The 144,179-nt window shown below is 42.2% G+C and overlaps 2 protein-coding genes, 1 long non-coding RNA gene and 1 pseudogene across 5 annotated transcripts; 3 read left to right on the top strand and 1 right to left on the bottom strand.

Moving 5' to 3' along the window:
• Positions 1–40,537: 40,537 nt before the first annotated feature.
• Positions 40,538–40,864, top strand: LOC112134986 (10 kDa heat shock protein, mitochondrial-like; annotated as a pseudogene).
• Positions 40,865–44,186: 3,322 nt separating this feature from the next.
• Positions 44,187–121,825, bottom strand: SPTLC1 (serine palmitoyltransferase long chain base subunit 1). Of its 3 annotated transcripts, none has more exon segments than NM_001132921.1 (15): positions 44,187–45,593; positions 47,859–47,932; positions 51,295–51,412; positions 58,907–58,961; positions 60,065–60,161; positions 60,511–60,606; positions 62,839–62,946; positions 67,989–68,078; positions 71,773–71,902; positions 80,588–80,720; positions 92,761–92,833; positions 93,654–93,747; positions 115,064–115,158; positions 118,803–118,910; positions 121,697–121,770. In NM_001132921.1, coding segments are annotated over 15 exon segments (1,422 nt in total). In that variant the 5' UTR covers positions 121,754–121,770; the 3' UTR covers positions 44,187–45,499.
• On the top strand, positions 110,306–112,632 carry LOC100443165 (putative UPF0607 protein ENSP00000381514). Its single transcript, XM_024252136.3, has one exon. It carries the CDS (start codon positions 110,391–110,393, stop codon positions 111,585–111,587), a length of 1,197 nt encoding a protein of 398 aa, XP_024107904.3. The 5' UTR covers positions 110,306–110,390; the 3' UTR covers positions 111,588–112,632.
• A 3-nt stretch (positions 121,826–121,828) lies between the features above and the next one.
• On the top strand, positions 121,829–130,140 carry LOC134759785 (uncharacterized). The gene is made up of 2 exons (XR_010136546.1): positions 121,829–121,993; positions 122,666–130,140. It is a non-coding gene; the product is annotated as an uncharacterized LOC134759785 (long non-coding RNA).
• The last annotated feature ends 14,039 nt before the right edge of the window (positions 130,141–144,179 follow it).

Below are 144,179 nucleotides of genomic sequence, written 5' to 3'. Positions count from 1 at the left end.
CCCACAACTTTGGGAGGCCAAGGCGGGAGTTCAAGACCAGCCTAGCAACGTGATGAAACCCCGTCTCTACTAGAAATACGAAAATTAGCCAGGCATGGTGTTGCGCACCTGTAATCCCAGCTACTAGAGCGGCTGAGGCAGGAGAATCGCTTGCACCTGGGAGGAAGAGGTTGTAGTGAGCCAAGATTATGTCACTGCACTCCAGTCTGGGCAACAGAATGAGACCCTGTCTCAATAAAACTAAAACAAAAACAAAATTTGTGTCCCTTAAAAGAAAATCTCCCGATACTCATTCACTCCCCATGCCCAGCAGGTCCCTGAATTCACCCCATTGTGATTTCCTAGTTTGAGGATGCACGATTGGAATGAATGTACTCCGCAACTGGTTGGATCCCCACATTTGTTCCCTGACCGGTAGAGTGGAGTAAGGGTTATTATGATGGGAATGGCCAAGTGGAAGCCACTAGAACTACTCTGACTAGGAAAATAGTAAACCAAAAGCAGCACCACATTTCTGGAGAGGTTGCAGAGATTAGTGTCACCATCAAGGACTTAAGGATGCACCATAAACCTATTCAGCTCACCTATTTGGACTGTGCAGAAGACAGATGGATTTTGGAGAATGACAGTGGATGGATTATCGTGAACTTAATCAGGTGTTGACTCCAATTGTAGCAGATGTCGTTTCATTGCTTGAGGAAATTAGCACAAACTCTGGTACATGGCGTGCAGCTACTGGTCCAGCAAATGCTTTTTTCTCCATCTCTGTTAGTGAAGACTTCCAGAAGCAGTTTACTTTAGCTGGCAAGGCAAGCAATACACCTACACTGATAGGAGTGTGTCAGCTCTCCAGCTCTATGTCACAATCAGTTCACAGAGATTTTGATTGCCTTCCCCTTCCAGAAGACATAAACATTCATCTGTTACATTGATGACATTATGCTGACAGGACCTAAGAACAAGAAGTAGTAAATACGCTAGATTTATTGGTAAGACATTTGCATGTCAGAGAATGGGAAATAATTTTTTTTTTTTTAATTTCAGTGGCTTTCTATGTCTGTGAAATTTCTAGGGCATCTAGTGATGTGGAGGCACGTTAAGGTGTTCATATGAAAGGTAAGCTATTGCATCTGGCCTCTCCTATAACTAAGAAAGAGGCACAGTGCCTAATGGGCCTCTTTGAATTTTAGAGGCAACATATTCCTCATTTGGGTGTGTTACTCCAGTCCATTTCCCAAGTGACCAGAGAAGCTGCTAGTTTTGCTTAAAGCCCACAACAGGAGAAGGCTCTGCAACAGATCTAGGCTGCTGCTCAAGTTGCTTTGCTGCTTGGCATATGACTCAGCAGATCCAATGGTGTTTGAAATGCCAATGGCAGATAGGGATGCTGTTGGAACCCTCGGCAGGCCTGTATGGGTGAATGGCAGTACAGGCCTTTACATTTTAGAGCAAAGCCCTGCCTCCTCAACAGATAACCACTCTCCTTTTGAAAAACAGCTCTTGACCTGCTACTGGGTCTTAGAGGCTGAACACTCAAGCATGGGCCATCAAGTTACCAGGCCACCTGCACTGCACTTCATAAACTGGGTGGTATTTAACCCACCAACCCATGAAGTTGGGTGTGCACAGCAGCACTCCATCATCAGATGGAAGTGGAATATACATGATCAGACCCAAGTAGGCCCTGAAGGCACAAGTACATTACCAGAAGTGGCCTTGCTACACTGCCTCCTCTCTCCTAGCCTGCACTGATGGTCTCACAGGTAAGTTCTCGACAATCACTGTCAGAGGAAGAAAACACTCAGTCCTGGACTACAGAGGGTTCCGCGGGATATGCAGCCCCCACTCTGAAGTGGACAGCTGCAGCACTGCAGCCCCTTTCCAGGACAGCCCTGAAGGACAGTGGTGAAGAGAAATCCTCCTAGTGAGCCAAACTTTGAGCAGTTTACCTGGTTGTCCACTTTGCCTGGAAGAAGAAATGGCATGATGTGCAATTACAAACTGATTCATGGGCTGTAGCCAATGGTTTGGCTGGATGATCAGATACCTGGAAGGCACATGATTGGAAAATTGATGACATGAAAATTTGGGGAAGCTCTATGTGCATAGACCTCTCTGGGAAAAGAACACAAAGATACTGTGTTTCATGTGAATGCTTATCAAAGGGTGATCTCAGCAAAAAGGACTTTAATAATCGGGTGAATAGGACAATCCATTCTGTGGATATCAGTCAGTCTCTTCCCCCAGCCACTCTGTCATGGCCCAGTGGGCTTGTGAACAAAGCGGCCATGGTGGCAGGGATGGAGATTGTGCACGGGCTCAGCAGCACAGAGTGGAAGTCCTGAGTACAGCCTCCACTGAGTGCTCAATCTACCAGGAGCAGAGAGCAACACTGAGCCCCCAGTATGATTACCCAGGGGGATCAGCAAGCTATCTGGTGGCAGACTGATTACATTGGATCACTTCCATCATGGAAGGGACAGAGTTTTGTCCTTACTGGAATAGACGCTTACTCTGGATACAAATTTGCCTGTCCTGCTCACAATGCTTCTGCCAAAACTACCATTTGTGGAGTCACAGAATGCCTTATCCACCATTAGCTGCACTGCCTTGCTTCTGATCAAGAAACTCACTTTACAGTGAAAGAAGTGTGGCAATAGGTCTGTACTCATAGAATTCACTGGTTTTACCATATTCTCTATCATCCTAAAGCAGCAATTTTGCTAGGAGAGTGAAATGGCCTTTTGAAGACTCAGTTATAGTGCCAGTTAGGTAGCAGTACCTTGCAGGGCTGGGACAACGTTTCCCAGGAGGTTGGATATGCTCCAAATCAGCATGTAATCTATGGTGCTGTTTCTCCCATAGCCAGGATTCATAGGTCCAGACACAAAGGGGTGGAAATGGGAGAGGTACCACCCACCATCACCCCTAGTGACCCACTAGCAAAAGTTTTGCTTCCTGGTCCTGTGACTTTATGCTCCACTGGCCTAGAAGTCTTAGTTTCAGTGGGAGGACAAAAAAAAATGGTTCAGTTGAACTGGAAGTTGACTACAACCTGGCCACTTGGGGTTCCTCATGCCTCTGAATCAATATGCTGCAAAAAGAGCTAGTGTTGGCTGGGGTGATTGATCTTGATTACCAAGGGGAAATTGGACAACTATTCCACAATGGAGGTAAGGAAGTGAATGTCCAGCATACACTAGATCTCTTAGGGCATCTCTTTTTATTATCTTTTATTATCACAACAGCCTTTTCTACTGTTTCTATGACTGTAGACCGTGCTTACAGGAGGAAGATTACTTCTGTACAGGGCACAGCACAAAAAATGGAGGCCTGGGACCATGACTGGTCATATCAGACCAGGCATAGGGACAGTGTGCTAGGGAGTCATGAGCATTTGTGGATAGAGAGCAGAGGCACAAGATCAGTGATCAAGAAACTCAACTCCGCTTGGATGTGTGAAGCGCCACACAACTCCATGTGATGAGCAGACACCATAAGAAATACACACATGGGGCCGGGCATGGTGGCTCATGCCTGTAATCCCAGCACTTTGGGAGGCTGAGGCAGGTGGATCACGAGGTCAGGAGATCGAGACCATCCTGGCTAACATGGTGAAACCCATCTCTACTAAAAAATACAAAAAGTTAGCTGGGCATGGTGGTGGGCACCTGTAGTCCCAGCTACTTGGGAGGCTGAGGCAGAAGAATGGTGTGAACCTGGGAGGTGGAGTTTGCAGTGAGCCGAGATCACGCCACTGCATTCCAGCCCGGGCAACAGAGCGAGACTGTCTCAAAAAAAAAAAAAAAAAAAAAAAGAAAGAAAGAAATACACACATGGATCTCCACCATATTCTTGCCAAATTTTTTTTTTTTTAGACGGAGTCTCGCTCTGTCGCCAGGCTGGAGTGCAGTGGCGCGATCTCTGCTCACTGCAACCTCCGCCTCCTGGGTTCAAGAGATTCTTCAGCCCCGATTAGCTGGGATTACAGGTGCACGCCAAGAGACCCAGCTATTTTTTGTATTTTTTTAGTAGAGACAGGGTTTCATTACATTGGCCAGGATGGTCTCCATCTCTTGACCTCGTGATCTGCCTGCCTGGGCCTCCCAAAGTGCTGGGAGTACAGGCGTGGGTCACGGCGCCTGGTCACCAAAAATATTTTTAAGTTAAATCTCTCCAAACCTCCAGACCTAACTTCCAGTTGACAGAAAATACAGGAACAGAGGAACAGGTAAAAGGACATAAGAAGGAAACAATTTGACAAAATCCTTAAAGTCACACACTTTTCATGCTAACTAGCCTGGTCTCTTTGACAAGCCAAAATCATGAAGAAATAAGGGGGTGGGGGGCCTAATGTAGATTAAAGCATAATGCAATGATTGGATCCTGGTTTTTCAAAAAGCAAATAGAAATTTGGAGTTGGATTATTGGGAAAATTTACATATGGATTGAGCACTAGATGATCTTTGGGAATTATTAACTTTGTGAAGTATGATATTGGTTGTAGAAGTTCTTCATTTTTTGGAAGTGTAGGAGGAAGTACTCAGGGATAAAGTGTCATGAAAGCTGTAATCTTTTAAAAATTATTGTTCAGAAAAATACATACAGTTGACCCTTGAACAATGTGGGAGTTAGGGGTGCTGACACCCACTCCTTTGTACAGTCGAAAATCCAAAATAACATTTGACTTCCCCCAAACTTAGCCATGAATAGCAGACTTTTGACTGGAAGGCTTACTGATAACATAAGCAGCAATTAACACATATTCTGTATATTATATGTATTATACACTGTGTTCTCATAACAGAGTAAGCCAGAGAAAAGAAATGTTATTAAGAAAATCATGAGGAAGAGAAAATATATTTACTACTCATCAAGTGAAAGTGGACCATCATAAAGTTCTTCTTCCTCATTGTCTTCACATTGAATAGGCTGAGGAGGAGGAGGAAGAGGAGGGGTTGGTCTTGTTGTCTCAGGGGTGGCAGAGATGGAAGAAAATCCTTGTATAAGTGAACCTATGCAGTTCAAACCCATGTTGTTCAAGGGTCCACTTTACATAATTTTATGTTGGGAGATCATACCAGAAAAAAATATATATACATATATAATAAGACTTGGGAACATGATAATACTCTCAAGCAGGTTTTCCTCTAAATTCTAAAAGGCATCTTCATTCTTGCTTAGTCTTAGTCAAGCTGTGTATTTCCCTTCTAACTAGCACAGTGCTTGCTCAGAGCAATTGCTCCAAAATTTTTTTGAACTGGAAGGATTCAAAGACGTTAGGCCTCCTCCTGCCTAAAAGTGGTTTACATAATGAAGGGCACATTTTTCTTAAATAACAAGAAGTCTGGAGGCAGCAGTTGTTACCAGAGGTTCAGCTGCTCCATAATGCCTTCAGGAATCCTGATCCTTTCTATTTTCTTGCTCCTCTGTCTTTGGTGGGAATGGATTTCAGATTCATATTTGCTGCCTTGTGGCTGCTGGTGGCTGCAGCAACCTTCAGTGGAAGAGAAGGGCCACAGGGCCCTTTCTTTATCAAGGCCCACAGGCCCCTTTCTTTATCAAGAAGCCTCCCAAGGGACTCTTACTGATTTATCTTTGGCCATGCCTGAATCACATGGCAAACTGAGCTGCAAGGGAGCCTGCGAAGCCAGGATTTCACTATCCTAACTCTTCTAAGTGCAAGAAAGGGATTTGAGGGTTATGAATTGGGTTCTGGGGGAGCTAACAAGTTTTGCCTCCAACCATTTCCTAGAAAACCTAAATGTATTCGAAGCAGATTTCCTTGGCAGTTATCTCTGTAAAAACTAAAGTAAAATAAAAAGTTGAAAAAAAATTTGATTTGGAAAGTCATTGAGTTTAGTATGGATAGAGCATCAGTTCATTCCAAAAAACATCTAACAAGCCACTGACTACACACCAAGCATTGAGCAAAAATCCAGGAGGCAAAGATGAATAAGGACTAGCCCACATCCTTAGAAAGCTGACAACCGGGCAGTAGGAGCATGCCTGCCGATAAGTAGTTATATTATGAGAAAGAGCCAGCAAAAGAAACGCTAAGTGGCCGGGCGCGGTGGCTTATGTCTGTCATCCCAGCACTTTGGGAGGCCGAGGTGGGTAGATCACCTGAGGTCAGGAGTTAAAGACCAGCCTGGCCAATCTGGTGAAACTCCGCCTCTATTACAAACACCAAAACTAGCTGGGCATGGTGGCGGGCGCCTGTAATCCTGCTACTCGGGAGGCTGAGGCAGAAGAATCACTTGAACCCAGGAGGCGGAGGTTTCAGTGAGCCGAGATCTGCCATTGCACTCCAGCCTGGGCGAAACTCCGTCGCAAAAAGGAAAAAGAAAAAAGAAAGAAAGAAAGAAACAAACACTAAGTGGGCAAAGAGAACCTGGCCTGGGGACTTAGAGCTGTTTTAGAGAAGCTCTGATTTCATCAGTTGGAAGAGAAGAAAACAGCGCAAGCACAGACCCGGGGATGAGGCCAGCCTGCCCCCCACCCGCCCCTTCCGCAGAGCTGCCAGCGTTTCCCGTGGCCGCCGGGATGAGGGGTTTGTACTTGTTACCATAAGAATTTCCATTTTTCAGCCTTGTAGAAAATGCCTAAGACTTGGAATCACACATCTTCTTCTAGTTCTGCTGCTGATTAACTGTGTGAGATCAAGTTTGAAACTTAAGTCAGGGAGCGCCTTTATTTATCATTGCGACTCTGCAGCGTTTCTAATCACATAAGGACGGCACGTGCTCTGCACACTGTTTCTTAACCATGTCACTGACATAGTGGCTGCAATTGAATCCATCTGCTAGCACTTGGTATATTTTTTTTGCTGAACAAGCCAGACATAACTTACTACGGCAAATTTGTACCTGGAAATCACGGAGATGTGATGGCAGACAAGCTCTGCGGTCATCTGGGAATGTCTCGCCGAACCGAAGGAAACCCGTGTGTTGTGTGCAGGGATTTCCATGACAGCACTGGCTTCCCGGTGACTGGCAGGATCCAAACAACCATCAAGAGAATGAAAGTATTTTAAATCAGGAAATACGGAAATAACCTTGTATCTGCCAAATTAGGAGGGAGAGATTAGACGACATCATCAGCTCTTTTATATATATATATATATATATTTTTTTTTAATAGAAAGCCTTCACCTCTCCTTTTTTGGTCACTTAAGTGTTTGCTGGCGGTTTCTAAAATGTCTTTTACTCCATGACATTATAGGAAAGGCGCTTTTGGAGCCGTAGTTTGGTTATAAACGACTCTCCCACAACTGTTTTCTATTTCCATTTTGTTTCACTGACTGAGAATGTAAATTGAACTTTAGTGCTATTGTGCTTTGTTCTGCCTCTCTTTGCGGAAATGTGTTTTGAATTAAAGTCCACGAATAAACCAGAGCGGTCCCAAATATTGCCCTTCAGCTTTTGAACAGCTTGAGAGCCAGGAAAAGACAGAGCATGTGGTTTTATGAACCCCAGATGGTGTAATGGGTGTCACGCATGTCTTTATGTGGGGAGGTCACGGGTTCAGGTTCCATCTGGAGCCATCTCAGAGACACTTCATATCCGAGGAATAAAGATGAGATCTGGGGCAGAAAACATGGCCGCCTGCGGGGAGGAGACATGGTGCCTTCTCACCCTAACCACCACCATCTCGGCCAATAGGCATTCACTTATCTGAGTCTAGCGATGTTGCCTTTGACTCAGAACAAAACAATGTCATGGATTGTTTCCCTGGAATCTTCTGTCTCCACCGACTTCTTCTTTGCTAAGATCCACGAATGAGCTTCTTCCCTTGTTCATGATTGAGAAATCCAAACCATCCTCTCATTTACTGCTGAAGCAAGTAGGAATGTTTATAGGAATATTTTCTTATCTTCCCTATGCTGTAGTCCTCGGAGAGAGATTAACTAAAAGACAGTTTCTGAGACCATTTTCTACTTCTTCACCAGAGTGGACAAAAATCTAGACTTAGTGATGCTATTTGATTTGGCTTCCAAATAGTATTGATACAGTATAGCCATAATGGATTTGCAGCCATGCTATTAATTCATGTACTATTTCCTTTCACTTCTTAATTAAAAACTTAAATTGTGTAGAGTGCGGTAGCTCACACCTGTAATCTCAGCACTTTGGGAAGCAGAGGCAGGTGGATCACCTGAGGTCAGAAGTTCAAGATGAGCCTGGCTAATATGGTGAAACCCCATCTCTACTAAAAATACAAAAATTAGCCAGGCATGGTGGTGGGTGCCTGTAATCCCAGCTACTCAGGAGGCTGAGACAGGAGAATCACTTGAACCTGGGAGGCGGAGGTTGCTGTGAGCCAAGATCATGCCACTGCACTCCAGCCTGGGAGACAGAGCAAGACTCTGTCTCAAAAAAAAAAAAAAAAAAAAAAAATTTAAACTTAAATTGTGATAAACTATACATTATATGGAATTTACCATCGTAACCATTTTCAAGCATACAGTTCAGTGGCATTAAGTACATTCATATTGTTGTGCATATTACAGTGGCTCACACCTGTAATCCGAGCACTTTGGGAGGCCAAGATGGGAGGATTATTTGAGCCCAGGAGTTTGAGACTAGCCTGGGCAAGATGGCAAGACCCTGTCTCTACAAAAAAGTACAAAAAAAAAATTAGCCTGGCATGGTGACACATGCATGTAGTCCCTAGCTTGGAGAGGCTGAAGCAGGAGGATCTCTTGAGCCCAGGGGTTCGAGGTTACAGTGAGCTGTGATTACACCACTGCACTCTAGCCTAGGTGACAGAACAAGACCTTGTCTCTGAAAATAAAAAATAAAAAAAAGAAAAAAGAAACATATTGTTGTGCTACCATCACCACCATCCATCCCAAAACACTGTATCCCCCACCTGATTTTTGTATTTTATAGAGATGGGGTTTCACCATGTTGCCCAGGCTAGTCTTGAACTCCTGGAATTACAGGCGTGAACCACTGTGCCTGGCTCCAAGACCTCTTACAATCTTGCAAAATGGAATCTCTGTCCGCATCAAATGTTAACACCCCATTCACTACCACACCCAGCTCCCAGGCCCTGGAAATCTTAATTTATGTACTTTTGCTAGACTTTTAGGTATGGACCATAGGAAATGTATTTTCCCTCTTTTCCCAGCATTCTGAGCTTAGCCCATGTAGGACAGGAAAATTTTCTCTTCTCTCCACTTATCTTGGGTTCATTGGCGGAAGCCCTGTAAATTGGACTGAGAGAAGACAGATTAACAAGAGAAAAACAAACAAGTTTATTAGCACTTGCACCGTGCACACATGAGAGCACTCAGAGATGAGTAACTCAAAAGGGTGGTGAAAACGTAGGCTTGTATCCTTATCAAAGAACAATACATTTGTAGAGAAGAGATGAGATAAAGGAAAAGGACTTTGAGCTTCTAGTTACAGCAAACTGTGGGAAGGCAAATCATCTATGGGTAGAGTGGAAGATAAGGGTGGTTAGTAGGATCCTCTAGTGTTTTCCTCTGCTGATAAGCATCTAGAATTGTCTCTGGTGATTAGCTTCTGTCCTTCCTAGCAGAGAGAAGGGGGATATCTTTGCCAATTTCTGTCCTGTTTTTAGGCAAATAGGGGGAGGGCAGAGAGCTTTTCTTGTGTCTGCATCTTCTCAGTTGCTGTCAACTCCAATTAATCCTGATGTCAAAGTGCATATTTTGGAGCAGCACATTCTGAACCCCTTCACCTATGAATAAGGAATTTCTACTCTCTTCCCTTCACTCCAGCCTGTGGAAGGGAAGACGGGAACTTTTTGGTGGGTGTCTAGAGAGGAGAAGCAGAGAGTTTCTGGCTCTTTCACGATTTAGGGAAGTAACGGGCTATCTAAGACATAGTCATTGTATTCTGTCATTTCAGGGGCTGTGGTTACTCACACGTGCCTGTGATTGGGTGAAGCTGGGTAAGATTAGGAAAAAACCTATTGGAAAGCAGAGGAAAAACCCTGTTCCCCAGTGAGGTTAAACACTAGTAAACTGCCATTTTGCTCCCTAGCTGACTGTACTGTGAATTGGTTCAGAACTCAGGAGGAGAAGAGTGTTGTTTATTCCCTGCTGCCCCCCACAACCTCTCCACAAGTCTGAGAGCCCTGTGATGCCATGCATTTTCAGTGCTGAGCACATTTTGGTCAGTTTGCTTATGTGTCTTTGAAGATCCCTGAATTCAAGCTTCTGCTTATCATATGCCAGCTGCTGGTAAGCAGGAGCCAGTTCTTTTATCATTAATAACCAGTACTTTCCTATTTTGCCCAGAACTTAACTTACAAATCAATCAATCAGTCCCTACCACGGCTCTCCTGGGGGCTGCGACAGTTTCTCCCATGAGAAGCAGCCAGATCACAAATTGGTGGCAATAACTGGAGAACAACTGTCTGGGGAACATGTGATTGATTTGAGGCTCAAGTGGGAAAGAACCATCCTGCTTGCAGCCATTGCTTCTTTCCTTTATATTTTTTTATTTTGAAATAATATTGGACTTATAGAAAACTTTACAGATAGAACAGCTAGTTCTTATATATCCTCACCCAGAATTCCCAATGTTCACATCTTTCATAGCCAGGGCAAAACGATCAAACAGGAAATTAGCAGTGACAAGATGCAAAATAAACTACAGATCTAATTTGAATTTGGTCAGTTTCCCCACTAACACCCTTTTTCTCTTCCAGGTTCCCATCTAGGAGCCCCCTTGCATTTAGTTGTTGCAGCTTCTTAGTCTCCTTCAATCTGGGACTATCTCTCAGTCTTGTCTTTCATGACCCAAACACACTTCTGCAGAATACTGGTCAGCTATTGCTGTGGAATGTCTGTTGGTCTAGGTCCGTCTGATGTTCTCTCATAATTCTTCCTGATTGAGATTATACATTTTTAGCAAGAATACTGCATAAATAATGCTGTGCCCTCAGTGCAATGCATCCACACAGGGCTTCGTCATTCAATACATCTTCTTCTTGGTGATGTGAACCCCCACCACCCAATGAAAGTGGTGCCCGCTGGCTTTCTCCACTGGTGCAGTATGGTTATTAATGAGGGAGTTACTTCAAGACAATGCAAATATCCTGTTTCTCCTCAAACTTTTCCCCACCAATATTAGCATCCATCGATGGGTCTTGCCTACAATGATACTTTATCTGGATTTAATGATTATATTGATTATTCATAAAAAGTTTTATATTCATTCAGGAATTTCTGCAGGCATTTTCATGAATTGCCCTATTTATAGCTATACTGCATATGAGTGATGAGAACAATGACAATAGGAATAATAATAATACTCATTTTTGAGTTAAATAAGTACCTGACAAATTGCTGGGCTCATTAAATGTTAATCATTATTATCGTGGGTTTTTGTTGTTGTTGTTGTTGTTGTTGTTGTTTTGTCACCCAGGCTGGAGTCTGTCACCAGGCTGGAGTGCAGTGGTGCAATCTTGGTTCACTGCAACCTCCTCCTCCTGAGTTCAAGCAACTCTCCTACCTCAGCCTCTCGAGTAGCTGGGACTATGGGCATGCACCACCATGCCTGACAAATTTTTTGTGTCTTTTGTAGAGATGGGGTCTTGTCATGTTGGCCAGGCTGGTCTCGAACTCCTGGGCTCAAGTGATCCGCTTACCTAGGCCTCCCAAAATGTTGGGATTACAGGTGTGAGCCATGGCACCTGGCCTGTTATTGTTCTTATCCCTCACATGCAGTATAGCTATAAATAGGCAAATTAATAAAGATGCCTGCAGAAATTCAGAAGAAATTCCTCATTGATGGAATGGGAATAATACCTATTTTATGGAATGAAATATAAGTAAAAACATATGCATATATAATTTTTTGAAGTGTTAAGTGTACCTTCTTCAAACATTTGTTCTTAAACAATTCCTCTCCTACCTCCTGAACAAACTCTGTCATTAATTATACTACTTTTTTTTTTTTTTTTAATTTGAGACAGTCTTGCTCTGTCACCCAGGCTAAAGTGCAGTGGCGCCATCTCAGCTTACTGCATCCTCCTCGTCCCGGGTTCAAGCAATTCTTGTGCCTCAGCCTCCCAAGTAGCTGGGACTACAGGCACACACCACCACGCCCAGCTGATTTTTGTATTTTTAGTAGAGACGGGTTTCACCATTTTGGCCACGCTGGTCTTGAACTGCTGACTTCAGGTGATCCGCCCACCTCACCCTCCCAAAGTGCCAGGATTACAGGCGTGAGCCACCACACTCGGCCTACTTTTTTCAAGTCTTAATAATAATTTGTTGGTTACCTCTGTGAAGTAGAATTAAGGATAATTTTTGTATGTGATACTTTCCTGAATTTCTAAAGTTTTTATGTAATAAACATTATTTCTTACATATTTTATAATGTAACCCTTAAGCCCTGCTCAAAATGGAGTGAAAATCTTACTTTGTAGAGGAGACATGATACCTTTTTCCCATTCTTCATATCTAAATGCACAGTTGTTTCCTCTTGGGCATACATACTTGTTTGTTTATACATTAGAATGCTGTTAGGTAGATTATTTTGTTGGCATTTAAAATATACACAATATATACACAATAAAATTGTGTATATTTTCATGGTTGTCCTTTTGAAAATAGTACTACCAGGAAAATGTGATCAGTTAAAATTTTCCCAATACAGCAAATAATTTTAATTTATGTATGTTTTGGCTTTGAGAAACAAGATTGCTTAAACAAACTCCCTCAAGACCTTCCAGTGCTGTAGGCCAGGTACTGGATTAAATTAAACAAGTCGCATTTCCTTACCTAAGCGTAACTGTGTAGGAAGGAGTATTAGTGTTGCATTAAAACAGCATTTGTTCACCATACTTTGTTAAAACCTTGAATGGAGTTTTAACCTAAATTGGCTTAATTCAGAAAAGTCTTTCTACAGAAGTAAACCTTAAAAGCATTGTTATTCAAGGCTGGGCATGGTGGCTCATGCCTGTAATCCCAGCATTTTGGGAGGCTGAGGTGGGCAGATCACAAGGTCAGGAGTTCGAGACCAGCCTGACCAACACGGTGAAAACCCATCTCTACTAAAAATACAGAAGACAGCCGGGCCTGGCGGCGTGCGCCTGTAATCCCAGCTACTCAGGAGGCTGAGGCAGGAGAATCGCTTGAACCCAGGACGCGGAGGTTGTAGTGAGCCGAGATCACGCCACTGCACTCCAGCCTGGGCAACAGAGCAAGATTCCGTCTCAAAAAATAGAAAAAAAAAAAAAGCCATCCAGCCTTAATTCTAATTGAGATGAAGTGAACTGAGTGGCTGCAGGCTGTCTCTTTCTGAAGTCCTTCAGAAATCAGGGATGGCTTACATAAATCCATGCCCAGGGGCAGGGGCAGGACTAACACCAAGAAGGTTCTTAACAAGGGCCCAGATTCGAGACCCTCACACAAATTCTGATGACTCAGCAGGGCTCAGTTAAGTCCTCAAAGCAATTATTTGCAGAGAATACCCATTCCAGTTAAAATCTCCAGGCTGTTAACTTGCTTAATGAGTGCCCTGTTGAGATGTGGAAAGATGCAGAGACTCTCACCATCTATTGCCTCTCCTTTATCCACACAAGTAAGACCCATGCAGGGCACTCCTGCAGTGCAGGGAGCTCTCTTCATTGCAAAAGGGAAAAAGAAAAGTTGCATCTGTCAAGTTTTTGAAGGGCTAGGATTTAGACTGGCAGTTTGTTTGTTCCCTTTGAGAGCCTGAGGGAAGCTATGGGCCCTCTTCCCAGAAGCAGGTCCACAGATGTGTGATGTAGGGTGGGTGGTTCCTCCTTATCGTCTGCAAAAGACTTTCTTTCCAATCTTTGGGAGATGTGATGGTTAATTTTAGGTGTCAGCTTGACTGGGATAAGGGATGCCCAGATAGCTGGTAAAGCATTATTTCTGGGTGTGTCTCTAAGGGTGTTTCTGAAAGAGATTGGCATTTGAATCAGCAACCTGAGTAAGGAAGATGCCCTCACCTAAACTGGGTGGACACTATCCAATTTGCTGAGGGTCTAGGTAGAAGAAGAAGGCAGAAGGAAGGTGAACTCATTCTCTCTTCTGAAGTTGGGACACCCTTCTTCTCCCGCCCTTGGACATCAGAGCTCCAGGTTTTCCTGCCTTTGGACTCTGGGACTTATACCAGCAGCCCCCTGATTTCTCAGGACAGCAGCCTCAGATGGAGGGTTACACCCTCAGGCCCCCTGGTCCTCAAGCCTGTGGATCTGGACTGAATTAAACCATTGATTTCCCTGGCTCTCCAGCTTACAGACAGCAGACTGTGGGACTTCTCAGCTTCCACAGTTACATGAGCCAATTCCCATAGTAAATTCCCTCTTCTATTACATAGCATTGCTGTGAGTACTGAGCTCACAACAATGGGTTAATATGAATAAAACTCCCAAAACAGCCCTGAGAACATGAGAACATGATAAATGCTGTCTCAATATCGTCATTCAATGATCAATACATTCAATGTTTTCTTCTTGCTCTAAGAACCCGTAAATTTTTTTTTTTTTTTTGAGATGGAGTCTCGCTCTTCTTGCCCAGGCTGGAGTGCAGTGGCGTGATCTCAGCTCACTGCAACCTCCACCTCCCGGGTTCAAGTGATTCTCCTGCCTCAGCCTCCCAAGTAGCTGGGATTACATAGCTGCCACCATGCCTGGCTAATTTTTGTATTTTTAGTAGAGATGGGGCTTCACCATGTTGGCCAGGCTGGTCTAGAACTCCTGGCCTCAGGTGATTCACCTGCTTTGGCCTCCCAAAGTGCTAGGATTACAGGCATGAGCCACCAAGCCTGGCCTATAAATCTTGATAACACTAAACCTATCTCTATACATTAATCAATTACCATGTCCCAGATACTAATGGGGAGTTGACACACTCTGTTTCACTTAATGACCCAAACAATCCTGTGAGTTGGGTTATATCACTTGATTGTCCACAGTGGAGAACAAGGTTGAGTAGCTTGCCTAAGATTAGTGATGTGTTCATTCTCAAAGATGGGATGTCCAGAATCCAAACCCTCACCTGTCCAAATCACAAACTGGGAGAAGTTATTTGCAGCATAGAAAACAAAGGAGTAGTATCAGAATACAAAAGAAGATTTGCGTATTAAGAAAAGAGACAAGAAACTCAAATCAAATGAATGGACAGTTTCTAGAAGAAATCCACTAGGTCAATGTATGTGTGATAAAATGCCCAGTCTCACTGGGTATAAGCAAATTCAAATAAAAGAATGAGCTGCCACTGATGAAGACAGAGGGAAATGGGGACTCTTACCCACAACTGGTGATTGGTAGTCTTTTTGAGCTTTGAAGATATCCTTTTGCTATATTCTAACTTTCCATATTGCTGTTGAGATGTCTTATGGTATTCTTATTTCTGATTCTTTGTATGCCTATTAAATAAGATGGCTTGGGCAGCAAGGAACTGTAGAAGAGGAAGAACTTTTCCTCTGGTGTCTTAGGTCCTGCCGTTGGGATCTGCTAATTAAACTGACAAAAGACAGACTAACAGTAGAAGAGGAATACGAATTTTATCTGACGTTAATTTTTACATGTATATGGAAGCTTCCATAGAATAGAAGTGAACACCCAAAGAGAAGCTAGACCCAGGGGCCTATATGCTATTTTAACAGAGTGATAAATTGTGGCGACAGGACAAAGGAAAAGGATTTGTGCTTCTAGGAGCAGTAAATTGTGGGAAGGTAAATTTATGGGGGACACCAGTTGATGGTAAGGGTTATTTAATAGGTCTGTTTGTGCAGACTCATCTCCATGCTTTCCCCACTCCAGTAATAAAGGTTGTCTTTCCCTTCCTGATATGAGAGCAGGGGATGCCTTCACAACAGGAAATGTATGCCTTGTTTTGTCAGCAGACAGAGAAAGGTAGAGAGCTTTTCTTGAGTCTGCTGCTTTTCAATTGTCTTCAGCTCAAAATAATCCTTATGCTAAAGTGGCATAGTTTGGGTGACTCCCTTCAGAACATAATATCTGTCTAAGAATAGTATAGGTACATTGACTGCTTCCTTAGCAGGAGGACTAGAAGTAAGCTATCCCAAGGCTGAACTGGCACCTCACCATGCTCACCAGGGCCCAGGCTCCTTTCAGCTCTCTGCTCCTCCATCCTCAGCATGTTGATAATGTTATGCTTCAAGGAGATAAGATGACTGTGCCAGCTCCAAACATCACAGCCTGAGTCACAAGGAGAGAAGCAATAATATTACCCCATTCCCAGCAGACATCTCCCTGAATTTCCTTGGTCAGGACTGTGCCGTACCACACAGTTCAATAGCTGGCCAAGGAGCCCCCTGTGCCTGGTGCAATCATGATTCCTCCCTCCGGAGGTCCGTGCTACAGGCCTCCAAACCTGGCTTCTGTTAACAGGCAGGAAAGGGAAGATGGCTGTTTGGCAGACTATCTGCAGTGTCTGTTGCAGTAGAGGAAGTTTTTTTTCTCTTCTGGAAGTTTAGGATTATCAGTTCTCTCTGGTGTTTTGGGTGGAATTAAGCCTCATTTCCTTGCAGACAGACTTGGCTAGAAAATCTAGCCAAAGTGGAGGCATTTAATGAAAAACCTTGACAGAATGAGAATCTGTTAAAACAGATACTTTTAAAAGAACAAACTTGAGCTAGTCATTAGATATTGTTTAGATAGATAAGAAACAGTTTAGTAACAAATCTGTTAAATCTACACATATTCTGTGCCTTATCATCATAAAATAAGCTTCTGGCTACATCTTTTTGTTAAGAAGTATAAGGGCTAGTCTTGTGTTAATAGTTTCAAGAACCATTTTCCTGTAACCTTGAGACTTGCTTATGTTTGTCACAAAATAGTCCAAATTTTTAGACTATTTGACATAGACAAGTATAGACTGGGTTTGTTCTTACTAAAAGCTGACTTTTGGCCGGGCACGATGGCTCACGCCTATAATCCCAGCACTTTGGGAAACCGAGGCGGGCGGATCACCTGAGGTCAGGAGTTTGAGACCAGCCTGACCAACATGGAGAAACCCTGTCTCTACTAAAAATACAAAAAAAATTAGCCAGGCGTGGTGGCATATGCCTGTAATCCCATCTACTCTGGAGGCTGAGGCAGGAGAATCGCTTGAATCCGGGAGGCAGAGGTTGCGGTAAGCTGAGATCACGCTCAGAAGCTGAGGTGGGCAGATCATGAGGTCAATAGATCGAGACCATCCTGGCCAACATGGTGAAACTCCATCTCTACTAAAAATACAAAAATTAGCCAGGCGTGATGGTGGGCACCTGTAGTCCCACCTACTTAGGAGGCTGAGGCAGGAGAATTGCTTGATAGATAATCGCGAGATTCCATCCAAAAAAAAAAAAAAAAACGCTGACAAGAATTGGGTTCAAGCGATTCTTGTGTCTCAGTCTCCCAAGTAGCTCCAATTTATTAGATATTGTACTGCCAAGAATGAGTGTCTATATTTCTTATATTTTTCTCTTCTAGTTTCCATCTCTCTATCCCTCTTACCCTGATATTTCCTTAATTTTGTCACCCACCTACCTATTGAACTTTGTTTAAAAAAACAGCTGGGCGCAGTGGCTCACGCCTGGAATCCCAGCACTTTGGGAGGCTGAGGCAGGCAGATCATCTGAGGTCAGGAATTCCAGACGAGCCTGGCCAACATGGTGAAACCCCATCTCTACTAAAAATACAAAAATTAGCCGGGTGTGGTGGTGCATGCCTGTAGTCCCAGCTACTCAGGAGACTGATGTAGGAGAATGGCTTGAACCCAGGAGGTGGAGGTTGCAGTGAGCCAAGATTGTGCCACTGTACTCCAGCCTGGGCAACAGAGCTAGATTCCATCTCAAAAAATAAAAAATAAAAATAAATAAATAACAGGCTATTTCCAAGAGCTCTGTCCCTGATTATTCTCGATTCATGAGTGCAGATTTTCTCTTCCAGTTCTGATGGTATCTAACCACAGGAGGATGTGTGAATACTTTGCTACCTGAATTGTCTCTGTTCTGTTTGTTCTGCTGTGTCTGCCTCTCCCGCGCTGGTAATCCTTGCCTATCTGCTCCTATTTAAGACTAAGGCGCTAGGACGCTGGTTGTGCTGCGTGTGTGTGAGGGAAGCTTGAGGCTTGGTGGCTCCCACCAGAGCGTGCTCGGCAGGAAGCCAAGTCTCCCCTCCACAGATCATACCTACAGGTCTTTTCTCCAGGAATGGTTCTCAGAGGGGTGGCACCGGGCAGTGAGACCCTGCCTGTCAGAGTTCTGGAAGAGGGCAAGTGTGCTGGACACAGATCCCATGCATAGACCGCTCCTGGACAGACCCTGTTGCCCCAGCTGGCAGCAGGCCACCCTTGGCTGTCAGCTCCCCCCAGGCCCGCCTCCCTCGTAGGGAGCCCTCGACAGCCTTTCTGGGTACCCGCATGGGTGCCTGATGGAGGTGAGCCTGCTGTCTACTGGAGCAGCCCGGGTAGGTCTGCCACTGTGTAGAGAGAGACCAGGGAGAGGCCGCACAGCCCGGCAGGGAATTGGGCCCCTACGCATTACTGGGCGCAGTACTACTCTGCGGGCGCAGGAAGTTCTCCCTCGGGCTGTGGGCCCCTGGCGGGGGGCGCGGCCCTTCCTCAACGGGCAGGAGCCGTGGGTCGCCAGCCAGGCTTCCTTCTCACCAAGCAGTCGACGTGAAGGTCCCAACAGGCTTGAGCCCGGTTGTCCACAGCGGAAGCTGTCATTTATTTATGTATTTATTTCTCAGTGAAGTCCCTGCAGGGACTTGGGCGGCTCCCTTTCCCTCTCCCCTACAGGCGTTTCCTGGGATCACCTCCCACATAGCTGCTTGCACTTCAGTCCTTCTCTCAGGGTCTGCTTCTGAGAGAGTTGGAACCCACACATATCGTAGTAGAGATTCAATTAGATGCCAGGACGCGCACTCTCAGACCTCAGTGTGCTACGTACGGGGGCGCCCTCTCTGCTGGGCCCTGGGCTCGAATCATCCGCGCTCCTGCCATAGCGTTAATGACTGCCCTAAATGTCACCCCTGCTCTTGCTGCGTGACGCCGTAAAGCCGATTGTAGTACCTTATTTCGCAGACGAGGAAACAGGCTCAACGAGCTCCCTGAGTCACATGGCTAAGAAACTGCGAGACCATTACTGAAATTCCAATTCCCAATTCCCATCTTCTTGACTCCGAAGCTCTATGTTCTTTTTTTTTTTTTTTTTTTTTTGAGACAGAATCTCGCTCTGTCGCCCAGGCTGGAGTGCAGTGGCGCAATCTCGGCTCACTACAGCCTCCGCCCCAGGTTCAAGTGATTCTTGGCGCCCCAGCTGCCCAAGCGTCAGCCTCTCAAGCTGCTGGGATTACAGGCGCGGCCACCGCGCCTGGCCTTTTTTTTTTTTTTTTTTTTTTTGTATTTTACTAGAGATGGGGTTTCCCCATGTTGGCTATGGCTGGTCTTGAACTCCTGGCCTCAAGCGATCCACCTTGGCCTCCCAAAGTGCTAGGATTACAGGTGTGAGCCACTGCACCCGGCGGAAAGCCTTATGTTCTTTTCTTTTTGGGGCGGAGTCTCGCTCTGTTGCCTAGGCTGGGGTGCAATGGCCTGATCTTGGCTCACTGCAACCTCCGCCTACTGGGTTCAAGGGGTTCTCCTGCCTCAGCCTCCCTAGGAGCTGGGATTACAGGCACCCGCTGGCTAATTTTTAGTATTTTTAGCAGACACGGGGTTTCGCCATGTTGGCCAGGCTGATTGGCTGATCTCGAACTCCTAACCTCAGGTGATCCACCCGCCTCAGCCTCCCAAAGTGCCGGGATTACAGGCCTGAGCCACCGCACCCGGCTGGAAAGCCCTATGTTCTTAACATTTAAGAGTCTGTTCTGCCTGGAAAGAAATCAGAAAAAGAGTAATTCAAAAACAACAAAAGTTGGGAGGCCGAGGCGCGCGGATCATGAGGTCAGGAGATCGAGACCATTCTGGCCAACATGGTGAAACCCCGTCTCTACTAAAAATACAAAAATTACCTGGGAGTGGTTGCATGCACCTGTAGTCCCAGCTACTCTGGGAGGCTGAGACAGGAGAATCGCTTGAACCCAGGAGGTGGAGGTTGCAGTGAGCCGAGACCCTGCCACTGCACTCCAGCCTAGCGGCAGAGCGAGACTCTGTCTCAAAAACAACAACAACAACAACAACAAAAGAATATTCATCAACAAAGTACTCAAGACTATAATAGACACGTATTCTCTAAGAAATAAGGCCGGGCGCGGTGGCTCACACCTGTAATTCCAGCACTTTGGGAGGCCGAGGCGGGCAGATCACGAGGTCAGGAGATCGAGACCGTCCTGGCTAACACGGTGAAACCCTGTCTCTACTAAAAAAAAATACAAAAAAAATGAGCTGGGCATGGTGGCGGGTGCCTGTAGTCCCAGCTACTCCAGAGGATGAGGCAGGAGAATGGCATGAACCCGGGAGGCACAGCTTGCAGCGAGCAGAGATCGCACCACTGCACTCCAGCCTGGGCAACAAAGCAAGACTCCGTCTCAAAATAAATAAATAAATAAATAAATAAATTAGTTTCTCTCACTTTCTTGTTTTAAAAGTAATTTGTGACATAAAAGAGAAAAAAGCAGACACAGTAATTTGAAGGGGAAAAAACCTTACATTTAAAAGTAGAAGGTAGACTTTTCAGCCAGAACTACCATCTTCCACTAAGTCGCCAAAATGACCAACACAGAGGGAAAGGGGAGAGGCACCTGATATGTGTTCTCTAGGCCTTTTGGAAAACATGGAGTTGTTCCTTTGGCCACGTATATGCAAATCTATAAGGAAGGTGATAATGTAGACAACAAGGGAATGGGTACTGCTCAAAAAGAAATGGCCCACAAGTGTTACCTTGGCAAAACTGAAGAGTCTACAATGTTACCCAGCATGCTGTTGGCACTGTTGTAAACAAACAAGTTAAGGGCAAGATTCTTGCCAAGAGAATTAATGTGTGTATTGAGTACATTAAGCACTCTAAGAGCCGAGATAGCTTCCTGAAACGCGTGAAGGAAAACGATCAGAAAAAGAAAGAAGCCAAAGAGAAAGGTGCCTGGGTTCAACTGAAGTGCCAGCCTGCTCCACTCAGAGAAGCACACTTTGTGAGAACCAATGGGAAGCAGCCTGAGCTGCTGGTACCTATTCCCTATGAATTCATAGCATAATAGGTGTTAAAAAAAATAAAAGACCTCTGGACTGTTAAACGAAAAAAAAGTAGAAGGTGGGACACAGAGAATCTTAGAGCTTAGGGGAACAAAAGGGTTTTTAGAAGTCAGTGGAGATCCAAGAGCCCTTTGGAAATTATTGTTTGTCCAAGATTTTATCTTTCAGAGCTATTTTTAGCCCATTTTGGATTGCTGTGCGGTAAAGAGAAAAGTACTGTATGGTAATGAACAGGAGTTAAGAGTGGGTCTAGGTTGTGTCCTGGTTGTGAGATCATAAGCAAGTGAATTAGTTTTTCTGTCTCTGCTTTCTCACCTATAAGTGGATTTTGTGGGGTTTAAAATGAGATGTAATTTATTAGACAGCTTTGAGATATAATACAGCAGATACAAATATTCTACAACCTTGAGTAATTTTACGATAAGTCTTGGGGAGAAGAATGGGGAAGATCCAATTAGGTCCCCTGACCTGTATATAAATGAGAATCTCCATTCTAGATCTACAGAGCTGGCACAGATTTCTTTCTTATGCAGAATCTCTTCTCAAAATATTTTTTTACAAAGTCTTTTACGAATATGAAAGCTCATGGAAATATCCCGTTCAACTTTGAAACTTGGAATTTTGTTTCTATGAATTTGACAAGTGACTGTGTGACAGTATTTCAGAAACAATAGAAAAGAAGGAATAGAAACAGCTGGTAAATTCTTTAGATGTGAAAGTGGTTTTTCTTTTCTTCTTCTTGTTTTTTAACCAGACTCTGATCCTGAAAAATAAACATCCCCAAAATCAGAAAACAGTACATATTAGCTGCTGAAAACTGAGGTTGAACCCAATTTTACCCTGTCTTGTTTAACTTCAGTTAGGAATGGAATGAAATAAATAGTTTTGTTTTGAACTCTTGACCACTGGAAATAAAAGGGAGTGAAGTGTGCAGGTAGCCAAAAATCCACCTAATTCACCTCCCAAAGCACACTCACATTTGTTTTGTTTTTTTGAGAGACAGAGTATCACTCTGTCGCCCAGGCTGGAGTGCAATGGTGCGATCTTGGCTCACTGCAACCTCCGCTTCCTGAGCTCAAGCAATTCTTCTGCCTCAGCTTCCCGAGTAGCTGGGATTACAGGTGCCCACCACCATGCCCAGCTAATTTCTGTATTTTTAGTAGAGACTGGGTTTCACCATGTTGGCCAGGCTGGTTTCGAACTCCTGACCTCAAATGATCCACCCACCTTGGCCTCCCAAAGTGCTGGGATTACAGGCATGAGCCATCGCACCCGGCCCACTCACATGTTTTTAATGATAGTTTATTTTGGAGTAATTTTCCATTCATTTAACAAATATTCATAAATAATCTATTCAGTGTTACTTATGCTTCTGAGGGAATAAATTAAATACTAATCAAATTACATAGATTTATCTGTGGCATGAAGGCCACCGTTATAGATAAACCATAAAAGGCTGTTACCTTGGAATTCTAAAGATTTATAAAGTGAGGTACAAAACAACAAAATCAAGAATAAATATAAAATTTATTTATAAATATTTAGAACCAATATTAATTTCCCAAACAATCTCAGGATATAAGGCCTGCTGCAGTAGCAGTTTCAGAGAGGAGTGGATACCAGCACCCCACAACCTGATTTAAAATAATACAGTCCAGATGCTCTTGCCAAAAAAGAGGTCTGCATCACTCACTGCCATGACCTGGATCGTATTTCAAAAGTGTCAAATCAAAGCTGTCCCACCAAAGCTTGATTTCTTAATGAATTCCTTATGCATTTCATCTCTTGAATACAAAAAGTTGGGTATCTGTTGGGGAGTAAAATTTAGATGTAAGAAACAAAACCCAGCGGGTGTGATCCTATGTGAAATGCATCCCCATGCAGTTGGTCTCTTACTGTACGAGTTATTTACTGCGTAATTAAGATGCTTTCATTTAAAAAGCCACATTTGAGAATCATCATCATATTTACAGGGAAAAGGGAGTGTGAGCTGAAGGAAATTTAGTAGAGCTGAAGGAAATCTAGACATTTAAGTCTTTAAAAAATGCTGACATTCTGTCATGTTGATCCAGCACTATTAAGAGTAAAATCTAAAAATTCTGTCATTTTGATATGTTAAATGCTGGCATCTTTTCTGAAGAAAGATTCCAGCTAAGAGGGTGGTTTCCAGTCCTAACTTATAATGCTCAGTATAACTGGATACTGAATAGCAAATATTATTTATTTATTTATTTATTTTTGAGACAGAGTCTCACCCTGTCACCAGGCTGGAGTGCAGTGGCGTGATCTCGGCTCACTGTAACCTCCACCTCCTGGGTTCAAGTGATTCTCCTGCCTCAGCCTCCCGAGTAGCTGGGATTACAGGCGCATGCCACCACACCTGGCTAATTTTTATATTTTTAGTAGAGATGGGGTTTCACCATGTTGGCCAGGATGATCTTGATCTCTTGACCTCGTGATCCACCCGCCTCGGCCTCCCAAAGTGCTGGGATTACAGGTGTGAGCCACCATGCCTGGCCCTGAATAGCAAATATTGTTTTTGAAGAAGAGAAAAGGAGACCTCAGGGTGATCAGATAAATAAATAGATACATCAGACCGACAGACAGATGGATGAACAGATGAATGGACAGATAGACTGATGGATCGATGAATGAAAGGATGGATAGGTGAGTGGGTGGGTGGATGTATGTATATAAGTATGGATGGATGGATGGATGGATTGACAGGTATAAGTAGAGAGCAGTATCATCAGCTTTTGGAAAATAGTAACTTTACTTCAGATTAGCAATCAACATGATATTTTCTCAGAAAGATGCAGCCTTAAACCCTGATAGATACTTGCCCAAGAATTCAGAGGTATGAGGCTCTGTCTTTTAGTTTATTTTTTGAGACGGAGTCTCGTTCTGTCACCCAGACTGGAGTGCAGTGGTGCGATCTTGGCTCACTGCAACCTCTGCCTCCCAGGTTCACGCAATTCTCCTGCCTCAGCCTCCAAAAAGTAGCTGGGATTACAGGCACATACCACCACGCCCGGCTAATTTTTTTGGTATTTTTAGTAGAGACAGGGTTTCACTATGTTTGCCAGACTGGTCTCGAACTCCTGACCTCGTGATCTGCCCGCCTCGGCCTTCCAAAGTGCTGGGATTACAGGCGTGAGCCACCGTGCCCGGCCGAGGCTCTGTCTTACAAATGGCTTAAGTATACTGAAATTGAAGTATGAAAAATTTGTTCATTCATTCATTCATTCATTCAACAAATCATTATAGAATGTCCACTCTGTACCAAGGCCCAGCTATGACGCCTGTCATTATGGAACTTAATGGTTCCTTCCCATTTTTATTTGTAAAGTCGTAAATGACACTTCTAGTTCAAGAACAAGAAAGTATAGATGGCTTGGTGTGGTGGCTCACGCCTATAATCCCAGCACTTTGGGAGGCTGAGGTGGGCAGATCGTTTGTGATCAGGAGTTCCAGACCAGCCTGGCCAACATTATGAAACCCTGTTTCTACCAAAAATACAAAAATTGAGGCTGGGCACAAAGGCCCACGCCTGTAATCCCAGCACTTTGGGAGGCCGAGGCGGGTGGATCACAAGGTCAGGAGATTGAGACTATCCTGGCCAACATGGTGAAACCCCATCTCTACCAAAATACAAAAAATTAGCCAGGTGTGGTGGCGGGCGCCTGTAGTCCCAGCTACTCGGGAGGCTGAGGCAGGGGAATTGCTTGAACCCAGGAGGTGGAGGTTGCAGTCAGCTGATATCACACCACTGCACTCCAGCCTGGTGACAGAGCAAGACTCTGTCTCAAAAAAAAGAAAAGAAAAAAAAAATTGGCAGGGCATAGTGGTGCATGCCTGTAATCCCAGCTACTCGGGAGGCTGAGGCAATAAGAATTGCTTAAACTCGGGAGGCAGAGGTGGTAGTGAGCCAAAATTGCGCCACTGCACTCCAGTCTGGGCGACAGAGTGAGACTCCATCTGAAAAAAAAAGAAAAAGAACAAAAACAAAAAAAGAGAGAAAGTATAGATTCACTTTTTTCTCCTCTTACCCTCTAACACCTCTGAAAATAACAAAATACCCTGGAAATCATTCAACAGACAATGATAAAAGAATTCTGAGTGCTTGAGAGAAGAAGGTAGATAAGTTAGAGGCCTTAAAACTTCAGAAATGACAACATGGTGAGTTCCCTGGTTTTTCTTTTTATCTCCCATATGACCCCAGACTGGATGCCAGAGAGGCCTGAAACCTCCAATAGGCATAGACAATCAGACAGACAAACAAAAGTCTGGCTAGAGAACTGGGTAAAGGGGAAGCACAATAGAGACCAAATGGGGAGCTCTAACTCCTGTTTCACAACTGGCCACAAACAGGTGGCCTGATTTTCCTCCAAAACCCTGCTGGGTTGACCCAATCCTTAGTCCACACTTGGGTAATTGGTGAGTGGGCTAATCCATCCACAGGGGCAGCATTAGCAAAGCCCAGCATCTCCCTACCCTTTATCACAAAGGGCGTATAATGCACATGAAGTGGCACACAAAGATAAGCCCAGTGGCTTCAGCCCCTTTTAACTCCTATGGCAGAGGATGGCCTAGGAACATCAGGTGATCCAGGAAAGCAACTTCCACTCCTTAAGGGAGCCCCAGCAGGAATTAAGTGAGAACTTAAAAAATGTCAGAAGAATGAGGCAAACCAGAATAGAACTGCAAGGGCTCTGAAAACTAAACTGTTGTTTAGTACATTTTCTGCTGATATAACAGAATACTTGAGGTATAACAGAATACTTGAGGCTGGGTAATTTATAAAGAAAAGAAATTTATTTGGCTCACAGTTGTGGAGGCTCGGAAGTCCAAGATTGAGGGGCCACATCTGGTGAGTGCTTTCTTGCATGTCATCCCATGTTAGAAGGTAGAAGAGCAAGAGAATGTGTGTGAGAAAGCAAGAGATTAAACTTGCAGCCTCAAGTCCTTTTATAACTGACATTAATCCATTCATGATGGGAGAGCCCTCATGACCCAAATGCCTCCCATTAGGCTCCACCTCCCAACACTGTTGCATTTGGGATTAAATTCTCAACACACACTTTTTGGGGAACAAATTCAAAGCATAGCAGCTGTCATTGGAACTACGGCTCACAAAAGTGGGCCAGAAGCTAGACTAAATTGGAAAAGGGTAACTGTCTGCTAAAACAGAAGATTTAAGTGGCATCAGCAGCCTCTTAACATAACAACCAAAGTGCTCAGGATACAATAAAAATTCACTCATCATACCAAAAATCAGGAAAATCACACTTTTAATAATAAAAAGTCAACTGATGCTAATACTAAAATAAATATAACACGGAAATTATTCGACAAAAATTTTAAAACTTTCACAATAAGAATGCTTCAACGAGCAATTGTGATTCTCTTGAAACAAAAAATTAAAAATCTCAGCAAAGAAATAGAAGTTATAAAAAAAGAACCATATGGAAATTTTAGAACTGAAAAATACAATTGAAATAAAAAATTCATTGGATAGACTCAATACTAGAGTAGAGATGACAGGGAAACTTGAAAACAGATCAACAGAATTTATTCAATCTGGAAAATAGAGGAAAAACAGGCTGAAAAAGGTGAACAGAGCCACAGGGATTTGTGAGACAGATATCCAACTCTCTAAAGTATCTAACATTCATACAGAGTTCCACAAGGAAAAGAGAATAAGGTGGGACTGGGGCTAAGAAGAACTCAAAAAAACTAATGGCTGACGACTTCCCAAATTTAGAAAGAGACATAAAACTACAGAATCAAGAAGCTCAGTGAAATGGAACCGGATAAACCCCAAGAAATCCACACAGAAACACATCATAAACTTCTGAAAAACTGAAGACAAAAAAATTTTAAAAACAGCTAGAGATAAACGATGCATTACCTATAGTGGAAGACCAACTTGAATGACAGTAGATTTTTAATCTGAAACCATCAAGGCCATATTTTTCAAGTGATGAAGAAAAAATAACAAAAACAAAAAAGCAAAAATCAGCCAAACCAAAACCCCAACTATCAACAATGAGTACTACATCTAACAAGCCATCTTTCAAAAATGAAGAGGAAATAAGACATTTTTAGATGGAAAAAACTATGAATTTGTTGCTAGCAGATTTAGTCTTTAGCTAAAGGATGGTCCCCAAACATAAAGAAAATATTAGGTACTAAATTGTGTCTCCTCCACCCTCACCTTTATATATTGAAGTCCTAGCCTCCAATGTGACTGTATTTGTAAACAAGGCCCTTAAAGAGGTAACTAAGGTTAAATGAGGTCATAAGGGTGGGTTGCTAATCCACTAGGACTGGTGTACCTATAAAAAGAGGCAGGCACACCAGCTGTGTATATACACAGCAAAGGCCATGTAAGGACACAGAAAGAAGATGGTCATCTGCAAGCCAAGGAGAGAGGCCCCAGGAGAAACCAAACCTGCCAACATCTGGGACTTCCACCTTCTAGAACTGTGAGAAATAAATTTCTGTTGTTTAAGACAATTGGCCTATGGTATTTTGTTATGGTAGCACTAGCAGACTAAGACAGACAAGGGCAATGGATGAATGATTGGACCTTCAGAAAGGAAAGAATAATGGAATAGGTAAATAGAAAGGTAAGCATAATAGACTACTCTTCACTTGTGAAGTTTCTTTAACCATACTTTGTGTTTGAAGCCACAATTATAACACTATTCAGTATGGCACTCGATGTATGTAAACACTTCATATAATTATATTTAAAATGCTGGAAAAGTAAAGAGATCTACATGGAAGCAAGGTTTCTTAACTTCACTCAAAGGGGTAAAACACTGACATCAGTAGGCTATAGTAAATTACATATATATGTGGTAATACCTAGAGCAATCACTAACAAAACTGTAGAAAGCAGTACGCTAAGAAATATTATAAATAAAAAGGAATCTAATTCCAATGAATGTTTAAGTAACTCACAAGAAAGCAAGGGAAAAATACCAGAGGAATAAGAAACAAAGAAGACAAACAGAAAACAAATAATAAAATGGCAGACTTAAGCCTTAGCATATGAATGATTAATTTAAATATAATTGGTATACATATACCAATTCAAAGATTGTCACATTGGATACCACAGGACTTAATTATATGTGTCTATGAACCAAAGATGTAAAAAATAACAACAAAGGTAGGAAACAAAAAATGGAAAAAGATATACTATGCAAACATAAATGAGAAAAAAGCAGGAGTGACTATATTAATGTCACATAAACTTCAGAGCAAATAACATTATTAGAAACAAAAAGAGAATTACATAATAATTAAGAATTAATCCTCCAAGATAAAGCAATCCTAATTGTGTATGCAACACACAACAGTGTTTCAAAATATATGGAGTAAAATCCAATAGAGATGAAAAGAGAAATAAATTCAAAATTATAGTTGGGGAATTCAAAACTCAATTTGAAGCAATTGATAGCACTACTAGAGATAAAATTAGCAAGGATATGGAAGAATAAACAGCACCATTAACTGACTCACATTTATAGACTACTCCATCAAACAACAGCAGAATACATATTCTATTCAAGTGCTCATGGAACATTCATCATAAAGACTGTATCCTAGGTCATACAATAAACCTTAACCAATTTAAAAAGACTGAAATCATGCAGAATATATTCTCTAACCATAATTGAATTCAACTGGAAATCAATAACTTAAAGACAACAGAAAAAAATCTCCAAACACTTGGAAATTAAATAATACACTTCTAAGTAATTTATGGGTCAAAGCAGTCTCAAAGGATATTGAAAAATAAAAACAAAATGGACATAAATGAAATTAAAAACACAGCTTATCAAAATTTGTGGGTTTCAGCTAATGCAATGTTGAGAGGGATATTCATAGCACTTAAATGCTTACATTAGAAAAGAGAAAATATATCAACTGATAAGCTAAGTTCTAGCTCAAGAGACTGGAAAAAGAAGAGAAAAAATGAAATAAACAAAAAGCAAGCAGCAGAAGGAACAAAATAATAAAGCAGAAATCAATAAAACTGAATACATGAAGAGAAAATTAATAAAGCAAAAAACCTCATTTGTCAAAAAAATCAATAAAATTGATAAACCTCTAGTAATATTGACAAAGATAAAAAAGAAAAAAAAAAGAGAGAAAGCAGTGTGATTTCGTGGTCAGGAGCACAAACACTGCAGCCAAACTGCCTGGGCTGTACCCAGAGTCTACCTCTTATGGGCTATGTGCCCATGGGCGAGTCCCCTCACCTCTCTGTGCCTCAATGTCCTCAGCCATAAAATGTGGATGTTAGTAGCATCCACCTCACAAGATTTTTGGGAAGATTAAATGAGTTAACACATAAAAAGTGCTTGGAATGGCATAGGGAACATTGCAAGCCTTCAGTCTAGGAATGTTGTTTTCCGGTGTGATTTCCAGTAGCCTGAAGGCATCAAGAGGAGCAGGAGGGAAAGGCTATCCTGGGTCTAGGCTCTGTACGCTGGAGATTTTGTCAGATGTTCTAAGCAGAAGTTCATCCATCATCTGAGGAGGTGTTCTCCCTGGGGTCACAGGCTGCTTCCCATGACTTCTGGAGGTTTGAGAACAGCATGTCTCTTGCCTCCTCCAGAGGCTTCTGCAGGAGTGGTGCATGGCAGATGGCTGGGGGAGAACATTTTCATTTCTTCACTGGCTTTTACCTCTATTTCCACCCACTCCCTTTCATTTCATTAGACGTGCAGCATCACTGCAGTGCATTTCTTTTTTTTCTTTCTTTTTTTTTTTTGAGACGGAGTCTCACTCTGTCGCCAGGCTGGAGTGCAGTGGAGTGATCTCAGCTCACTGCAAACTCTGCCTCCCAGGTTCAAGCGATTCTCCTGCCTCAGCCTCTTGAGTAGCTGGGACTACAGGCGTGCACCACCATGCCCAGCTAATTTTTGTATTTTCAGTAGACACAGGGTTTCACTACGTTGGTCCGGCTGGTCTCGAACTCCTGACCTCAGGTGATCCACCCGCCTTGGCCTCCCAAAGTGTTGGGATTACAGGCGTGAGCCACCGTGCCGGGCCAGCAGTGCAATTCTTTAAAACTCTGCCAGCCCATCACGCCCACTGCATCATTTGGCGTCAGAATCACCCTGTGAGGTAGGCAGAACCCGTACAACCATTGTATATTATTCATGAGGAATCCAGCTGTCTAGAGGTAAAGCCAGTTGCTCAAGGAAGAGTGGAAGTCTTATAAGCTCTCTGCTGTTGTAGACATCGATTGATGACATTTATGTTGACCAAGCATCTGATAGGGATGGGTCATATACTGATGTTGGGGGACAAAGTGAACAAAGCATAGTCTCTCTCTGAGGACTTTCTAGCTGAGCAGATTTAAAAGCAGCTTCCAACAACGCAGCTGGCTGGAGCATTTTGATCTCATCAGGCGGTTTGTTAACAGATAGGACCGACATCCATCAGCATGTGTGAAGGAAAAATGGCTGCAGACACAGCGAGACCAATTTTATAACATAATAAGCTGATTCTAGAGTTCTGGAAGAGAAAAAGTGTGAATGTAAGAATGCCTGAGAACCTTTTGAAAAAGAGAACAATAGGAGACTTGCCCTACCAGATACAAAAACATATTAGAAACCTACAATAGCTGGAAAGTTTTAGTATTTATTGGTCAAGAGATAGACAAGCAGCTCACCAACCAGCTGTGAATACACGGGGAGCACTGGACATTGCTGGGAGAAAGGATGACTTCTTTATAATTCAGGAGTAGGGACAATTTTCTAAGCAAGGCACAACTTCCAGGCCACAGGCCGGGCGCGGTGGCTCATGCCTGTAATCCTAGCACTTTGGTAGGCTGAGGCAGGTGGATCACTGGAGGTCAGGAGTTTGAAAGCAGGCCTGGCCAACATGGTGAAATCCCATCTCTACTGAAAATACAAAAATTAGCCGAATGTGGTGGTGGGTGCCTGTAGTCCCACCTACTTGGGAGGCTGAGGCAGAAGAATCACTTGAACCCTGGAGATGGAGGTTGTAGTGAGCAGAGATCACACCATTGCACTCCAGCCTGGGTGACAGAGAGAGACTCCATCTCAAAAACCAAAACCAAAACCAAAACCAAAACCAAAACCAAAACCAAAACCAAAACAAAAAACCTTCCAGGCCACAATGAAAGAGATTGGCAGATTTGACAAGACAAATATTTGAAACGAGAGAGACAACAAATTCAATAACAGAAAGAAAAAATATTTGGAATAAAGATGACTTATAAAATATTTGTTGGCTGGGCACAGTGGCTCCCAGCAATTTGGGAGGCCAAGGTAGGTGGATCACCTGAGGTTGGGAGTTCAAGACCAGCCTGGCCAACATGGAGAAATGCCATCTCTACTAAAAATACAAAAATTAGCCAGGCGTGGTGGCACATGCCTGTAATCCCAGCTACTTGGGAGGCTCAGGTAGGAGAATCGCTTGAACCTGGGAGGTGGAGGTTGCAGTGAGCTGAGGTCATGCCACTGCACTCCAGCCTGGGCAACAAGAAACTCCTTCTGCAAAAAAAAAAAAAAAGTCAGTATCTATCAAAGGCTTTGGAAGCCCTTTGACTCAGCCATTCCAATTCTAGGAATCCATACCCCAGAAACACCTGCAGATCTACGTAACGTTACAGGATCAAGGATGTTCATTTCAGCATTGTTTGTAATAGGGAAAAAAAAGAAACTTAAATGTCTATGAAAAGAAAATGGGTCAAATAAATTGTACTACATCCAAACTACAGAATACTCTGCAAGAATAAAAGGGAATGGGCTGGGTGCGATGGCTCACGCTTGTAATCCCCACACTTTGGGAGGCCGAGGCAGGTGGATCACGAGGTCAGGAGTTTGAGACCAGCCTGACCAACATGGTGAAACCCCATCTCTACTAAAAATACGAAAATTAGCCGGGCGTGGTGGCGCATACCTGTAATCCAAGCTACTCAGGAGGCTGAGGCAGGAGAATAGCTTGAACCCAGGAGGCGGAGATTGCAGTGAGCCGAGATCGAGCCTCTGCATTCCAGCCTGGATGACGTAGTGAATGAAGTAATGGTATGGAAATATTCCTACATTAAATCATTAAATCAGAACAAGGAAATTGATCTATTTATGTTTTGTAAAAAGCAATTTGAATACAGGTACATATGTAAACGTTTAGAAACCATTCTTGGAGGATAGCCAACAAACTGTTAAGAGAGTTACCTCTGGAGAAGGGAGTAAAATTGGGTGAAAACAGGATTTTCAAGATTTATTCTTCAGGCCTCCTTACTGTTTGGATGTTTAATATGAATGTATACCACTTGTGTAATGTAAACAACGTACACAACAGAAGCAAGGCTTCTTGTCTCTAGGGACAACAAATAAGGAGCTCCCAGGCCCGTGTTAAGTGAGAGAGTTAGATGAAACACACACCCTGAGCCAGGAGGGCCACACACGCACCAGGTGAGGAGAAACAGATGAGGAACAATGGACAGCGCACAGTTACCGACCCCTGGTCGCGCTCAGCTCCAGGCAGAGATTGTGGGCATCCACACCAGGGCAAAACAAGGGTTTTATCTCCATTTGAACAAAAGAAACCAAGAGTTCTGAAAAGATCAATGCGACAGCCATTAGGACTGTATCTTCCAAAGATCTGGAGGCTGTGGAAATGGGAGGCTGAGACGCACACTGCTGCTCAGTCCCGTTCCAACCCAGTGTCCACTCAGAAACCTTCCCAGGACTCTCCCATGAGGCCCTGCACCGAGGAGGCGGCAGGGGACTTCTTCCTGGGGAGGGCCCCCAGGCTTTCGTGTGTGGAGGGCAGCCTTACACTCAGTTTATTCGCTCTGAGCTTGCGGGCTGAGGTAAGGTTAAGCTGCAGATAGGACTCTGTTACCTGGAAGGGTTGGGAAAGCCCACAGACAACACCAGACTCCCCGACTCTCACTTCTGGAGGCGCGGTCTCCGTGCTGGGATGCTATTAGTGATCTGAACAGAGTTCTCTTTCACTTGTTAACTTTCTTTAGCAGGGTGGGAGATGCAGAGGTCGATGAGGAATTTACTGCCAGGATATCTGGATTTCTGTGTAACATCCAGGAAGCTGGTTCTAAAGCTGTGCATGTGAATTAATAGGGACAGAAACATTCCTTTCTCTAAAGCATGGGTATCCAACCCCCAGGACGTGGACTGGTTGGTACTAGTCCCTGGCCTGTTAGGATCTGGGCTGCACAGGAGGAGGTGAGCGATAGCCAGCCAGCATTACCGCCTGAGCTCCGCCTCCTGTTACATCAGTGAGGGCATCAGATTCTCATAGGAGCGCGAACTCTATTCTGAACTATGCATGTGAGGGCTCTAGGTTGCGCATTCCTTATGAGAATCTAATGCTTGATGACCTGGGGTGGAACAGTTTTATCCCAAAACCCTCAACTCCCCGCGTCCCCCACCCCTGGGCCAAAAAAGTTGGGGACAGCTGCGCTAGAGGATGAACAGCAGGAAACGCAGCTGCAAAGAAATTGCTTCAAAGCCATTAATTAGGGAAGGGATACTATTGAATTTTGGGGGACAGAGACACTCCAAGGATAAATAACAAGAGTTCCAGGAATGGAATGCAACGTTTGAAGCTTTTGGTTTGCACACCTTGGTCAAAAAGAACACTGGCACCATGGCTCACACCTGTAATCCGAGTGCTTTGGGAGGCCCAGGCAGGAGAATCACTTGAGGCTAGGAGTTCAAGACCAGCCTAGGCAACGTACCAAGACCTCGTTTCTCTGAAAAATTTTAAATGTTACCCAGATGTGGTGGTGCACGCTTACTCAGGATGCTGAAGTGAGAGGATTGGGAGTTCGAGGCTGTGGTGAGCTATGATCGCACTATGCACTTCAGCGTGAGTGACAGCATTAGCCATCTCTAAAAACAAAAACTAACTGGTTAGTGTGAACAAGAACAAAAGGGATTTTGCACTTTTCTAGAGGGAGGTATGTGTAGTAATTTCTCAGTGACTGAGGTGTGTGTCTGGAGGCAAGTAGAGTTTAGAAGAGGAGGATTCGACAGTCCTGAAAAATACAGTTCTCCAGTGCAACCCCCTATTTTGTAGGTGAGGATGTGTTCAGCGAAGATCGTGTCTCCGGACTCGTGGCTAGGACTAGACTGGGATAGAGCTCTCTGTTGTAAAATTTGCCTCATGCTGCCTCCTTGCTCTCAGTGTGGCATCCTGCCCCTGTGTGTAGACATGCCACCTGTCCCACATCACAGACTTCTTTTTAAATGTTTGTTATCGGCAGCCCAGATAAGAAACTCTTTGCTATAATGACAGAAAGAAAGTTGATTCATTAACACCTCTGTTTATTGTCCAAGGCTGGGGCTTGCACTTGACTCAATGGTTTTTAGTATATTCACAGAGTTGTACAGCCATCACCATGACCATTTTTACAACATCTCCATTACCCCAGAAAGATCCCTCCAGCTGGTTTTGTCAATCCCATTTTCACTGCTAGCTGTGGCCAACTACAAAATCTATCTTCTGTCTCTTTCAATTTAAATTTTTTTTTTTTTTTTTTTTTTTTGAGACGGAGTTTTGCTCTTGTTGCCCAGGCTGGAGTGCAATGGTGCGATCTCAGCTCACTGCAACCTCCACCTCCCGGGTTCAAGTGATTCTCCTGCCTCAGCCTCACAAGTAGCTGGGATTACAGGCATGCGCCACCATGCCTAGCTAATTTTGTATTTTTAGTAGAGACGGGGTTTTCTTCATGTTGGTCAGGCTGGTCTCGAACTCCCAACCTCAGGTGATCCACCCACCTCAGCCTCCGAAAGTGCTGGGATTACAGGCATGAGTCACTGCAGTCGGCCTCAATTTGCTTTTTCTGGACATTGAATATATATAGAATCATACACTATGTGGTCTGGTCTATTGCATCTGGTTTCTTTCAGTTAGAATGTTTTTGAGATTCATTCACGTTGAAACATTTTGTCCATAGTTCATTTCTTTTTTGCTGAATTATATTCCATTGTGTGGACATACCACACTCTGTTTATTCATTCACAAGTTGGCAGGTGATGTGGTTTGGCTGTATCCCAACCCAAATCTCATCATGTAGTTTCTCTAATCCCCATGTGTTGTGGGAGGGACCCAGTGGGAAGTAATTGAATCATGCTGCCGTTCTCATGATAGTGAGTGAGTTCTCATGAGATCTGATGACTTTATAAGGGACTTTTTCCCTTTGCTTGGCACTTCTCCTTCCTGCCACCATGTGAAGAAGGACATGTTTGCTTCCCCTTCTACCATGATTGTAAGTTTCCTGAGGCCTCCCCAGCCATGTTGAAGTGTGAGTCAACTAAACCTGTTTTCTTTATAAGTTACCCAGTCTCAGGTATTTCTTCATAGCAGTGTGAGAACAAGCTAATACAGTAGGCATTTGGACAGATTCCAGTTTTTCACCATCATAAATAATGCTGCTATTAGCATTTGTTTACAAGTTTTTGCATAAACATATGTTTTTGTTTCTCTTGGGAGTGGAATTGCTAGGCCATATTGCCTTAGTCTGTTTGGGCTGCTATAACAAATACTGTAGACTGGGTGGCTTATAAACAAGATCTTTATTTCTCACCGTTTTGAGGGCTGGAAAGACGAAGATCAAGGTGCCAGCAGGTTTGGTGTCTGATGAGGTCTTGCTTTCTCATAGATTATGCCTTGTCACTCTGTCCTCACATAGTGGAAGGGGCCATTGGATATCCTTGGGCTTTTTAAGGACATTAATTCCATTCATGAGGGCTCCACCCTTGTGATCTAATCACTTCCCAAAGGCCTCGCTCTTTAATAGTATTATACTGGGGAATAGGTTTCAACATAGAAATTTCAGGGGAACACAAACATTTAGACTATAGCACATGACACATTTGAAAACTTTTTAAAGAAACTGCCACATTGTTTTCCAAAGTGATGACACCATTTTACATTTCTACCAGCCGTATATCAAGTTTCTCTTTTTCCATATCTTGGCAATACTTGGTATTTTCTTTTTGACTATTCTAGTGGGTGTGTAATGATGTTGCTTTGCAGTTTTAACTTCCATTTTTTTGACGCCTAATAGTGTTAATAACTCTTTCATGTGCTTATTATCATTTCTATAGCTCTCATGTTGAAATACCAACTCTTTCACCTATTTGTAAATTGGGTTTTTAAATTTCTTATGACTGAGTTGTAAGTGTTCTTTATATATAGTTGGATACATATCCTTTATAAGTATATAATTTGCAAATATTTTCTCACAGTCTGTGGCTTGTTTTCATTTCCTTCATGGGGGTTTTGGAAGATCAAAAGTTTTTAATTTTAATGAAATCCAGTATATCAATTTTTTTCTTTTCTATCTCATGCTTTTGGTGTTTTGTATGTAAGCACTTTTTGCTTAACTCAAGATTTAAAAGATTTTCTCCTAGAAGTTTTGTAGTTTTAGTTCTTACATTGATGTCTATGGACAATTTGAATTAATTTATATATACAAAGTAAGTCTAAGTTTTTTGTTTTCAAATAGATTCTGTTATTAGCTTCCGATGGCCTCTGTAACAAATTAGTGCCAACTGGTGGCTTACAACAATAAGACTTGATTTTCTCACTGTTCTGGAGGCCAGAGTCTGAAATCAAGGCATCAGAAAGAGATGCCCCCTTGAGGGTTCCAGGGAAGAATGGGTGCCTTGACTCCTCTACCTTCTGGTGGCTGTTGGCATTCCTTGGCTTGCAGTTGATATCTCCTATTTCTGCCTGTTTTCACACTGCCTTCTCCTCTGTGGGTGACCCCATCTATGTCTGTGTCACCTCTTTCTGCCTGTATCTTACAAGGACTCTTTGATGGTATCTAGGGCCTACCAATGTAATTCAGGGTAAGCTCATATCAAAATCCTTAACCATCACACCTACACAGATTCCCTTTTTTCCAGAGAAGGTAACATTTACAAGATCCGGGGATTAGGACTTGATTCTTCGGGTGGCCATCATTTAACCCACTACAATATCAAATTCTCCCAGTGACGTTTGTTAAGAAGACTATCATTTCCTTATTGAATTGTCTTGCCACTTTGTTGAAAGTCAACTGGCCATAAATATAAGGGTTTATTGATTTCCGGACTCTGGATTCTGTTCCATGGATGCATCTTTGTATCAGTAAAACACACTGTCTTGCTAATGCAGTATTATGGTAAGTTCTGAAATCAGATAACGTAAATTCTCCAACTTTGTTCTCTTTAAAAATTGCCATTGACTACTGTAGGGCCTTGTATTATATTTTCACATACATTTTAGGTTCAGCTTATCAATTTCTGTGCAAAAATTTGCTGGAATCTTGATGGGAACTGAAACTATAAATTAATTTGGGATATGTTCTAGTCCATGGAATGGCTCTCCATTTATTTAAATCTTGATTCTTTTTTTTTTTTTTTTGAGATGGAGTCTTGCTCTGTTACCCAGGCTGCAGTGCAGTGGCGTGATCTCGGCTCACTGCAACCTCCATCTCCCAGGTTCAAGCAATTCTCCTGCCTCAGCCTCCCAAGTAGCTGTGATTACAGGTGCTTGCCACCATGCCCAGTTAAATTTTTTTTGCATATTTAGTAGAGACAGGGTTTCACCATGTTGGGCAGGCTGGTTTCGAACTCCTGACCTCAAATGATTTGCCTGTCTTGGCCTCCCAAAGTGTTAGAATTACAGGCGTGAGCCACCACGCCCAGCCAATCTTTTTTTTTTTTTTTTTTTGAGACAGAGTCTCGCTCTGTCTCCCAGGCTGGAGTGCAGTGGCGCCATCTCGGCTCACTGCAGCCTCTGCCACCCGGGTTCAAGCAATTCTCCTGCCTCAGCCTCCTGAGTAGCTGGGATTAGAGGCGTGCACCACCATGCCTGGCTAATTTTTGTACTTTTAGTAGAGACGGGGTTTCACCGTGTTGGCCAGGATGGTCTTGATCTCCTCACCTCATGATCTGCCCGCCTCGGCCTCCCAAAGTGATGGGATTACAGGTGTGAGCCACCATGCCCGGCCTGCCAATATTAATTCTTATAGTAATGTTTTGTAGTTTTCAGTGTATAAGCCTTATACATTTTTGTTAAATTATTATTTTATTCTCTTTGACATTATACATAGAATTGTTTTTTAAACTGGATGCTTTCCAATCTGGATGCTTTTAATTTTCTTTTTTAGCTTTATTATATAGGCTAGATTCTTGAACACCGTTTTGAAAAGGAGTTAAAGATATTTGTGTCTATGTTCAGGAGGGAAATTCATATGCAGTTTTCTTGTAATTTGTCTGGCTTTGGAATCAACATAATAATCTCATAGAATGAATTGTGAGATGTTGCCACCTTCTCAATTTTTCTGAAAGAAATTTGTGAGTGATTAGTACTACTTTTTCTTTAAATATTTGATAGAATTCCCTAGTGTCTACCTGTATATGGATATTTTTGTGAAAATATTTTAAATTATTAATTCAATTTCTTTAGTTGTGATAGTCTATTAGATTTTCTGTTTATTCTTTTTTTTTTTTTTTTTTTTTTTTTTTTTTTTTTGAGACAGCGTTTCAATCCTGTTGCCCAGGCTGGAGTGCAATGGCACCATCTCGGCTCACTACAACCTCTGCCCCTCAGGCTCAAAAGTGATTCTCTCTGGAGTTGCTGGGACTACAGGCACATGCCATGGAGCCCGGCTAATTTTTATCTTTTTAGTAGAGACGGGGTTTCACCATGTTGGCCAGGCTGTCTTGAACTCCTGACCTCAAGTGATCCACCCACCTCAGCCTCCCAAAGTGCTGAGATTACAGGCGTGAGCCACCACCCTGGCAGATTTTCTTTTTATTCCAGAGTTTGATAATTTGCGTCTTTCTCGGAATACATTCGTGTCATTTAAGTTGTCTAGTTTCTGTAAGATTGGTAGTGATGTTACCTCTTCAGGTCCTAATTTTGGCAATTTATGTCTTCTCTGTTATTTTCTTGGTTAGTCCAGTTAAAGGTCTGTCAGTTTTGTTGATGTCTTTTAAAGAAACTCTTTTGATTTCATTAATTTTCTTTATTTAAAAAAAGTCCTCTCTTTCTGCCCTTCCTCTCCCACATGCTGGTCTGCAGAGCCCTCCTCCCAAGGGGTAGGGCCCTGGGTGGAGCTCAGCATAGTCAGCCCACTCCTCAAGCTGGCCCATACAGGCCTCCAGGAGCCCTGAGAGGGACCAAGACCCCTAGAGTGTGGTGGGTGCCGGCCCTGCCTGAGGACCAGTCGGGGATCTTTCTGCAGATCTACCTGTGGCTCAGCGCACGCCCCCTGCCCTGAGAACAGGAAAGGGCCCGGAAGGGCTGACTCATACGAAAATAGGATGCACTTTATTTACTGGTGCAAAGGCAGGTGAGGGTGCCTCCTGTGTGACTGTTGGCCTTCCTGCCTGGTGGCGCTGAAGGGAAGGAGCCAGTGAGCCTGATCCCAGGAAGGGCCGTCCCCATGTGACCTGCATGGCGGGCCCCAGGAGGCTCCTCCAGGCCCGGGTCAGGGGCCCCAGGCTCTCCCCTGCCTCACGGCCGCGTGTCCTGTGCTTTGGGTTTCTTGGTTTGGGTTTTTTTAATGCTAGTTCTCAGTACATAAGGGCATTTTGAAAGAGGTTCCAGCTATCACTTGTAACCATGTACATATACATATATAGTCTATCTACAAAGTGTTTATTTGCAAGATGTTTCGACGGTGAGCTCGGGCCCTGCCCGCCTTTTGACCATCTGTCCCCGGTCCTCGTCCCCGCCCCGTGCCCTGGTCCCGAGTGGCCTGGGGACGGGCCATCACTGTATGTATTAAAATGACTGTATCAAATAAATGTTTATAGATTTAAAAAAAAAAATCCTCTCTAGGCCGGGCACAGTGGCTTACGCCTGTAATCCCAGCACTTTGGGAGGCTGAGGCAGGAGGATCACAAGGTCAGGAGATTGAGACCATCCTGGCTAACATGGTGAAACTCTGTCTCTACTAAAAATACAAAAAAATTAGCCGGGCGTGGAGGCGGATGCCTGTAATCTCAGCTACTCGGGAGGCTGAGGCAGGAGAATGGCGTGAACCCGGAGGGTGGAGCTTGCAGTGAGCCAAGATCGTGCCACTTTACTCCAGCCTGGGTGACAGAGCGAGACTCTGTCTCAGAGAAAAAAAAAAAAAGCCTCTTTAATCTTTATTTCCTTCCTTCTACTTGCTTTGGGGTTTTACTTTAAGGCAGAAGCTTAGGTTATTACTGGGATGTTCCTTTTCTGATAGAGGCATTTAAAACCTGTATAAATTTCCTCTTAACCACTGCTTTAGCTGCCTCACATAAACTTTGATTTGTTGGCCTGTGATGGCAGGATGAGAACAGAATATGAGCTGTGGCTGCTGCAGGAGTCATGGCAGGACCAGCATTTAGAAAGTTTCTTCCACTCTTTGGAAGAAAGTATTGGTTGAAAGGCAAGTATTGGTTGAAAGGAGTGCAGCAGAAACTGTAACCAAAGGAGACATTAGGCTTCCAGAAAAATCTAAAGGAAAAGTATTGCAAGCAACAGTAGTAGCTGCTGGATGAGGCTATAACGGAAAAGGTGGAGAGATTCAACCAGTTAGCGTGAAAGTCAAAAACAAATTTCCTCCAGAATATGGAGACACCAAAATAGTTCTAGATGAAAAGGATTGTATCTTATTAAGAGATGGCGGACATTCTTGAAAAGTATGTAGACTGAAACAAATCACTATTGAAATGGCATCAACATGAAGCTGCCCACTAAAGTTCTGTAATCTTTCATCATGCAAATAATTTGTTTTTTATAATAAAACTATTAACTAAATTTTTTTGATATATTGTATTTAATTCATTCAGTTCATAACATTTAAAAACCTCCTTTGTGTATTTCTTTGATCTGTGGGTTATTTAGGAGCACACTGGTTAATTTGAGCGTTTTCCAGTTTCCTTTCTACTGTGGATGTCTGATTTAATCATATTGTGGACAGAGAATATACTTTTTATGACTTCGATCTTTTTAGATTTACTGAGACTTGTTTTATGGCTCAGCATGTGGTCTATCCTGGAGAATGTTTCATGTACACTTGAAAAGACTATGTATTTTGGAATCTCTGAGTGAAGAGTTCTTTCTTACCACACCCGGCTAATTTTTGTATTTTTTGTAGAGACGGGGTTTCTCCACGTTGGTCAGGCTGGTCTCAAACTCCTGACCTCAGGTGATCCACCTGCTTCGGCCTCCCAAAGTGCTGGGATTACAGGTGTGAGCCACTGTGCCCGGCCATGTTTAGCTTTTCTTGTCTCTTGTATATAGCAGAGTTTGTGTTTTGCTTTGTGAACCAATTTGAAAATTTTTTCTTGGAGTAGAAAAAAAGTGCATGGGCCAGGTGGGGTGGCTCATGTATGTAATCCTAGCATTTTGGGAGACCGAGGTGGGCACACTGTTTGAGCCCAGGAGTTTGAGATCAGCCTGGGCAACAGAGTAAAACTCTGTCCCTACAAAAATATTTAAAAAATTGCCAGGCATTGTGGCCCACACCTGTAGTCCCAGCTACTCAGGAGGCTGAGGCAGGAGGACGGCTTGAGCCCAGGAAGTTGAGGCTGCAATAAGCTGTGATTGCATCACTGCACAGCCTAGGCAACAGAGCGAGACCGTCTCAAAAAAAAAAAAAAAAAAGCAACTGGATGCCCATTCACTGTATGATTAATATGCTTAGTCTCAACTCATGCTATTTTGTTGTATTTTTAAAAATTTTTTGTAGATTTGGGGGTACAGTGCAGTTTTGATACTTGGGTGTATTTTCTGTGTGTATTGCATTACATTTATTATTTTTCCCCTGTATAGGGTCTAATTTTGCTTTTTTTGAATTTAGGAAGTTTTATGTTTGTATTCTACTAGTTATCTTTATAATAAAACTTCCTATAATTACCTAATCCCCTGTTTTTGTACTTCTAGTATTCCCTTTGTCTAAATATTTTTGTACTGTACCCCACCTATTTACATAATACACTATGAACAAATTATTTTCAACTTTTAGATTTAGGGGTACATGTGCAGGTTTCTTACCTGGGTATATTGCATGATGCTGAGGTTTGGGGTACAAATGATCTCATCACCAAGGTGTTGAGCATAGTACCCAATAGTTTTTCAACCCTTGCCCTGCCTCCTTCCCTCCCCACAGTATCTATTGTTGCCATCTTCATGTCCATGAGTATGCGATGGTTAGCTCCTAATTCTAAGTGAGAACATGCTGTATTTGGTTTTGTTTCTGAGTTAATTCGCAAGATATAATTTACATACATTAAAGTATTTTACTTTTTAAAAACTCCAATCTCATGACAGATTATTATTCTGCTTTTTTTCTTTGAGACAGAGTCTCACTCTGTTGCCCAGGCTGGAGTGCAGTGCTGGAATCACAGCTCATGACTGCCTTGACCTCCTAGGCTCACATCATCCTCCTGCCTCAGCCTCTCAAGTATCTAGGACTACAGGTGCACACCACCATGTCTGGCTTTTATTTTTTGTAGACATCAGCTCTTGCTATGTTCCCCAAGCTGGTTTCAAACTCCTGATCTCAAGCAGTCCTCCTGCCTTGGCCTTCCAAAATGCTGGGATTACAGGTGTGAACCACCATGCCCGGCCGTGCATTTATTAATCAGATGCTTTCCCCTAGTGGTTTTCTCAGTAAGGGCTCAAAAAGAAGTATTAAATTCTAATTTTAAATTATTTTTCTATAACCTTGTTATTTGAAAGACTGCTTTGTGGAAATAAAATCCTTGAATCCCATTTCTTTCTTCCTTCAAATCTCTAGAAAATGTTGCTGTCGAGATGACTTATTTTATCTGTGTTCCATCATCCTTAAGCTTCCTACTCCTCTTCACCAGGAAATAAGTAAGGTAATGAAGTTTAAGCATTCTCCATAGCTTAACCCATACTATTAGGTGTACGTTATGAATGTTTTTATTTGATGTCATCATAGGGACAGTGTTTTAGAAAGATGCATGGAGATATTCAGATTTACATGTTGGGCATCTCTATCTTCTGGGACTAAGGTTTTATGCCCACAAGGAAAGATGGCATGAGGCCCACACATCAGATGATTATTATTTCATAGACTTAAAGATACTTCTTCTCCACCCACATTGTAATATCTCTAATATTGGAAGACATCTTACAGCATAATACAGATGGAATTATTTTCTTCTAGTGGTACATAAAAAAAGTACACATGGTACAATTAGTGAAGTACTGAATTTGATGAAATAACTGGTGTATTTTCTGTCCCAACTTGACCCAAAGCCCTACTTTTCCTGAGTTAGAATTTAGTCACAGACAATAAAAAGGTGGTGTGGTTCTCTTCTTCCCTGCGGACAGTCCTGCTGAGTGGAAATGGGCTCCAAATGGTCTCTACACCGCTTGCGCCAAGCCACTGCCTTTTAAAACACAGATCATTGGTAGAGCACTCTGGCAACTTCTCACTCCGTAAAAGAGAAATTTGTAACTTGGTCCAGATTTGAGACGACTGTACTTTCTCAGCATTTTGCTTCAGTTTGATCCAAATTTTACTGTTTCTAGTAGACATTTATTCGTGGTGTATATTACTGGATTGTGGTCACTCTATAATTTTAACATAAAAATTTTACTTTTGGTTCCTTTTGTTTACAATGTTGGTTTTAAGGACTGAAATAATGTGCCTGATCCACCATCTTTCCCAGACACTTCTGATCATATTTTCAAAAAGTTTATTACAAACATTATTTTGATGTTGCTATTTTCACTTAGAAAGTATTCTAAAAGAAGCTGAACAGTTATTATTTATGAAAATAATGGCCATGATATTTTTGTAGTCCTATGAGGTCAGCAGGAACCTAGGACACTTCAGATACTATATATTCTTTGGTTGGATGTGAAAAAAGGAACTAAGAAATTTAGTTGTTATTTTCTAAAATAAGACCAAACAACAAAGAACACTACCCCAGTGCAAAAAAGTTAAAATTAAGAGACTATTCTGTTGGATATATTACATATGCAAATAGACTAATAATCAGGAATATAGGTTTATTTCATTAAAAAATAAAACAAAACAAACCAGACTCATCCCCCAAAGAGTACTTTATCCTTTAAAGCAGCAGCAATCACAAGGCACATATGTACAAAATACCTCAAGCAAAATAGAAACTGAACATTCGAAAAATATGTGTTGTTTAAAAAGATGTTGAAGACCATTTGAGTAATAAGAGCACAGATTATAAAAATGACAATTTTATTCTTCTACCTTTAACAAGAGAAGGAATGATGGCGTAATATTTATATGCTATCTTGTGGCACATATAACAAAACTTTATACCACGTAGCCTGGTTTGCTAAAGAAAAAACAGGTAAAGTACTGCTTAAAAATGGTATTTTTAGTGCTTTCACATCTTTTGTAGATATCTGGAATTTGTAAGCTGAAAAGAAAAATTCTCTTTTTCCTTAGCTCAGAAAAGCCTACACGTCCCTAGGCAAACCTACCATACAAAAAAGGAATACATTTGAGACATTCTAAAATATAAAGATTATGATTTATATTCTGGGATCAACATAATAACCAACCCTCTTCCTAAAACAGATTAGAGGTGAACACATAAGAAATGTAAAGAAAGGTTAATTATATCAAAATAAAATAGCTTCTGATTTAAATTATTGGTCACTTAGGAAGTATAATGAATATTCTCTGGCTAAGGATGCTTAGATTAGAAATGGTGTGACATCAATATTTAGTGTGTACAAAAGTTCTAGGATTCAAATACAATGCAAAGTTTATAATAATCACACAAAAAGTGTTCCTTTTAGCCACCATTTAGCTTCACACGACGAAGACTGGAAACTACGCTGTTTATTTAGATCTTCAACATAAATTTGTACCACATATGTTGAAGTGTTCCTCTTAGCTTTAATGTTGCAGTCATTTTTCTATGAAATACTAAGGAGTTAAGGAGCGCTTACTGAACCATTACTATTAGAAGGGTGGGAAGAGACACTGAAGCTCCAGTTTTAAACGACAACAAAAGAATATAAAATACTAGTATAAGAAAACATTTAAATAGTACTAAATGCACAATTTAAATATCAGTTATACACTGTCATTAGTTTTCCTCTTAAAAAAATCAGTTCCTGGGCTTTTAGATGTGTTTTCTTTTTAAAAAAATAAGCATCCTTCTCATGGTCACACAATTGGTCCATATTGACACCATCTGGTAACAATCCTATCAAATATCCACATGTTCTTGCTCTCTTTCAGGCCCCTCCATGGCCAGCGGGAGTCTTGAGTCCTCTCTGCGTGTCGTGTGGCAGGAGGCCATGGTCCCGGGACTCTGCCTAGAGCAGGACGGCCTGCGCTACCTCCTTGATGGTGGACGCAGCTCTGTCCAGTTCTTCCTCTGTTTGTTCCACAGTGACCACAACCCGAATGCTGAGAACAGTAAAGGACACAAAGAATTATCTTTGTGGGCCGGGCGCAGTGGCTCACGCCTGTAATCCCAGCACTTTGGAGGCCAAGGCAGGCAGATCACGAGGTCAGGAGATCGAGACCATCCTGTCTAACACAGTGAAATCCCATCTTACTAAAAATACAAAAAAATTAGACAGTGTGGTGGCAGGCACCTGTAGTCCCAGCTACTTGTGAGGCTGAGGCAGGAGAATGGAGTGAACCTGGGAGGCGGAGCTAGCAGTGAGCCGACATTGCGCCATTGCACTCCAGCCTGGGTGACAGAGCGAGACTCCGTCTCAAAAACAAAAAACAAAAAACAAAAAAACTCAAAACAAACAAACAAACAGAAAAAAGAATTATCTATGTGAGGTGAGGAACTGCACTCACAGTCAGCCATATATGGCCTGAGAGACAAATCCACTGCCTCCTATTTTTGTAACCAAACCTCTCCTGGCAGTCCTCCCAATAGGCCTGTCTATTCATGTACCTGCTGCCCACAGCCACTTTCTCACTACTGTGGCAGGTGGGTCGCTGTGGCAGGGACTCTGCAGCCTGCAGGCCTTGGCCTACACCACCAGTGCACACCCAGTCAGAGTGAGTTTCCGTGGGCTCTGCCTCAGAGGCTGGGAAATAGCATCCTGTCCATCATGTACTGCTTCAGGCAGTGCCAGGCACAAAGCAGGAATTCCATCCTTCTCAAATCAACGACAGTTTGATTGTTCATATTTATATCAATAGCAATGTGAAAGCTCTGTAATACTCTAAGGCATGGCAGAAATTTTCAAGTTTTCAGGAAATCAAAGAAATAATAGCTTGAAAGGACAATGCTACCTCTGTCCCCGAGTTCGTCTGCAAACATCTGCTTCATGCATTTGACACACATTTATTGAGCTGTACTATGCTGTGCACGGAGTCTTGAGGGCACAAAACCAGCACAGCTCCCGTCCTCATGCACCTACAGTCTTACTAACAAGTAAATGTAGGATGTAGGATTACACCTTTGGATGAGTGCAATAAAAAATGAAGGGGGCAGCCCAGGCTGGAGTGCAATGGAGTGATCTCAGCTCACTGCAGCCTTGACCTCCTGGAACCAGGTGATTTTCCCACCTCAGCCTCCCAAGTAGCTGGGACCACAGGCGTGCACCACCATGCCTGGCTAATTTTTATAGAGATGGGGTTTCACCATGTTGCCCAGGCTGGTCTTGTACTCCTGGGCTCAAGTGATCTGCCCACCTCGGTCTCCCAGGTGTTGAGGTTACAGGTGTGGGCCACTGCACCTGGCTGAGAAGGGCAGGGTCTTTAAGGTGCTTTGAGCTGCTACCAGAGTGATCTTCCAAATCCTGATCTGGCACTGTGGGCCGGCAGAGCATTCAAACTCCCCGGTGGGCTCTCCTGCGGCCTCCCTGACTTGGCACCTGGCCTCAGGACCCTTCTCTCCAGCTCTTCTGCGGCTTGCACTCTGTACTCCCAGATGAACCTGGAGGTCTCCAAGCCACTGAAAACCCTGAGCAAAGCACACACCACCTCATCTGATGGAAAGCCACGATGCCCACAGGATGCCCGACACACACTCTTCTCCAGTTTTGGTGTAGACATCACCTGCTCTCAAAAGCCTGAGCAATGCCCCAGGGCAGAACTGACCATGTCCATGCCCCCTGCTGTGACTGCCTGACCCAGTGCTGTGGTGGGATGGCCAACTCCTTGGACTACCTCGTATGTGCTTTGTGAACAGAATCCAGTCTCCTTAAAAGTAAGACATTAGTCTTTTACTTTTGGTGTTTTTTCTTGATGCTGTACATTTTCCCCACTGTTGCTTGTTTTTTCCCGAATGTTAGTGAGTCTTGCTGACTGAAGGAGCAGCAGAGGCGCATGCCCACCCCCACCCCACACTGCCGATCTTCCCTGCAGGACGGTCCTTGTGGCAGGAACTCCTGGTATGGCATGTGCCACCTTTCAGATGTGGCAGATATGAGCTGATGGAAACTCAGTTTGCCCAAGTTCATTCCTGGGCTCCCAGACATTTCTCTGAGTTAACTGAGAGGGTACTCAGTGAGTCCTTGGGAGCTTTTCAGTTAAAATTTAAAAAACTTCTAGTTTAAGAGCAGAAAACAGGTAATGTACTATATTTTAATGACAGATATTCTTCCATAGCCTATGATAGTCTTTCAAAATTTTTCACAAGATAATGTATTTCATAGAGCTCAGAGTAGGGGAAAAAAATAAGGTCATATTTTAATGTCAACAGACCTGGGAGGAGGGAGACACTTCTCTTCTTTCTCCAAGTAGCGCGCCTGAGTTAATGCAATACTTCTGTTCATGCACTGTAGGAAGAAAAAGAAGACATCTGCAACCTGGACTTCAGACATGGTGGTAATTAAACTGGGGGAACGCTGAAATCCTGCCAACGGTAGCTTTAATTCACTTTTCCAATTATAATTGCTAGAAGATATCACCAAAATACTACACCACCACCTTGGCAGCACTGTCCACAGAACTTTCTGCAATGACAAATACCTCTGTTGTGTAGTGCCCAGCAGTCGCCATGAGCCCTGTGTGCTTGCTGCTACTGAGAGGTCACAGTTGCAACTTTTCTTATTTCCACTTAGTTTAAATTCAAACAGCCATAGCTAGCTAGTGGCTACCATTTAGACAAAGCAGAGTTAGCACATGAGGAAGTGGTGCGAGCAAAGTCCTGCAGGCTGGACTTACGACCACCACCACCAGTAGGACTGCGTCAGAGAAAAACCACTGCACTTCAGATATTAGCAAAAACGATGTCCACACGTGGCATCTGGGCATGGTGCTGCTGGGCACTGCAGAGGCTGGCATTAACAAAGTTTTACCCAGCTTTCCTATATATTAACCATCTGTCAACATTAAGAAAAAATGAAAACAATCCCTACTAAAATAAAGAAAGCACAAACACCAGAGCAAGGTAATAGGCTACAGGGGTTTCTTTCTGGAGTGATGAAAAAGTTTTGGAATGAGATAGTAATGGTTGCACAACCTGCTGAATGTATGATACTAAAAGCCACTTAACGATATACCTCAATAGGGTGAATTTTATGGTATGTGGTATGTGAGTTATATTAAAAAAAAATAGCAACAGAGCAAAGGGCAGTGTAAAGGAAAGAACAATTATCCCATGTGTCTGGCAGTAAAAGTATCTGCCTGAAGAGGGGTCACATCGTAGGCTGCAAGGAAGAGATGGAAAAACCATACTAGGCAATGACAACAGCTTCCCGCTGACTCTAGGCTCTGGAAGTGTACTTGGAAAAGTGAACTCCTGCAAACATCTGGACTGGCTCTGTTTCTAGCCCTGGCTGGTTAAGAGACATTATAAACAATAGCTCAGTTTGTAAAAACAGTATCCTGTTGAGCAACTCAACATAAACTTGGCAAAGCCTCTCAGATCTACAAAGCTTAAATAAGAGTTACAGCAGCATGGTTCTTTTCTCTCCTTCAAATATTGAAAAGATGAGGGGAGTGGGACAAAAGATTCGGAAGATTTTAAAAATGGAAGCTGTGATGATGCACAGAAGCGGGAAGATATATGTATTTTTTCTATCAATGAAGTTTCTAGATAGTATTCTGTTCCCTACCCCAGATTGTTCTCTTCTCACTCAACTCTCAAGAGGATTTCCTTAAGAGAGCCAGTATCAAACCAGGCCCACAGACACAAGTTTGGGATCTGTGAGCTGTCCACAGACTTTTCGTCTCCTCTTTCATTACGTGGCTAATCCCTGTAAGCATAGTATTTTAATACTGAGTTGCTTCGTTCGCACGTCCTCCTCTGCATCTCTTTGGTACAAAGCAGTAGTAAGACTTTAGCTGTTGCTATCTAATGAAAAGAGAACAGAGGTGGATTTACTATGCAATGAATACACTGGCATCTGAAGGAGGCGACTGTCCCTCAACATGAAGCATGTGTGGACAACTGTCCTGATGCAGTTCGAGAAGAGACTCAGTGAGAACGGTGGAGCCATCACTGAGACCCAACACCAGCGCATGCAGCTCATGAACCTGCTCTGCGAACACGGCTCTCAGCTGTCCTGCTGGGGCAAGTCCATTGAAAAAAACAAGTTCACCTGCCTCGTGAAGGTAATGAAATGAACGAGAATTTTACTGGCTTGTCCATTTAGTTTGTATTTAATGTATAAATGTGTTTTAGTTTTCCATTTGTATGAGAACTCTAATCACAAAGATGTCATACTTAGTTTTGTGTTTGTCTGTATTTAAGGAACGTTACAATACAAACAATGAGGCAGTAAAGCAGGCAGTGGGATGTTTTTCCCTGTGGAGAGAGTCTTCATGTCCACAGAGCTGTGCCTGAGGGGACATCAGCTGCATTTCCTCATCTCACAAGATAAGTAGCTCCAGCCTGATCATTCATAATCTGACATGTTTCCTTAGGAAGCTCAGATCCTGGGGCTTTTTATTTATTTTTTAATGTAATTGACTCTAGAAGGCCACAAATTTTATGAAGTTCTCCATAAATCCATTATTCCAGATTATGTGGCTCAAACATTTGGGACATAGGACAGCTGAAGCCAGCTAGGCAGCAGAGGCTGCCTGCACACCCGGTCTGAATACTGCACAGCCATGTGGCCTAGAAGAGCCTGCCTGAGAGGCTGTCTAGGCAGATGAGGCTCAGGACAGGGCCTGGCCTAGGAAAGGCACATGACGGGTGGTAGCTGCCATTATGACCCCAGAAACCTAGTAGCGTCGCTCATAGCTACAGCCTCTGGACAAGGAAGCAGAATCAGGCCCATTTTCATTCTCAAATACGTATTAGGTATATGTCAGATTTTTCTCAAAGCAGCAGCAGAAGCCCACATAAAAGTCCAGATTCTTCTGAAAGCAGATGTCTAGCATCCCAGGACTTGGAAGAGGGGTGGGGGGTGGGTGGCATCCCACTGCCCCTCCTGAGTCCTTCCTGCCCAGGTTACTCCGCTGCTCTTCCTCCCCCTTTTAAAGAAACTTCTGTTGGCTCTGAACCACTGTAAACCCGTGTGCCCAGGGCAGGAAGCACTCTGGAGGGGCAGTGCTACTGGATGAAAAGGGGCAAGCGGTTTTCCCTGGTGATGTGTTTCTTAGACAATTAGTAGTAAAATAACTTTTGGAAGATAAAGAAATTTAAATAAATCTCCCCAAATTAGGCATGTTATAAAAAGTGGTCTTCCTTTCCGTTTACAAGAGCATCCTGACTTCAGGGTGACTGTGAGTGGACTGTCCCTGAGCTGTGCTGCGGGGACAGCCAGCCGTCCAGGAATGTGTGCGATGCCCACACACAATGCCTCCCCCAACTACACATAGGAAAGCCTGGCTTTGTAAAATGGTGAGCAAGTGAGTTTTCTGCAAGGCTAGTTTTTCAGAGGAGAGGCCAAGTATATTTAAATGCAAAGTGGTACAAAACTGTATCTTTGGAGGGAGCCACATATTGACCCAATGGGAGGGCCTGCTGCCTGTTACCATGGCCCTCCCATTGGGTCCTGCCTCCTAGAAGCTAGGAAGGACCTGGAGGATTAGGATTCCATGTCAAGAGCGGGTCACCAGCATCTTCCTTTCTACCCTCTTCTCTCTCAGGGCAAAGAGACTTTTCTTAAAAACTAACATTAAAAAATTGCTTGGGGCAAGGGCAGAAGTGGTGTGGGGGGATTGCCTCAAGTCAATGGATACTTACTTGATCTACAATTTCCTGAAGCAGTCTGACATCTTGCTCGCGAGACCCAGTGCTCTCTTCCAGTTGTAGGTGAAAGGCTGGAGAAAGGGGCTCCCCCACCACTTTTAATCCAGAAATGCTGAAGAAGGGAAACACACACAGAGCCGTAAGTCCCTTCCAGGCTTGAAGATCGCTCACGGAGAAATAATGTTAGAAGTCCGCAATGTCAAGGCACAGTGAATGTACAGAAGCTTGCAACGACGGGAAGCATCATTCCAATTCCAACAAAGAAAGGGAAACGAGGTACTCTGAGCAGTGCTTCCTCATCTAAAAAAGTCTGCCTGCGATGTGGCTTCCTGAGCGCAGGACCGGGTCTCGTGGCCCCAGCCTCCCACCAGGGAGTCTGTCCTATTACAGGCCCTCCGGGCCCCACCTTGGCCTATCATCCCCTTGCCATGTGCTCCCTCGCCCCCGATGTTTGTTCTTCCCTGTGCTGGCTGCACGCGCCGGGGCCCAGCTCCTGCACTGCCTGCCGCTGGGGCCTTCTTCATCACCCACTTTAGGGAAGGCTCTGCTCCATCATTTGCTATTTTTCATCCTGTCTGGATCCTTCACAAGCTACTCACTACAGTTTATGTTATGCTTCCTTGCTTATTATCTATGTCTTTAGTTTTTATTTTGTCTCTCATAAATTATAGGGATGATTTCTGACATTAACAACATTATACCCCATCTCTACAAATAAAACAAAAACAAAAACAAAAAACAAAAAATTGGCCGAGTGTGGTGGCTTGCGCCTGTAGTCCCAGCTACTTGGGAAGCTCAGGTGGGAAGACTGCTTGAACTCAGGAGGTCAAGGTTGCAGTGAGCTGAGATTGTGCCACTACACTCTAGCTTGGGTGACAGAGCAAAACTCTGTCTCAAAGAAAAACCCAACAAATACCAAACATACATTATATTTTGACTAACAGCAATATGTTTAGATAGAAAAATGTCCTTATTTGCATGTTAAGTTTTAGATTTTACTTGGATTAAAATTATTTTCTTTTTACTTAGGATTAACAGCACAAAAATCTGTAGCTTCTCAGGGAGAAAGGTAGATCTTTAGGGGCCAAATCCTGTATTTTTAAATTAAATTAAATTTAATCCTGTATTTTTACTACAGCTGCCATGAGATGCTATTCCATATTACTATTATTATTATTATTTTTGAGACGGCATCTTGCTCTGTCACTCAGGCTGGCTGGAGTGCAGTGGCACAATCTCGGCTACTATCTAGTCAGGTTCATTTAAAGTCTATTTTCTCCTATAACAACAAATATTATTTGGTTTTTGACCTACCTCCTAGGACACAAATGTGATATACGTCTATTTGAAACTGAGCTAAACATTTTAGATTCCTTTCATTTAGTCTGTTTCACCTAAAACGATTTGTTTTTTCCTCAGAATGAAATGACAATAAAAAGTACTAGATAGCACAACTGAATCTTCCCAGTTTAGGACTCAAAAAGCCTTTACAGAATGACTACTGTGTGTTACAATAATGTGAATTCTGGAAACTCATCTGACCTGGCCTTCCAATCACCCTTGGAACATTATTAATTAGCATCTCCTTTCTTTAAATATAATACATCATGCTAGATCTCTCAATAAAGCAGGCTACAGGTCTGAATCATGGAATCTTGGGCATGTGGAATGTGGGGGAACCTTCTAGATTAGTTCCTTACTAACACAGAAACCAAGCAATACACTTTGAAAACCCATTTCCTGTGTAAATTCTGACCACGTTAAACGCATATATCAAGTATCTTTTTTTTTTAAAGGTCATGTATTCTCACAGTATTAAAAAATTGCTTTCAGTCAGGTGTGGTGGCTCATGCCTGTAATCCCAAGCACTTTGGGAGGCCAAGGCAGGTAGATCACCTGAGGTCAGGAGTTCGAGACCAGCCTGGCCAACATGGTGAAACCCTGTCTCTACTAAAAATATAAAAATTAGCCAGGTGTGGTGGTGGGCACCTGTAATACCAGCTACTCGGGAGGCTGAGGTGGTATAATCACTTGAACCTGGGAGGTAGAGGTTGCAGTGAGCTGAGATCGCGCCACTGCACTCCAGCCTGGGCAACAAAAGCAAGACTCTGTCTCAAAACAAAAACAAAAACAAAAAACAAAAAACAAAAAAAAACAAAAAAAACCCTGCTTTCCAAATAGCATTTCATATGAATCAAATGGCCTCAATTTTCCTCAAGAAATACAAGGCGCGATGGCTCACACCTATAATCCCAGCACTTTGGGATGCTAAGGTTGGGGGGATCACGAGGTCAGGAGTTCAAGACCAGCCTGACCAACATAGTGAAACCCCGTCTCTACTACAAATACAAAAATTAGCCAGGTGTGGTGGCACGTGCCTGTAATCCCAGCTACTCAGGAGGCTGAGACAGGAAAATCGCTTGAATCTGGGAGGTGGAGGTTGCAGTGAGCTGAGATCGTGCCACTGTGCTCCAGCCTGAGTGACAGAGCAAGACTCTGTCTCCAAAAAAAAAAAAAAGAAAAGAAAAGAAATACAAAGCACCTGAGGTCCAAATCTAACTTGTGCTTTTTGATCAAATGGTCTCATCTCACATGCTGGTGAGAGAAGGAATTAAACAAAATGCCCTATCTCTGGTTGCCTAGATGCTGAATGTCAGATGAGTTTAATTAAAACCAAATGGACACGCTTGTAGCTTGAGTTCAGAGGAGCCGTGTTTCAGAGTCTATTACACTACTCTTTAACAAAAGACTTTGCCAAACATATCATCTTATCCCAGTGGATAAACGAGCACTGGGCTAGCTCCCAGGGACAGAGCAATCACCCAGGTAGCCACAGTCTCCACTGTGTGCTTATAGTCTATAGGGAGAATCTGACACCAATAACTATCTCTATTACAATGAAAACAGAGGCAAACCAGCATAGGATGTTGACTTCCTCTCCCAAACTCAATCTCAGAGATGAGAGTAGTGAGAAATTAGAGAAAAACTGAACAAAAATATTACTCAGAACTAAACATTGAAGATACTGCCTTTGAAAATATTTATCTTTAACATATTTATTGGAAAATGAGAAATAAAACCAAAAGCTAAATGTAAGAAGCTGAAGAAGAGTAAGAACACAGTGCAATGAGACAATGCATAAAAATAAGAAAACACACTGATGAAAACACACAAAACCAAATTTATATAAATAAAAAGTTAAAATAATATAGATATATGAGAGATAATCAACAACTATTCCCAAACCAAAGGCCCCAAGCCTAGATGGCTGTAAAGTGGAAGACCTACTCTCAACTTTTGAAGAAACGATCAAGCCTTGTTTTACTCAGTGCTTCCATGAAGCAGAAAGAGTGGCAAATAGCCAAATCATCTACTGAAGCTACCCTAACACTGACTCCTATGTTACGTAAAGTTGGTACAAGGTTATAGATCCATTTAAATTATAAACATAGATATAAAAAGTCAAATTAAAATATTAGCTAAATAAATCTAACAGTGTAGAAAAAGATATTATAATGAAGTAATGGTTTTCTCAAGAATGCAAGGATGGTTTAACATCAGAAAATATTTCAATGTAATTCAGCCATAAGACAAATTTATGATTTACCTTAATAGATGTTAAAAAAAATGGATAAAGTTCAACATCTATTTATGATTTTAAAAAAAGGCCTTCAAATTTAGGAATCATTTAGCCAGGTGCAGTGGTACGCACCTGTAGTCCCAACTAGTTGGGAGGTGCTTGAGTCCAGGAGTTTGAGGCTATAGTGTGTTGACTATATCTGTGAATAGCCACTGCACTCCAGCCTGGGCAACATAGCACAATCCTGTCTCTTAAAAAAACCACAAAACAAAACAAAACTAGGAATAATTTGATAACAGCTACTCACCAAAAACCCATAGCATGATGTTTTATACTTAATGAAGAAGTGCTTCTATACTGGGAATAAGGAAAGAATGTTTGCTATTATTGCCACTGTTCAATACAGATTAGGGACTCAGACCAAAGCGATAAAATAAGAAAATGAACTAAGATGTAAAAGCATTAGGAAGGAAAGAGAGAACACCATTATTGCAGACAACAGGACTTCCGTGCACGTCATTATAACAGAATGAAACAACTACTGGAAATACTAAGAGTTTAGAAAGACTCCTGGATATAAGGTCAGTTTAGAGAAAATAGTAATATTCTTATGAATCAGCAATAATCAAGTAGAAAATATAACAGAAAAGACAACTCTATTCATAACAGCAACAAAATCTATAGGATGTCTGAAAATTCCCTTTAAAGGTTCCATAAAGGTACAAGGGCTTTATAGGAATTCCATTAAAGGACACAAAGGGAGATTTAAATAGAGAGCTCATGTTCATGGATGACATTGCCCTCCACATTCATCAGAAAATTTAATGCAGTTCCAATTAAGATTCTAGCAATAATTTTGGAGAAACCCATATTCCAAAACAGCGATAAAAACAGACATTAGTGATAAACCTGTATTCCAAAACAGTGATAAAAACAGACAAAATCAGAAGAGTCTGAGGAATGAGCAAATATACCAATGGAATGGAAGAGACAGTTTAAAAACAGATCTAGGTACAAATGGGAACCTGGTATATGATACAGTACTGCCAACCAGTAGGAGAAAGGATGTTTTATACTTAGCCAGATGTTATTCAGAAATTGATCTCAGTAATCTTAAACTGAAATATTCTTCTCTTGACCAATTTCTTTCTCCAGCCACCATCTTGTTTCTCAGTTCCTCTTCAGAGAAAAACTCCTCAAAACAGTCATCTAAGCCGTGTCCACCTGTCTGGAACCTCCTTCAAGCAGGCATTTTACCCCACACTCCCCTGAAACTACTCACCAAGTCATAATACCTCTACATGACGAAGTCAAAGGATCAGTGTTCTGTTATCTGGTCTGGCCTGTCAGCAGTGGCATGTCACAGGCTGACCTCCTACATAAGCAATTTCTTCCCTGGTTTCCAGGACCCTAGTCTCTTCTAGCCTGCCTCTTCCTCACTGGCCACTCTTTCTCGGACTAGTCTTCGCTAGTTTCTGACCTCTTCACACTGAAATGCTTCATATAATATCCATACCCCAAGACTCAAAAATTTATCTCTAGCTCAGTACTCTCCCTCACACTTCAGACTTGTATATCCAGCTGCTGCTCTGCACTCCATGTCTGATGGGCACTTTGGGCTTAACATAACCACGGCTGACCTTCCCCAGAAAGTATTTCTCCATAGTTCTGTCCCTCTCACTCATTAGCAACTCTACCTATTTACTCTGACCAAACCCCCTAAGCTCTACCTGGAGTCTTCTCTTTCTCACTCACCCTGCATATGAACTTCTGCCAGATCCAGTGTGCTCTCCCTTCAGACGATACCCACAATCCAGACACTTCGCATGTCATGGTTCCCAACATGGTCAGAGTCACCATCACCTTTCACCTGAGTCAATCTCCTAACTGGTCTCCCTGCTTCTGTTCTTATTGCTGTTCAATGTATTTTTTCACACCATGCAAAAGTAATTTTGCTATGGTATCAGATAGCCTGTTTCACTTTTTTGCTCAAAACCATGCTAGGGCTTCCTCTGTGTGCCAACGCCCTCAACACAGCTCACAAGTCCCTGTGTGCGGATGGCCCATGACCCAGCCCTCATCTTCCACCAGATTTCCCACTCCTTCCCTCCTGTCACATTGGCCTCTTTGCTATTTTGTTTACTGTTCTCTGTAACCATCTAGATACCAGCACGGTTTGCCCCTGCGACCCTTTTGAATGCGTGTTTACTATGAGGTGCCATGGAGTCTTCCAACTGTGGATACTGAGTAGGCAACTGGGTGTGAGACCTGCAGCTGCAGTGGTCCAGGGTGGAGATATGAAGCTGGGAGCTGTCTACATACAGGTGTCATGAAACGATGTGGAGCTCCAGCTGTGGAAGAAGGCATTCTTCAAGAAGGTAACGAGAAGAAAAGAGAAGCACAGACAAAGCCTTGAAGAGCAAGGTGTTGAAAGAAAGCCTTCAGAGGAGACCGAGATGGAGCCACTCAAAGATGTAAAAGGAAATCCAGGCGTGCAGTGTAGCAGAGTCCAAAGAAGGAAAGAGTGGTCACCTGTGCTGAAAACTATGGGGACATCAAGAAGATGAGCTCTGAAGATGGTCCACTGGATTCAGCAGTCAGTGGAGACCTCCACAAAAACAGTCCAGGCGAAGGGCAGTAGCAGAAGCCAGGTCTCAGAGCTGCCAGTGTAAGTGAAGACGTGGAGATGATAGCTACTGAGAGGAGCAAAGACATGGGGAGTTGCAGAGGGAAACGTTGGGTGACAGGCAAGAGGAATTTAAAGTGGACGTGACTGCTAATCAAATGACACAAGAAAGGGGACAGGCTGAGGACAAAGTAGCAGGGACAAGCAAAGGCACTCAGTCCTTAAAAAAGGGCCTGTGGTAGTTGGAGCAACATTTATTGGCCTACAGGAAGGAAGACTGGTTCAGATACCCACAGGTGTGTAGATTTGTCAGGAAATATGACAGAGTCCCAAGTGACAGCATAAGGCCAGGCTGTTAGCTAAAAGTGAGGGGAGTGAAGACAAGAGGATTAGGAATTTTGGAAAGAAAAAGTGTGGTAGAGCTGGGGTAAGTGCAGATTGGACTTAGAAAAAGGCAGGTTAACACCACAGAGTGAAGGGCATGTAAGGCTAGCACTGATGAATTTCCAGTGACTCCAATATGCTAGGCTGTGTTGGCATATTAATATTTCACAAACCAATGGAACTGGAACCAATACAAATATATCTCTCTACCATAAATCATGCAAGAACTGCTGTTACTATCACACAGACACACCCAGAACTTTAATTGTCTCTGCCCCTTCTTTATCTGGAACAGCTGTGATGTACTCATTTATCAATTGTCCTTTTCTTTCAGTTAAGTCTCCAGTTTCCATATCTGGAACAGAGATAGGACTTTCATGACCAAGAAAGCATGCTTCACCTTACGAAAGGCAAAAAGAAAGACCCCGGGCAATGTGAAATCACTTCCTATAAGACCAGAAATGTGCCTGGAGAATCAACAACCTCGATCTTTTTTTTTTTTTTTTTTTAACTACAGAGGAATCTTAAAGAGTGACTCTTGTGTAGTTTAAAAAAAGAAAAAAAAAGAAACACTGATAAAATTTCACTTGTTTCTTTTTCTTGTGTTAAAACTTAGTAATTTATTAAAAAGTAGTACAGATGGTATGAATCCAGTCATCTAATTACATAATATATAATGGCATCCCTGTGTGTGCAGGCATGGAGAGATGCTTCAGTGTTTACCCTGGTTATTTCTGGTGGTAAGATGTTGGGTTGTTATTTTCATCTTTTTATCTTCTGTACTGCTGTAATATTTTATTAATGAGTTTGTTTCATTTTCAGAAAAACAAAGTCATGATTCTTTAAAACAGATGATCTGGTTTTATACAAATAAACCAATGTGAGTGAACTAAGTTTTTGGTTTCTTAGTTGCAATTTGGTCAAACTGACCCAAGCCTATAAATTTAAAACTTTCCATTAGTTGTTAAGTGTGGTACAGATAAACTTTATGTTAGTTGAAAATATATAAAACTCACCCTTGTAAAGCTTTATGAATTTGTCTGCACTTTTCCTTCAACACTGCAAAAATACCTAGATGAAAAAAATACATTTGAGAGTCTATTTGAAACGTATGATAGTACTAACCTAAAAATATTTTTGAAGACCCAGATCAAGCTCATCAATTTAAAATGCTACAAATCCTTCTACAGAGCCAGGAATCCACACTCCCCTGAAGGCCCAAGCTCTGTCTGGTGCTAACCAGCCCCTTCTCACCTCACTACCCCACTTTCAACAAACCTGGAATGATGCTTTCAAGAGCAATCAATGCCTCTTGTTCTCACCAAGATCCTAATCTGGCTAAGAATCAAAGGGTACACATTTATTGCTTATTTCTTTATCATAAACAATTTGGTAAAAAATCAACTATAGTAAAGTAATTTTTACAATATTTCTTGATATTTTCCTTTTTTATTCAAGGAAAATCCCAAAACTAAAGTATCTGATCAGAAGGTAGGAGTGCCAGGCCATCTGAGAAGCAAGCATATGAATGAGCACAGAGACACACATTTTCTGGTTCTCTGAATTAGTATCAGTGATGAAGATTCAGAAATACTGTACTGGGTAGGGCTTGCTGCTCCCTTTCCGTTTTAAGCTTTGCAAAGGTGACACTGTCGTAGCCAAAGGCCACATTTTAAATTCTTAGTAGACTTTTTATTTTTCCCACTGAGTAAGTTCTTTGCTAGTAAACCCGGCTTGGTCTCAGTACCAACTGATGATTCAAAGGCTAAAGGCGAAAACTCACAATATTTATAAAATTGCACAGATAAAAAAGCAGCATGCTTCAGCTGATTTCTCAAAAAACTATTAACCAAATAAAGACTGGCTTATTTACACCAATGGAACGTTTAGGCCCAGAACTGGCTGAGAGCCCCTCCTCCTCCCAGCATCTCCACTCATTATCTGAGCTAGCCTCGCTTTGGCTCTGGCTCTGGCTCCAAGCACAGGAGAAAAGCTCTGACCCCAAGTCCTTGGGGCAGGAATAGCTTCTTCACTGCCATTCTTCCTACGAATGCCATATAATGTTACTGCAAACCAGTTTTGTCTGGCAAATAATTTCTCCAGTAAGTAAATCAGTAACACAACTAACGTAACCTGAAATCTCTTTGATTTCTTGGGTTTTTAAAGGGTTATACCTGGATTCTCTTCCATGATGTTGAGGGCCTCAATTGCTGCAGCAGCTAACAGGGGAGGTAACGAAGCCGAAAAGCAGTATCCCTGGCCGGAAAGTCGCTGAGAAGAAACAAATGAGTTGAAGACATATACACATTCTCTGTCCTTTCTAGGTAAACATTTGAAAGGCATCGGTTCTCTAGAACAACTACTGAACAGTGTGTACATGTGGTGAGGGGGTTAAGATCCAGCCATAAATAAACATTATACGTGTAACAGAAACAAGACTTTTTGTTAAATGAGAGATCATTTCTAAAGAGAAATCTTTTGAGTGATTCTTTAAAAATTGACATTTAAATAAAAATTGTGTGATAAACTAAGTAAAATTTTGTATTTCGAAGTTATATTTTGAGGTGACCAATGGAGAAATTAGTTTCAGTTTTAGCTTCCGTTTTTAAAAAGAACCCACCTGATGATCAATTACAAAAGACCTGCCACAGCAGAAACCTCCAATAGAAGCAAGTGCATTCTCCATGTTGGCACTGATAAGATCAATATCATCAATCTGCCGGAAAAGGAGGAGTGACAGTTATTCCACAATTTAAAGAAAAAAAGGCCAACTTCAAGCCTAGAGACAAAATTTAACAGCATTAAACTGTCTGTTAATATCTGGATTCAAACCACCTATCTACATGAAAATAAAAAATAAACCATATAACATCTATCGCTGAATGAACTGTAGTTTCATGGCCCATCTCTGAAACTGTCTCATTTTACACATTTTTACCATTTCATTATACATGACAAATTAACTCACAGCAAAGACAAATAAATTATAAGAAGATAAAACCCAAAGCTGTTCGATATTAAAAGTAGTCACAGGTACAAAATAAGACTACTTCCTCGCTAAAACAGTTGTCTAGCTGGCCTTCTTCATGGGATGCACTGAGATAAATAAAAACAAGTCTATCGAAGTTTTGAGCATTTTATTCTTGTATTCAGTTTGCCTCTCAGCATTTCATAAGTCAATTTATCCAAACGTCATGGCGATGGAATCTTTGACCAACTGGACAGCAGAAGAACCTAATGTGCTCTAATGACCTAATGGGCTTTGAGTCCTACATCTTTCTGACCACTCAGAACTCCTTCAGTCCTCATCTTTGGGTCCAGCCCTCAGCACCAAGTTCCATTCTGGGCACACAGTAGGCATTCAATTATTACTTACTGATGGCCATGTTAATGGACTGTCAGAACACAGCTAGTGTTTTCCTTAGTGTTTCATAGATCCAGCAGAGTTTTGAGAAACTCTGCACTCCTGCTCTTTTTAAAAAGCATTTTTAAACCTTTCATTATGAAAAATTTCAAGCCTGAACAAAGTAGAACAGAACAAAGAATCCCCATCATCCAGATTCAAACATTATCAACTCAAGGACAACCTTGCTTCACCTATATCCCCTACCACCCTCATCATTTCTTTGTAGTGAGTCCCAGACTTCACGGGGTTTCATCTATAAACATTTCACTGTGTATTTCTAAAAGATAAAAACTCTCTCAAAATATAATCACAAAACTAGTATCATACTTAAGACGTTAACAATTTTTAAATGTTAAATTTAAATTTGATGTTAAATATATTCAAATATTCGGTGTTCAAATATCTCTGATTGTCTCACCAAATTTTCTTTTAACAGCATTTGTTTGAATCAGGATCCAAATAAAGCCTGTACATTCTGCTCTCTACTCTCAGGCGCTTGTGAGTATTTCCTCAGTGACAACTGCTGGAAGCATTCACAAAACTACAACAGTGAAGTTCGAGTTTTTTCCTCCATAAAAATTTTCATGCCTTAAAAAAGGCTGTAATGTACTGCTAAATCTGCTTGAATTACACTTCCATTTATCTTTCCATTTATTCCATTTACCTCCTCGGTGCACGTAACTGCTGAATGTCAGTCTGCCTTGGAGGAGGTGCTTCCATCCAACCTCCCGGGATATTCACTCTGCTCTACATTTTTCTCTGGGACTATATGGTAGTGGGATGTCGATAATGTAAGGCAATTTTACGTTTTACAGTTCAACTCTGTAACACAGGTTGCACAGCTCTTATGTGCATGTTCTGGAGAAAAAGCTTTCTGTAACTCTTCCCGTGGTGGTTGGTAAGACAGCTGTTCAAGACTGGCTGACTTCCTCTGCCCTGAGGCTCCAGGAGCAAAACCCACTAGGCACTGCGGGCAGTCTGGGTCCGTTTCCCTCAGAAAAGGTAACATGACACCTCATTCTGTTTCGGACTTTAAGAGGTTTTGCTGAATGCATGCCAGTGGTGTTTCTGACACACACTGACACACACACACACACGCACGCATGACTGTATCTACCTCCCACAAACACGTTATATAGAATACAGATAAAAATACTAGAAACAGTATCCTTTCTCTGCCATCATGAATACTTCTGAAAAAACTACTCAGGAAATTCCTAATGATTTTAAGAAATAATTGGAAGGCAAAATTTAACCATTTCTACAGAAGAGACACTAAAAACCAATTCAAATGCAACTTTGCAAACAGAGCACAAACCATGACTACCCACTCCGAGTTTATAAGTTCAGAAGGAAGATGGGGTTCCCTAGTCTGGCTGACTAGACTCATCCTGGGCTCACTGAGGTGACAGACACCAAAGTTTCATGACCCTTCAAACTGATAAGGAGCACTGTCTTGTGCCTATAAAAGTATATGCCTAGCAGAATGGAACTACATGTCTCCTATAAGAGAGGAAATGTTCTTAAAAAGGGGGAACTTACATTGATTCCATAGTGTTCAGTGACTCCTCGGCCATGCTCTCCTAGGACTCCAAATGAAAGGCTTTCCTCCAGGAAGATTCTTGCTTTGTATTTGTATTTTAACTTAACCTAAGTGTTATATAAAGGTTAAAATACTAATGATTAGCACCATATAGAACATATTATGAAGAAAAAAATTAAGATTAAAAAGTATGTACAGCTGACTCTCAATACTTGTGAATTCTATACGTGCAAATTCATCTACTTATTAAAATTTATTTGCAACCTCCAAATCAATACTTTTTTCCTGTCATCACAGATATGTGCATGTGCAGAGCTGTGAAGAATTTGAATTACCTGACACGTGTTTTCCCAGGTGAAGGTGAACAGGCAACTGTTTCAGCTCTGATCCTGTGAAAAAGTACCCTTTTCATGGCCTGTTTATTGCCACTTTTTTGGACTTCTGTGTTTTGTTGGTGATTTTGCTATTTCGAGTGGCCCCCAAGTGTCATGCTAAAGTGCCGTCTATTACTCCTAATGCTGTGATGTCCCTTATGGAGAAAATTTGTGTGTTAGAGAAGCTTTGTTCAGGCATGAGTTGTAGTGCAATGAATCAACAGACATTAAATAAGACACCTTTAAACAAAAATACACATAAAGCAAGTTTTGTGTCAACTGGTTGATGAAAATGTTGTAACCAGAGGTGCAGAGGAACCTAACCCAATTATTTGCCCTAGCAGCAATAGTTTAGTATTTCTTATTCCAGTGTTCATGGCAACTTTATAGAATATAAGTAGGGTGAATGATGAGAATCAATTGTCCTTTAGATGGTCTAGAATAATTCAACCTAACAACAGACAGCACAATACTGATTTTTTTTTTTTTTTTTTTTTTTTTTTGAGACAAAGTCTTGCTCTGCCGCCCAGGCTGGAGTGCAGTGGCAGGATCACGGCTCACTGCAGCCTTGACCTCCTGGGCTCAAGTGATTCTCCTACCTCCGCCACCCAAAGTGTTGGGATTAAAGGTGTGAGCCACCATGCCCAGCTTCAGTGCTTATCTATACTTGAGCTGTTCCTATACTTCATCTTTAGTTTTGTATCTGTCCATCAGGACTGCTTCATTACTGTAGCCCTATAATATACGTCCTAGTACCTTCTGGTTCACTACCTCCCTCCCATTATTCTATCAACCGCTGATACTCTTACAAAAACAGAAAGAAGAAAACAAATACATCTCTTCTATTGATACTTAAAATATATTTAGATTTCCTCAGAAATAGTGAAAACATTTAAAAATAACATATGGAACCCTTATTTTGAATCCTTATTCAATTAATAGACTCCTAGATTAAAATCTCAATGGCCAAATGCAAGGGTGGTTCAACATGGAAAAATCAAATATGTATTACATACATATTAGAAGAATGTAGGGGGAAAAACCCCACATGATCATCCCAATAAATGCAGAAAAAAAATTTGACAAAATCCAACAACCTCTCATGATAAAACACTCAATAAATTAAAAATGGGAAGGAACTTCCTCAACCTGATAAAAGGTTATTATAAAAAACTCACAGCTAACATCATACTCAATGGTAGAAGACTGAAAGCTTTCCTTATAAGATCAGGAACAAGACAAAGATGCTCATTTTCGCCACCTCTAGTCAACACTGTAGTCGAGGTCCTAGCCAGGGCAATCAGGCAAGAAAGATAAAAGGCATCCAAATTGAAAAGAAACAAGTAAAATTATCTCTATTCACAGGTGGTGTAATCTTATACATAGAATAAGATCCACAAAAGTACTATTTGAGCTAATAAATTCAGCGAAATTACATTATGCAAAAGCAATACACAAATGTCTGTTGTATTTCGATAAACTAACAGTAAACAATCTAAAAAGGAAATTAAGGAAACAATTCCATTTATAGTACAATAAAAAAATCAAATACTTAGTGATAAATTTAACCAAAGAGGTGCAGGACGTGAATACTAAAAACCACAAAACATTGCTGAAGGAAATATCTAAATAGATGGAAAAATCCCAAGTTCAGGACTGGAAGACTTGATATCATTAAGATGGTAATACTTCCCAAAGTGACTACATATTCAATGCAATCCTCACCAAAATCCCAACAATACTTTTTACAGAAATGGAAAAGTTAATCCTAAAATTCAAATGGAATTTCAAGAGATTCCAAATAGCTAAAATAATTTTGAAAAAGAACAAAGTTGAACTCACATGTCCTGATTTCAAAACTCACTACAAAGCTACAATAATTGACACAGTGTGGTACTGGCATAAGGACAGATATATAGAAGAATGAAACAGAATAGAGTCTAGAAATAAACCCACACATCTATGGTCAATTAATTTCAACAAGGGTGCCAAGACCAGTCAATGGGGAAACATTCACCAATGATGCAGGCAAAACTGGATAACCACTTGTGAAAGAATAAAATTGGACTACTTCATCATCGCATATGAAAAATGAACTCAAATGAACTACAGACCTAAATGTAAGATTGAAAACTATAAACTCTTAGGGGGAAACATAGCAGTAAATATTGATAATTTTGGATTAAATAAAGTTTTTTTTTTTTTTTTTTTGAGACGGAGTCTCGCTGTGTTGCCCAGGCTGGAGAGCACTGGCTGATCTCGGCTCATTGCAACCTCCACATCCCGGGTTCAAGCAATTCTCCTGCCTCAGCCTCCAGAGTAGGTGGGATTACAGGCGTGTACCACCACCCCTGGCTAATTTTTTTGTATTTTTAGCAGAGACAGGGTTTTACCATGTTGGCCAGGCTGGTCTCGAACTCCTGACCTCAAATGATTCACCCGCCTCGGCCTCCCAAAGTGCTGGAATTACAGGCATGAGCCACCGTGCCCAGCCAGATTAAACAAAAAAACAAGAAAAGAGGCTCAGCATCATTAGCCATTTGGGAAACACAGATCAAAACCACAGTGAGATACTACCTCATGCTCAATAGGGTGGCTAAAACAAACCAACAAAAACCCCTAGAAAATATAAGTGCTGACAAAGATGTAGAGAAACTGTAACCCTGGAACATAGCTGACGGGAATGTACAATGGTGCAATCGCTGTGGAAAACAGTATGTCAGTTCCTTATTAAGTTAAACACAGAATTACCATATAATCCAGCAATTACCCTGCTAGATATATACATAAAAGAACTGAAAACAGGAATTCAGACAAATACCTGTACACAAATGTTCACAACAGCACTATTCGCAATAGCAAAAAGGTGGAAAGAACCCAAATATCCATCTGTGGATGAACATATAAAACAAAACGTGGTATTATCCATGCAATGGACTATAACTTAGCATTAAAAAGGTATGAAATACTGATACATGGTATACAATGTTAATGAACTTTAAAAACATTAAGTGAATGAAGCCAGAAAGAAAAGGTCATATATTATATGATGCCATTTATAGGAAATAACCAGAAAAGGTAAATCCATAGAGACAGAAAGCAGATTGGTGGTTGCTGGGAGCTAGAGGGAGAAGAAAATGGGGAGTGACTGTTTAATGGGTTTGAGGTCTTCTTTGCCAGTCATGAAAAGGTTTTTGACCTAGAGTTGATGGCTGCACACATGGTAAATGTAATAAATGTCACTGTCCTGTACAATTTAAATTGGTTAATTTTGTGTTATGTGAATTTCACCTCAATAAAGGAAATCTCAATGGTCATGGTTTCTGAAAACAGTAATGTTGCTTTCACTATTAAAAAGCTAAGTTTTGGCCGTGCGTGGTGGCTCACACCTGTAATCCCAGCACTTTGGGAGGCCAAGGAGGGCAGATCACCTGAGGTCGGGAGTTCAAGACCAGCCTGACCAACATGGAGAAACCTTGTCTCTACTAAAAATACAAAATTAGCCGGGTGTGGTGGCACATGCTTGTAATTCCAGCTACCTGGGAGGCTGAGGCAGGAGAATCGCTTGAACCCAGCAGCTAGAGGTTGCGGTAGCCGAGATCGTGCCATTGCACTCCAGCCTAGGCAACAAAAGTGAAACTCCATCTCAAACAAAAAACAAAAAACAAAAAAACAAAAAAAACAAAAAAGCAAGCTATGCTTTCATTCATATGCAATTCTACAAAAGGTAAAACTAATCTACAGGAATAGAAAGTAGATTAATGGCTGTCTGGGGCCAACATGGGTACGCACTACCAAGAGGCATCAGGAAGCTTTCTGGATAAAGTTTTCTTTCTGGATAAACATTGTCTTACACAAAAATGTTCTGTATCTTGACTGTGGTGGTGATGGCTGTGGTGATAGAGATGTATATACATCTGTCAAAACTTATCAAACTTTACCCTTAAAGTAGGTGTACTTTATACGTTGATTTCACCTAAATAAAGCTGGATCTTAAAAGCTACGTATGGCCGACGCAGTGGCTCATGCCTGTAATCCCAGCATTTTGGGAGGTCCAGGCGGGCGGATCACGAGGTCAAGAGATTGAGACCATCCTAGCCGACATGGTGAAACCCCGTATCTACTAAAAATACAAAAATTAGCTGGGGGTGGTTGCACACGCCTATAGTTCCAGCTACTCGGGAGGCTGAGGCAGGAGAACTGCTTGAACCCAGGGGAGGAGGCTGCAGTGAGCCAAGATGGCCACTGCACTCCAGCCTGATGACAGGGCAAGACTCTGTCTTGAAGAAAAAAAAAAAAGCTAAAGCTAAGTTTTGGCCAGGTGTGCTGGCTAATACCTGTAATACCAGCACTTTCGCAGGCTGAGGCAGGAGGATCGCTTGAGCCCAAGAGTTTGAGAACAGCCTGGGTAACACAGTGAGATCCCTACTCCACAAAAAAGGGAAAAATCAGCCAGGTGTGGTGCCACGTACCTGTAGTCCCAGCTAACTCAGAAAGCTAAGGTGGAAGATCACTTGAGCCCTGGAGGGTAAGGCTGCAGTGAGCTGTGTTCACACCACTGCACTCCACCCTGGGCAACAGAGCAGTCTTGATTACTCTTTGAAGGCCAGCACTGGCATTCAGTGTTGTTCTTTTTCCCTAATCTGAGCAAAACATGCTTATGAGGCCTAATGTGAAAGCAACGCAGACGTTATACACTAAAAGCGGTCATAAACAAAAGGCACATCTGTCAAATAGTCCAAATATTAAAATTACGGCTGAACATGGTTGCTTACCAATTCTGGAAGAGGACAAATAGTTCCAGTATTCATATACAATCCTTCTACTACAATGAAACGCCGAGTTACACGAGCCTTGCGAGGATTCTTTAAAAGAGAAAAAGCAGACATCTTACATTTCAGTAACTCTAAAGAAAAGATCTGTTACATATTCCCCAGCACTTTTACCTTACAAGATTTATTCCTAAAAAAATATTCTGAATGAATTGAAAGCTCGGTGTTTGTGATGGGTTATTTTGAGATGAACAACAGTGCTATCTTCTCTCAGACTTGTTTTTCAGCTCACAGCATTAGCTAGGTGACCCCACACACACACAAACTAATTAGGCACTCTGAGAATATTAAAATACAAACAAAACCCTCCAAACCTCCAACTGGGAAGAGGCCTAAGGGACTTTCTAAAGAAATAGGAATGTTTTACATCATAATGGGGCTGACATTTCTGGGTTACATGGGTATAATCACTGGTCAAAATTGTACGGCTGCATTCATGTGATTCAATGTCTGTCAATTTTACCCAAAACAACTATAATGAAGGTCATCATCATGAAGATGGGGTGAGGAACAGATGGCACAAGAATGATGTAATGCTGATAACAAAGCTGGGAGAAGGGCACAGGGGGCTTCACTATACCACTGTGTTTCCTTCTTATATGATGGCATTTTTCCTAACAAAAAGTTAAAAAACTCAAACCGTTTTCCTTCACCTCCCAAAAAAAGGAGCAACCCTGTTCCCTCCTCACTCCCCACTGATGTATTATTGGATCAAGTAAAATTTGACTATGAGCTTGTCCAATGATGTTCCCAGGTGGTGGGGTAGAGAGGTCTCCTTTTCTTTTTTTTGAGACGGAGTCTCACTGTCACCCAGGTGGGAGTGCAGTGGCGCTATCTCTGCTCACTGCAACCTCCGCCTCCAGGATTCAAGCAATTCTCTGCCTCAGCCTCCTGAGTAGCTGGGATTACAGGCACCTGCCACCATGCCCAGCTAATTTTTGTATTTTTAGTAGAGATGGGGTTTCACCATGTTGGCCAGGCTGGTCTTGAACTCCTGACCTCTTGATTACTGATCTTGGCCTCTCAAACTGCTGGGATTACAGGTTTGAGCCACCGCGCCCAGCAGAGATCTTCTTTTTAAAAAACACACACCTTCACACACTCTGCTCAGAGCAAGTCACTAATAAATCTCTCACATGTATGAAACTGTACATGGTTCAGGTGTGTGGGACTGCAAAAAATACTGAGATCCACAGATAGAGTTTGCCATTACCTTCTTACTCAGAGGTTTCTTGCCTCTAAGCTTCTGCTCCAATGGTCAATTAGAAATGATCAGAATTAGAAAGTATCAGAGCAATGCTTTAAGGGGTATTTTACAACCCACAGCAGTAGCACTAAAAAAAAAAGTTTGTTGAGGAATAAAAAGTATACATCACTGATGCTGCTCAATCATCTTTACTCTGTCAACTCACAACTGAAAGCTGGGGAGCTAGCAATATGTTAGAAGTGATTGATGAAGAGATGCCACCCTAATTTCTACACAGGGCATGCTACCTCTGCCTGTCTTTAAGGAAAAACATTTTCTTAGATTTAAAAATATTCAATGTAGGATTCTTGGGAAATGGAAAAGTACAAAAAACAATTAAAATAAATTAGCTAATCATACCACATGGTGATAATTTTTCTTTCTTGTATAAACATATAAATTACTTTGTTCAGAATCAGCATTTTACTGTAGTTTTAGGACCTGATTTTAAAAACATTATGCTGTGAGCATTTCTAAATTATTTCGGATTACATGATTTTAATGGAGACGTACTGCCTGTGGGTATACCATAAGCTACTTATTTCCTTAATGCTGGATTTAGTTGTTTCCCTCATTTGATTTTTCATATCACAATATGAATATCCTTCAATATGTGACATCATTTCTCATAAGTTTTTAAAGACAGCACCACAGGAATGGGTCAAAGGGCATGGAATTGCTTGGATCCTGGAATGTATCTGCCCATTTGCCTTCTAGAAAGGCAGTGCCAATTTAAACTCTTTCCAGTGTCATAGGAACACTCTTTGTCTCACCACACCTGTGTTGGCACTGACTATTACTATTAAAAACATGCCCTAATGTAACAGGCAAAACTCCTAGCCTAATTTCCTAAATTATTATTGAGGCCAGGCTATTTTTCACTTGTTCATAGTTATGTGTATTCCTTTTATGAACTACTGTTCATATCCACTGACCATTATGGGAACCCTGTAGTAAAGGGGATAAAAAACAATTCATGAACCATAGCACTTGGGAAATGGACAAAGAAAACATTCAAAGTGTTAACAACCAGATTATTTATGTGAAAATGAAATTGAAAATGAATATTTCTAAAAACCAAAATGTAGAGTTACTTAGAAAGCCTGCTCTCAGCAAGAAAAACATAAATTAGTAAAAAAGTAAAAATTATAAAGTAGAAATAAGTTTCAAGATATTTAATTTTACTTCTTGTTGCTCATTTAAAAAAAAGTTCTATGGCTTACAGATCTTGTAGAAAAAGAGCACATAAAAAACTTGAATCTGATGTTTTCCAAACTTATACAGTACTAACTTGGCAAAACAAATGGCAGCAGACTGCAGTTCTATTACTGAATACAGACTAGCTTTCTATTACTGCATCATCATAAGAAACATCTTTTTATACTTTGTAGAAAGAAATTAACCAGTGGAATGGGCTGTTTTCAGATTTTGCCTATAGATTTTTCTAAATTGTGTAAATGTGAAACGTTAGCCTACAGCAGATTTAGTATAAAATGGCAAGATCATGCATATTCATCTTGAGAATGTGTATATTCATGAAGTGATGCACTTAGGCTGACACCTAAACAAAGATAACAGAATCCTAAATGAATAATGCAAATATGTGGAAAATTGAAAATTAACACAAAATACACAAAATTAAGAAATGTGATGAGCATTTTTATCATTTATTCTAGTTATGAATGAGTTGCACTGACAAAGTCCACTTGAAACTGTGTCTGAGATGAAGACACACATACTGGTGCCCTGCTCAGAACCACAGACATGAGCTACTTTACTTACCCATGTCATCAGGGGAAAATAAATTATAATTTTAACAACGATGCTCTGAACACACTTGCTCTGTTTCACCCTAATCAGAACACCAAGGAACTACTTCCAAACCACCATCCCCTGGGGTTATGTTAGGTTCTTGAGAGGAAAGAGCTGAAAACAGGGCTGCAAGCTGGAAGGAGACCATGTTAGGGGCAGTCATTTCCCACAGGCAGCAGCTGCTCAGAGCAGGATACAGGTGGGATGGGGAGAAAGAGCTTCACTTTGTTCATATATTAATATAATAAGCTTGCTGCCATTCTTTCCTCATATAATTGATACATGATTTATTCTGGTATGAATAAGCCTATTCTGAATTCACTAGGTACATGTCATTAAAGGCCTAGTAAGTTTTGGTGTCATTATGCCCAGCTATGAGTAGACATCTCCCCGCCTCACTAAGCACATGCTGTTTTTCAGCCTCTCTTGATCTCTTAGAAAGCTGCTTGGATTACTTCCCTCCAATTTGCTATATGTAATTACGGCAATGACAAGGCAATTACAATCAGACTTGGCTCTCCAACACGAAGTACATTTAATAAGCAGGAACACCTTAATATCCAAATGTGATCCACAGGCAAGTTTTCATGACAAATTACCATTTCATATATAATTTAGCTGGTTAGAAAGTACAAAAGAACTGTATAATTTTCTTCAAAAGAATCATACCTTTTGATCTTCGATCTCTTGTTCTTTTAGTAGTCGCTCGAGGTCAGCCATGTCATTATGCTTAAATAACTTAATGTCACTACGGGATGCCTGTAATCCTTTCTGAATAGCAAAGCAGGCAGCTCTGTCTCTGCAAGGAAAAGAGATCCACCAAATTGGGTTTAAAGGGTCTTGTCAACATTCTCAAAAAGGAATGCTTGTTTTTGTAAGCTGACCAATCACTGATTGTTAACATGAGCATAGCAAAAAATAAAATATGTTTGGATATTTATACATCATTGTTTGCTCTTCATCCATGAGTCCTTTTCACATAACTACCATATTTAATCTATTCCAAGAAGCACACTCTCACTATATATTAATCTCTCTGAAATCAGCATGCATCTTACTATGGATGACATATCAGTTTATTCACATACTTTTCTCTTTCTAAGAAACATAAAGTACTGGTGTGCCTCATCATCAGTGGCATCTCTGATTTGACTGACACATTACTCTGCCATTATTTTGCCCTGAGAAGTAATACTGGCAGCCCAGCTAGATAGAAAACTTTTAGATAATGACTATTCTACTGTAGCCAAACACCACAGAAAAAAATGAGGGGTACCCAGCCCCATCCATGTCAGCAAAGGCTGAGCAGGGAACCTAGACTTTGACCCTCGAGAGGCTGTAACAAGGTGACACCCCTCCTAGGGTGTTGTCAGGGAAGGCCAAGTAGGAAGCTGAGCCTTTTATTCCTATCAGTTGGTAACAAGTGGACCCCCTCCACCCCCACTGTGGTGTCAGCAAAGAACACATGGAGAGCCCTAACTTCCACCTGCACTTGGGAGTAGTGGGCACCCTCCCCATCTCCTCCTGGGCAGTGTCATAGGAGGGCGAATGGAGAGTCAGGACTATTACCATCACCCAGCAGCAACAAAGAAACCCCCAATGATGTCAATGGAGGCCGAGTAGAGCCCCTGAATTGTTCCTCCTCCTGGCAGTATGAGGCAGCAGTCCCCCAGCCCCTTCCCCTGTTGGAACCATGTCAGAGAAAGCCAAATAAAAGAGATGGCTTAAACTAGACATGGACTACAGCAGCATAATATGAAAGTGTCTAGGTTTCCATCAAATATCCCTTATATCAAGAACCAGAAGGTATCAAGTAGAACGAAACAACAAATGCCAATAGTGAGATGACAGAGATATCAAGATTATCTTACAACAATTTTAGAGAAGCCACGATAAAAATATTTTAATGAGCCACCATGAAGACACCTGAAGCAAATGAAATAATAAAAAGCCTCAGTGATGAAATAGAAGATACAAAGAAGAGTCCTACGGAGATATCAGAACTGAAAAACCAAATTACTAAAATAAGAAGCTTAGTGGATGGGCTCAACAGCAGACTGGAGGCAGAGGAAGGATCAGTGAACTGAGACAAGCAATAGATATTATTCACTGACAGCCGGGCGCAGTGGCCCACGCCTGTAATCCCAGCACTTTGGGAGGCTGAGGCGGGTGGATCACGAGGTCAGGAGATTGAGACCACCCTGGCTAACATGGTGAAACCCCAACTCTACTAAAAAAAAAAAAAAAAATTAGCTGAGCGTGGTGGTGGGTGCCTGTAGTCCCAGTTACTCGGGAGGCTGAGGCAGGAGAATGGTGTGAACCCGAGAGGTGGAGCTTGCAGTGAGTCAAGATCGTGCCACTGCACTCCAGCCTGGATGACAGAGCGAGACTCTGTCTCAAAAAAAAAAAAAAGAAAAAAAAGAAAAAAGAAAAAAGAAATTATTCACTGAGCACAACAGAAAGAAAACAGACTAGAAAGAGATGAACAGAGTCTCAGGGACCCATGGGATTATAATAAAAGACGTAACATTTGTGTCATTGGAATTCCAGAAGAGAAAGAGGCGGGGAGCTAAAAAAGTATTCAAATAAATAATGGCTAAAAACTTCCCAAATTTGTCAAGTGGTTTAAATCTACAGATTAAAGAAGCTGAGCAAAATCCATATGGGCAAATGCAAACAAATAGTTGCCAAGGCACATCATAGATAACTTCTGAAAACAAATGACAAAAAAAATCTTGAAAGCAGCCAGAGAAAAATGACACCTTATACATAGAGAAAAACAATTTGAATGAAGGGAGATTTTTCATCAGAAACCAGACACCAGAAAAAAAGCATCACAATGTGTTTCTAATGCTGAAAGAAAATAACTGTCAACCCAGAATCCTATAACCAGCAAAAATATCCTTTAGGAATGAAGGTGAAATCAAGCCATTCTCAGTTAAGAAAAATGAAGAGTATTTGTCACTAGCAGACCTACCCTAAAGAAATGGCCAAAGGAAGCCCTCTAAATAGGAAAAAAGCCATAAAAGAAGACTGTTAGATTATCAGGAAGGAGGAAGGAACACAGTAAGTAAAAAATATGGGCAAATACACTAGGCTTTTTTTCTCCTCTGAAGTTTTCTAAATTATTTTGGACAGTTAAAGCAAAAATTACAACACTGATGTGGTTCTTACTGTATGTACAGGAAATATTTAAAACAATTATAATGTAAATGAGGCAAATAAAGGAATGTAAAGGAAGGTAAAAGTTTCTACACTTGAATTGGTACAATGATGACACCAGTAGTCTATTATAATATATGTGTAATGTAACACTCAGAGTAATGACTAAAAAAAGCTATACAAAGAAAAAGTAAATTCTAAAAACATGTTCAGTTAGCCCACAGAAGGGCAGAAAAGAGAAAATAGAGAAACACAAAGCAGAACGAACAAACAGAAACAAAAAGCGAAATGGCAGACTTTGTTTTAACAGACTTAAACTCCACTATATCAATAATTACATTAAATGTAAGTGTACAAATACATGATTTAAAGACAGGCAGGTAGAATAAATTAAATAACATGACCCAACTATATGCTGTCTGTAAGAAACTCACTACAAATATAATAATATAGGTAGTAAAAACTACAGATATATACACACAACTATGTAATATAAAAAATAATAAAAAGGGTATCTGACAAAATAAACTTGGGAAGAAAGAAAATTATCAGAGTGTTTGCTTTGGCAGCACATACACAAAAAGTGGAAAATTATCAGAGACAGAGAAGAACATTATGAAATGCCAAAAGGGTCAATTCACCAAGAAAACTTAGTAATCCTAAATATGCACTAAACAAAAAAGCTAAAAAATTTGAGATGCAACCGCTGATAAAACTGAAAGAAATAGACAAACCCACAATTACAGTTGGAAACTTCATTATCCTTCAACAACTGATAGAAAAACTAGACAGAAAATCACCAAGATAGAAGAACCCCAAAACACCATCAACCAAAAAGACTTGACATTTATAGAACACTCCAGAATCAGAATACACACTTTTTAAGTGCCCATGTAAGATATTCCAAAATAGACTACCGTATTAGTCATAAACCAAACTACAACAAATTTAAAGTCTCCAAACACCTGAAAAGTAAACAATACACTTCTAAATAATTCATAGGTCAAAGGGAAAGTGTAAGCTGGGCACAGTGGTGTGTTTTTGTAGTCCCAACTACCCAGGAGGCTGAAGCAAAAGAATCCATTGAGCCCAGGAGTTCACGGCCAACCAGAGCAAAATAGTGACACCCTATTTCTTAAAACAAAACAAAAATGAACTAAATACAAATGAAAACACAACACATCAAAATTTGTGAGACACAACTAAAGTAGTGTTGAGAGGGCAACTCATAGCACTAAATGAACATTCAAGAAAAGAGAAAAAGTTTCAAATTAATAATTTAAGCTCCTACCTCCAAATCAAGAAAAAGAACAAAATAAATCAAAAGTGAGCAGAAGGTGGGAAATAATAGGAGAAATCAATGAATGGAACTGACAATAAAAATACAATAGAGAAAAACCAATGAAACAAAGAGCTGATTCTTTCAAAAGATCAATAAAATTGACAGACTTCTAACAAGACTGACAAAGAAAACAGGAGAAAAGGCACAAATTACCAATACCAGGAGTGAAACAAGGTATATAACCATGGACTCTGCAGACATCAGAATAATAAGGGAATACCATGAACAGCACCACACATGTACATCTGACAACTTTTAAGAAATGGACCAATTCCTTGAAAAACACAAACTACCTCAATTCACTCAATATGACAGAAAATTTGAATAGCCTGATAACTGCTAAGGAAACTGAATTCAGAGTTAAGATACTTGCAAAAAAGAAATCTCTCCAGGCCCAGATGGTTTCATGGGAGAATTCTACCAAACAATTAAATAATTAAAAGTAATTCTATTACTTTTAATATACAAATAGCTCCACAAAATAGAAGATAGAACACTTCCCAATTGATTCTATGAAGTGTTATTCTGCTGCCAAAACCAAAGTAAGTATCAAAAAAAGTGTATTATAGGACAATCTCCCTCATGAACACAGATTCAAAATCCTTAACAAAAGATTGGCAAATCGAATTTAGCTTTTTATAAAAAAAAATTATACCCCGTAACCAAGTGGTATTTATTTCAGGTATGCAAGGCTGGTTCAATGTTTGAAAATAAATCAATGTTATCCACCACATTAACAGACTAAAAAAGAAAAATCACATGATCACATCAACTAATACAGAAAAAGTAGTTGACCAACCAAATTCACACTGATTTGCAATGAAAACGCTCAGAAATAAAGGATAAGGTGCAGGAAAGTGAATGCAATAAAGAGCATCTGTAAGAAATCTGCACCTAACATTATACTTACTGGTGAAAGAGTAAATGCTTTCTAATATCAGGAACAGGGCAAGAATGTCTTCTCTTACTACTTTTAACATAGTCCTGGAAGTTCTTGCCAGTGCAATAAGGCAATAAAAGGGAATAAAAAGTAAGTAGATTAGAAAATAAATAAAACTATTTACAGATGACATGACGACTGTCTACATGGAAAATCCTAAGCAATCTAGAAAAACAGTTCCTAGAGCTAATTAAGTGAGTTTGGCAAGGTTGCAGGATACAAGCTCAGCACACAAAAAATCCATTTCATTTCTATATTTTAGCAATGAATACGTGGACATCAAAATTTGTATTCGCAAACCACATATCTGATAAAGAACTATGATCTAGAATGTATAAAGAACTCTCAAAACTCATTAGTATAAAAACAAATCATACAACTAGAAAATGGACAAAAGGCATCAAAAGACATTTCACTGAAGAGATGGCAAATATGCATATGAATGGATGTTCAACATCATTAGCCATCAGAAAAATATAAATTTTTCTACACACCTATCAGACTGGCTAAAAAAGTAGTGATAACACCAAATGTTTCTGAAGATGTGGAGAACCTTGATCATTCATATCTTGCTGATGGGAACGTAAAATGGTATAGATACTTTGGAAAATAGTTTGGGAGTTCCTTTAAAAACTATGCCATACTATAAACATAGCAACTGCATTCCTTGGCATGTATTCCACAGAAATAAAAACTTATGCTCACATAGCATGAATGTACATGAATGTTTAGAGCAGCTTTTTTTTTATAATAGCACAAAGCTGGCAACAACTCAGATGTCTTTAATAGATAACTTCAATAACGGTGGTACCTTCATGCCATGGAGTAACACTCATCAATCAAAAGGAACCAACTCTGGATACAAGCAACAACTTGGATGAACCATCAGAGAATTATGCTAAATGAAAAAAGCCAACCCCAAAGTGTTGCCTACTGGATGATTCTATTTGTATAAAATTCTTAAAATGACAAAATTAACAAACAGAACAGATTGGTGGTTGCCAGGAGTTAAGGAGTGGGCAGGTGGGAGTCATGTGGATGTGGCAACATGAAGGATCCTTGTGGTGACAGAAATGTTCTGCATCTTGACAATGACAAAGTCAATATCCTGGCTGTGAAACTGTTCGTTCTGCAAGAGGTCCTCACTGGAAGAGACTTAGTAAAAAGTACAAAGGATTTCTATATTATTTCTTACAAGTGCTTTTGAATCTACAATTATCTGAATGTAAAAAGTTTAATTTTAAAAAGATCTGTGAAGCAGCATGAACACAGACTTAGTGGAGTGATATGACAGACTTAAGTCCATGAATGACCACTGTGCTGAGCCCCACTACTGGCAAAGCATTAACACTGTTTACTGAAAGGAAGAAAATGAAGCATCAGACAGTGTCTATGCCTGACAAATTTATCAAAATCAATTTACCAAACACCATGTTTACCTCTAGCACTCCTACATTCAAACACATTTCAGGTAGAATATTTAAAATTATGTAGCAGAATAAACAGGTTAGCAACTCACTGGAAATGGAAATTTTAAGACACTGGGCATAACATATGGAAGTGAATTTAGCCTATGTTTCCTAGCAGTTAAAAAAAAAGACAATGTAGTATTTATCAAAGGAAGCATAGGCGTTCACCAATAACCATCAACTTTTTCTGGACTTAAAAAGAATTTATAGTGGGGTGCTTGTGTATAAAGTGACACTGAATGACACTGCAGCTGTCTGTAACTCTGCTTTTACTAAAAACCTAGAAACACTGTTTAAGTCAATGGCGCTTCAGTTAGTGATGAGTCTTTCACATTATTTTTTAAACTATTTGCCAAAAATTAATAAAAATATTCATTTTTATGGTCACATTAGTATAATACTTAGACCCAGGACATTTGCTGTAGTGCTCCTAGACTGCTATAGGGCTACAGTGAGGAATGGGTCACATGTACTGCAGAAGCCCCAGGTAGAGTCAGCTCTGTAGTAATTATGATAGGAGGTTCTGTCGCCACACAAGCGTTCCAACGGTGAGTGGTAAGTAAGAGGCCAGTGCAGGCCTTGGGGGATGCCAGGCTCTGCAACACAGTTATCTGGCCCCTATTCTGAGCTCCAGCTTCCTTTCATTCATTTACTGAACTACTGTTTATTGACCATTTCTAAATGATAAATACTATTCTAAGTAATGGGCTCCCAGCAAGAAACAGAAGCAAATAACCACACAGATATAAAAGTATAAACTGTTACAAGTTCTACAAAAGAAAAGTACAGTAAGTATGAAGCAAATGAGCAGAGCAGAGTGTGTGTGAGAGTGTGTGTGTGTGTCTGTGTGTGGGAGGGAGGCTTGAAGCAGGGTGACCTTGACAGGCAGTTTGAGTGCTTGTGTGAGCATGGATAAACAACAATAAATTCTCTCTGGCTGTAAGATTTTGTCCACAGGCAGCAGGGGTCTTGACCTGCTCTGAGAGGTGTGGGACGGCTTCCCTGCAGAGGTGACGTATGTGAAGGATGAGAAGGTTAAGGAGGAGAGGGGAGGAGGAACAGTGTTCTAGTCAGAACGAGCATGTGCGCGGGCCCCAAGGTGAAAGGATACTAGCATACAGGGCTGGCAAGGCTACAGCTTAAACACCTCAGGGAAAATGGTACAAAATGAGCCTGAAAAAGTGGTGCAGAGCTCACACAAGATCATACAAAGGACTTGGGTCTTCACTTTAGGAACAATAGAAGCTCTAAATTGTATTAAATAAAATGTGACAAAATAGGATTTACATTTTAAAAAGATTACTCTGGCTATGATGTTAAAAAGGAAAAGAGGAGGCCAGGCGCAGTGGCTCACGCCTGTAATCCCAGGAGTTCAAGACCAGCCTGGCCAACATGGTGAAACCCTATCTCTACTAAAAATACAAAAAATTAGCTAGGTTTGGTGGCGGGTGCCTGTGGTCCTAGCTACTCGGGAGGCTGAGGTAGGAGAATTGCTTGAACCCGGGAGGCGGAGCTTGCAGTGAGCCGAGATCATTCCACTGCACTTCAGCGTGGGCGACAAGAGTGAAACTCCATCTCAAAATAAAAAAAAATTAAAAAATAAAAATAATAAAAGGCCAGGCGTGGTGGCTCACGCCTGTAATCCTAGCACTTTGGGAGGCCGAGGCAGGTGGGTCACCTGAGGTCAGGAGTTTGAGACCAGCCTGGCCAACATGGTAAAACCCCATCTCTACTGAAAATACAAAAAATTAGCCCGGCATGGTGGCGCATGCCTGTAATCCCAGCTACTCGGGAGACGGAGGCAGGAGAATTGCTTGAACTTGGGAGGCGGAGGTTGCAGTGAGCCAAGATTGCGCCATTGTACTCCAGCCCGGGTGACAAAGTGAGACTCCATCTCAAAAAAAAAAAAAAAAAAAAAAAGAAAGAAAGAAGAGGAAATTAAAGTCAATTTGAGACCAAATTTTAGTCCACTCATAGGATGACAGGGCTTGGCTTGGGGCGGCAGATGCTTCTGACTGGCTTAATCAGCTGCCTGGGGCCTGCCAGCCCTTGCTTGGCTGTACTCTGCCCTTCACAGTAAACCTCGGTAGCATGCATTCAGGACAGGCACGCGAGTGTGAAGATCCACTTGTGGGTAGTCAAAGAAGTGTCCAAGTCATGGCTCCTCTATCCTTAATAAGGTAGGAAGCAAGATCAGCTGAGACCAGGTGACGGGGTGAATGGGTGATGAGACATGGAGAGACTTTGCGGGGCAGTCTGAGTGACAATGTGAGGTGGTGACCACAGACTAGGATACCACACAGCCACAGAGCTGCACAAAGAAGGCAGATAGCTGTCCTCATCTGGACATCAATAAATAATTATCATGGCAGATAAATGACTATAGACACCGTTAAGCATCTTTTAAGTGAAAGTTTCACAAATTTTGAAACCTTTGGTGAGGTTACTATTTCTTGAAAAACAAAAAGCAGCATTATTTTATGCAGATAACGTCTAATGAAGTATTTCTCTAAGACAGTCAGTATTATTTCAAAGGAACTGCTATTAGAAAACTAGGTAAAGTTTACTTACACAAAAACAATGTCCCCTCTTTTAGAGTAAGCAGGAATAGCACTGGCTATGGTGGCAAATCCATATGAGTATATAATGGCTTCTTCTGTCTTCATAAATTTTGCCAGGCGGTCTTCCAAATCCAAATGAACATCTATTTCAGTTAAAAAAGTTAAATGGTTAAACTGTTTTATAATTCTTTTTCTCTACTAAAGAACAATTAAAAGAACACAAGCATTATAATTATCAATACTTTCACCTTATGGCCAAAATGGAATTGTTTTTAAATGATAGATTATATAAGATCTATTAAAATAATTCTAGGCCCATACAACTTTTAAAATACATGAACTAAATCAGCTACGCATCTATCTGCAAAATGTGTTACTGGGGCAGTTCTAACTTCTGGTTATGCTTTGATATCACTCTACTGTAAGACTTCAAAGCCTACCAAGTTTCCCTGCATTAACTGCCCTTGACCAAAACCATTGAGGTCTCACCAATGTTTGATGTTAACTTATTAATGTCTGTTTGCATTTTAGCAAAAAGAACCCTGTATACTTTGCATCAAGAAGGTGACACTTACTAGAACCCCAGTGACCACTCCTCTAACAATCTGTGTCAGCATTTAGTAGCGGCACCTCCCATCACTTTCTGGGGCTGGGATTCTGTCTGAATTTCTTATAAGTGTAATGAAGAATTCAAATTTATAGTACAAAAGGAAATATAGTCCTTTTATAGATGCACCGTAAGGAGGATGTTGACATAATAATGAGGATAAATTATAATTATTAGACTGACATGTTTTATTTTCCTCTTAAATCATGGCTCCTTACAGCCTTTTACCTCTCAGACTGAACCATGAGGCTTCATGCCCTCGGATGGAGGACCAGTGATGCTTAGAATAAATAGGCCACTGGCCAGCTTAGAATCTTAAAACTTTAAAGCAGTCTTAAAATGAGACATCATCACGGAGGGAAAGGGATTTTTAAAAATTCCTTTAGCCCTTTTAACTATGGCAGGACCCAAGCCTGGAGGACTAGATGACAGAGTTTTACCACAGGCCCTGTGTGGAGAGAGCTCGAAGAAGCCAGGCCCTTCCAGTCTTAGAGCGCTATGGGAGAAAGGAGGGAAATCAGAGGCCACAGAGTTGGATTTTGAGACCCAGGATGAGTGAGCCGTGATGCGTCTACTGATGAGAACCCAAGCACAGGCAATGGCAGGTGGTCTGGGCATTCCTGAGCTAGGGGCAGCAGAGAGAGCTGATGGCCTGGCAGGAGGCAGCATATTTACAGACTTCCTAAAGAATGTTACAGAACTGTTAAAATGAACTATTAATTCCATTCCTATCAAATAGTGATAAAATATGAGGCATGCTTCTTCCTATTTGTACGTTAACACAGTCAATATCATTTGATTTCCATTACCAATTGGTTATAGTTATTTTATGAAATGGACACTTTTCATTACACCAACATTAAATAAACGTGGGACTTTACAACAACACACAGTTTAGAAGAAAGTATCCCAGGTGATCTTCGAATATAAGATCTCTGACACTACGATCACACGAAATCCAAGGCCGTGATTCCTTGTATCTGACAGCCACTCTCTAGGAGAGATGCTATCAGAAAAGGTTTCAGGCAAAATCTAGCAAGAAAGAGGAAAACAGCGAAGTAACTGAGCATGGGTTACTCTTGGGTATGTCTTCCTTTCTCATCTTCATTACTGTTCTCTGAGCGCCATCACTTTGCCACCTCTCACGTTCCCAGGTAGGAGACCTCCTTCAAACTATAATGGTGCTTCTAATTGAAAATATCTGCCACAAACCTTCACAGTTCAGCCAGAAGGACAACTCAGGCAACAGTGGTTTGCTTTCATCTGGTATCTCCATTTCAAAAAGAAAAACATGCTATGTATACAAACTATTTTTGCTAACCACAAAAGGGATTTTAAATCATTCTGTAGACTTCTTAGCTCTAAATGACTCTTTTCATTGATGAATGATGAGAATGTAAAACTGAGTATGACCCTGTTTCAGGACTTTAGGGTGAGTTACCCAGTTGATGAAAATCAGCATGTTACAAATCTCCCCATCATTAGGTATACTCGTAACTGTTTATATACAGTTGCCATAAGTGGGAAGAAGAATCTCTCAACAATAAATCAATGACTTATTGGTTATAGCATAGTCCCAAAAGTTCAAAAAGACTAGTCTTTTCCTTCTATCAAAAGACACTGGGTTTTAGCTGATGTCAGCCTTGCAAAGCAGGTTTTGTGACAGGTAAATATGGGTAACTGCAGAACTTGTTTCTCTTGATGCTCCTTTGTTGAATGAAGAAACTCTCAACCCAAGGGAGCAGAAGGCAGCAAGCAGGAAAACTACAAGGGCACTCACTTTTCTTCAACTTTTGATGTCCGTATCTTCTGTGTGTATGATCCATTTCACTAACTGGAGCTGTAGACTTGCATGGAATAAAACTAAAGTACTATATTCTACAATTCACTGTTAGCACTAAACATGGCAGAGAAGTGACCATAGAAGGAGGTGTCCTAGAATGCCTCCGCACATCTCACAGCCCTCAGCACTTTCTTGCACTTGCTTATCTGCCTGTCTGGCTCCCTCACCAGAACCTCAGGGACAGGAGGCCTCACTACCTTGGTCATCACAACTCAGACTGTAGTTAGGTCGGGGGTTCAGCCCTAGGCAGCCTTGGTGCCTTCCTCTGTCAAATAGGGGGAATAGTCCTACCTTCCTCAAGGGTTAGTAGGAGGACTGCACAAGTTAATGCTGATAAAACACTCAGAACACTGCCTGGCATGGAACAAGCAATATGCTATTTAAGTTTGTTTAATTACATTAATACTTGTAGAATAAAAGAATAAAAGAATAAATAAAATAAAAATAAAAGAATAAAAGAAAAGGTTTTATTTTAAAAGCAAAAACCTGGTCACACTTCAGGCAATCTTCTAATAAAGCTATCTGAATTCTGAATTGTTAAGACTATCTTCCAATAAGAGCCACTTGTTCAGCTTCTCACTTATAAGGAGGAGAGATTACGGCCTTCCTGGTTGTTTTCCAGAGAAAACACCATAAAATAGCTGACTTTAGGACAGTTTAGAAACAAACTACATTTTCTCTTAAGGCCTTCATATTTTTGCATACATACTGTCCTTAAAAAAAAAAAATCCCTAGAGGCCAGGTGTGGCGGCTCACCCCTGTAATCCCAGCACTTTGGGAGGCCGAGGCAGGAGGATCACCTGAGGTCAGGAGTTTGGGACCAGCCTGACCAAAACGGAGAAACCCCATCTCTATTAAAAAAAAAAAAATTAGTTGGGCATGGTGGCACATGCCTGTAATCCCAGCTACCTGGGAGGCTGAGGCAGGAGAATCGCCTGAACCGGGGAGGCGGAGGTTGCAGTGAGCCAAGATCACGCCATTGCACTCTAGCCTGAGCAACAAGAGTGAAACTCCATCTCAACCACAACAACACACACACACACAAATATCCCTAGAGACATGCACAATTTTTCTTCTTAAGAGTATAAGTGATAGCCCTTAGGTACTCACTGGAACATATAGAGCCAAATGTTTTTCATGTTGTCACATGCAGTATCTTATGTGATCCTCAGCAAAGTGTTCTAAAGCCATGCAAGCAATGATCGTTCCCACTTACACTTGAGAAAACCATGATCCCATGACTGGTAAGAAGAAGTGGCAGATCTAGGAATTTTATGACCAAATTGTAAGGTCCCCTGAGTAGGCTGTGCCATGGTCAAGCCATCATGACCCCTGTGACCCACACGTACACATCCAGAAGGTGTCCTGCAGCCAGAAAGTCTGGGACAACAGGAAAATCACAAAAGAAGAAAAACGGCTAGTACCTGTCTTAGCTGATTAGCCAACCTTGTGGCATTCTACCATTGTAACAGGCTGTACCCTAACTGATCAGTCAACCTGTGACACTGCGCTCTGTGACCTCGTGATAATGTACCTTGTGACATTCTTCCCCTACCATTGTAACAGGCTCTACCCTAACTGATCAGTCAACCTGTGACACTGCGCTCTGTGACCTCGTGATAATGTACCTTGTGACATTCTTCCCCTACCTGCAAAAACCAGCCCCTAACTGTAACTTTCCACTGCCTACCCCAACCTATAAAACCATCTCCAATCCCACCACCCTCTGCTGACTCCCTTATCATACTCAGCTCACTCACACGCGGGTGAATAAACAGCCTTGTTGCTCACACTTAGCCTGTTCAGGTTGTCTCTTCAATTGGACGCATGCATAACATTTGGTGCCGAAAGCCCGGGATAGGGGAACTCTCCCCAGGAGACCTCTCCCCTATCCTCCCCGCACTCTTCCATCAAAGAGACTTCCCTCGACCTCAGACCAGCCCCCACGAACACTCCCACCTCTGTCTACGGATCGGGTAAGCTGCCTCGGTCTCTCCTCATCTCTCTCCCTCTTTTTCTCTCCCCAAAATTGAGACAAGGGACCTTCCTCTTATCCGTGTTTCCAAAATCCAACATTGGTCACAGACTCTTCTTGGGAAGACAGTCTTCCCTCGGTGTTTGGTGAATGCTGGGGATGCCAGCTTTGGGCAGTTGCCAGCCACACAACCTGGGACCTCCATTGGGGATGCCCACTGAGGATGCTAGTGGTTGCTCTTTTCCTTGTCTCTTTCTTTCCCCTCAAACTTTCCCAGTTCTATCATGGGCAACCTCCCACCCTCCATCTTCCCCACTGGCTTGTGTCCTCAAAAACCTCAAACCTCTTAGCTTTCACCCAATCTAAAGCCTAAATATCTATTTATTTTTTTCTGTAACACGGCCTGGCCCCAATATAAATTAGACAATGGTTCTCAGCGGACAGAAAACAGCACTTTCAATTTCTCTATTTTGTGGGACTTAGAGAACTTCTGTCGCAAAATGGGCAAATGGTCTGAGATACCCTACGACCAGGCATTTTTTACCCTACAATCTCTCCCTAGTCTCTGCTCCCAATGTGGTCCATCCCCAATTTTCCTTATCTCCCTTCCATCTACCTCTCCTTCTTCCACTGGGGATGCTGACTCCTCTTTGTCTGTTAACCCCTCCAATCTTTCTCCCTCCCACCCACCTATCCGAACCTGGCCCTAATTCCCCCTCAGAACCGAGTTCTACCCACAAGCCACCCCCTTATGCCCCTCCCATTACCATCCCTTCTCACAACTGCTCTGGCTTACAGTTTGGCCCTGAAGCCAACCCCCATGCCCCTGCCCAGCAATTTCCCCTTTGAGAGGAGGCAGGAGCCGAAGGAAAAGTCCAGGTTCACATCTCTTTCTCTCTGTCTGACCTTTCCCAAATCAGTCAGCACTCAGGCTCTTTTCCGTCAGACCCCACCCAAATATATACAAGAATTCCAATACTTAACACAGTCCTATAATCCCACTTGGAATGACTTAAATGTCATCTTCACTTTGGACCCTAGCTCAATCTTATGCTGATGACTGCTGGCGCCTTGAGCCTGGCCTCCAAGGCCAGGCACTAGGGCAGTACCCCGTGAAGGCCCCAAAGGACCTAGCAGGCAGGGGCCCAAGGCATAGCCAGACAGGACTACATGATCTCTTGTTTAGTTCAAGGGCTTCAGAAATCTGCATATAAAGCCGTGAATTATGACAAACTAAAGCAGACCACTGAGAACAAAGGTGAAAATCCAGCTCAGTTTATGGCCCATCTAGCTGCCACCCTCAGGCGATATACAGCACTAAACCCTGAAGGGCCAGAAGGCCGCCTTATTCTTAACATGCATTTTATTACCCAGTCAACTCCTAACATTAGAAAGAAACTTCAAAAATTAGAGTCTGGCCCTCAAACCCTACAACAGGAATTAATCAACCCTGCCTTCAAGGTGTTCAATAGGGAAGAGGCTGCCAGGCGGCAGCTCACATTTCAGAATTACAAATGCTTGCCTCCACCGTAAAACAAACCCCAGCAGCACCGCCTACCTGCAAAAACTTCAAGGCGTACAAACCGCAGCGTTTAACTGCCCCTCTGGGACCTTGCTTCAAATGTCAAAAACCTGGCCACTGGGCCAAGGAATGCCCACGGCCCAGGATTCCTTCTAAGCCATGCCCCTGTGTGGGCCCTAACTGGAAGTCAGACTGTCTGACTCTCATCACCAATCCTGGAACTCCTGGAGCTCAAACCCGAAATGATCGACTCCTTCCCAGATCTCCTCGGCTTGGCAGCTGAAGACTGATGTTGCCCGAACATCTCGGAGGCCCCCTGGACCATCACAGACGCCGAGCTTCGGGTAACTCTTACAGTGGAGAGTAAGTCCATCCCCTTCTTAATCGATACAGGGGCTACCCACTCCACATTACCTTCTATTCAAGGGCCTGCTTCCCTTGCCTCCATAACTGTTGTGCATATTGACGGCCAAGCTTCTAAACCCCTTAAAACTCCCCAACTCTGGTGCCAAATCAGGCAACACTCCTTTATGCGCTCCTTCCTAGTTATCCCCACCTGCCCAGTCCCCTTATTAGACCAAGATATTTTAACTAATTATCCTCCTCCCTGACTATTCCTGGACTATAGCCACATCTCAGAGCTACCCTTTTATCCAATTCCAAACCTCCCTCGCAACCTCTCCTTTCATCTCCCCACCTTAACCCTAAAGTATGGGATACCTCCACTCCTTCGCTTGCAACTGATCATTCACCCCTTATCATCCCATTGAAACATGGCCACCCTTATCCTGCTCAATGCCAATACCCCATCCCACAACAGACTTTAAGGGGCCTAAAGCCTGTTATTACCTGTCTACTACAGCATGGCCTCTTAGTCCCTACCAACTCCTCTTACAACTCTCCCATCTTACCTATTCAAAAACCAGATAAATCCTACAGGCTAGCCCAAGACCTTCATTTCATCAATCAGATTGTCCTCCCCATTCATCCTGTCGTGCCTAACCCTTATACTCTCCTATCCTCAATACCCTCTTCCACAACTCATTATTCTGTTATTGACCTCAAAGATGCCTTCTTTACCATCCCCTTACATCCCTCTTCCCAGCCCCTTTTTGCCTTTACTTGGACTGACCCTGACACCCACCAGTCCCAACAACTCACCTGGACCGTCCTGCCCTAAGGTTTCAGAGACAGCCCACACTACTTTAGCCAGGCCCTCTCCCATGAGCTGCTTTCTTTTCGTCTATTTGTTTCCCATCTCATTCAATATGTGGATGACCTTCTTCTTTGCAGCTCCTCTTACCAATCTTCCCAGCAAGACACGATCCTGCTTCTTCAACACCTCTACTCCAAGGGGTACAGAGTATTCCCCTCCAAAGCTCAAATTTCTACTTATCTTGGTATAATCCTCCATCAACATAGGTGTGCACTTCCAGCAGACCGTATTCAGCTAATCTCCCAAATTCCAATCCCCACCACCAAACAACTACTACTCTCCTTCTTAGGCGTTGTTGGATACTACTGCCTTTGGATACCAGGTTTTGCCATCCTAACCAAACCACTCTATAAACTCACAAAAGGAAACTTAGCTGAACCCACAGATCCTAAATCCTTCCCTCGCCCCTCCTTTTACTCTAAAAAAGGCCCTGGAGACAACCCCTACTCAGCGCTTCCCGACTCCTCCCAACCCTCCTTCCTCCACACAGCAAAAATGCAGGGCTGCGCTGTAGGAATTCTTACTCAGGAACCAGGCCTGTGACCAGTAGCCTTTCTATTCAAACAGCTTAATCTTACAGTCCTGGGCTGGCTGTCATGCCTGCATGCCACAGCAACCACAGCCCTTATACTCTTAGAGTCTCTCAAAATCACAGGCTATGTCCTACTCACCTTTTATAGCTCTTAAAACCTCCAAGACTTAGTTTCCTCTTCACACATAAAACACATACTCTTGGCTCCCCGCCTCCTCCAGCTCTATTGACTCTTTATTGAAAATCCCATGGGGACCATTGCCTTTGGACAGGACTTCAACCTGGCCTCTCACTTACTACCCACTACAAATCCTAATCCACATGACTATATTTCCTTAATCCACATAGCCTCCTCTCCTTTTCCCCATATTTCCCTTTTTCCTGTCCCTGACCCAGACCACACTTGGTTTATTGATGGCAGTTCTTCAAAAACCAGTTGATTAACACCAGGAAAAGCTGGGTAGGCCATTGTGTCTCACTCATCTATCATTGAAACTGCTGCACTCTCCCCATTTACAACCTCTCAACAAGCTGAATTAATAGCACTAACTCGTGCCCTAACTCTTGGCAAAGGACTGCATGTTAATATCTATACTGACTCTAAATATGCCCTTCACATCCTCCACCGCCACCCTGTCATTTGGGCAGAAAGAGGTTTTCTCATTACACAAGGATCCTCTATTATCAATGCCCCCTTAATAAAGCCCTCCTTAAAGCTGCCCTCCTTCCAGCCAAAGCCAGAGTAATCCACTGCACAGGACACCAAAAAACCTCTGATCCCATTGCCCAAGGAAACACCTATGCCAATAAAACAGCCAAAGAAACAGCAAACTCCCCAGTATCTGCTCCCAGTGGCCAATATTTCTCCTTCTCATCTATCACTCCTATTACTCTCCTTCTGAAACCTTAACCTACCAGTCACTTCCCACTCAAGGCAACTGGTTTTTAGATCATGGAAAGCTCCTTCTCCCTGCCTCTCAAGCTTACTCTATCCTCTCCTCCTTTCATGACCACTTCCATGTAGCATATAAACCTTTAACTCACCTTTTAGAACCTCTCATTTCTTTTCCAGCCTGGAAATCCATCCTTAAAACAATCACCTCTCAATGGGCTATATGCCACTCTACTACCCCATCAAGGCTTTCTCAAACCTCCTCCTTTCCTTATGCATCAAGCACGACAATTTATCCCTGCTCAAGATTGGCAGATTGACTCTACTCATATGCCCCGTGTCTGGAAACTCAAATACCTCCTGGTTTGGGTCGACACCTTCACCAGATGGGTTGAGGCTTTTCCCACGGGGTCTGAAAAGGCCACTGCAGTTATTTCCTTCTTCTAACGGACATAATCCCCCAGTTTGGTCTCCCTACTTCCATACAGTCTGATAATGGGCTGGTCTTCATCAGCCAAATCACTCAAGCAGTTTCCCAAGCCCTCGGTATTCAATGGAATCTTCATGCCCCATATCACCCTCAGTCCTCTGGAAAAGTAGAAAAAGCCAACGGCCTTTTAAAAACACACCTTATTAAACTTACCCTCCAGCTTAAAAAAGACTGGACCACTCTCCTACCCCTTGCACTCCTCCGAATTCGAGCCACACCCTGGGAACCCACCGGGTACAATCCATTTGAACTCTTATATGGCCGCATCTTTCTGCTGGGGCCCAACCTTATTTCAGACACCACCCCTCTTGGTGATTATCTTCCAGTCCTTCAACAGGCTAGAGAGGAAGTCTGCTAAACTGCCAATTTCCTTTCACCTACTCCAGATACCCAGCCATATAAAGACATCCTAGCCGGATGGTCAGTTCTCGTTAAGAACCTAACCCCTCAAACTCTACAACCTCGGTGGACAGGACCTTACCTGGTTGTCTACAGTACCCCAACCACGGTCCATCTGCAGAATCCTCCCCACTGGGTTCATTGCTCCAGGATAAAACTGTGCCCATCAGACGACCAGCCTAGCTCCTCTGCCTCCTCCTGAAGTCGCAAGTACTCTCCCCCACTTCCTTTAAACTTACCCATATTCCTGAAAAAGAACAATAACCCTGTATACCTTTTATTTACAGTAGGCCTTTACACAGTCACCCCAGTATTTAAACTCTGTCTACTTATGTCCCTACTAACCATTCTCACGTACTTCTAAATGCCCTGCTTTTGTCTATGCTACCAGTTCACGCTTTTCCTCCAGACCATTGTAGCTGATGTCTCGTGGTGTCACCCTCAAGCTGCCACCCTTAACTCTCTCAGAATGGACAGATGACCTTCTGTGACCTTCTCCAATTCTTCCATCCTGATGAAGTTCTTTTCTTTTATACTTACTCTTTGTCTCACTCCCATTCCCTTGCCACCCTCTACGCCTCCCTAATTATCTTCAGCAAACCATCAACCTCACCCACTCCCTCCTCACCATCTCCAATCCTTCCTTAGCCAGAGATTGTTGGTTATGCATTTCCTTCTCTTCCTCCTACTACACAGCTGTCCCTGCCCTGCCAGCTGACTCGGCAACCTCCCCCGTCTCCCTACACCTCCGAACCTCTTTCAATGATCCTACACTTCCGAACCTCTTTCAATGATCCTCACCTTTACCCTCCCAAACAACTTCTTTACTTCCTAGAAAAATACAGCAAAAACTCCCCTGATATCTAATACCAACAAGCTGCTGCTCTCCTCCTCTGTACCTACCTACAAAAACAATTCCTTTATCTCAGCAAGCAGTCACAGAAAGCTTTCATCAGATTACAATCAACAACCCCATAAAATGTGCCTTTTCTAGTTTTCTAATACCTGCCAAGAAAGTAATTCCCTACCAATCAAAAACCAAGCAAACAACCCCTGTTTGCATTAGACTAGAGGAAAGTGGAAGGCTCTGATATGAGCTTATTTCTTCGAACTTGCCATCAAGAATGGAAGTCAGGATACTTGGTTTATATTATTATTATGATGATTTTTGAGATGGTCTCACTCTGTCATCCAGGCTGAACTGCAGTGGTGTAAACACGGCTCATTACAGCCTCAACCTCCTAGGATAAAGGGATCCTCCTGCCTCTGCCACCTTTGTAGCTGGGACTACAGGTTCACGCTAGTGCCAGGTTTATTTTTATTTTTTGTAAATATGGGGTCTCGCTACATTGCCCAGGCTAGTCTCATATGCCTAGGCTCAAGCAATCCTCCCTTCTTGGCCTCCCAAAGTGTTAGGATTACAGGCATGAGCCACTAAACCTGGCCAATTTCTAATTTTAGGGTTAGAACTAAAGATTTTAAAGATCACTTCCAGCTGTAGGATTCCTGGACACTACTTCTCCTTATCTGTTTCCAAGACAAATAATGTAATCACCAAACTAGCTTAGGGATAACGTAAGGTGCTCTCTTACATTAAAAAAATCACAAAAGTAAAACACTTAACTGTTAAAGTAAAAAAACATAAAAAGATTCAGAAATGGAAACAAGGATGGAAGACGGAAGATATTTCCCTTGCTCTGCTTTCCCCACACTGTGTCATTTTATAAGCCAAAATGCTATTTCCAGCAACAAATTCATTTGAACAATTTTATTTATTTATTTATTTTTGAGACAGAGTCTTGCTCTGTTGCCCAGGCTGGAGTGCAGTGGCATGATCTCGGCTCACTGCAACCTCTGCCTCCCAGGTTGAAGCAATTCTCCCACCTCAGCCTCCCACGTAGCTGGGATTACAGGTACCCACCACCATGCTCAGCTAATTTTTGTATTTTTAGTAGAGACAGGTTTCAGCATGCTGGCCAGGCTGGTTTTGAACTCCTGACCTCAGGTGATCTGCCCACCTCAGTCTTTGAAAGTGCTGGGATTACAGGCATGAGCCACCATGCCCGGCCTGAACAATTATTTAATAACATTTTCAGGAGCAAAGAATATACACTTAATAAAAACCACCATAAAATGCCAGTCTTCTTTGATGACTCCCAGGGAATTCACTGTATTTGAAATCATAAACTCATCGAATATTTAGTTGGCCTATTCCCGGATTATACATACACAAGGAAATCAATGATCCTTCATCTTCATTCTAGAAAGAAAAAAAACTACACTGTTTATCCCCCCTCCCTCCACCCCAGGCAATCTGCTCTCCACTTCCTTCCTAGAGCTGTTTCTCGGCCCCCTGCGTGGCTAGTCATGGTAGGGGTTCCGCTCTCATCAATGGACTGTGGGCAGAAGTATAAGGCCATCTCCCCTGCATAAAGAGTACTGCTGCTCTGCACTCGTTCCTCACACTGCAATCCCCACACATGCACACGAGGATGAGCCCACCATGCCCGGCTAATTTTATTATTTTTTGTAGAGACAGGGTCTCCCTATATTGCCCATGCTGGTCTCAAATTCCTGGGCTCAAGCAATCCTCCCACCTCAGCCTCCCCAAAGTGCTGGGAGTACAGGTGTGAGCCACCATGCCCGGCCTAAAATTGACTTAACTACTGAAAGCAGTAGTCGCAAAGAGAACACAACAAAAACTTACCAAATGTGCCATAAAATCCTCTGGGTCCACAAGTCCCCACGCCATACTTCTTTAGAGATGCTAAAGCTGCTGCCTTTATTGAAGTAAAAGAATTATACTTTAACAATTTATCTTTAAGAGTTCAAAAAGAACATTTCCTATTCTTTAACCCACAGAGCTCCTACCTCCCTCCTCCACTTTTCTTCCTTTCTTGGAACTATGACAACTCTAACAGAATATAAAGAAGAGACAGGTGTAAAGACTGAGTATATGACTTAAAATATGGAAAAGTTATACTAGCCTGATTCTCAAAACCTGGTTAACTTTTCTGCATTTGTGGGCCAAGGCTTTCCTGGAAAATGCCTGTTAGCCCACAATTCCAATAGGACAGAGAGCAGTTTCCTAGACCCTTCTCCTAGACCCTTCTCCAACTATTCTCTAGGGGTCTGGCCTGTTCAGTTCTGTGGTTGTTGCCTAACACTGAGCCACATAAGAGACTCTGGCCTCTCTCTGTCTAGGTCCAGCTCACAACTCTGTCAGACAAAAAGTAACGGGAAAAACTTGCATAGCACTTTCCAATACTCTGATTTTTTTTTTTTTGGAGATAGAGTCTCGTTCTGTTGCCCAGGCTGGAGTGCAGTGGCACCATCTCGGCTCACTGCAACCTCCGCCTCCTGGGTTCAAGAAATTCTTCCACCTCAGCCTCCCAAGTAGCTGGGACTACAGGCATGTGCCACCATGCCCTGCTAATTTTTGTATTTTTTGGTAGAGATGGGGTTTCACCATGTTGGCCAGGCTGGTCTTAAACTCCTGACCTCAAGTGATCCACCACGCCCAGCCTGCATTTGTCTTTTATGTCCAGTTTCTTAAATCAGTAATGTTATCTGTCCACTTCAGCAATATGTGCTACTCACCTTAACCCTAGGGTTATCCAACAATCCAAGAAAATTAAATGAGGCGAAGTTTATACATTCTTTTCCGTTCACCACAATTTTGTGGCTTGGAGGGCTAGGGAAGAGATAAAGAGTGGTACACGTCAATTACACATTCATGTTACATGCTATCATATTACCTTGGTGGCAGGCACAACAACATAGTGTTGTCATCCTACCCTATTTGCATACTGGTCTTTGATTTCTTGTTTTTAAGAAGTAATATTAGAGCATGGTACATTAAAAATAAGATATTTTTCCATTAATTTTATTTTTAATAAACTACCTGTACTACTAAAATAAAAAAGAAAAATAAGCTAGAATTCCAAGATGAATGAAGGGCAAATCTTAAATGCTTTTGTTTTAAAACTCACTTAAGAATGAAGCTGCTAAATAAAGTATCTCAGAAAAATCTGGAATAAGCCAAACAGGAAGAAAATATAAAATAAGATCAAAGGCAAGAATAGGTAGAGTGAGTTATGATCTTGCATAGTTAAATGGCTTAAAAAGAAATGTCATGTATAGGAAGCCACTAAAGAGTAAGTGGGATATGTTCCCAATGTCTAAAGTTAACACTGGAATGCTGTTGAAGAGGAATCCTCACACTCCTGGGGAGCAGGGAGAATGTGGGTGGCAGCTACACTGGAGCCGGATATGAGCCCGGCTGGGACAGGAGAATGGGCTCCTGAGGATACTTCTGTTAAGCCCTCTGCTGATCTATATTTGAGCCATGAGCCATGCTTCAAAATCATGGGCTCAAATTATGGGTTGCAAACTGTTAAAGGGCTGTGAGAACAAGTTAGTTGGTCACAATCAGCCTATTTTAACCAGAGGAAACAGTAAAACAAAACAGAATGGAAGAGAAAATATCAGAACCATGGCACAGGGTGAGTGATGGGACTATGTATCTGTACTGGTCCATGTACTGGGTTGCTCTATAAAATGCACTGTAGCCAGAAAAGATGGAGAAACACTATTCTCATCAATACCTTTTAACAGCATTGGTCATCCTTGAGAAAACACAGATGCTGGGAAACCAGGAAAAGAAAAGAATGACAACTTGAAGTAAATTCATGAAAGCGAACTAACTTATAAAAAAGGCAAGAAGACTCAGTGACAAAACCATGGGTTGTAGAGTCTGTTAGACAGACCCCCTCTGTATTATGGCTATTGACGACTTCAGAAGCTTAGGGACATCACTGACCTCTGTGATTCTCAGTTTCTTCATCATTAAAGTAGGGGGAGAGTCTACCTCTCAGGGAAATTGCTATTATGAAAGTGACTGGCTCATAAGAGGTGCTCTCCAAATATTTTCTTTCTTCTTCCCTAAGGCTTCAAGGGTTTCTCTTTCAAATCCAGTGCCACTCACCTCCTCAACTGTGATTCTGATTTTATCATGTTATTTAGGTTCCTACTTCTCAGGGTTTTCTTAAGTTTCCTAAGTCCTCCCTGATTTCGTAGTCAGGTATTGGCAGTCACAAAAAGATTAAAACAAACAAACAAACAAACAAATACCTAGACAGACCACCCATGTACCAAAGGGGCTGTAAACGTTGAGACCATTCTATAAAAACTGTAATACACAGAAAACAAATGATTAAAAACAAGTATATGCAAAACCCTTAACCACGGCTCAAAAGCTATCAGAAGGCAGCATGATGTGATGTAGGGATACGATTTCTGTCCAGCACTTGGAGTAGCGAAGGAACAAAGTTTCCAGTGAGAAATGGAAGTCTCAGATCTGTGCCCCATGCAGGCTAGCAGGAATAGCAGGCTAGCAGGAATAGGTCATGCATGCTAGCAGGAATAGGTCATAACGGGCACTTGATACAGGAATCCTGGAACCTAAAATCTTATAGGGTACGCTGCAGAAGCAAGTAAAACCAACCAGAAAGACATCTCCACAGATGACCTGAGAGGACTCAAAAGAGAGAAAACAGCTTTCCCAATCAAAAACCACAACCCCACCGTGGGTGAGAGTCAGCATACAAGACATGCAGAAGGGCCGCCGCCCAAGAACACGAGATGCTGGACACTAGAAAGTGCTGAGGACCAAGAGCATAAACATAAGGAAAGGTTAAAAAGTTACTGAGAAAAGGACAGGCTGGGCTGGGCACGGTGGCTCACACCTGTAATCCCAGCACTTTGGGAGGCTGAGGCGAGCAGATTACCTGAGGTCAGGAGTTCAAGACCAGCTTGACCAATATGGTGAAACCCCATCTCTAGTAATAATACAAAAAAATTAGCTGGGCATGGTGGCGCATGCCTATAATACCAGCTACTCGGGAGGCTAAAGCAGGAGAATCGCTTGAACCCAGGAGGCAGAGGTTGCAGTGAGTCGAGATTGTGCCACTGCACTCCAGCCTGCTCAAGAAGAACGAAATTCCATCTCAAAAACAAAAACAAAAAAGGACAGGCTAACTTGCTGAATAGTCAAATGTAACTTCCAGAAATAAAATCTAAGAGCCAATAAAATGAGAAATCCAAAAGACAGATTAAATACCCCATCAGACACAGCAGAAAAATGAAAGACAGAGCTGAGATTACCAAGAGATGCAAAAATATGAAAAGAGTACATACTGAACATGGAGGATATGAAGGTTAAAAGTACACTGAACATTAGCTCTACAGGGAAAAACTGCAGGAAAAAAGTGAGAGACAATGTTTGAACAGGTAACAGCTAAAAAATTCCCAGAATTCATGGGAGACAGAAATCCATAGACTGAAGTAGAAAAATGAATCCCAAGTAGGACAAATATGAATAAATTACAAGAAGACACATGACAGTGAAACTGTAGAATTTTAAAGAGAAAAAGAATTGTGAAAGCCACTAGAAAAAACAGAAGATGAACAATAATTAGACTGACACAGTCTCCCCATAACACAGCCCAGGCCATGATGAAGAAATTCTCCAAGGGCTGCAGGGCAAATAATGATCCACTTAGAACTTATTACCCACTAACTGTCATCCAAGGAGGTAAAATAAAAACATTTCTCATTAAGAGATACAGATTACCTTCTCTGAATCTCCACATAACAATCTAATAGAGAATATATTTTAGAAAAAGGAATTTTAAGCCCAAAGAAGCTGCATGGATAAAGAAAGAAATACCTAAAGATTGGCAATAAGAAACTGGTAAACAGGTAAAGAAGGCGATTTTCAAATATAATAATCCTGGAGGATACAAAATAAGTGGAGGTCAAATATCAGACCAGGACATCAAGAAAGGGGGAGTGGGGATGGGGAATAACTGAAGTAGGAGTCTAGTAAGTCCTTGTACTGCTCAGTAAGGCAGAGAGGAAGATTAATTAACATTTGGGGCAAGGTGGCTCATGCCTGCAATCCCAGCATTTTGGGACGCCACAGTGGGGGGATTATTTGAGGTCAGGAGTCTGAGACCAGCCTGGCCAACATGGTGAAACCCTGTCTCTACTAAAAATACAAAAAATATTAGCCGGGCGTGGTGGTGCATGCCTGTAATCCCAGCTACTCCAGAGGCAGAGGCAGGAGAATCCCTTGCACCCAGGAGAGAGACGCTGCAGTGAGCCGAGACAGTGCCACTGCATTCCAGCCTGGGCAACAGAGTGAGACCCTGTCTCAAAAAAACAAAAAAAAAAATTGGACAGGAATTACTTATGTTAAGCATGAGGAGAAGAAAAGAATCAGGGAAGTCTAATCAAGAAAACCTGATCAAGCAGACTAAAGGCAAGGGAAAAAAAAAGAAATGAAAAAATTAAGGCCACTGCCCTGGAACAAAACACCACATCTGTCAGCTGCTCCTGCAACTAGGTGTGGCCAGCGTTGCCATAACCAAGCTGACAGGCCCAGAAGGAGCCTCTTTTCTGCCCATCTGCCTGACATCTTCCCTTAAGGTGACTTACGAATGGAAGTCACACACCTCAAGGGAAGAACACCAGGATGGTAACCTGGGTCCCTGATCATCTGTGGTGCTAGCTACCTTGCTCCACACTTGTGAGGGCAAATACACTTCTACTTTGCCTAAGCCATCTAAGTTTGGGTTTCCTATTATATGCAGCTGTACCCACTACTAATTAGTTACAACTTCAACCAGAATGATCTCTAACAATGCTACCTTTAGGTGTTTTGAAGAAATCAGTTTGTTTTTTATAAAGAGAGGTAAAATAATTTGACACAGATATTGTACTTATTTCCCACATGTAATACATATTCCTGGGAGCGGGACTTCACAATGAAACAGTATACAACCAAGTAAGCAAACCTTTTAAAGACCACAACGAAAAGCAACCCTGTAAGGGGTCAAGTGTAGAACCACAAATACTGAATGAGACTTGGGTAAAATTTTGAGGGATAGCAATATACACAGATTCAAAAAGTTATGCATCCAAGTATTCAGACAGAAGTGAAAATGACAGACTTTAAACATAAATTTTTCAATGCTTCTAATGATGAATATGGTATCCAAGATGCCTAGGAAGAATTAGAATAAAACTGCTGCATGGGGTAAAGGAAAGAGCAGTATTTTTGAATATATTATTTGCACAATGACATTTTAAATATATATGTGCAATTAAATTAATAAATCAAATAACATTATTTTTGGCCATTTCTTATAAATCCCTTTAAGTTTACATATCAAATTGGCCAAGAAACTGTTTTAAATGTTATTGGGAAAATTGTGAATCACCTCATATTTCAGCAGATATTAGTGTTTACTATACAAGTAAGTTAGTAATCAAAATAAATGTAAACAGATTAAACTCCTCAGTTAAAAAATGATACTAGGATTAAAATCCAATTATGTACAAAAGAACTACACACAATGACACAGTAAAACTGAAAACAGTCGTATTAATCACAGAATAACTAAATGATAGCTAGTGTAGCTACACTGCTATCAGATAAATGGACTTTAAGGTAAAACATAATTTTTGTTAGAGATAAGGGACATTCAAAAAGATGTAAAAATGCTGAGCCCACATACATTTCATACCTTCAAACTAAACAATTTAAAAACAAAACAGAGACAGAGAATGAATCCATATGGTGGGTAATACTGATCTTTACACTGTCTCTTTCTCATTCATTTACAGACCAGACAGAAAACGGCTAAGACTGTCAACTATTTGAATAATAATTAAAGTGCTTGATGTAATGGACACAAGACACTTTGAATAAAAGGAATATATAATATAAATTTTTGTGATAAAGCCGTGGAACATTTGCAAAATTTACAATAAAGTAAGACATAAAGCAAGTCTCAACAAGAGCAGCAGAATCATTCTGAAAAGCTGGCATCCAGAACATGTTTTTAAATCACATACCAATAAATTATAAATTACTGAGAAGACAAAAACTCAAGGAAAACATTATGCTTTAGTCAAAGAAAAAAAAAAGAAAATTAAAAAAATATTTTGGTCTGAATAACACACATTAGAAGTATAGCCTACAGGCCGGGTGCAGTGACTCATGCCTGTAATACCAGCACTTTGGGAGGCTAAGGCGGGTGGATCACCCGAGGTCAAGAGATTGAGACCATCCTGGCCAACACGGTGAAACCCTGTCTCTATTAAAAAAAAATAATAATAAATTAGCTAGGCGTGGTGGCACACACCTGTAGTTCCAGCTACTGGGGAGGCTGAGGCAGGAGAATGGCTTGAACCCGGGAGGCAAAGGTTGCAGTGAGCCGAGATTGCGCCACTGCACTCCAGCCTGACAACAGGGCAAGACTCCATCCTGCCTCCCCCGCTAAAAAAGTATAGCCTACAGCTGGAATAGTACTTAGAAGGGAATTTATAGGCTTAAACACAGAAAAGTTCATTATCCCTCATACTCAATTTTGAAAGTTTGCAGCAAGTTCATTCAGTAGCAAAACCTGTCCTAAACATATATGAAACTCTTTAATGCTTTTATTTATTCAATGGAATGAAACTATTCTGGGGATGCTGCCCTAGACTGCATGAGAGTGGTTCTGTAATAAGGAATACGTACTTTATTATCTTTCAAAACCTTTTTTTAAGCCTGAATCCTGAATTACACTCAGGGTGTTTTGTAAAGAGAATGTCAATCAATACTAGAAAAGATTAGAAATGTAAATTAAGTGTTCAGCTAAGTTAGAAAAAGAACAGAGTACACCTAAGAGATATATTAATAGAAGTTAAATAACAAGTAAGAATTTCAGAAAATACAACATAATAAAGAAAAGTCATGCAATGATCTTAGATGCAGAAATGACATTTGATGAAGTTCAACATCTATTTATAAAACTCTTAGAAACCTAGATCGGGGGAAATGGTCTCAAATTGATAAGACTATAATACCTAAAACCTACAGATATTAACTGGGAAACAAGAGAGCCATTACTTTTATGAATATGAACAAAACAAGGATGCTTGGTATCTTTTTACTATTCAGCATATTACTAAAGGCCATACCAGTAAAATTGTAAGTCCAAAAATGTGAATAAACAAGTGTGCACACACACACACGTCTGAGAAGAGTCACACTGTTATCGGCAGGTGATATGATCACCTTACATAAAAAACTCAACGAAATCAACAAACCATTGGAATTAGTAGTAAATAAAGGTAACAAAATACAAAGTATTTCCAGTATCAAGAAAAATATAAAGATAGTAATAAATGATAAGATATATGATGGTCAGCTGAAGGGATGGCTCAACATTTTAAAGATATTACATTTTGCCAAAATAAACTACAAACTCAATGCAATCACAAATAAAATTCCACCAGGATTTCTAATGGAGCTCTGTAAACCTCTATAATTATACAGAAGGATACAAGTTCAGGAATGGCTAACTGAATTTAGAAACAGGGAGGTGCTTTACCAGAAGAAAGCAAATATTACAGACCCCTGTTAACAACAGGTTTGGTACTGGAGCAGGTAGGCAGAGACCAATGAAAGAACCTAGAATTCACGAGAACTGTGTACATACGAATACCTGGAAAATGACAGCAGTTACGCCACAAACCACTAGGTTTCACACAAATTTTTCTCTATGGATAATGTTGAACAGCCAGGTATACAGTGAATTCCAGACATATTACAAATCTAAAAGGTATTTTAGAAAAGATAGCAAAATGTGGAAGAATGTCTTTGGGACCTCAGGGTAGGAAATGATTTCTTAACCAAGTCTCCAAGAATACAAACCGTAAGGCCAAGATGGATGCATCTGACCAAGTCAAAATTAAGAAATTTGGTTCAACGAAAGATACCAAAGATAAAGTTAACAGATGGGTGATAGAGGGGAGGTTTATTGTATTTCACTGAATCTAAGATGTCATCAATTGTATTTTATCCATCACTAAGGAAGAGAAACAGTGTCAGTTAATGCTTAATGAAAAGGTCTATTATACATTCTTAGACCCAGATTTTTGTTACACTACGTTTGTACTTATGAAAAGGAAAATATAAGTCAAGACATTCCTAAAACCTCTTTAACTGAGTTCTGTCCCTCTCCTCTAAGTCACTGATACCACAAGTTTTCATACCATGTTCTCTTGCTCTTGGCAGTATCTTGGCATTTCTTACCAGCATGCTCCACTATCATTTCTGAGATTATCTGACATGTTAACTGTCACCCATTCTCAAGTTCTGATGCTGCAACTTTCCCATTGAACTAACCTCATAGTTTTATCGTCCTTCCAATTAAATCACGTTTCTAGAAAGTAAGCTGATACTACCCAAAGGCAACAGGAAGTCTGACAAAGAGATCTTCAAAGCCTTTTGTCATCCATCCTCTGCCTCTGCTCTGCAGGTCTGGCCATTTCTCTGGCCATCAGTTGCCTCATTGACCAGCAGGGCATACACTTCAACTGGAGTGCTGACAGTAAGCTCGCCACCATCAAGTTCACTGGTACATAAGCAATGACAACCATGTCACAAACTACCTTACTGGCTGACAATGACTCATCAGTGACTCTCAGCAGCTTTAAGATTCATCCCCACTTCAGAGATTTTAAACTAAGGAAAAACAGTATGTGTCTTAGAATCAATGTAACAGAGTACTAACTCAAAAATTGACTAAGGATTAAAATCTACAAGGTATACAGAACCTTTGCTAATCAAAACACTGGGAAGTCAGTAAAAAAACAGGTAAAAGATATGAAGAGGCATTCAAAGAAGCAGAAAACTCCAGTAGCTAAAAAGTAGATGAAGTGATGCTCAAAGGCTCAAACAGTAAGAGAAATCCAAAGCAAACAGTATTGCTAAACAGAAATGTAGGGAAAACTTGAATTCCTATATACTATCTTAGGGGACCATAGATGACACAGAAAAGTCCTACAGGAAAATTAGGCAGGCATATATCAGTATCCTATTCCTGGGTCTATACCCCCAGAGAAATTCAAGGGAATATTAGGTTCATGAGGGAATATTAATCAGAGCATTCTTTGCAGCAGTGGGAAATGGGGGCGGTTTAGGTGTCTATCATGAGGAAAATGGAGAAGTAAAATTTGGTGGCTGTATATAACAAGAATATGTAGCAGTCAAAAGAAATGAACAAGAAATACATGCAGCAACTCTACCCCACTTTACTGACCCTGCTTTGATATTTCTTCCTACCACTTAACATCAGCTGACATTAAAAAACACCTCAACCCTTGATCTCTTCTGAAAGCACACTCAGAAAGCAAACGCAAAACGCCTACAAAGTTTAAAGGTCTAAACCTACCCAGACCAGAACAAGGAGAAAGGTGACAAAATGTTGGAAACTGGAAAGCAAATGGACAAGTTGTATTTGGTAAGTCAAAGAGATCAAAGAGAAAGGCAAGCCTAGGCCAGCTGTGAAAAGCCAAGCAGCAACGCCTGAAACATGCTCCCAAACTGGGGCACCAGCTTCCATTAAACACTGGAAAATGGGAAAGGCTGACAACAGGAGGACTGGCTGGGTGCCTAGACAACAGGCAGTCACTCCCCTCCTCCACCCTGAAGAAGTGCTCTCTGGAGAGGCTGTGTATAAACTGGAAGTCCTAAGAACGAATGAAGGCAGGGGTGCCATTCTGAAGACAAAAATTAAGTGTGAGTTACATAATGAATGGTAAGACCCTGGGCCTCTTGCCTTCAACTCAGCTCCCAAATGGTGGAAGGTAGCTTTTTACCTGCAAAGTAACAGACTAGAGGACTTTTCTCCTGGGAAACACAAAGCCAAGAGAATAAAAACTATAAATACTAAGTTTGGGGGTCCCCTCAAATAAATGAACAGGTCCCTGTCTGATTATCCTGTGCAAGCCCCTCAGTTAAAAAGCCCACCCCATCCTCAGCCCTCTAAAACACAAATGGTAACTAAATGTGGTGATGGATATGTTAATTAATTTGATTGTGGTCATTATTTCACAATGTGTGGGTGTATATATATATAAATATAAAATCATCATATTATACATCTTGAATATATACAATTTTTATTTAGCAATTATACCTCAGTAAAACTGAAGAAAAAGCCAAGCCCATTTTAACAGGGCTCTCAATGACCATTTTAATGTGTCATTCTTGAAAACAGACCATCCTTACATTTATGGTCAACTGATTTTCAACAAGACAACTCAGAAGGGAAATAGTCTTTTCAACAAATGGTGCTAGGACAACTTGACATCCACCTGGAAAAAGATAAAGATAGGCCTCTACCTCACACCATATACAAAAATTAACTTGAATTACACACTAAATGTAAGGGCAAAAACTATAAACTGTTAGAAGACAGGAAACAGTAAATCTTTGTAACCTTAGATTAAGCCAAAGTTTTTACAGATGACAAAAAATCACAAGCAACAAAAGGAAAAACAGGGAAGTTAGACATCATTAAAATAAACTTTTGAATTTCAAAGATCACTATCAAAGAAGTAAAATAAAATCCCACAGAATGAAAAAAAAATCTGCAAATCATATATCTGACAAGGGATTAGGATTCAAAATATATAAAGAACTTTTACAGTTTTAATGATAGAAAGAACCCCCAATTGAAAACAGCTAAGGGATTAAAGTAGACATTTCTCCAAAGAAAATACACAAATGGCCAATAAGCCGATGAAAAGATGCTCAACATCATTAGTTACCTGGGAAATGCAAATTAAAACCATAAGATCCCACTTCCCACCTACTAGGATGGCTACAATAAAATAGAAAATAATAAGCATTGCTAAGGATGTGAAGAAATTGTAAACTTCACATGTAGCTAGTGGGAATATAAAATGATGCAACCACTTTGGAAAACAATTTGGGGGTTCCTCAAAATGTTAAACACAGAGTTATATGACACAGCAATCCTACTCCTAGGTATATATCCAAGAAAAATTAAAAAATTTTGCTCACACAAAAATGTGTGCACATTATTTCATAGCAGTTTTATTCATATTTTATTTTTTCATATACTCTTACGAGGGAAAAAACCCAACTGTGCATCAACTGATTAATGTATAAACAAAATGTATGTATCCATATACTGAAATATTATTTGGTGATAAAACGAAGTATGGATACATGCTACAATGTGGATGAACCCTGAAAACATTATGTTAAGTGAAAGAACCCAGAAACAAAGGCTAAGTATTGTTTATTCCTTTTAATGTGAAATGTCTAGAATAGGCAAGTCCATAAAGTAGATAAATGGTTGCTAAGGCCTGGGCAGAGGAAGGAGTGGGAAGTAACTGCTAATGGCTTTGGGATTTCTTTTGGGGTGACAAAAATATTCTGGAATTAGATGGTGGTGATAGTTGTATAACTCTGGGAATATGCTAAAAACTACTTAATTATACACTTCAAAATGATGGATTTTATGGTATATAGATATGTATCAATACAGCTGCTGTTTAAAGGAAAAAAATCTTATACTTCAAAATGGTAAATTTTATGGTAAATAGATTATATATCAATAAGGCTTCTGTCTAAAGGAAAAAAACCTAAGTTAAGTAAATTCACTTACTCTTGTGTCAACTCAGTATTGAATGTAAATAGGTATTGCATAAGTTGAAGAAAAGTAACACTCAATGTATGACTATCAACAAAACAACCTTCAATTTTCTTGTAGTTTCTGCAAACAATTTACATAATGTTCTTGATGACAATAAAAATATTGTGCATATTGAAAAAAAAGAAGGGATGTTAACAATCACCAGATATTGAGGAAGTGTCTAACAGATCAATAAAAACTGATAAAACAATCAGTACAGTGCAAAAGGGTAAAAATAAAAAAGTTTAAGATGCATAGGTTTCAAAAAAAAAATTCACCTTCCATGACCCTTCTCTGAAATCTATCTATAATCTACTGTAAACCAAGAGTCAGGAAATAGCCAATGCAGAACAGAGAAAGGAAATTCTCAAGCTAATGGTGATGGGACACTCCAGGGCCACCCTGTGTAGCAGCTGCATATAACAACCAGTCAGGAGTGGAGCAGGATAGAGAAAGAACAAAGAAAGTGAATCTAATAGATAACTAACGTGTGAACATTCTGAATGGAGTTTTATGCTCCTAGAGGAAAACAACATAAAGATCACTGTAGAACCAATCAAGTGACCAAACAAAAATGATTAACTCTGGGGAAAACAAAAGTATCCAATAAAAAAAATATAGTCTCATAACATTGGCCCAACTAATGAATAATACTAATGAAGTCATAAAAATATAACCACTAAATTATCTAAGGACACATTGTACTATATCTGAACTCTGCCAGAAGAAAGGGCAGAGCAAGGCTGCTGCATGAGCTGGGGTCCTGTTAGGGGCACCCAGGGATTGGCACCACAGCCCAAGGTCTGCACCAGGCTGCTGCACTTGCTGGAGGAAAAGTACCTTCCCCTAATCCACACAAAGGCATGACAGGAGCTATTCCAGACCTGGGGACAGTGAGTGTTGATGTGTTTTCAGAGAGCCAGTCTCAATCACCTACAATTAATGGATATACAGTCACATGCCATTTAACAACATCTCAATTGACAAAATGGACCACATATACAACAGTGGTCCTATAAAAGTAAAATACTGTATTTTTACTGTACTTTTTTTTTTTTTTTTAAAGACAGGGTGTGGCTCTGTTGCCCAGCATGGAGCACAGCGGCACAATCTTGTTTCACTGCAACCTCCACCTCGCAGGCTCAAGCCATCCTTCCACCTCATTCTCCCAAGTAGCTGGGGCGATAGGCCTATACTACCACACCCAGCTAATTTTTTGGATTCTTTGGTAGAGAAGGGGTTTTGTCATGTTGCCCAGGCTGGTCTCAAATTCCTGGGCTCAACTGACCCGCCCACCTCAGCCTCCTAAAGTGCTGAGATTACAGGCATGAGCCATCATGCCTGGCCCTATTGTACCTTCTCTATACTTAAATATATTTACATACACAAATACCATTTTACTACAACTGCCTAGAGTATTCAGTAGAGTAACATGCTGTATAGTTTGTGACCTAGGAGCAATAGGCTACACCATATAGTCTAGGTGTGTACCAGGTTATAGGTACACACTACACATCTAGGTCTGTGTAAGTCCACTCTATGATGTTTGCATGACAATGGAATTGCCTAACACATTTCTCAGAACGTATCTACGTCATTAAGTGACGCATGACTGTAAGGAAACCTGGGGAAAAAAATGTCAAGAAGAAAATAAAGAACAACATAAGCAAGTTTCTTAACAACAACAAAAAAAAAGGTAGGTCAGGTATGGTGGCTCATTCCTGTGATCCCAGCACTTTGGGAGGCCGAGGCGGGCAGATCACCAGAGGTCAGGAGTTTGAGACCAGCCTGACCAACATGGTGAAACCCCATCTCCAGCAGCTCAGTTTAGGGAACTGCTTGGTGTCCACAGGGCTATACTGCCCCAGAGAAGGAACCCACATATAGCACCATCTAGAAAGCCAAGCCATAGCTGAGTATATTCTGCTCCATGAACTAGTGGTCACTGCCTCCTTCCATCCCAGAGGCTACCCTGTCATTACAACAGCCTTCTCCAGGAAAGCAGCTACTACTCTCTATATCCTAGAAACAAACTCTCAAAGAGGTATGCCTTCCACATCCTAGTGACTGCAACACTCTAACTGTGGACTGATTACTGATTTCTTGTGCCATCAGTGCGCTCACCAACGGGGCCTGGTGTTTCTAGGTGATCCCCATCTCAAACCTGCAGACTAGCCCCAGTAATCCACAGCCAGGCGAGTGTTTCCAGGGGAGTCCCATCTCAAACTGGTGAACCAACCCCTGTGACTCAGTAACAGTCACTAGATAGTCATGCAGCTTCCTGACACTGCTGCCGTCTCCCCCAGCCCCCAATCCTGAGCAGAAAAACAAACTGCACATGCTCCTGCAGCCTAGGTCACCAAGACACTCACAGGTATCACCAAAACGGATACTAGCAAAAGAAAAAAAAAAGGCAAGAGAAAAGCACAGATATTACACTACTGTGTCCTCCTGGAACTAAAGCAGATGCAGCCCATCCAACTGACACCCTAAGACACATCTCCAGGTGAAAGTCTTTCTCTACATAAGCTACTCTATACAATTAGAACAGGTGACCATGTCAACAGTCTCATAAATATAAACATAGGAGATAAGCATGAAAATGCAATGAAACTTGACACCACCAAAGGTGTACAATGTTTCACAAAGTTACCCTAAATAAATAGAAATTTTCAAATTGCCTTAAAAGGAATTTGAAATATTGATCTTAAGAAAATTCAATGAGATATAAAAGAATACAGATAGAAAACTTAATCAAATAATTTAAAAAAAGCCATAACCTGAATGAGAAATTCAACAAAGACATAGATACCATTGAAGAAAACAAACAGGCCAGGCATGGTGGCTCACATCTGTAATCCCAGCACTTTGGGAGGCCGAAGTGGGCGGATCACGAGGTCAGGAGATCTAGACCATCCTGGCTAACACGATGAAACCCCATCTCTACTAAAAATACAAACAATTAGCTGGGCATGGTGGTGTGCGCCTGTAGTCCCAGCTACTTGGGAGGCTGAGGCAGGAGAATGGCATGAACCTGGGAGGTGGAGCTTGCAGTGAGCCAAGATCGTGCCACTGCACTCCAACCTGGGCGACAGAGGAAGACTCCATCTCAAAAAAAAAAAAAAAAGAAAAAAAAGAAAAAAAAGAAAAACCAACAGAAACCTTAGGAATGAAGAACTGAATGACTTAAATAAAAAGTGCAACTGAGAGCTTCAATGGCACACTAGATCAAACAAAAGAATTTCTGAACTTGCAGACAGGACTTTTGAAATAACCCAGCCTGAGGGAAAAAAGGAGAAAAAAAGAGTAAAAAGAATCAAAGAAAGTCTATGAGACTTGTGCCATGATATTAAGATAACAGATTTTGAAAATATAGAAGAGAAACAGAGAAAAGAGACAGACAAAGACGCAGAACACTTATTTAACAAAATAATAGCTGAAAATCTCCCAATTCTTGGGAGAGATATGGACATCCAGTTCCGTGAAGCTTAAAGGGTCCCATACATATTCAACCCAAAAAGGCCTTTTCTAAGGCACATTATAATCAATTTGTCAAAAGTCAAACACAAAGAAAAACTTCTAAAATCAGCAAGAGAGAAGCATCAAATCACAAATAAGCAAGTCTCCATTAGACTATCAGTTTTCACAGCAGAAACCTTGAAGGCTAGGAGAGATTAGGATGATATATTCAAAGTGCTAATGAGAAATCCGTCAGCAGAGTACTTTACTTAGCACAGCTACCCATCAGAAATTAAAGAAACAAAGTCTTTCCTAGACAAGCAAATGCTTATGGAATTCATCACCATAAGACCAGCCTGACAAGAAATGCTTAAGGGAGTGCTTCAATCGCAAGTGAAAGAACAATACTAATGCAAAAACACAGGACACTATCAACCTAACTGTTAAAAGTAAATTCACATTCAAACTGAGAAGTCTACATTACTGAAATGATGCTTTAGAATCTTTCAAATCACCCTTGAGAAAGCTGAACATCAAAATAGTCAAAAATATTTATATCTACAATGAGTTCTTAATAAACACCCAATACAGAACAATATAAATTAAGGCAAAAAAGTACAAATTTTGTGCACTGACAAGGGATGTGGGGGTAGTATAGCAGGTTCGTGTGTGATCAAAATTTTTATCAACTTTAAACAGTCTATCATAACTATACATTTTTAAATGTAAGCTCCAGAGTAACAGAGAAAAAAATTACACCAGATATGTCAATGAAATAAAGGAATCAAAGCTTATCAGTACAGAAACTCACCAAACCATAAAGCAAACAATAAAAGAAGAAAGAAACAAAAGATCTACAAAACAACCAGAAAACAATTAACAAAATGACAGAAGTTAACTTCTTGCCTTTTAATAATATCTTTGAATATAGATGGTTTCAATTCTCCAATAACAAGATGTAGAGTGGCCAAATGGTTTTTCATACATGTTTCCCTAGTCCAGACACCCAAGAGTATGTCCCTCTCTTGGGCATAAGAAAATCTAGAGTTATACTTAGGGCATCATGTGTGGTGAATAGTTGACCGAGCTGGCATGCTCACAATGACCAAATTATGTTCGTCATATTTTAATCCAATACATTGATCTACTATGAACTTGTAAATAATGTATTTGCTTTCTAGACACATTCCAGGAAGACCAGAGAAACTGACTTTTATCCATATGGAATAATCCACTGGCAAATTTCTTTTAGGACAGACCAAAGCTGATCTAGAACATAATCTTTACATACTTGGATCCTTTCCACTAGACAAGAAAGAACATCTGGGCTGAAAGGCTCCATTAGAAGAGTAATGTGGGATGGTGTTGTGCTGACAACTGGTAGTCCCTGCCCTGTATCTTTGTAGAGGACTGGAGCCCAGAGCATGCCATGGTCAACTTGTACGTTGAAGTGAAGACCTCCTTTGAGGTGTGCATGTGCTTATTACAGATATGCCACAGTGCTAAGTACCCCAGAACTACAGGAAAAAATAAGAATAGATGCTGTATCCATGATCATGAGGCACACAGGACAGAGTGCCAGCTGTGGAATTGCACAGCTCGGGTTCAAAGCCTGGCTGGGCCATGACCATCTGAATGACCTGAGGAATGGTCTCAGGCAAATTTGTAAAAAGAAGTGGAGACCCTGCCTGCCAGGAAAGGATGTGGTAAGGGGCAGCATCCAGTCAGGTCAGGGCACTGCGTCCCCTCTTTGGAAACCTGCGGAGCGAGGCTGGTGGCCCTTGAGGCCACGGCAGCCATGGAGAAGGCGGGCCTGGCTCCAGGCAGCATAGAGGCACTGGAGAGGCCCCGGGGGGAGCCTGGCGGGATCTGGCTGGTCCTGCACTCTGCTTCCAGGTTCTGGCCCTGTAACCCGGTGGACAGGGCCGGCCAAGACAAGGCCACCAGGTGTCAGCCAGCACCTGGGCCAGGCGCCAGGCGGGAAGGGCTCTGGCATATCAGCCCCGCACCCCCAACAGCCCCACAGGGGGGCCCATCCAGGGCCACACACCTGCCCCCAGGAGTAGGACGTCCCTGAGGCTAGAGTCCAGCTGGACCGGTGGAAGGGTCTCGCCCTTTGCCCTTTGCCTCCTCTTGTAGGCACCCTCGCTGGGCTCCTGCTCACTCCTCCACACCCTGGCTCTGTCACCAGCCCTATGGTGATGTCATAAACTCCCAGGTGCCCAGTGTGCACCCGGCCACAGAGAAGTGGGTGACTTAGGAGTATCCTCTCCGCTTCTGACCCTTAGTTTCGTCTGTGCACAACTCGCTCAAAATGGGCAACTCACTAAGCATATTTTGTTCCTGGTTCCACCACAGGTCCCCGCCACGCCATCGGCAACCTGCTCGTCTTGTCCGTGAGGCCTTCCCAGCTGGCCGGGCTCACCCCGCGGCTCCTGCACCCATGCCTGCCCCGGGAACCTTGGGCCGTTTCCCACTCCTCTTCAACCGTCAGCGATATCTTGGGCCTTCTTTTCCAGTCAGGTGGGACGGCGCCCCTATGAGGCTGTGTCTTATCCCTCGGAACACAGGCACCCCACAGAGGGCCCTGCCTCCTGTGGTCTGGAGCCCCCCCTCGAGGAAGAAACCCGTGCTGTCTGCTCGCAACTCCATGATGTTTGGACACCTCAGCCCTGTGAGGATCCCTCGTCTCAGACGCAAGTTTAACCTCCGACTTCCTTCATTAGATGAGCAGGTGATCCCAGCCAGGCTCCCGAAGACAGAGGTGAGGGCAGAAGAGCCCAAAGAAGCAACAGAGGTGAAAGACCAGGCAGAGACCCAGGGGCAGAAGGACAATAAAAGGGGCCCCTGTAACAATGGGGAAGCAGCCTCCACCTCTAGGCCCCTGGAGACTCAGGGAAACCTCACTTCCTCCTGGTACAATCCCAGGCCCTTGGAGGGAAATGTCCACCTCAAGAGCTTGACAGAAAAGAACCAGACTGACAAGGCCCAGGTGCATGCAGTGAGTTTCTACTCCAAGGGCCATGGAGTCGCCAGTTCACACAGCCCTGCTGGAGGCATCCTTCCCTTTGGGAAGCCTGACCCAGTTCCAACAGTGCTCCCTGCCCCAGTTCCCGGCTGCTCCCTGTGGCCAGAGAAGGCGGCCTTGAAGGTGCTGGATAAAGACCACCTGCCCAGCTCTCCAGGCTTGCTGATGGTGGGGGAGGACATGCAGCCCAAGGATCCTGCAGCTCTTGCATCAAGTAGGTCTTCTCCACCCAGAGCTGCCGGCCACAGGTCCCGCAGGCCCCGCAAAAGAAAACTGTCAGGGCCACCGCTGCAGCTCCAACCGACCCCTCCCCTGCAACTGAGGTGGGATAGAGACGAGGGGCCCCCACCGGCTAAGCTTCCCTGTCTATCTCCTGAGGCACTGTTGGTGGGTCAGGCTTCCCAAAGAGAAGGACGCCTCCAGCAGGGCAACATGCGTAAGAACATGAGGGTGTTAAGTAGAACATCAAAATCCAGGAGATGAAAACAGCCGCTTGGGAAGAGAAAGAAGACACGGCAGGGCAGGCGTCGTGGCTCATGCCTGTAATCCAGCACTTTGGGAGGCCCAGGCGGGCGATCAGGAGGTCAAGAGATTGAGACCTGAGGAGCATCTCTGCCTGCACTATCTGGGAAGTGAGGAGCGCCTCTGCCCAGCCGCCCCACCGTCTGGGAAGTGAGGAGCGCCTCTGCCCGGCCGCCCCACCGTCTGGGAAGTGAGGAGCGCCTCTGCCCGGCCGCCCCACCGTCTGGGAAGTGAGGAGCGCCTCTGCCCGGCCGCCCCACCGTCTGGGCAGTGAGGAGCGCCTCTGCCCGGCCGCTCCACCGTCTGGGCAGTGAGGAGCGCCTCTGCCTGGCCCCCGCCCTGTCTAGGAAGTGACGAGCGCCTCTGCCCGGCCGCCTCACAGTCTGGGAAGTGAGGAGCACCTCTGCCCGGGCCCTGCCCCGTCTGGGCAGTGAGGAGTGCCTCTGCCACGCCGCCGCCCTGTCTGGGAACTGAGGAGCGCCTCTGCCCGGCTGGCCACTGGGAATTGAGGAGGAGCACCGCCTCTGCGCGGCCTCCACCCCATCTGGGAAGTGACGAGCACCTCTGCCCGGCCGCCTCACGGTCTGGGAAGTGACCAGCACCTCTGCCCAGCCGCCTCCGGGTCTGGGAAGTGAGGAGCGCCTCTGCCCAGTCGCTGCCCTGTCTGGGAAGTAAGGAGCGCCTCTGCCTGGCCACCGTCCCATCTGGGAAGTGAGGAACGCTTCTGCCCAGCCGCCGCCCTGTCTGGAAAGTGAGGAGCACCTCTGCCCAGCCCCCTCACCATTTGTAAGGGAGGAGCGCCTCTGCCCAGCCCCTGCACCGTCTGAGAAGTGAGGAGCGCCTCTGCCCGGCCCCCTCACCATCTGGGAAGTGAGGAGCGTCTCTGTCCCGCTGCTGTGCAACCTACCAAGTGTGAAGTGACAGCCTTGTGTGTGATCTTTCTGCCCTCCCCAAGTTTGCATTTTCGACATTAAAGTTTACTTTTTAATTAAAAAAAAGGAGATCGAGATCATTCTGGCCAACATGGTGAAACTCCGTCTCTACTGAAAATACAAAAATTAGGCGGCATGGTGGCTCGTGCCTGTAGTCCCAGCTACTCGGGAGGCTGAGGCAGGAGAATGGTTTGAACCCAGGAGGTGGAGGTTGCAGTGAGCCGAGATCGCACCACTGCACTCCAGCCTGGTGACAGGGCAAGACTCCATCTCAAAAAAAAAGTAAGACATGGCAAACTGCAGTGCCACTCAGCCTGCCCCTGCTGTCTCCACACCTGCTGAGACTCCCTGCCCCCGGCCACCTACACTTCATAGATCCCAGCTCCTCCTCCTATCCCTGACTTGGCCCATGTGGCTGCTGGGCCCCTCACCCTGCCTGTCCCTCCACCTTCTCCCACACCAAGAATTGAGTGAAATTTGATATCCATTAATTCCGAACTCTTCCCTGGCTCTTCCCACTGACCTTGCCCCCATTTTGGGGGTTCCACCTAATGAGAAAGGAGGCTGCCCTCACTCATTTGCAGCTTTAGCACCTCTGACCTCTCACCCCTGCCGCGCACCTCCTAGCCCCGCATCTTTCTCCTTCCAGCCTCCCTTCAGAAGGGAGCCTCCTACACCCATATGTGTGCATTCCTCTCCTCTTCTTTCCTCCCCCACTCCTCTTTCAGCAACTTTACTATAGAAAACAAAAGACCCAAGTATGCAAGCAATATATACCATGTAAATGGGTAGTGAGATTAAGTATCAGCAAGATACCAAGCCTCCTAAATTAATCCATAAATTCAACACACTTCTAATAAAAAACCTAAATGCATTTTTTTGGTCAAAGATGATCACCTAAACTTAAACTCACAGTGAAGAAGGGTCAAGAATAGCCTAGACAATTTTGAAGAACACAGAGGTAGAAAGACACTCTAATCAACGTTTATTATAAAGCTGTGGTATATATGAATGAGTCTCTGGTATATGGAGATACGAATATATCCAATGAACAAAAATAAAAGCCAGAAATAGACCCTTTAGAAGGGAATCTGGCTTACCAAAGAAGGGAGATTTCCAAGCAGTAGGTAAATACTGGATTATTCAACTAATAATGCTGAGACAACTGACCATGATATGGAAAACAATCAAATTAGACCTTTAGGGTAGGAAACGATTCCCTAAGACTTCAAAAGACCAAACTATAAAAGACTGGTAAGTTTGTGCCGGGTGTGGTGGCTCACGCCTGTAATCCCAGCACTTTGGGAGGCCAAGGCGGGCGGATCACAAAGTCAGGAGATCGAGACCATCCTGGCTAACACGGTGAAACCCCGTCTCTACTAAAAATACAAAAAATTAGCTGGGCATGGCAGCGTGCGCCTGTAGTCCCAGCTACTAGGGAGGCTGAGGCAGGATAATGGCGTGAAACTGGGAGGCGGAGCTTGCAGTGAGCCGAGATTGCGCCACTGCACTCCAGACTGGGCAACAGAGCGAGACTCTGTCTCAAAAAAAAAAGATTGGTAGGTTTGATTTCAGAATATATAAAACTTTTATAAGACTAAAGAGATCTACAGAAGTAAAGAATAGAAGCTCCTCTTTGATCAGATCAGAATCAGAACAATAATACTCAGGAAAATATCTTGTATCACATTTTAAAATAAACTAAATATTTTTATGGCAACAGGCATATATGGTAAAATTATAAATATAAGCAAAGAAAAGACAATCACCAACTTCAAGACAGTGGTTATCTGTACGAGAGGCAAGACTAAGTGACGGATGTGAAGGAATTTCTTAAGATGCATTTGTAATATTGTATTTACCTGTAAAAGTAAGTTTGAATTAAAAATAGCAAAATGTTAACACCAATTAATTCTGGGTGGTAGGTACATAGGTGTCTGATATCAACTTTCTGTATTCTTAATGTATTTCTTAATTAATGAGAATACATACAATATAGCAAAGATAGCCAAGAGAACGAAAAGTGAAAAATAGATGAGACACTGGAAGTGAGGAGGAAAGAGGCATAAGTGAGCAGAAGCTCCATAATTCATATTGTGGGGATCAACAGGTGTTGTCTGTAGTTAATGAATCAACAAATGGTAGTTAAGCATACTACAGTATCTAGAATTATGAGGGTAACGTGCGACAGATTTAAAATCAGAAAATAACCAGATGGGTAAAAAGCAGGAGTCTGTTGCTTAAGTGTTCGACCATTTGAAATATTAACACGTGTGCATTCTTGGAGAAAAGGGCAAACATTAATGCTTAAATTGGAGATTTAAAAAAATGCCTGTATCATCCCTAGAATAAATTTTTTAAAATCAGGAGCTAAAGCTGTTACTCCTGGGAACTTCAAAATGTTTTGTTTCAGATTAAAAAGGACTACTACATATAAAGCACTATAGACTGCAGGTTACTACAAGAAGCCAAATACAAGTACTTCAGGTAGCAAAATCAATTTACCCTGAAACGATGTTGTAGTTGAGAGCAGGATGGTCTTTTGGGACAAGAGGAACAAGAGGTTCTGGTTGCCACTCTTCAATCAGTTCTTCTTTTTCCTACAGGAGAAAAAGAATTAAAATACAGTGCAGTGCTAATATTATCAATTATTAGTGTCTCTGCAACTTCAGTATTTCTTATTATTCTAATTCTACTAACTATTCTCAAGTTCGCTGTCGCTCTTATTCAAGCTTATGTCTTCACACTATTAGTAAGTCTCTGTTTGCATAATACATAATGACCCACCAGACACATGCCTACCATATAGTTGTACCTAGCCCTTGACAACTAACAGGAGCTCTCTCGGCTCTCCTAATAACATCAGGCCTAACCATAGGATTTCACTTTAATCCTACCACTCTTTTAACTTTAGGCCTACTAACCAACACACTGACTATGTATCAATGATGACGTGATATTGTCCGAGAAAGTACATTCCAAGGTCACCACACAGCAATTGTCCAAAAAGGCCTCCGATATGGGATGCTCCTATTATCTCAGAAGTATTCTTCTTCGCCGGTTTTTTCTGGGCATTCTATCACTCCAGTTTAGCACCAACCCCAGAATTAGGAGGACATTGACCCCCAACAGGTATTCTTCCCCTGAACCCTTTAGAAGTACCTCTCCTAAATACGTCTGTATTACTTGCATCAGGAGTTTCAATTACTTGAGACCATCACAGTCTAACAGAAGGTAACCAAAAACAAACAATTCAAGCACTACTTACCACAATCCTCTTAGGAGTCTATTTCACCCTTCCACAAATCTCAGAATATTTCGAGGCCCCCTTTATTATCTCTGATGGAATCTACAGCTCAACATCCTTTATAGCCACAGGCTTTCATAGACTTCATGTTATTATTGGATCAACAATTCTCACCATCTGCCTTCTCTGCCAATTAAAATTTCATTTTAGGCCGGGCATGGTGGCTCATCCCTGTAATCCCAGCACTTTGGGAGGCCAAGGTGGGCAGATCACCTGAGGTCGGGAGTTCGAGACCAGCCTGACCAACATGGAGAAACCCTGTCTCTACTAAAAATACAAAATTTGTTGGGCGTGGTGGCACATGCCTATAATCCCAGCTACTTGGGAAGGCTGAGGCAGGAGAATCGCTTGAACCTGGGAGGCGGAGGCTGCGGTGAGGCGAGATTGCGCCATTGCACTCCAGCCTGGGCAACAAGAGCGAAACTCTGTCTCAAAAAAAAAAAAAAAATTCATTTTACATCCAACCACCATTTTGGCTTTGAAGACGCCACCTGATATTGACACTTTGTAGATGTCGTATGACCATTCCCATGTGTCTCTATCTACTGGTGAGGGTCCTACTACTCTTTTAGTATAAGCAGTACCACTGACTTCCAATCAACTAGTTTCAACAAAGTCTGAAAAAGAGTAACTAACCTAGCACTAGCCCTAATAACGGACACTTTATTAACTCTATTATTAGTAGTAATTACATTTTGACTTGCATAACTTAATAATACTTATATAGAAAAATCCAGCCCTTATGAATGTAGATTTGATCCATTAACCTCTACCCACCTCCTCTTCTCCATAAAATTCTTTCTAGTAGCCATCACGTTTCTCCTATTCGATTAGAAATTGCCCTATTCCTAGCCCTGCCATGAGCCCTTCAAACAAACAACCTTATACTAATCATCAGTACAGCCCTTCTACTAATTACCATTCTAATCCTAGACCTAATTTATGAATGAACCCAAAAAGGATTCGATTGAGTTGAATTGGTAAATAGTTTAAATTAAATGATTTCGACTCATTAGATTATGATAGACCATATTTACCAAATGCCATTTATTTATATTAACATTATATTAGCATATACCATAGCATTGCTGGGAGTACTAATCTATCGATCCCACCTAATACCATCTCTATTATGCCTAGAAGGCGTCATACTATCAATATTTATCATAAATACGCTCATAACTTTAAACATGCATTTCACTCTAGGATTCATAATACCCATTATCCTCTTAGTATTTGCTGTCTGCAAAGCTGCAGTAGGCCTTGCTTTCGTAGTCTCGATCTCCAACGCATACGGCCTAGACTATGTACAAAATCAAAATTTACTCCAATGCCAAAAATTATTATTCCAACAATTATACGGTTACAATATAACTCTCCAAAAACTCTATAGTCTGAATATAGCTACTCATAGCCTATTCATCAGCCTCATTACCCTATTTTTTAATCAACCAAACAATAATTCATCTAACTTCTCATTAACTTTTTCTTCTGACCCATTAACATCACCTCTTCTAATCCAAACAGCCTGACTACTACCTCTTATAATCCTAGCAGGCCAACATCACCTGTCTAATGAATCACCCCTATGGAAAAAAAACTCCATATTTCCAAATTAATTTTCCTACAAATTTTTTAAATTACAGCATTTACAGCCACAGAACTAGTCATACTTTACATTCTTTTCGAAGCTACACTCATCCCTACCCTAATCATTATTACCTGCTGAGGTAACCAACCAGAATGCCTAATGCAAGCTCATACTTACACACTAGTAGGATCCCTTCCCTTACTTATTACACTCATCCACACCCGAAATAGCTCAGGTTCACTAAATATCCTAATAATAATGTTTACTAATCAAGAACTATTAAACTTCTGATCTAACAACCTTATATGACTAGCATGTATTACGGCTTTTATAGTAAAAATATCCCTATATGGACTTCACCTATGACTCCCTAAGGCCCACATAGAAGCCTCTATTGCCAGCTCAATAGTACTTACAGCAGTACTACTAAAACTAGGCGGCTACGGTATCATATGACTTACCCTCATCCTCAGCCCCCTAATAGAATATATATCCTACCCCTTCCTCATACTATCCTTATGAGGAATAGTTATAACAAGCTCTATTTGTCTAAGACAAACTGATTTAAAATCACTTATCGCTTATTCCTCTGTAAGCCACATAGCACTTGTTATTATAGCTATTCTTATTCAAACCCCCTGAAGCTTTTCAGGTGCAGTCACTTTACTTCAACTTCGGCAATATCAAAATTGTCTCTTGCAATGCAAAAGTCACAGTGAATACACTGCTAGAAATACCATGTCTAGTTGTGGCTAGAATAAAAACAGAATCACTTGTGAGTTTTGTGCACTTACCACCCTCACCTCTTTCCTTATCACTAGAGCTAGAGGCTCTTTTCCATGCAGTTTCATGGGTGACTTTTTATGAAAATTTAACTTCTATGCTCAGAATTTTTTTTTCTTTACCATACACAACACATCAAAATTCGATTTGAGGTGGTTATGAGTAGGATTCTTTTCTACTCTGACTCTCCTTTAAGAAGACCACAGGGGAAACTTTATCCTACACTTCAGAAATGGTTGTGCTATTCTGCAGCAACTCACACAACACTCATATGAATATTCAAACTCCAGTAGTTGCCCATGCTTCCCTCTAACCATCTATTTGCAAGACTGCTGTTTACTCCTAGCAAGTGTCCAAGACCATAATATGGTCTTCATTGGGTACTGACTTTATTTCTAGATTTCCCCATATTTTGCCTACCCTAATATTTCATTCCCCTTGATTTCCTTACATTACAGAAAATGCTTTAACACACATAGTTGAGCCACCACAAATCCTTTCTGGAAAGACATAGCAACTATAATCACATATCCAATAATTAAAACAGAGATTTAATTTCATACCTTGACTGTAAGATCAGATCGTTCTTGTAATTTGTAAGTCTTAGAGAAAAGAAGTCTGATTATCCAGAGTATCAGAATCCCTTCCAAAATAAGATGGTAAGCAGGAGCCTAAGAGTGAGTCAAAAACAAATAAGAAATGAAACATACACTTCTAACACCTGCACATAAAATTTACTACACCTGCATATACTGCCTTCTATGACTTTTAGCCTATTCTTAACAATTTACTTTCGAAGCTCCCTTAATTTCTATTCATTCCTTTCCCCATTTCTAATAGCAGGCAATTTCTCCCTCACATGAAAAACCCCTAATATTTTTAGCTTTTAAAACTTCTTTGGGAATAAAAATTAAAATTAAAAAAATAACATCTAGGCCGGGCACGGTGGCTCATACTTGTAATCCCAGCACTTTGGGAGGCCGAGGTGGGCAGATCACCTGAGGTCGGGAGTTTGAGACCAGCCTGACCAACATGGAGAAACCCCGTCTCTATTAAAAATACAAAATTAGCCGGGTGTGTTGGCGCATACCTGTAATCCCAGCTACTTGGGAGGCTGAGGCAGGAGAATCGCTTGAACCCAGGAGGTGGAGGTTGTGGTGAGCCAAGATCACACCATTGCACTCCAGCCTGGGCAACAGGAGCAAAACTACGTCTCAAATAAATAAATAAATAAAATCTAACACAGAATCCCAATATTTAAAACAATATCAACTATCGGATTATTTAATTTCAGTGGTTATTTCTTTTTTGGATACACTATACAAGACTACTCAAATTCTACATTCAACTTGCATAGGATTTGGGAGTAAGAAGTTTATCTTTATGATGAATTTTAAAATTTGCTCATCCCCCTAAATACAATTCATTTACGAATAAGTCTAAATACCCTTTTAGTTTTCTCAATAGTTGGATTCCAGCAAGCAAACATCTGCCCGAGCCACTAGTTAAGAGCCCACTCCAAAAAGAAATCGCCCTAAGTTGAGAAACTATTTGTCTAGTGAATTAATAAAAATCACAAACACCACTTCTTTTCCTTCCCAGGAAATGTTACATACAGGAGTTCCCCCAAGTCTCACTGCTGGACAGTTTCGGGGAATGAGAAGTTACACTACTGTCAGTCTTCAAAAAGGGAGCAAACAACATTTAACAGAAAATAATCCATTTCTTTAAAAAATCATTTATAACAAAGATCATTCAATTTTAGTGGCTCATTTTAGGTCACTATAATTAACCTAATACTGGTTATCACTTAATACTGGGCATCACTTAATACATGAGTGCAAGATAGAGCCACATCTGCTGTCTCTGCTACGTTTCAAGATAAAATTCCCAGTATGTCCTGCAATGGAAGACACTGTCATTACTCCTACCAGTAGATGGTGATATTAAGTTTGGTGATACTAAATCATCAAAAGTAACGTGAAATTCACTTGAAATGAAAGTAAGCTCTATGAGCACAGGGACTTCTGCCTATTTGTTCACCGCACTATCCCTAGCATCTAGATCTGTGTGGTCCAATGTGGACAGTCACTAAGTTACATGTGGCTATTTAAGTTAAATTAAAAATTCAGTTGCAGCTGGGTGTGGTAGCTCATGCCTGTAATCCCAGCACTTTGGGAGGCCAAAGCAGGAGGATTGCTTGAGGCCAGGAGTTCGAGGCCAGGCTGGGCAACATAGCAAGTCCTCCGTCTCTATTAAAAAAATTAAAAAAATTAGTTGGGCGTGGTGGTATGTGGTCCCAGCTACTCGGGAGTCTGAGGTGGGAGGATCGCTTGAGTCTGGGAGGTCAAGGCAGCAGTGAGCTGATCGCACCATTGCCCTCTAGCCTGGGCGACAGAGTGAAACCCTGTCTTTAAAAAATAAAATAAAATAAAATAAAATAAGTTCTTCAGTGCCCAATAAATAGCTCTGCAAGACAGCACGAGGAATCTCAGTTATTAAATGAATGAACACTAAGGCTGACATTCTGGTTTATTATCTTATGTATCTGAAATAACTAGGCTTCAAAAAACTCTTAACTATTCTTCCTTTAAAAGTCTACGGCCAGGTGCAGTGGCTCACGCCTGTAATCCCAGCACTTTGGGAGGCCGAGGCGGGCGGATCACCTGAGGTCGGGAGTTCGAGACCAGCCTGACCAACATGCAGAAACCCCGTCTCTACTAAAAATACAGAATTAGCCGGGTATAGTGGCACATGCCTGTAATCTCAGCTACTTGGGAAGTTGAAGCAGGAGAATCGCTTAAACCCGGGAGGCGGAGGTTGTAGTGAGCCGAGATCACGCCCTTGCACTCCAGCTTGAGCAACAAGAGCGAAACTCCGTCTCAAAAAAAAAAATAAATAAACCAAAAATAAAAATCGACTAAACTAGTTGTATCTTTATAAGATAGAAAACTGATATACGCAGAAGAATGACAAACTATTTCTTATTCACAAATCCTAAATCACTCGGTTTTTCGACAAAAACAGACAAACTCCAATTTATTACAATTTTATTCCCCAACGAACTGTACCGTAGTTCCAAAGAACTGACTTCCTTAGGACCTTCCCAGACGAAGGTTTTCCACTCATTTTCACCACTCCGTTTTATCGTCCGTCTAAACTCTGGTTTTGGCAGACCTGTCTCCTGGGTCCCCTTACACGTGTTCCTTTCCGGAGCCTCCAGGGGACCCGGAGCATAAGAACTCGAACCGAGACCCTCGGTCCCAGCCCCCGCCCGTTCCTCCCTACACTCAACCGCTGGGACTAGAAGCTCCCGGCAGTCCTTCCAGCAAGAGACGCCGAGTCTGGGCGTGACCGAGCCAGTCCCGCCGAGGTCTCAGGCCACAAATCCACACGCGCCCTCCCACCCTCCCCAGGCCCGGGTGTGGTCGCGGACCGCTCATGGCGCGGAGCCCACCTCGTAGAGCGCCTGTACCATCTCCACCAGGACCCACTGCTCCGTGGCGGTCGCCATAGTTAGCCGCTTCCTTCCGGAAGGCGGGTCACAAACACGTCCTAAAAGTGCGCGTCGCTGCTCAGTGTCGTTATCACCTCCGCAGAGGGCGGGGCGGCGGAGCGCTGGGCACCGCCTACTCGCACTTGCGCACTGGTTGACGGGAGACTGGACGGCGTCGGGTGGGATGCCGCAGTTTTTCCAGGAATTGTTTACCTTGTGTCCATTACCCTCCCTGCTGGATTCAGGATGGAGAAAGTGGTAATGAGCGGGCCTTACACTTGGTCATCAGCTGGGCGCAGAGAGTTAAAATGATTGCAATACGTTTACTTTTTTTGTTTTTTTGAGACGGAGTTTCGCTTTTGTTGCCCAGGCTGGAGTGCAATGGCGCGATCTCGGCTCACCGCAACATCCGCCTCCCGGGTTCAAGCGATTCTCCTGCCTCAGCCTCCCGAGTAGCTGGGATTACAGGCGTGCGCCACCACGCCTGGCTAATGTTGTATTTTTAGTAGAGACGGGGTTTCTCCATGTTGGTCAGGCTGGTCTCAAACTCCCGACCTCAGGTGATCCGCCTGCCTCGGCCTCCCAAAGTGCTGGGATTGCTGGGATTAGAGGCGTGAGCCACCGCGCCTGGCCAATACGTTTACGTTTAGTAGCATAAGTAATCTAGGACTGCATTATCATTAAGAAATGCATAATTATACACAAAAATAGCCAACCCATATAGCACTGCCTGTTTGTCAGACATAGGCCAAGGCTTTGCAGGTGTTAAATCATATAGCGGTTTGGTGCAGAACCTTTTAGAGCCTTCCAATGCATATGCAAACAGTATGCACGTGCACATACTTAATTGGATTGGATTTCTTAAATATAATTGAGATCACAGGGACGATACTTTTCTACAACTTAACTTTTTTCTTATTTTTTTTCTAGCATTTTTTTTCCTAACAGCTCTTATATTTAATGGCTGAAGACTTTTCATGGAATAATTTATGTATATTCATCGTTCCATTTTATTTAAACGTTTCCCTATTGGTGAATACTTACGTTGTTCCCACCTTTCCCCTATTACAAATAATGCTGCCATAAATGTCGATGTTCCTTGTGTGTATATCTTTCTGTGCATGTTGGAGTTTTTCTGACCAGTTTCTTCAACATGGGATATATCTAAAGACTATGCACGTTATTAATTTTGATAAGTACTGCCAAAATGGCTCAACCAATTAAAATAATTTGGAAGTTTTTCCATGCTCTAGTGCATGATGGATATTATCAATCTTTTAAAAAAATTTGCCAGTTTAATGGAGATAAAAGATGCCTCACTAACCTTTATTATTGATGCTTCTGGTTACTCATGAGGTTGTGCAGCTTCTTATATGTTTATTGGCATTTATAGACTATGAATCGCCAATTCATATTCTTAATCCATTTTCTATTGGTTATTTTTGCTTTCTTATGGATTTGTAGGAACTCTATACATTCTGAATATATTGTTTCATATGTGAAAAATATTGTTGCTCAGTTTCCGCCTAGTTGTTTCTGCTCTTTCATCATACTTTAATTTTAAATTTTATGTAGTGCTTCAGTCTGTTCTTTTTTTGCCTCTGGATCTGCATATTGCTTAGAAAGGCCTTCTTCACCACATCTATGGTTTCCAACCATTCTTGGAGCAGTTTGTTGTTATTTGCAATTAGCTCTTTACTCTGGAAACTATATTTTTGTATAATGAGAGTTAAGGGACTTAATTATGTTTTTTTCTAAAGGAATAACGATTTTTTGAGTGCCGTTTATTTGAGTAACCCTGACTTTCCCCAGTATTCTGAAATGGTACCAGTGCTATTGATACAGGACCTAAAAAGAAATTATTTAGGCAGATAGTGTAAGAGAGTCCTCAGCAGAGCTTCTTTCTGAACAAAAAGCACTCCCAAAATTATTTCTGTTTTGACAAAGAGCAGCCTGAAAAATTGAGCTACAAACATAGATAAGCAAGCTGGCAGTGCACGGGAGAATGCTGGCAGTTGTGCCAATAGAAAAGGACTACCTGGAAGCCAGGTATGTTCAATATGGAGACTCCATCTTCCATTTTCTTTGTCACCACGTGTACAGTGAAGGAACAGGCAACATGGCATCAGCCAGGTAGAGAAGCCGTCTGCATAATAAAATATTAGGGTAGGAAGGCCAGCTTCTTCATGCACTATGCAAATGGCACACCTGGTCCAACCAATCTTTCATTCCCTATGTAAATCAAACACTGCTTCCTCAAGCTCATCTATAAAACCCTGTGCATTTCACCGCAGAACTGGCAACCCATTTTCTCTGGGACCCCTTTCTCTGCACAGAGAGCTCTTGTCTTTCGTTTGCCTGTTAAACTTCTGCTCTTAACCTCACTATGGTGTGTCGCGTCCTAGTTTTCCGTGGCTGTGGGACAATGAACCTCAGGTATTACCCCAGATAATGATGCTGCTACACTATGTGCTACATTTCCACATAAGCTGGCGATATGGAGCCCATGTCAGTGCTCTGTCCACAGTCCTGTGCTTGCGTGCATTTCCTCCCCCAGGTGCTTTCCTTCCAGCAGCCACGCCTGCATTTCTCAGAGGACCCCCTTGAAGGCTTCCATTCCCACGTTTCCTGCTCTCCTGGAGAGTTGGAAGTATCTGAGAATGTATCTTCTCCTGAGCAGTACTTACCAGTGTGGATTACTGATGGTAGCTGGAATATAAATATTGCAGCTTCCTTGCCCCACTTAGCAAGACAACTCTGAGGGGTGAACTTCACCATACTCTCTGCAATTCTGAGTCAATGGTACTATCTGCGAATTCTTTTACATACTCATCAAAAGGCATATCTTTGTGGCAGCTTCTATAAGAGAATGCAGCTGCCATGTAGAAAGATCACGTGAGAACCACATAGAAGGGGGAAGAGATGACTAAGGGGCCCCAGCTGCCCCAGCCCCTGGCTGTTTGAGTCTTACTAGTCCAGGTACCAGACGTGTGAGAGATGAAACCTTCAAGGTGGCTCCAGTTCCAGCCACCATCTGGTTACCACCACTGAGAAACCCTGAGTGAGGTATGCCTAGCTAAGCCCAGATGACATCCAAATGTGTGGGCAAAAATAAACGATTGTTATTGTTCTAAGCCACTGTTTTGGGATTGTTATATTTTGGGATAACTGGAAGGAATACACCGTGGGACTTTGTTTGATTTGGAACTTTAGCTTGGCCTCTGTATCAGTTTCCTAGGGCTGCTGTAACACACGATCACAAACTGGATGCCTTGAAACAGCAGAAATTTATTCTCTCACATTTCTGGAGGCCAGATGTACAAAATTAAGGTGTTGACAGGGCTATACTCCCTCCAAAGGCTCTGGGGGAGAAGACTTTTTTTGCCTCTTCCAGTGACAGCCTTAACTTAGTTACATCTGTAAAAAATCTTTTTCCAAATAGGCCATGTTCCCAGGTTCTAATCCCTGATTCGAATGTTAACATGTCTTTTTGGGCTCTACCATTTAACCTACTATAGTCCAACCTCTGGCCTTCCAAATTCACATCTGCCTCATGTGCAGAATACATTCATTCCATCTCAACATCTCCAAAAGTCCTAACTCTCACTAAATGTCATAAAAATTAATTCAAAGAGTCTCAAATATTCACATATAAATAATCTAATACTCAGGTGTAGGTGAGTCTATGGGTATGAGCTATGCAAGGGCAAAATTCCTCTGCATCTATTGACTAGTGAGACTAGAAAACAAGTTACCTGCTTCCAAAACACAAAGGTGGGCCATGTATATGATAGACAATCTCACTGAAAAGCAGAGAAAATAGAAGGAATAAAAGGGTCATCAATCCCAAGCAAGTTAGAAATCCAACAAGGCAAAGTCATTTGGTTTCAAGGTCTGGGAATAATCCTCTGTGGCTTGAAGCTGTGTCTTTTGGGCTCATGGCTTCATAGGCCTCTTTGCTCATGGCAACTTGGTAGGTCTCTGCTCTTGAACATTCAGCCTCTACCCCTGTGCCCAAGACCCTGTCCTCATAGTCATTCTTCCTTTTTCTTGAAAGGCAGCACATGCTGATACCTGAGTAGTTCTATCAGTCCTCTTCTTGCCTGAAGAACTGTGCATATCTGACAGCCTCTCTTTCACTTTGTCCTGTCTCAGCCACTTCAGGCCAAGCTGACAGTGTTTCTTCTGGTACAACCTTCTCAAGAACTTTTGAGGCTCCCATGTATGTCACAGGGATCCATGCCATTAGATAAAAGAACCCCCACAGATCTTTCCTGGATAACGCTGGATCTATCCTTGGATCTGTGAGATAATTGAGGGATCCATCAGTTGTAGAGCAGATCTCTTCAGCACAATATTGTCTAGGCACACCCTTGGCCCTCTATCCAGAGTACACTTTCCCAACAGTGAGTTTCCCAATTTTAGCATCTTTTGCAATCTGAATAGGCCAAGAAGCTCCCAATTATCAAGTGTTGTTTCTTTTTGCTTAACAGCTCCTTCCTCAATTTACTTCTTTCCTTTTGTGTTTCATTACAAACAGCATGAAGAAACCAGGCTGCACCTTCGACACTTTGCTTAGAAATCTCCTCAGCTAAATATCCAAGTTCATTGCCTACAAATTCTGCTCTCCACCTAAGGACACAATTCATCCAAGTTCTTTGCCACTGTGTCACAAGGATCACCTTTGCCTTCAGTTTCCAATAACATGTTCCTCATTTCCTTCTTAGCCTTCAACATAAACCACCTTTAACATCTATATTTCTACTAACACTCTGCTCATGATGAGATGTACATTTCTAAGATGATGGAAGAATTCTCTACCATGCTCTTTGCTTCCTTCTGTTTCCTCACCAGAATTGCCTTTAAAATCCATAACTCCACTGTCTCTTCAAGAAAGTCTATGACTTTTCTCTCAAGTACCTCAAAAACCATCCAACCTCTATTTATTACTCAGTTCCAAAGTCACTTCCACAATTTGAGGTATTTATTAAAGTAGCACCCACTTCCTGGTACCAAAATCTGTATTAGTTTTCTAGGGCTGCCATAACAAATGCCACAAACTATGTGGCTTAAAACAGACAAAATTTTTTTCTCCAAAGTCTGGAGATCAGAAGTCCAACATCATGGTATTGACAGAGCCACTCTCTTTCTGAAGGCTCTAGGAGAGAATCATTCTTTCCCCTTCCAGGTCCTGGTGGCTCCAGGAATTCTTGGCTTGTGGCAGCATCACTGTAATTTCTACCTTAATCTTTTCATGGCCATCTCTTCCTGTATGTGTCTCTCCTCTGTGTCTCTTATAAAGTCACTTCTCATTAGATTTAGGGCCCACCTGGGTAATTCAGGATGATCTCATCTTGAGATCCTTCATTACATCTGTTAGGACCCTTTCACCAAATAAGGTCATATTGACATGTTCTGGGGTATAATAGGGCTCTCCAGGGAAACAGGATAAATAAAACATATATAGATCTCTACATAAGAGGAGATTTATTATGATTGGCTTGGCCGGGCACAGTGGCTCATGCCTGTAATCCCAGCACTTTGGGAGGCTGAGGCGGGTGGATCACCTGAGGTCAGGAGTTCAAGACCAGCCTAGCCAACATAGTGAAACCCTGTCTCTACTTAAAATACAAAAAATTAGCTGGGTGTGGTGGTACGCACTGGTAATCCCAGCTACTTGGGAGGCTAAGGCAGCAGAATCGCTTGAACCCGGGAGGTGGAGATTGTGGTGAGCCGAGATCACGCCACTGCACTCCAGACTGGGGGACAAGAGCGAGACTTCGTCTCAAAAAAAAAAAAAAAGGCTCACATGATTATGGAAGTTGAGAAGTCACACAATCTGCCATCTGCAAATTGAAGAACCAGGAATGTCAGTGGTGTAATTCAGTCCTCATCCAAAGGTTTAAGAACCAGGAGCACCAAAGTCCAGGGGCAGGAGAATATGGATGTCCCAGCTTACACAGAATGAAATGTACCCTTCCTCTGCTTTTTTGTTCTACTCAAACTTCCCATGGATTGAATCACGCCCACCCACATTAGTGAAGGCAATCTGCTTTATTTAGTCTATGAATGCAAATGCTAATCTCTTCTGGAAACACCCTTACAGACGCAAGCAGAAATAAATTTTACCAGCTATGTGAGAATCCCTTAGCCCAGTCAAGTTGACACCTAAAACTAACCATCACATGGAGATTAGGACATAGGCATGCCTTTTTGAGATCCACCATTCAACTCACTCCAGTGGCCTTCCCTTCCTCATCCCAACTCCCCTCTCTTTTACCATTTTTTCTTGAGAATGCTCACTAATAAATTACTTTTACACAAATCCTTGTTTTGTGGTCTACTTCTGGGGAAACAAACCTAATAGGATTTATATCTGGAGTCTATATTTGATTCCATTAGTCTATTTGTGTGTACCATACCAATACAATATTGCTTTAAAAATTTATTGAGATATTCTTAGATTCATATGCAGTTGTAAGAAATAATTCAGAAATAGCACATGTACTCTTTACCTTCAATGTCATCAATATCCAGTTTTCCCCAGTGTTAACATCTTGCAAAACTATAGTACAATATCACAACCAGGATATTGACATTGACACAGTCAAGATACAGAATCATTCATTTACCACAAGGATCTCTCGTGTTGTCTTTTTACCACGACACTCAGTTCCCTTCCTCTCCCCTGCCTTTATTCGTTGGCCCCTGTCATCCACTAACCTTCTCTTCATTTCTATAGTTTTGGGTTTCTAGAATGTTATGTAAATGGAATCATACAGTAGGAGACCTTTTGGGATTAACTTTTTTCATTGAGCATAATTCCCTACAGATTCATCCAGGAAGCTGCATGGAATACTAGTTTGTTCCTTTTGATGGCCATGTGGCATTCCATAGTGTGAGTGTACCACAGTTTGTTTAGTTATTCACACGCTGAAGGACATTTGGGTAGTTTGCAGTTTTAGGCTTTCATGAATAAAAGATGCTATCAACATTTGTGTACAGATTTTTGTGTGAACATCAATTTTCATTTTTCTGGGATACTTGCCCAGGATTGCCATTGGTGGATCACAGGGTAGTTTTACAAAAAATGCCCAAACTGTTTTCCAGAGTGGCTGCATCATTTTGCATTCCCACCAGCAACATATGAGATGATGCCAGCCGGGGCCCCAGGTGGACCACAGCTCCTGTTACACTGGTAACAGGACACACAGACTTTGTATTCAGCACCGTGCCAGCATGCCTCCCATTCCAAGGTCTCGCTTTGAATCCCCTCTTCCCAGCCTAAAGTTTGAAGCTGTTTCTGGAGGTGTAAACTGACTACTTTCCCACTGCTAGCTCGAATACAATCACTTTCCTACCCCTGTACTTCATCCTTGTTACCGGCTGTAAAAGCTGCAAGCAGCCAGGCCTGTGCTCGGTTACGGTGAGAACTTAAAGACTCCAGATGAGATCACCTAAGGAAGGAATGGGGAGAGAAGAGGCTCAACCCTGAGCACCCGGGCACGGCCAGCCAAAGGGACTGAATGGGAACACTGGGAAAGTCTGAGGAAAACCAGGAGAGGTGACTGAGGGACAGAGCGCAGGAAAGCCCAACAGCCTGGACGCAGAAGAGGCCAACAGTCCGGACATGACAGCAGGCTGTGACCTGGCGGGGGTCCACCCACCCCAGTGAGCAGGCCCAAGGCAGCGGCGGCCCACACCCCTCACATGCAAAACTGGCCTCTTCTGGTCACTGGTGTCTGAAACCAAATCCAGAACAGCCTGTGGCCTGTAAAACATATATTTCTAATGACTGCAGACTGGTGGGATGACAGGAGCCTTCTGAGTGACCAGGACTGCTTTCTTGTGGAGCTGATGAAAACATATTCTTTTAGCATTTTAGAAATCACTCGTTTTACTTTATTTGGCCAAGCTGGGTCTAGTGTTTCTGTTGCTGGGAATAGACTTTGAAAAGTCACACTTCTATCAAGAAACAAAACTGTCCTTACAGAAATTTCAGGTCTCTTGTTAAGCCTGTATTGGTCTTAAGGTCCAGTATTTTTTAAATTATTATTTAGAGAAAGAATCTATAAAATTCTTGGGGAAGTGTGTTATAAGCTTTAATAATTACATTGAGTTGCACATTAGTGGTGTGACATTAGCATGGAATGGGGTTAATATCTGAGGCCTCAGATGACTTTGTACCTTTTGGAATAAAGGGTAAAATACACTCTCCCAGAGTAAGAGCTGTATTGTGAATTGTCATACTAATTATTGAGGGGGACTTCTGTGCTTTTATTGAATGGAGTGCTTTACAATTTTTATTTTTAAATGGGGTTGAGATCTTTGGAATATTTAAATAAAGTTATCAATGATTAAAAAAAAAAAAAAAGAAAACCAGGAGAGGGCTCTGGGACAATGGAGTGGCCATCTGGTTGAGCAGTGCTAAAAGGCCAAGAGGTAGACAAAGAAGTGACCACGCCTTTAGCAATGTGGGCATCTCTGATGACCTCAGTGAGAGCAGTTTTGGTGGAGTGGTGGTGATTATGACCTGGTTGGGGGGGCAGTAGGAAAACTAGGGGGAGAAAAACTGAACGTAGCGCATTTAAAACAACATCACTTGCTCCTCTGAGGATGCAATTATACTTACCTCAGTGTTTCCAAGTATTTGATTTATTAACTGTTTTCAGGAATATTAGTTCTCATTCAGGTATTGATTTTCTATAACTTCTTGGTAATATCTGGGTACACATATTTTTATTTGCATTTATTTTATGCTGAGTTTCTTCCCTGGCCATAAGTTTCTGTTTCTTCGGTCTCTTCTGAGATATCCTTTTATTCTTTGCAAACTCCTCTTCTGGTTTAGGAACAATTTTTTTTTTCAGTAAGGGTCTGTTCAAAGGGACACTTGTGTGTGGGTTAACCTGACCACGAGCTCTGCAAGTACAGTTGGACCGTACATCTCAGGGAGCTTTGTTCCCCAGGATAAGCTCAATGACCAGCCAATCTGCAGCTAAACCCTTGAGTTCAGCAGGACTCTCTGCATTGTTAAGCATGTGCAGCGAACATTCAGCTCTCTTTTTAGGTCATCGACCCTCTGTCCAGCCTCATTATATGGCCTAGACACACTCACCATCGCCACCCTGGTAATGATGGAGAGGCACACATTGCTTCTGTAAGGTGACGTTTTTCACATACATGGTGGCTTTTTGTATATACATACCCTGATGCCTGGGCAGTTTCTTGGATGTTCCTAAACTGAATACAAAGATTTGAACCACTGGATTTGCATAATTTTGTGGGCTGTTCTGGGTCAAGGGAATAGAGAACTGTTTTCACAGATCTCAGGCTGCTCAAAGGATCAGCTGTGTGTGCTTTTTTTTTTTTTTTTTTGGAGTCTTGCTCTGTCGCCCAGGCTGGAGTGTAGTGGTGCAAGTGTAGTGGTGCAATCTCGGCTCACTGCAACCTCCGCCTCCTGGGTTCAAGTGATTATCATGCCTCAGCCTCCCCAGTAGCTGGGATTACAGGAGTGCACCACCATGCCCAGCTAATTTTTGTATTTTTAGTAGAGATGGGGTTTCATGTTGGCCAGGCTGGTCTCGAACTCCTGACCTCAAGTGATCCACCTGCCTCGGCCTCCCTCCTCACACTGGGATTACAGGCATGAGCCACTGTGCCTGGCCCTGTGTGTGCTTTTTGATGTTTGACTTCTGTTGATGTTTCTTCAAATGCTGTATGTTTTATCTCAGCCTTTCCCCAGAGGATTGTTTCGTTTATTATAATTAAGTGATCCTCTTTGTCTCATTTCATGTTTGTATCTTGGAGTCTGGTTTGTGTGATGTTTGTAGTTCTGTACCTCCTTTTGTTAGATTGAGCTGTTAGACCTGTTACCTTGAAAATTTTCTAGAATGTGAAAAGTATACATCCAGTTTATTTTTACCCACATTTACATGCATCAATAAGGATACATCTCAAAGACACTGTGCTGATGGAAAAAGCATATTGTCAGATGATATGATCTATTTATATGTGTGTATAAAATGTTAAGTGCACATAACAATATAGCATGTACCTATGTATATATATTATACATATAGGTATTATGGATAGTAAAGATCAACATTTTTCATTTATTCTGCTGGATACTAGGTATGTTTTTTCAAGCTGAAGAACTGTGTCTTTCTTCAGTTCTAGAACAATTTTTTTCAAGTTTTTTATTTATTTATTTATTTTTTACTATTTCCTCCTATTTATGTTCTTTCTTTTAAAAAAACTCCTGTTTCTGGAAGGAAATATTTGCAAAGCCTGTCATCTAATAACGACTTAACATCCAGAATATATAAAAACAACTCCTACAGCTTAACAACAACAGCAACAAACAACTCAGTTCAAAAATGGGCAAAAGACTTGAATAGACATTTCTCCAAAGACGACATACAAATGGCCAAGAAGCACATGAAAAGATACTTAATGCCACTGACTTAGACACTTAAAAATGATAAAAATGGTAAACTTTACATGTATGTATATTTTATAATAAAAATTCCCTTTTCTTTAAATATATGTATATATTTATCTTTTATATAAATTAACTTTTTCCAACATTTTCAATTTTTATCCTTTTCTGTTTCATTTTGGCAAGATTCCTGAGGTTAATATTCTAGTACACTGATTTGATTTTTAGTTGTGTCTGTTTACCCCATCAGATCAGTCCTTTAGACTTTCATTTCAGCTTTAATTTCACTTCATCCATTCATTCATTCACTCATATTCAGCACTTACTCTCTTAGGCACTGGAGATGTAGAAATGCATAAAATCATGTTTGACTTCCTGGGAACTTACAATCTAGTGGGTAGTTGACAATAAACAGATAAAGAACTAAATATTTAAGTTAATGTCATGAAATGCTGTGAAGAAAGTGAAAGTGTATATGGAGATAAAGAATTACAGATAGTGGACAAGGAAGGCCTCTCCAAAGGATATTGTTGGAACAGAACTATTTTTAAAGGAATGAAATTGAACGTTTGGTGAAAGAGTAAGCTAAGAAGGCAGAAGACCAAGTGCAAATGTTTTGAGGTGGGAAAATGCAGGTGCAGCAGGAGAGTGTGAGTGAAGCAGCTGCGGAAGTCCTGACTTAGGCCCAGTGGTGGTAATGGTGAGGTGAGAAGTTGTCATACCTGAGACATCAGTGAAAGACAGTATTGGCTGCTGTAGGATGAGAGCAAAAGGGGGATCAAGGGTGCCTTCAGGTCTTTAGCCTGAACCCTAAGTGAATGCAATGACCATTTTTGAAGGTGGAGAGATTAAATGAGGAACAAGTTTGGGAGTGGATATTACATACCCAAATGAAGAAGTCCCACAGGCAGCAGGATTTTTGGATCTGCAGTTCAGAGGAAAGATTGGGAATAGAAATATCAAATGGATAGTCTAGTGACCAGGTGACATTTTGCCAGAAGAGGCAGGAAGACCTTGCCTTGGAGTACTCCTTACCAGGCATGTTGATTACATTTACTTTAAAAATGTCTTGTTTTCCCGAATAACTGTATTTGTTAGCTGTCTTTTTTAGATTTAATTTTATTTTTTTAAATTTGAGACAGAGTCTCACTCTGTCACCAGGCTGGAGTGCAGTGGCACAATCTTGGCTCATTGCAACCTCTGGGTTCTGCCTTCTGGGTTCAAGCGATTCTCCTGCCTCAGCCTCCCGAGTAGCTGGGACTACAAGTGCGTGCCACCACGCTTGGCTAATTTTTTGTATTTTTAGTAGAGACGGGGTTTCACCATGTTAGCCAGGATGGTCTCAAACTCCTGACCTTGTGATCTGCCCACCTCGGCCTCCCAAAGTGCTGGGATTATAGGCGTGAGCCACTGCGCCCGGCCTTATTTTAATTTTTTTTAAGAGACAGGATCTTTCTCTGTCACATAGGCTGGAGTGCAGTGGTGCAATCAGCTCCCTGAAATGCAGTGGTGTGATCACAGCTCACTGCAGCCTTGAACTTCTGGCCTCAAGCAATCCTCCTGCCTCCGCCTCCCAAGTAGCTGGGACTAGAGGTGTGTGTACCACCATGACTGGCTAACTTTTTTATTTTTTATAGAAACAAGGTCTCGTCAAAGAGGCTGGTCTCAAACTCCTGGCCTTAAGCAAGCCTCCTGCCTTGGCCTCCCAAAGCACTGGGATTGCAGGTGTGAGCCACCACACTCATCCTAGATATCATTTCTACTTGATCATATTAGATATCAATTTCTAGTTAGTGTATTTGGGGAAAAAAAAGCAAGAATTTTAAACATTCTAAAATTTTAGCTTTTTCCTGCTGTGGACTATTCCCCCCGAGAGAGACTGAATCCATGAATGTTAATATAGTGTCAGACTTACAATAGTCTCTAGAAAGAATTTATTTAAGCTCATCAAAAATCCATTTACTTTATATATCTTAGAGTGTCCTAGCTGTTAAACGTAAATGGTCGTCGAGAGTCACCACAGAACTGAGGAAAGCCTCTAGGATGAAAGATCAATTCCAAACAAAGAATAAAAAGAACTTGGTAATATTGGCTCATTGTGACAAATATTGTGACAAATGTGCCATCCTAATGCAAGCTGTTAATACTAGAAGAAACTGGGTGTGGGGTAGAGAAGAACTCTTTGTACTACCTTTGTAATTTTTCTGTAAGGTTAAAGCTATTCTAAAAAAGCTTATTTAAAAAAAAACTTGGAGAAGCAGAGTTAATGCACAGGGCAGAAGGAAAAACATAACTAATATTTTCAGGGACAAGAGAAGAATATATTGTATTCAGGAGAAAACAGCCATATGGTGTATAAAGGAACATTTAGATAAGAAAGAGCTTTTGGGGCTGGACGTGGTGGCTCACGCCTATAATCCCAGCACTTTGGGAAGCTGAGGCAGGTGGATCGCTTGAGCTCAGGAGTTTGAGACCAGCCTTGGTAACATGGTGAAACTCTGTCTCTACAAAAAATACAAAAATTAGCTGGAGATGGTGGTGTGTGCCTGTAGTCCCTGATACTTGGGAGGCCAAGGTGGGAGGATCACTTGAACCCTAGAAATAGAGAACCTCCTTCCCGTAGCCCGCATCCCCTCCCTCCCTGCCCCCTCCCGGCCGCCCCCTCCCTTGCAGGGACCCCGGGAGCCTCTCCGGGGCTCTTGAGAGGGGACATTTCCTAATCTCAGGCCGGGGTTAAAGTTCTGGTCCTGGTGAGATGCTGGAAGCTGCGGCCGCAGCCGCAACCCGTCCCGGAGGTGTCCTGTCGCCTGTCGCCATCGCCGCCGCCACCACCGCTGCCACTGCCGCCCTGCCGGGGCCGGCCTGGTTTACAGAGTGAGACCCTGTTTCAAAAGAAAGGGAAGAAAACTAACACTGACGTTTCTTAAAGTCTCTCATAAATCTACAGTATTTTGGGATACATGTAGTTTTGAATACACACCCTTGACTCCATTCCTTAAACTTTTCCTTAGATGCCTCTTAAGTGCCTTCAATTCATCATGAGTTTTTTTAATTTAGGGGTATAAAACTGAGTTATTCAGGCTAAGTTTAAAATAGTTTGTAGTATCCACCGGCGCATTTCCCCCTTTGCATCAGAGCCTCACTCCCATTCCCATCCCTTGTTCTTCGGGATACTCACTCTAATGTCTTTGAGTAGACTTGTAGCTTTGCAAGACATGCAGTGGCCATTCAGTGTCCCAATTAGTCATGTAAAACTTAAAAAGTGAGGTTCAGTCCACCCCAAGATAGCTCTAGTCCTGTGGCCCAACAAAGCCATTGAAGACTCTAGTTCTTTTGAGATCCTTGCTCTGCTACCTACCAGAATATTAACTTCCATTTAAGACCAATATCAAGATCATTCGAAGGCGAACATTCCTCACTGGTTAAAAGACATCAGTCAACGGTCACCAGTTCTGTATGACTGCATTTACGCCCAGGCAAAGAGAGGCTGGTTTCCTGAGGTTTTTCTTAAAAGCATGTAACCAGCTTTCTCAGAGACTCTCAGAGCCCTGCTCAAATCTCAGAGGCTCAAATTGGCTTAGCTCTGCCCATCTCTGAATCAACCAATGTAGAGAAAGGAAGGAATGATCCTAACAAGGTCCACCTTGGAGCTGAAATCTATCACTTAGATGGCACCATTGCTACCTAATGGGAAGGATAGAATGTATATTGGGAGTCACAATCCTCTAAAGCCACCTCACTGTCTCCCCTACTTTGTTTTGCTTTCCTCCAATTCATACAACACAGCAACCATCTGGCTGTGTAATGCATCACTTACAACCCTTCCGTGGTATGGTAGCTAGTCTTCAAAGATGGCCCTCCCACTTAGTTATACCATCTAGTATTCAGCCTTGAATCTGGGTTGTGTCAGTATTTGCTTTTGACCAATAGAGTATAGTGGAAATGATGCCATGTGACTTCCAAAAGCAGATAATGAAAAAACCTTACTGTCTCTGCCTGAGACTCTAGCAACACTCTTTTTCAGGATATCCCCTCTAGGAAACCAGTCCCCATACTATGAGGTGCCCCAGCCGTAGGAAGGAGCCATGTTTAGGCACAGTGGTTGACAGCCCCAGCTGAGCTCCCAGCAGCAGCTGGCATCAATCACCAGCCGGGTCAGTGAACCACTCTGGACATCCTGCCCAGCTGAGCATTTGGATGACTGCAGCCCTCAGCGGAGCGTTCAGATGACTTCCCCGACTGACACCCTGTGTGAGACCTCAAGTGAGAACCATCCAGCTGAGCACAGTCAACCTACAGGACTGGGATAGATAATATTAAATTATTGCTATTAAATTGTTGCTTTATGCCATTAAGTTTTGGCATAAAGCAACAGTTTAATATTATCTATCCCAGTCCTGGGATAAAACACCCTCTGAGAACTCTAACTTTAGAATGGCATAAAACTCCCTCTTAGAAATCTGCACTGCTTTGTTTCACCTGATGAAACCTAAGGATGTTATTGTGTGTGAATGGACTAACATCTGCCCTCTCCATAGACCAAAGTTTGCAGCTGGGACTGTATATACATACATACATATATATTTTTGTTTGTTTGTTTGTTTGAGACGGAGTCTCACTGTCGCCCAGCGTGGAGTGCAATGGTGTGATCTTCGCTCACCGCAACCTCCGCCTCCCGGGTTCAAGCGATTCTCCTTCCTCAGCCTCCCGAGTAGCTGGGACTACAGGCACTTGCCACCCCGCCTGGCTAATTTTTGTATTTTTAGTAGAGATGCAGTTTCACCATGTTGGCCAGGCTGGTCTGAAACTCCTGACCTCAAGCAATTCAGCTGCTTTGGCCTCCCAAAGTGCTGGGATTCCAGTTGTGAGCCACTGCGCCCAGTGGGGACAATATTTTTGTTACTGTATTCTCAAATATCTAGAAGATAATAAAGAATTATTAAATAAATGAGTGCCTGTGTTTTGCTTCCTTAACTCCACTCATACCTCTCTATGATAAACACACATGTCATTTAAAAAAGTTATTTTGGACCCTAAGTTCTGAAAATGTTCAACGGGGTGGTCTTAGATTGCCCATAAACTAAATTCCATTTTGCTTAAATGGGAGCTTATTTTATGCTTGGAGAAATTTACAAGTTTCAGTTCAGGATACTACAAATAAGCAATTTATGATGATACAGAATCATCTTCCAAACCTTGTATTACTATGTCACACAATTTTTAAAAAGTCTAGATTGACATTAGGTGACCCTCCCTTAAAGATGAACTAAGTTGATTGTCTGACTGATGTATTTCAATAATATGCCCAACTGCTTGTGCTTAGGGATGACCCCATGAGGAGGTTTTTTGGGGAATTAAATCTTAATATTGGCCGGGCGTGCTGGCCCACGCCTGTAATCCCAACACTTTGGGAGGCTGAGGCAGATGGATCACGAGGTCAGAAGTTCGAGACCAGACTGGCCAACATAGTGAAACCCCGTCTCTACTAAAAATACAAAAATTAGCCAGGCATGGTGGCCTGCGCCTGTAGTCCCAGCTACTCGGGAGGCTGAGGCAGGAGAATTGCTTGAACCCGGGAGGGGGAGGTTGTGATGAGCTGAGATCATGCCACTGCACTCCAGCTTGGGCGACAGAGCAGGACTCCATGTCGAAAAAAAAAAATAAAATAAAATAAAATTCTAGTGTTGGAGGAGGTCTTGAAAGCTAGAGTCTTTGGTAGTGGGCAAATACTCTACACACAGATGTTAAAAACAATATTTTCATACTCTTATAAAAAAAGTGGAAACATCATTCAAAGTTACGGCTTGCTGTTATGAATGTTTCTCCTACACATACTATCTGTGTGATCTCGGGTGGGTTGCATAACCTCTCTGGACCTAGTTTCTTCAACTGTCAAATAGAGATAAGACTGAGGATTGGGCGAATTAGTACCTGCAATGTGCTGAGGATGGGGCTGGCCCTAAGTGAGTGCTGTCTGACTGCTGGCTTTTTATTCCAGTGTCCTATCATGGCAGCAGGATCTCAATGCACAATCACTAAAAACATGGTGTTCAAGGTGTGAACCCAGACTCCATGGTTTAACCAGCTCTAAGATCTTTGACACATTATTTAACTTCTCTAAACCTCTGTTTTCTCATCCATGAAATGGGGATATTAATATCTACCTGATGAAATGAGGATTGGATGAAATCAAGCTGTGGCTGTTAGCACCTGGCACACTGTACCTCCCCCGCCCCGGTGTGGCTCCTGAGATGCTTTGGCCACCTAACAAGCCATTGTCCAGGAATGCCAGGCCAGAGCCTGTATGACTGTTGGGCAGGAAGGACCTTAGGAAGCCATCGAGTTCAAGTTCAGTCATTTTTCAGAGGCAAGAAACCAGAGCCTGAGGGAGAGGGGATGAAATGACTTGTTTGAAGGCACCCACTAGTTAGAGACAGAGACAAGTAGAACCCATGTTGTAAATGAAAACAATCATGTATAGTTGTGTTCTATGATAACATCTACATTTCCACTGTGTTAACTTTGCAGTGGCATAGTGCCTTTTATTCTAGAATTTGGAAACACTTCCTGTTATCCTGCTGTTACTCAATGGGATACAGAGAAGCAGGCATGCATTTGTCCCATTCACCAGTCCCCCGTACCCCTCAACTGTCTTTTAGGAACGTTGTCACAGACAATGGGTCCTCTGTGGAGGAGGAGCTCTGCACACTGGGTGACCTCTGCCCCTTGGGGCCTGGGGCAGAGGCTGCCAGAGCCAGGAGTCCTGGCTTCTTTCAAATGACTGTATTGGTTTTTCATGAAAATTAGTCACTTAAAAATCAGCACTCTTTAATACTACTATTGTGCATCTAAAGAGAGTATCTACAGAGTGTCAAAGGCGGAATCTGATACATATTTGGAATGTGGAAAATGTTCCCAGTGCCTCACCTTCCTTGGAGGCTCATTGAGCCAAACCTGGATGGGGGGTCACGAGCCACCCCTGAGTGACCCCCCGCTAGGGAGCTGGGCTGCTCCAGGACCTGACATGCTTCTCTGGGGCGGCTGGGGCAACTCACCACCTCAGCAGAGTCCTAGAGCTCTGTCTCTCAAATGAGAAGCTATTGGTTAGTGTGGCTGCTGCTGAACCGGGCATTGCAGCAGACCCTGACGCCCTGTCGCTGGATCAACCCAGACCTGCTCCAGTTCTGCTGGGGAAATCTCCTTCATCTCCCAAAAGAACAGAATCTCACCCCTTTTTCAAGTCTGAATGCTACTTTATTTTTCCAAAGAAAACAAAATTTCATCTACATCTAATTTCCACAACAAATAAAATAAATCTAGTTTCCCATGGAAGGAAAAGAGTGAAGATTCACACGAAGTCCAAGGAGACAAATTTAACAATCAAACTGCTTATAGGACACTTTAATCATGAATTTGAACTGCTAAAATGAATATATGTAAGAAGAAAAAAAATCCCATTTCCATGTTTAACTCTGCTGGCCACACCAGACAGAACAGTAAACCTAAAGTAACTAGGTCCTTGGGCCTCAGTGAAAGGAAATTTGATTTTGAGGTGACCTTCCAATCCTGCAGGGTCTGTGCTTAGGGTCAGGGGAGAGCCAGAGGCTGCAGCGGGGGTTAGGAGCTTGGGTTTAAATTCCTCGACCGTGCCCCCTGCTTTCTCTCCTTGCCACACAGCAACAGAGCAGAACTCGCCTCCTGGGCTGTTGCGGGGAACAAAGGAGATGGCACCTAGTGAGTACTCAGGACCACACCTGGCACATAGGCCTTTGCTATTATTATGATGTCCGAGAAGAATCCTAATGTTTCAAAATGAAAACTTTCCACAAAAAAAATCCTTCTACATTTTAAACTTCATTTTGTTTTCTGTTCATCTGATTTTCAACATAGTCATGATACTTCTGATTTTTGAGTACCTGTCACATTTTGGGCTTGATGACAGGAGTTTTTTCATAGCTCATCTCCATTACTCCTCACAACAAAGAATAACTTCACAGGGTGCATAGGGTTTCAGACTGGGAGAGTAGAACTGTGAGCTGGTATTGGTCAGGGACACAGTCCTGGAGTAGATAAGACTCAAGCTGGGTCATTTGGGAGGTGGAAGGTGACTGAGAAGGGCTGGGTAGCGGGCTGGCAGAGGAAGCTTTCCAGGGGAAGGGAATGGCCTGGGCAAAGGCGTGGAGGCAGCGGTGGGGCACCGTTTACCTGCTCAGCCAGGCCACCTTCCCCAGGGAAGAAATCAGAGCTCCCCAGATCCGCCAGCACTCTCTGAATGCCACTGATAAATTCAGTTGCCCAGGCGTCTCCTATTCCTGTTCTACTTGGCCTGAAATGCAGAAAGTAGCTTTTCAAAGGCCTTCAGCATTTCCATTTTAACATGACTTACATGCACGCTCAATGGAGTCTTTACAGATTCTATGCATTAGAATACATTACCTATATATTCATATATCTACACACACCTACATATATTTACATACTCATATGTGTGAGTGTATATATACATAGATATCAATATTCTATTGGTGCACTACTATGAGTATCTTCAGGGTAATAAAATATCCTGATATAAGAAGGTTTTGCCTTAATATCTCTGTCTCTCCCTTCTTCCATCTCTCCTTTCTTTCCTCTCCTTCCCATCTAATACATTTCTTTGTTAGATGAAGGCCCTGGGCATGAAATAATCGAGTCAATCCTCCTTGTTAGATTGCCAAGGATCATGGGGCTCTGGACCCAGCTTGGGTTCCAGATGTGGCGTGAGCATGGAGGAAGAGAGAATTAAAATTGGGTTCTCTTGAGAGGGTTCACATTTGGGGGAGCCGGGCTGGGGAAGGAGGCCACAGCCAGCAGAAAGCACGGGAGAACCAATATAACCCAAGACCAGTGAGATGGATTTGGCCTCAAGTTTTAGCTTTAAGGCTCTCAGCACATTAAAAAATCCCTCTGTTCTTTTGGTTTACTCAGCTGTACAATGGGGATGGATAATCATGAAGATAAAATGGCTTAATAAGAAGCACCTAGCAAGAAGTAATAGATAGTAATGACTGGCAGGTGCTGTTATCATTAGACAAGTTCCAGACTGAATGGGGACAGGAGGGTAGGGAGCCTTTGCCAGGATGCCAGATGGTAAGTTCAGAACCAGCTCAGGGAGTGACTCTCTCCTGGTGACCCAGCAAGATCCCCAGCCAAGATAGGACCAGACATGCCCACATATGGCTTCATTAGGTCTCCTGGGATGAAGAAAGCATTCACACAACGCCTGAACAAAAAACGGCCAGTGGATGAGACTAAAGGAGCCTGGAGCAGGTTTATGATTTCAGCTGCCTTCTTCCTTCCTGCATGTCAGCCAGTGTTTGAAGAAAGGAGTCTACCCTTTGGCACAGTTCACCTTGACACCACGAACAAGTGTGCTCATCCTGAGCCCCTTGGTGTCTATCCACCCCCATGTGCCTGGTGCTCCTTCCTTGGGGACATCAGGTGAGTCATTCTACCATTCTTGATCTCAGTGTCCTGCTCTGTACATGAAGGGGGTCTGCCTGCATGCTCACTGAGAGTCCCCCACCGGCTCACCTCTGCGGCCTTCACAGGGCCTTGGTCTCCGTGGCTGAGCCCTGGGATTGGTTGAAATGAATTGCATCTACCTGGGAAGACGAGGTACAGTCAGCCGAGTGTAAGATAGGCAGAGGGCACCATGACAGCCCATAATGCACCACTGTGTTGATGGTCCAGTTGGGAGGGTCTCACAGAGGGGTTCAAGAGAAGGGATGTGAGACCAGGGGTATGCTGAGGGAAGCCTGACGGTGGTCTATACTCCTCACAAGCCTTATCAGTCCTCTGCCCCACTCCTACCAGTGCGTAATTTGGAGCTGTACAGACATGGTCCAGCCCTTATGCAGATGGAGCCCTGAAGCCCCTCCTTTACCCAGAGTCCAGACTGAGTTGGATCCTATGAAAGGAAATTAAAATGTGGGACCCCAAACTCATATAGCCAAAGGGAAAAGTCAAGCTGGGAACTGGGTCACGCAAACCTGCCTCCCCCTTTTGGTTCCTAAATAAGAGGTCTACAAGATAAAAAAGCTACAGGCCTCCGCCATATTTTGCCCACAAGGAAATTCCTAGTGAGCTGTTCACATTTCACCATGGCAGTGTAAATTCATAGCTTATCATTACAGACGCAGTCACCCCTGGCCCACCAGACACAAATGCATATGGGATTGTTCCCCTGCTCCATTTTGTCTAAGTTATCTTATGTAAAATGCAGATTCCCTGCATTTTTCCCCTGCCCCATTTGTCTATGTCATCTTATGTAAAAAATGCAGATTCGGTGAGCCAGACAAAAAGGCACGAATGACTATTTTTCCCTACTCCCCTCTTACATGAAAATTGTGTACTTCACAGTATCTCACCCTTTCCCCTTTAAATTTGGAGCCCTCCAAATCGTCTTCAGAGAAAGGCATAGACCCGTCTCCCAGGCGCATCCTTAACTTCGGCAAATAAACCTCCTAAAATGATTGAGACTTGCTTCGTCATTTTTCTCAATTGACAATCCCATTACATTTTTAACACAAAACTCTATTGTACTTTGTGTTTGAAACCTCAAGCTCCCAAACGGAGTGGCTGGTTATTTATGCCACAGGCTAGAAGACATTAATAACCACTCTTGCTTCACTCCAACCATGTTGAGTGTCCAGGTGTGTGGTCATGCTTGTCCTGAACCCAGACAGCATCTTGTTTGGGTGGGAAAAGTTGAAGGAGCCAAGGAAAGGAGGCGTGTCCTGTGGCTTCTCAAATATCTTGATTAGGATCAAGTTACTGGGTTTCTGGAGTAAAAACACTTGAGATCTACAAGGAGAAGAACGAGTTTGACAGCATCATATCTCCTTTGCTGGACTCCTTTGAGCCTGATTTCCTAACAGCAGGTTTGCACAACAGCCTCCAGAAGGTTACAGGGCTACCCATTTTAGCACTGTGTTCCCTTTTCATTCTTGGGATTAAATATGGATTTAAAACCTGGAACTGAATTTCCAGGGAGAGTAAGTGCTTTCCCCATTCCAAACCATTGTTATGGACACATGAGTGCTGAAACCTTTCAGGATTCCTGAGGGAATGAGCAGGTGGTTAGAAATGTACTGACTGACTGGGTGTGGTGGGGTTCACGCCTGTAGTCCCAGCACTTTGGGAGGCCAAGGTGGGTAGATCACTTGAGGTCAGGAGTTCAAGACCAGCCTGGCCAGCATGGAGAAACCCCGTCTCTACTAAAAATACAAAAAATTAGCTGGGCATGGTGGCGGGCACCTGTAATCCCACCTACTTGGGAGGCTGAGGCAGGAGAATCACTTGAACCTGGGAGGCAGAGGTTGCAGTGAGCCAAGAGCACACCACTGCACTCCACCCTGGGCGACAGAGCAAGACTCGGTCTCAAAAAAAAAAAAAAAAAAAAAAGAAAGGTACTGACTAACATGGCTTTGCCTGGCCCCACTTCTCTCCCTGTAAGGAGAATCGACCATGTAATCACCATAAAAATAATGAGGGCACAACGTTGTTGGTGTCTTTGCTCTTCTAGTTATGTTGTTATTGTACACATCCTTGTTGTAAAAGACACAAGGCATGATTAAGAGTATGGAAGAAAACAAAGGGTTTTCTTTACCCACATACCTATTGTCACCTCCCTTCCCAGCAGAGGCAAACACTTAACATTTGGTGTGTGTATCTTGGGATCTTTTTCAAAGAATTTAAGCTCATACTTACAGGTACGTTCACCTATGTCTTTTACAAAACCATCAATGTTATCTTACCACACTTTTACATTTATTCAGAAATATGTGGCCAGGTGCTGTGGCTCATGCCTGTAATCCCAGCACTTTGGGAGGCTGAGGCAGGAGGATTGCTTGAGCCCAGGAGTTCAAGACCAACCTGGGCAACATGGTGAGACTCCCATCGCTACCAAAATTGAAAAAATTAGCCAGGTATCATGGCACACACCTGTAGTCCCAGCTACTCGGGAGG

The sequence above is a fragment of the Pongo abelii genome, chromosome 13 (assembly GCF_028885655.2).
Source record: "Pongo abelii isolate AG06213 chromosome 13, NHGRI_mPonAbe1-v2.0_pri, whole genome shotgun sequence".
Classification (NCBI taxonomy): domain Eukaryota; kingdom Metazoa; phylum Chordata; class Mammalia; order Primates; family Hominidae; genus Pongo; species Pongo abelii.
This window is presented reverse-complemented; position numbering and strand designations above follow the sequence as displayed.

Excerpts from the sequence above, each read along its gene's own strand:
- LOC100443165 (XM_024252136.3), top strand. The coding sequence starts at position 110,391 with ATGGGCAACTCACTAAGCATATTTTGTTCCTGGTTCCACCACAGGTCC.
- SPTLC1 (XM_024251772.3), bottom strand. The coding sequence starts at position 121,753 with ATGGCGACCGCCACGGAGCAGTGGGTCCTGGTGGAGATGGTACAGGCG. Across the intron at positions 118,911-121,696 it reads TGGTACAGGCGCTCTACGAG|GCTCCTGCTTACCATCTTAT; the intron begins GTGGGCTCCGCG and ends ACTCACTCTTAG. Across the intron at positions 93,748-115,063 it reads AACTACAACATCGTTTCAGG|CCCTCCAAGCCACAAAATTG; the intron begins GTAAATTGATTT and ends TCTCTTCCCTAG.